Source organism: Mirounga angustirostris, unplaced genomic scaffold (genome assembly GCF_029215605.1).
Source record: "Mirounga angustirostris isolate CCGP_5_RB_7025 unplaced genomic scaffold, mMirAng1.0.hap1 SCAF_6, whole genome shotgun sequence".
Lineage (NCBI taxonomy): Eukaryota > Metazoa > Chordata > Mammalia > Carnivora > Phocidae > Mirounga > Mirounga angustirostris.
The window spans coordinates 27095114-27237791 of NW_026991714.1; the positions used below are offsets into that span (position 1 = coordinate 27095114).

General features: G+C 47.8%; 4 protein-coding genes and 1 pseudogene across 18 annotated transcripts; 3 read left to right on the forward strand and 2 right to left on the reverse strand.

The window, feature by feature from the left end:
• Positions 1-3794: 3794 nt before the first annotated feature.
• On the reverse strand, positions 3795-96326 carry PPFIA4 (PTPRF interacting protein alpha 4). 12 transcript variants are annotated; one of them, XM_064593981.1, is made up of 31 exons: positions 96192-96326; positions 83697-84329; positions 80286-80387; positions 79748-79912; positions 79372-79446; positions 79058-79147; positions 78287-78478; positions 77841-77987; positions 77432-77539; positions 75650-75733; positions 75256-75387; positions 74904-74966; positions 74140-74231; positions 71897-72005; positions 70216-70424; positions 68549-68789; positions 68063-68098; positions 67709-67842; positions 67226-67392; positions 65000-65093; positions 64414-64495; positions 63637-63837; positions 62871-62933; positions 62224-62250; positions 60316-60491; positions 56081-56178; positions 55210-55385; positions 52490-52558; positions 48773-48947; positions 7335-7449; positions 3795-4799 (listed from the first exon to the last, which is right to left on the reverse strand). In XM_064593981.1, exons 2-31 carry the CDS (start codon positions 83928-83930, stop codon positions 4574-4576), a joined length of 3882 nt encoding a protein of 1293 aa, XP_064450051.1. In that variant the 5' UTR covers positions 83931-84329; positions 96192-96326; the 3' UTR covers positions 3795-4573. The 12 variants fall into 12 exon arrangements, 8 of the variants coding, with proteins under 8 accessions (XP_064450051.1, XP_064450049.1, XP_064450050.1 ...); XM_064593979.1 differs by having other exon boundaries at positions 3796-4799; positions 77432-77566; XR_010412225.1 differs by lacking the exon at positions 3795-4799 and adding an exon at positions 22657-22879 and having other exon boundaries at positions 7329-7449; positions 77432-77566.
• LOC123845669 (large ribosomal subunit protein uL6-like) lies at positions 12498-13098 on the forward strand (annotated as a pseudogene).
• Positions 38046-40224, forward strand: MYOG (myogenin). The gene is made up of 3 exons (XM_045877003.3): positions 38046-38653; positions 39422-39503; positions 40103-40224. The coding sequence occupies exons 1-3, from the start codon at positions 38108-38110 to the stop codon at positions 40222-40224; spliced, it is 750 nt and encodes a 249-aa protein (XP_045732959.1). The 5' UTR covers positions 38046-38107.
• Positions 96327-98974: 2648 nt separating the features above from the next.
• Positions 98975-112983, reverse strand: TMEM183A (transmembrane protein 183A). Of its 4 annotated transcripts, none has more exons than XM_045877007.3 (9): positions 112779-112983; positions 112495-112584; positions 111851-111895; positions 111472-111639; positions 106855-107011; positions 105706-105886; positions 103217-103297; positions 101377-101532; positions 98975-99680 (listed from the first exon to the last, which is right to left on the reverse strand). In XM_045877007.3, exons 1-9 carry the CDS (start codon positions 112885-112887, stop codon positions 99495-99497), a joined length of 1173 nt encoding a protein of 390 aa, XP_045732963.1. In that variant the 5' UTR covers positions 112888-112983; the 3' UTR covers positions 98975-99494. The 4 variants fall into 4 exon arrangements, with proteins under 4 accessions (XP_045732963.1, XP_045732962.1, XP_045732965.1 ...); XM_045877006.3 differs by having other exon boundaries at positions 106855-107014; positions 112779-112982; XM_045877009.3 differs by lacking the exon at positions 111851-111895 and having other exon boundaries at positions 112779-112982.
• Positions 112984-114884: 1901 nt separating this feature from the next.
• LOC123845346 (large ribosomal subunit protein uL24-like) lies at positions 114885-116846 on the forward strand. The gene has a single exon (XM_045876114.3). The coding sequence runs from the start codon at positions 114964-114966 to the stop codon at positions 115399-115401; it is 438 nt and encodes a 145-aa protein (XP_045732070.1). The 5' UTR covers positions 114885-114963; the 3' UTR covers positions 115402-116846.
• Positions 116847-142678: the final 25832 nt, after the last annotated feature.

Consider the following 142678-nt stretch of genomic DNA (forward strand, 5'->3'; position numbering starts at 1 on the left):
GGGAAGCCCCTGGCCTCCCGACCCCCCTCCCCCCCCCAAGCCCACCTCCGATGCCCTGCTGTGCCTTCCTCCAAGCTCCCTCCCTCTTCAGATTTGGAATCTAGGTCTCTCTGCCTCCTCACCCTTCTCCCCTCTCCCAGGCCAGAGGCTCCTGTGGGTGAGATGCTGAGGAAGGAGCTTCACCCCGGCCTGAGAATTCCCCTGCGTGCCTGCATGCTCGTGAGGGCAGGGGAGGCATGGGCTAGGTCGGGGCTAGTTAGTCCAAGTTCCTCCAGACAGTTCAGAAGTGTTCCTGAAGCAGGATGTCACTTTCATTTCTTTCTCAGCCTCACTGCTCCTTTGTTAATTCATTCATTCTTTTATTCTATTCAACAAACATTTATTGCTCCCCTTTCTTGTATCAGACAGTGAGCTGAGCACTGGGATTAGAGAGCTAAGAAAACCGAGTCTCCCCCATAGTTTCCAGAAAGAGCTCCGATCAGGTGGGGAGCATCAGCTTGAAGAATACACATCCTTCTTGTGAGGATCAGGATGTCTTTCTAACCTCGGTCTTCCCTTCCCTCCCACCAGTCTTGTTGAATTTCAGCAGGGATGAAAAAGAGCTAAAAATGCCGGGGCTGGAAGGGTGGCTGGCAGCCCTCTCACCAGTGGGGTGGGGTGGGCAGGTAGCACTGGGAGCTGAGGACCCTTCACACTTGGCAGAGGGCCTCAGGACCTCCGAGGCTGGGAAGGAGGGTCAGGTCTTGGATGCTCACAAAGCCACCCCTGCTTTAGCTAGAGCACCTCTGCTCTAACTGAGCTCACATGTGGGTTCCTGGTGTGAGATTTTATTTGAATATAAGATTTTATGAGCTCTGTGGCTTTAAAAAACTTGAAAATCTGAAGTTCTACTCAACGTTTCGTTGTATAGATAAGGAAACCAAGATCCAGAGAGGCAGGAAATTTCGTCAAACTCACCCACGAAATGGGGAGGAGCCTGGTGACATCCAGAAATAAGCCACACTCTGGGCCCTGGCCCCATGGATCCCTCGGGGAACCCCTTGAACACCAGCCCTTTAAACCCCAGCTGGCGTTCACAGCTTCCCCAGCTCAGAGGGGAGGGAGGGAGGCTGCTAACACACCCAGACAGAGCCAGCCTCGAGTGCATGCACACTTCCACGATGATAAAAGCGTGCCAGGTACACAGCAATTGAATGTTCAGAAAGACATATGTTATGTCCCACATAGAGCATCCCATTTAATGTTCACCACGCACCTGGCAGGTAGCAAAGCCATTGTCAACTGAAGCCCAGAGAGGTTCAAGGGAAGCCAACTGGCAGAGCTGAGACTGATCCAGATGTGGTGTGTTTTCCTCCTGGAAGGAGGGTCAGGGGGTTATTGGAATCACTGAACCCATTGGTCTGGAAGGGGTTCTTGAAGAAAAGAATCTCCAGCAACCTCATCCATTCATTGGCTTGCTCAACTAGTATTTATTAGGGACCTACGATGAAGATGGCACTGTTCCGAGGTGATCCAAGAGCTCAGAGTGTGGCACCCAGAGGACCAGGCTAGCGTCAAGCCTGCTTAGAATTAGCTAGAGCTCCAGGGGGTACATTCCAGATGCCACAGAGAAGGCAGAGAGCTCACTGGGCTGGCCGGCCTGGGGGCCTTGGAGAAGGAGCAGGATGCTCTGTGTTTGTGGAGAAGTTCTGGTGGCATGGAGGAGGGGTTTCTGGGCAAGATCAGGGCCTTGGCTAGGGCACTGACCTCAGGCTGGACAACAGGGTGACAGCTGGTGGCCTCCCAGGGAAGGCTGAGAAGACTCGCATGGGCCATGCACCCAGTTGAATCCAGAAGGCCTCAGCCCCAGTACCAGCTCACCCCTCTAGCACTGGGTGAACCCCAACCACTCACCGCGTCCCTCTGAGCCTCAGTCCTTTTTTCCATAAAAGAGGAATAATTACGTTACCTGCTTTATTTGTGCGAAAGTGCTTTTCAGGTTGTAAATCGCTAGACAGATATTAGTGATGGGAAGCCTCTGAGCATTTTTGAGCAGGAGGCGGAAGGATCTGAAGGATGCTTTGGAAAGACCATTCTGTGACCCTGTGCAGAGTGGCCTGGAGGAGGGAGAGGTAAAACAGGAAGACCTGTCTTGGCCAAAGAAGATTAAAAGGCAAACATAAGAGGAAGCTGTGGGAACCGAGAAAATGGACGAGAGAGACGTCACATGGGACTCCCAGCCTCCTGGGCCCGTCACGCAGAGCAGCCAGGGAGGATGGAGAGGCGATGACTTGGATTTCTAGCTGGGGCTCCTGGGGAATGCAGGCAACTGTGAGATGGACACGAAGCAGGAGAGGCAGATTTCAGGGGCTGGGGGCAAGAGGACAGGTTGGGTGGGATCGGCCTAAGGGGACATCCAGGCGCAAGGGCCAGCAAGCTAGTGGAAATAGCCCAGGAGACGGTCAGAGCTCCAGCTGGGTCATCTCAATCAAGGTGGCAGTCAAAGCTCTGGGGGAGAGGAGATCACTCGGAGGGAGCATGCAAGAAAAATTGGAACGAAGCCGGCTCTGCCCACGGCACCGGGAAGAACAGCCCGGGGTGGGGGGTTGGCAAGCTAGCAGGTGTTTCAGGAAGAAGGGTGCTGAGTGGTTCAAGCCTGGAGAGCAGCAGTGAAGGATCTGAGGGGGAAGTGGTAGGATTTGGTGACAAGAAGGGGGAGGAGCGGGGGTAGAAGCACCATCTCCAGAGTTAAACGCTGGAGCAGGTAGGGAAAGGGGGGGCACGGGTGCAGACAAGGCTTTGAAAGAGCTTGGCAGGGAAGAGAATAAAAGATGGACTGTTAGCTGCAGGAGAGTGGGGTCAAAAAGAGGTTGGTTTTAGGCGGGGAGATCTGAGCATGCTCATAGCCTGAGGGAGTGAAGCAGGGGCAAAGAAGAGATGAATTGGAGGGAAGAGAAACTGAGAACAGACCCCACTTGTCAAGGATCCTAAGCGGTTGATGACAGCTGGCTGGGCACGGAGCTCTGGGTGCTCACAGACCTGGAGGTACTAGCTTCCACCATCTCCAAGCGCCTCTCCTCCCGCCCCCACTGAGTCTTAAGGGCAGGCCCCTGGGCCTCCTGGCCCAGCCTGTCTCTCCCCCACTCCCCCCCCCCACCGCCCCCACCAGACACATGGCCAGCAGTTTGCCCTGCCACATTGCACACCGATTAAAGAATCAGCCTTCTCTAGGCACCAGCAACCCCTCATCTGGCAGCCCATGGCCTGGCCCCACCCCTGACCCCAGCCCACAGGGCGCCAGCCATGGATTTCTTGGCTTCTCTGGCCCTGATTGCAGCCAAAGAAGTACCTCTGTGCAGTCCACCTGACACCCCAACACTGCCTGGAAGATTCCCGAGTCGGCTCCACCATGTAACAGACTCATTAGAGCTCCCTGCACAGCCCACCCCCCCACCCCCGCCATTCTCCCCACCTTCCTGGCCTCCCCAGACACCATCTCAGGAATGCAAGGGCACGGAGCCCCTGCTTCCTCTCCTCACAGTGGGCAGAAGGGGAAATCCAGGCAGGGGAGCTCCTGTTGCTTCCGTTGTAGGTTAGGCAGGGTGGCATCCAGACTCCCTAATGCTTCCTATCCCTTCCCAACATCCAACAGTGCCTTGCCCCTCAAGAAAGAGAAGTATGCCCATTACCTTCTGTATGTTCGGAGAGGGAGAAGAGGGCCATGAGGGTTGGGGAAAAGAGGGAAGGAGGGGCAGAAGAAGAGTTTCTAGATTAAATTCAGAACACCCAGTTGCATTTTTTAAACAGCTTTATTGATGTGTAACTTACCTATCATAAAGTGCACCCACTTAAAGTGTACAACTCAATGATGTTTCGGCATAATTACAAAATTGTGCTGTCATCACCATCGTTTCATTTGAGAACATTTCCATCACCTTCCAAAAAAACCTTGCACCCATTAGCGGTCACTGCCTGACCCCTATCCTCTCTTACTCAGACCCAGGCAGTTACTAATCTGCTTGCTGTCTCCATGGGGTTTCCTGTTCTGGAGCCTCCATATGAACGGAACCATACAACGTGTGGTCCTTTGTGGCTGGCTTCTTTCACTTGGCATAATGTCTTCAGAGTTCACCTGTATAATACATGTGTCTTTTTGAGGACTGCGTAATAGTCCAGCGAGCGTCTGTACCACACTGTGTTGATCCACTCATCGGTTGATGGACATTTGGGTGGTGTCCACTTTGAGGCTATTATAAATAAGGCTGCTGTGAAATTCGTGTATGAGTTTTTGTGTGAACACGTGTTCTCACTTGTTTTGGGGAGATGCAGACAGAAGGAGGGGCCGGACCACATGCTTGGACCTTTGTCTCATCTATCCGAGGTATTGTCCTGCTGCCTGGTGCAGAACACAGAGGCTCGGAGGGAGCCTGGGACCACCAAAGGCTGGTACTGAAACATGAGCTCAGGCCTCCCATTCCTGGTCCAGGTTCTTTGCAACACATCACGACGAGCCCCTCTCAGTCTGTGGTCCACCCAAGGGAACAAAACATCCGGAATTTGAAAAGCCGTATAACCAGTGTGAACAGTCACCTTGTCACGCTGAATTCCTCATCAGGTGCTTTGCGGACTGCGTCCAGGGGTGGGGGGTTGCCGGCTGAAGCTGAGGCTTCTTGGAAGGAGCGAGGTGGAAAGCCAGCCACACACACAGGCTTCCACTGTGATGGTCTGATGGAAGACCCGCCCAGCAGGGATGGGAGCCAGGAGCCCAACCGCTAGGCAACGACTCCATCACACTGCAGCATCCAAACGGGGCCACATTCCTGGGAAAAGAACAGACAAGAGACCTTTGAAAAATCTCAGGCTTGGCCACAGCTTCTGGCTTCAGCCCATTTTCTCAGCTCCAGTCTTACCCTGATTTTAAGCAGAACTCTAAATGCTAGTCGGGGATTACTCCATTCACATTTGCCTTGCCCCTCTGCCCTGAGCCCAAGTCCCTGTCACCAGACAGCCCTGGGGTGTGAAAGGTCTTTGCACTAAGTGCATTTTCCTAAAGTCAGGGGGAGAGGTGGGCTGTGGCCTGGGCTCCCTGCCTCCTCTGCAGGCCCACCCTAAAGTCCCAAATTCCAGGCCAGAGGAATAAACAGGAGCTTGCTGGACGTGTCCACCTACCCCCAAGAGACACCCACTCTATCTGGTCAGGGGCTTGGGAGGCACAGAGGAGCCCTCCAGTTGCCAAGCTTTTCCATTTTTACCACTGTCCGTGGCCCACAAGTTAGACAGGCTTCATCCAGGACTAAAAATGGGTTTCTAGTGCCTAGGAGAGTTCAAGAAACATTTACTGAATGCTGAATGAGCAGAATAACATAGTACAAGAGAACAAGAGGAAAGTCTAGCAATGGTTTATTGTCTAGGACTCATTTAACTCTGATAGCATTGCTGATGAGTAAGTATAATTATTTTCCCATTTCTCAGACCAGGAAACTGAGGCTAGGGTGGTGTGTGGATCTGCGGATCCACAGCAACCGGAGCCAGAAGAAGCCGCCCCGTTCAGGGCTGTTGCCTGGGCCTCGGGCTCCCCCTGCTGGCCGGACGGAAGTCTGGGCGTGGGGCGAGGAGCTGGCCAGGGCCGGCCCCCACTCCCGCAGCTCCCGCTCCCAACCCCAGCCCGCTCTGGGCGGGATTCCTGAGGCTGGGAGAGGGAGCCATATCTGGGCTCAGGGGTAGGGCGACTCGCAGGTGCACTGCGCCAGGCGTCAGGTGAGATGTTCCACCGGCAGAGTGCACCAGGCCAGAGGGAGACGAAGTCCCTGCACCACCCCCCAGCACCCCCTCCCGCCCCGCCGACCCCCGGAGTCTTTGTCTTTGTCTTGCCCATACGGAAAGCTGGAAAGCTGTAAGACCAAGGGGGGCTGGGGTCTAGGAATGCCAGCAAACCTGCCCACCCAGAGGGAATGGAGAGACTCCTATCTCCTGATGCTCAACCCAAAGTGCTGGGTTCCCTTTTTTCCAGGCCAAGTCTCCTAAACCAGCCCAAAGGGATGGGATTGCTCCTATTTGGAAAAAACTCCATAGAAAAGGATTTTCTAGCTTCCTTTACCTTCCACCCTACCTCATCTAACTGCTCGCAGTTCTGACAATGAAAAAGGCTCACTTAGGCCCATCCACCTCTTGCTCCTTCTGGAAAGGGGAACTGCTGGCTCTCAGCTGAGCAATTTGTTCATTCAGTCCTCCTCAAAGGTTATGAGTCTGGTCTCTTGTGTCAAGCAAATTTGACATCAGATCTTACTTCTGTCCCTTCAAAGTCAAAGTGTCTGACTTTGAGCACATTACTTAACCAAGAAGCCTGTTTTCTCACCTGTAAAAATGGAAGTTATGGTACTTTCACAGTGGGCTGTTGGAAGGGTACAGTGATAAATTACAAAATCAAAAGCCCTGTGCATACAGTAAGTGTTCTGTAAATGTTACTAATAATCATCACTATATTCACAGTTCTCTTACCTCTCCTACTCTTTCACTTAACTAAAGAGAAATGGGGTGAGGTGTGCCGTAGGCAGATGGGAGTTCTGGGCAGAAAAGCGTGGACTGTCCTGTCCTGTGTTCGTGACTTCCCAACCTGGTCACCTCCTCGTGCTTCTACCCCTTGTCGGCAAGGGGCGGGCGGGGGGGGGGGGGGCGGAGGCGGGGCAACTGCTTTCCTCCCCCGCCCCGGCCCTGACCCAGCCAAAGGCCTGGCACAGCTGCTGGAATGGCCCAAATGCCTCGGGTTTAAGGCTAGGTAGAGGACAGCTGGGGATGGGGGAGGAGGGTAAAGGGGCAGAAAAGGAACACTCTCCTCCCTCACCATGTCCACTCATCCTGCTACTCCCTAAGCCTTTCAGGTCAGCCTGGGACCTCTGACCTCCCTCCTTCCCGGGTGGGCGGGAGGAATTCTCCCCCTTTCCCTCCCTTATCCTCTGCCCTCTCATGCCTCCTCTGCGTGGCCGAACCCACCCACCCCAGCCCACCCCCGTGCCCCTGCTCCCTCTCCCGCCCACGTGCCGCCCAGCTGTCCCCCGCCTGGAGCTGGGCACTCCGCCTGCCTGCACCACTCATGAATCGCCAGCATTCACACTCTGGCCCCAAAGCCTCCACCTGTTCCCCTCGGTCTGAGCAGCAAGGCTGTGTGGCCCCATCTGTTGTCCTCCATCCAGGATTCAGGGCAAGAGACTACACTTCAAAACCCTCAGCTTCCACCTGCTGGGATGGGGGTGGGGAGGACTGGCTGAGAGGCAAGGACTGAGTCAGGGGCATCCTCATCTCTTGGGAGAGCTTCCCCACCCTGGGCCCACCAGTACTGTCTGAAACAACCTACGTACCAATGTGCGGGGGTAGGTGAGCAAAAAGCCCACTCTTCCCAAAAGGACATTTGCATATTTAGCGGCATACTCTTATTATGTTCCATTTCTTCCCGGACAGCGCCTGAATCCGGGGCTGGTCAGTGTACAACACAAAGAGAAAGACAAAATGGTGGCGACATTCATTTAATTAATTTTTTTGTTATACAAGCAATATGTGAATACATTTTCCTTGATTAAAACAAAAATGAAACCACTGCAGTTCAGGCTCCAATTCCCCTTGATTGGTCCCCCAAATCCACACCTTTTCTCCTAAACAGAGAGGTGATCACTATTACCAGCATGTCTGTATATATCCTAGAAAATATAAGGTACTATCATGTGGGTTTGGGTTTTGCTGTTATTTTATTTATTTATTTTTTAGATTTTTTTTTTTTTTTATTCATGAGAGACAGAGCGAGAGAGAAAGGCAGAGGGAGAAGCAGGCTCCCGAGGAGCAGGGAGCCCGATGCGGGACTCGATCCCAGGACCCTGAGATCATGACCTGAGCCGAAGGCAGATGCTCAACCATCTGAGCCACCCAGGCGCCCGCTGTTATTTTTTTATATAAATTGTAACTACAAATATTCTGCAACTAAATTCACTAAAAAAAAAAAGGCTTATCTACCTAAGCTGGTACATACAGGTCTACAACAATATCTTTATTTTTTTTAGATTTTATTTATTTATTGAGAGAGAGTGTGTGAGAGTGCACAAGGAGGGGGAGCGGCAGGCAGAGGGAGAAGCAGTCTCCCAACTGAGCAAGGAGCCAAATGTGGGACTCGATCCCAGGACCCTGGGATCATGACCTGAGCCGTATGCAGATGCTTACCCAACTGAGCCACCCAGGTGTCCCTACAACAATCTCTTTAAATGATACATAATATTCTGAGCATGGACATATCATGGTTTACTTAGCTATTTCCCTATCAATAGACATTCAGGTCATCTCTCTTTTTCTTCCATTACAAACATTGTGTCCCTGTCATAGGCTTGAGCCTTCTCTCATAGTCCTGCCTAATCCTATGTTCCTACCCCTTGTGGGCAAGAAGGTTTACCATTTACAGTTTTAAGGGTACAAAAATAGCAAAAGTGACCTTGGGAGCATTTTATAACCAATTTGTAGTAATTTTTCCCCCAAATCCTGGGTTCTGTTAAGATGATTTCCATATCCACTTGGGGGCAAATTACTGTTCTAGGAGACAGCTGTGGTCAAGGAGGTAGAAGGAGACATGGGAGAGAGTGAAGAGAGGAGAAAGTGAAGAAAAGTGAACAGGGAGGAACAAGGAAAAGAATTTTGTAAAAGATCCTGTGTATTACGGCACTCTCTGCAATAGGGAAAAACTGGAACTGTCCAGCAGAAAGGAAACAGTTAAGTAAAACTTGGCGTATCTATTCTACGGAATATTATGCAGCCATTAAAATGATAATTATGAAGACTATGTAGGAGCATGGAAAATGCTTCTGATATTAAGTTAAAAAGTAGACTACAAAATTAAAACTGCATTATGATTACAACTCTGCAAAATGATGTGGGCATACAAAGATGGGAAGGGAATCCAAACAAATGAAAACAATCGGATTTGTTGCGGGGGCAGAATTGTGGGTACACTATTATTATCACTTATTTCCATTATCATTGCTATAATATTGTTTTGTGCAATATATGATTAATGCTAAATAGCAACAGGCAGAAGGAAGGGAAGGAAAATGAATAAAAGAAAAGAAGAAGAGAGGGAGGGAGGAGCGCATGGACGGAGAGATGAGGCAGGGAGGCTGGAGTAAAAGCCCATGTTCTGGGGGTTGGACCATCTTTAGCAGCCATGTCAGCCACAGGGTCAACTCGGGCTCTTCCTCCAGGGTCTTTGGGCTGAAAGCAGTTTTCACTGCACACAGATGTATACCTCCCCCCTGCTGCCCTCCAGTATTTTTTAAAGCTTACCAAGGAGTTAGGAATCCCAAGCTCAGGATTCTAAGGGACTCGAGCTTAGCAGGTAGGGAGAGAGGGGGACATAGATATGTAAGTAATGACAATCAACAAATGCTCAACCAGAGATCTAATTCTGTGAAGCTGGAGGCTCTAGAGTCCCAGAAGTCCTCACGAGCTGGCTTTCAAAGGATGGCAGGAGATTGGCAGGTAAAGAAAAGGGGGTAGCATCCCAGGTGGAAGTCACATGTGCAAAGGCAAGGAAACCTAAACACACACACACACACACACACACACACACTGCACATACACTACCATTTAGCCTGGCTAACTATAGGGCTCAGGAGAAACAGAGGCATGTGATGAGACCTTGAATTATTCAAGGTCAAAGAGAAGCACTGCAGTGTTTAATCAGAACAACAGCATACTCTAAGTTGTGCCTTGGACAGATGTCCCTTGAGAGGATGAGGAAAGTGAGCGGGAGTAAGCCTAAGTGGAGAGAAGGAACATTGGTTAGGAGGTGACTTTAAGAGTTCTGATGGGAGGGCGCCTGGGTGGCTCAGTTGGTTAAGCGACTGCCTTCGGCTCAGGTCATGATCCTGGAGTCCCGGGATCGAGCCCCGCATCGGGCTCCCTGCTCAGCGGGGAGTCTGCTTCTCCCTCTCCCGCTCCCCCATCTTGTGCTCTTTCTCTCTCTCTCTCTCTCAAATAAATAAATAAAATCTTTAAAAAAAGAAAAGAGTTCTGATGGGAAAGAGCAGGAGCCTCAACTGGGGCAGTTAATGGGACGGGGACAGAGGGATTAACTCAAGAAATTCTTATGTAGAAATGAAAGGACATTATTCATTTATGCAATGAACACCTTTTGAGAGTCTGCTATGGCATTGAGCATTCAGAGATGGAAGACAGTCTCTGTCCTCAGAGGGGAAGATGGACGGGGAGAGAGATGGTTCCAGATCGATGTGAAAAGTGATGCAGTAGAGGTAAGCCAGTGAGGGAAAGGCCATGAGGGGCCAGGAGCGGATGGGATGTGGGAAGGGAGGGAGGTCCTTCGAGGTCCCCACCTCAGATGTTGGCTGGACAGTAGAGCCATCAACTGCATCAGGAAGTGCAGGGTCAGGGGGTGTCTGCAGGCAGATGATGGCTGTGACTTGGACCTCTCACTCTTGCTTTGCTCCTACCCCATTGAGAAGAGCCAAATGTGGCTTAGGCTGCTTATTGCCTTTCCAGTTGAATGAATCACATGGAAAGCATCTAGAATAGTTCCTGGCACAGAGTAAGTGCCCAACAAATGCTAACTTAAAGAAAACAAGCGAAAAGTGCAGAAACTGAAAATAAGATTCACGCTTAGCAGGCTAGGCTTTTTCCGTGAGACCAGGGAAAGACTTTGCCGCCCTGGTCCCAAAAGGCAGTCCACCAGAGACTTCTGACGAAACCAGACCTCAGCCTCCCAAGAAGAGGTTGTTAAAAAGAGTGTGGCTATAAACATGCAAAAACAGAGCTCACTACAGATAGCTAGGCAAACAAACAAAGGCAAAGATGGCGGCAGAAGGGGCTCAGCAGTTTAGTCCCATTGAAAGGAGTTTGCATGGCATCATTTGTTTGAGGAGTATGGACCTTGCGCTTTGCAAAAATCACATTCACTGCATGATTCCACGGAGCAAGTCACCAAAACTGTGAATTTTCTTTCTTTGTGGGCTTTTGTTGGTTTATTGGAAGTTTGGAAGAAGATGAAGCAGAGTGTGGAGACATTGTTTATGTTGATGCTGTTGGGTGATGACATCATGGAAACCTGTCGGAAAGATTTACTGAACTACTTTCCCACCACAGGGAATTAAAAGGCTTTGAAGGACACAACTCATCAGACCTCAGGCGGATCACGTGTTACTGATGTGACAAGACTTGTAAACACTCTCATCTTGAAAGTAAAACCCTGCTGATGTATTAGATGGAGGAAGTGCTCACACTGAACATAAGCTGGAACCACAGACAAAGTGACTGACCACTGACCAATTTCTTATTGCTTGACTACTCTGAGTACAGTGAAACCACCAATGGTAAAGAAATGCAGTGCTGGGGCACCTGGGTGGCTCAGTCGTTAAGCGTCTGCCTTCGGCTCGGGTCATGATCCCAGGGTCCTGGGATCGAGCCCCGCATTGGGCTCCCTGCTCCTCGGGAAGCCTGCTTCTCCCTCCCCCACTCCCCCTGCTTGTGTTCCCTCTCTCGCTGTGTCACTCTCTGTTAAATAAATAAATAAAATCTTAAAAAAAAAAAAAAAAGAAGTGCAGTGCTATCTGATGGGCATGACATCACATTTTAGGAGAAATTCTTGGATTTTGCTAAGTATGAGTTTTGTTTTAAGTTTCTGGAGGGTTTTTTTTTTTGAGGGGTTTTTTTGTGTTTTGCTTTTTTTTTTTTTTTACCTTTTTAAAGTTAACATCTATCGAGTGCTTATATATTCCAGGCACTATTCTTGGTGTCTTATGGGCACTTATTCATACACACTGCACAACAAATCTGTGGGATGGTTTCTAGAATTATTCTCATTTCACGATAATAAAACAGAGACACAGAGAGGTTAAGAAGCAAAACCTTTTAAGTGGGGGAGCCTGGGCTCTGACCCTGGCAGTCTGACCACAGTGCTCTTGACCACTTTTCATAAACTAAGAGGATAGATCCAAATTATGGAGCATCAGCCCCATCAATGGGGCTTCATCTCCAGGGAACTTTTACAATGAAAGTGAATTACGCTCACCAAGAAGACTTACTCTTCCTTGAATTTTAGAATGCACTGGAAAACGCACCTATTGCGTGGTCTAACTCTAGGCGATGTTTGGCTCCATTTCCTTCTTCTCATATAACAACTGAGACTACCCCTGAAACTGTCACTAGTGATGTATACTTGGGGTCTGTGTTGACACGTGCCTGGACTGAAGGACACTCCACTGCTCCCTTTGTTAAAACCTGTCCTCATGGTCTTCACTGATATTCTCAAAACTGACCCACATCTAGCGTAAGTGCACAGGGATGTACTTCTGTGTAAACTGTGTTAATTCAGTTTGTACTGCTTCTGTGTGGCTGCTAAAAATCCATACATATGTTCAGCTAGCTTCACTATTGCTAATAATTTTTTTAAAGTGGTGGGCTTCAGGTTCTAAAGTATAGCAGAGGAGTTTACTGATTGATCCTTTCACTAAAGACAACTAAAAGTACTGGACAAAATCACTGCAAACCTCTTTTTACTCTGCGTCATCTACTGTGAGAATGAAGACCATTCTCAGCAAAAGACTGCCGACATTCCAGAAAATATTGACATCACTCTGATGCACTGTTACTCTGAAGGGCCCCAGAGGACCCTGCAAAGGGACTTCAGTCACACTGATGTAGAACTCAGTCTCCTTGGAAAGAAAAAAGAAGAGGCTCCGAGCTGACAAATGGTGGGACCTAGAAAAGAACTGGCTACCATTCGCACTATCTGTAGTCATGTACAGAACACGATCAAGGGCGCTACCTGGGCTTCCACTACAGGATGAGGTCCGGGTATGCTCACTTCCCCATCAATGTTGTTACTCAGGAGAATGGTTCCCTGGTTGAAACCCAAAATTTCGTGGATGAAAAATATATCCACAGGGTTTGGATGAGGCTAGATGTTGCTTGTTCAGTATCTCAAGCCCAGAAAGATGAGTTAATTCGTGAAGGAAATGACATTGAACTTGTATCAAACTCAGCTATTTTGATTCAGCAAGCCACAACAATTAAAACAAGGATATCAGAACATTTGGGGATGGTATCTATGTTTCTGAGCAGGCTGATGAATAAGATCTAATTTGTCCAGCTACAGAAACAGCAAAGTGCCAGATGACTTTTCAGACTTATTTGTGGTATTTTAAAGACTCAATAAAAGCCATATTGATTTGGGGCTTTTTCTTAAAGCAAACCAAACCAACCAACCAACCAAACAAACAAACAAAAACACCTCTTTTAAATGCATCAATTGACTGCAAAAGAATGAAAGGTGAATTTGGAAGCCTAAAGTCGTGAAAGCAGGAGCCAGAGAGAATCCTCACACTGATGTCAGCATTTACAATGAGCTTCAACTTTCACAAACCTCACAAGGCATTGGAGGGCTTGTCAAAGGTGAGGAGTCTAATAGGAGTCTGCACTCCCAGCATAAACCTATAAACCTAGAGCCCAAAGATTACAATTTATTATATGAGTGAATTCAAAATAAATCCATGCTCTACCTACTTGCCAAAATAAACCCATGCTCTACCTCTTTGCACTGAACAGAAGGCAGAAAAACATCTCTCTGGAGAATTAATAACTACCAGCTAGCCATTGTGCAGAGTTGCTGCCCAAATTCACACTACCTGGGTGGCCCAAATAATCACAACCAAGAATTTACTTTTTTGCGATCTTGAGCTGCCAGTGCCCTCAGGTGCCTGGCAGTAGCAAATGAAAAACAGTCCTGGAAGAAAACACCTTCAACCCAGGCATTGGAGAATTTCCACAGGCATAGTTCTAAGAAACATGAGCTTATGGTAAAAACAAATCACAAAACACAAGGAAACAAGACCCCATGAGTGAGGTCCCAGAAGAAAAAAAAAATAGGAAGCATAGTGGTTCACAGCCCAGGGCAATTTTGCCCTGCAGGGGCTATTTTTGGTTGTCACAACTGGAGAGGGAGAAATGTGTGCTACTGGATCTAGTGTATAGAGACCAGGGATGCTGTTAAACATCCTACAATGCCCAGGACAGCTTCCCACAATAAAGATTTGTCTAGCCCATCATATCAACAGTGTCAAGGTTGAGAAGCCCTGAGACAGAAGAATCAAACCTCCAAAGCTTCTGTTTTGGAATTATCAGAAATAGTATATGCAATAAGTAAAAGTGCAGACTTGAAGACATTTAACATATGAGTAAAGAACAAGGGAGTATATTGTCAAGCAGATTTGAAGAAGAACCAAAAAAATTCTCAAAATGAATTAAGTAAAACAACTGAAATTTTAAAACTAGTGGAACAACCATTCTGGAAAATAGCTTTGAATTATCTGGCAAAATTGAAGATATACACAGTCTGTGACCCAACAAGTTCATTCCTAGTATATAGCCTAGAGAAACTCCTACATGTGTGCTCCAGCACACGTATACAATGGTGTATACATGTACATGTACATGTACATATGCCAATGTTCATAGCAGCATTGTTAAAAGTGGTTCCTCCTCAAAAAGGGGGACGAACCAACCCAACAAAATGGAGTGAAAATGCATAATATATTCATACAATAGACTACCTCACAGCAGTGAAAGTAAATGACACCACAGCATGGTGAATGAAAGAAGCAAGACTCCAAATATATACAGATTATTAAAGAGAACAAACAAAAATGGACAGAGCTGATAAAACTATAAAGCGAAGCAAAGACATTGATTACATTGAAGTCAGAATGGTGGTTACCTCTCGTGGAGGAAGGGGTTAGAGATCATGAAAGGACACACAGGGGCTTCTGGACTATTGGTAATGTTCTATTTCTAGGGTGATTACTTGGAATTTGTTTTATAATTGTTAAGATGTGTGTTTATTTTTTTCACACTTTTCTGAATTGTGTTGCATTTTCCCAATTAAAAAAAAATGTTTTAAAAATGAAGTGGCAGATTTAACAGCAAATTAGACAAAGCTGAAGTGAGAATTATTGTACTGGAAGACAGATCTGAAGAAATTATCAGAATGCAGTTCAGAGACACAAAGAGATGGAAAGTATGACAGAAAAATTAAGCTGGAATTCTGGAAGACATGAGAGAGAGAAGGAGTGACTTAGTATTTGAAGAGTTAATAGCTGACATTTTCTTGGGACTAAAGAATAGATAACTGATAACCGTCCACTAAATTGGGAAGTCCAGCTAATCACAAGCAGTATAAATAAAAGGTAATCCACACTTAGACCACATCACAGTGAAATTTTCAGATTGCCTCAGTTTTTTTTAATTCAAAAGAATGAAAAGATATTAAAAGCAGTCAGAGAGAAAAGATATATAACCTTCAAGTAAAGGACAATTAGACTGACTGCTTTTTTCATCAATAGTAAAAGCCAGAGGACAGTAGAGTTATATCATTAATATACTAAAAAAATAACTCTCATCCTAGAATTATTATTGTTAGTGAAAATATCATCCATGAAAGAGATATAAAAACATTTAATAATTCATAGATTAAAGAGTAAATTATAATGGAAATTAAAAATATTTACAAAAGCTTAAAAACAAAAACACTACATGTCAAATTTTTAAAATACAATTAAACTGGGGCGCCTGGGTGGCTCAGTTGGTTAAGCGACTGCCTTCGTTCGGCTCAGGTCATGATCCTGGAGTCCCGGGATCGAGTCCCGCATCGGGCTCCCTGCTCGGCGGGAGGTCTGCTTCTCCCTCTGACCCTCCCCCCTCTCATGCTCTCTCTCTCTCATTCTCTCTCTCAAATAAATAAATAAAATCTTTAAAAAAATAAAAAAATAAAATAAAATACAATTAAATTGGCACTTTAGAAGTAAATCATAATCTCAAATGCTTATGTTAGAAAATAAAAAGATTGAAAATTAGGGGCACCTGGGTGGCACTGTCAGTTAAGCATCCAACTTGATTTCGGCTCAGGTGGTGATCTCAGGGTCGTGAGATGGAGCCCCGCATTGGGCTCAGTGCTCAGTACAGAGTCTGCTTAAGTTTCTCTCTCCCTCTGCCCCTACCCCCGCTCTCTCATTCTCTCTCTCTAAAATACATAAATAAATCTTTGAAAAAAAAGATTAAAAATTAATGTGTTTACCATTCAACTTCAGAAATTTAATAAAGAACAATAGATTAAACTCAAAGAAAGTAGAAGGAAGAAAACAATAAAGATAAGAACCAGGATTAATAAAATAGAAAATAGAACCAATAATGCCAAAAGTGAGCTTTTTTGAAAAGCCTAATAAAATTGATAAAACTCTGGCAAGAATGATCGTGTATAAAAGAGAAGACACAAAAAAAATGAAGAATGAAAAAGGGGACAAAATTACATAGGCTACAAGGATTTTAAAAAGATAGTGAGATATTAAGAAAATTTCTACGTGCAAAATTTTGGAACTTTAGGTGAAATGGAAAAATTTCTAGGAAAATATAATTTACCAAAACTAACCCAAGGAAAAAAATCTGAATAGTCTTGTAACCAATAAGGAAATTGAGTCAGTAGTTTTACCAAAAATTCAAGAAATAAATAATTCCTATCTTTAAAAAAAAGCTCTTCTAAATGTATAAAAAGGGGAAAAATCCCCAACTCATTTTACAAGCCTAGCATAACCTTGATACCAAAACCAGATAAAAAAAAGTATGAGAACAAAATTTTATAGGTCATTTTTCTCATGAATATACATGCAAAATCTAAACAAAATATTAGCAAACCAGATATAGCAACATATATAAATATAATACATCTTGACCAAGGGTTTATTCTAGGAATGAATGTTGTTCCATCATTTTTTTAAGAAACCAATTAATGTAATTCACCACATTAACAGATTAAAGGAGATAAATCATCTCACTTCCTACTTAAAAAAACATTTGATTAGGGGCGCCTGGGTGGCTCAGTCGGTTAAGCGGCTGCCTTCGGCTCGGGTCATGATCCTGGGGTCCTGGGATCGAGCCCCACGTCTGGCTCCCTGCTCAGCGGAGAGCCTGCTTCTCCCTCTCCCTCTGCCTGCCGCTCTGCCTACTTGTGCTCTCTCTCTATCTGTCAAATAAATAAATTTTTTTAAAAAACTTAAAAAAAAAAACATTTGATTAAATATCTGTTCATGATGAAAATCTTTTAGCACACTAGAAACAGAAGGAAATTGATAAAAGATAACCTTTAAAAAACTCACAGCAAGCACTATATCCTAATGGCAAATCCTTGAAATATTTCCTATAATATCAGGAACAAGAAGAGAATATACATTATCACCCCCTGGAAGTTCTAAGCAAGACACAGAAGATGGGAAAGGAGAAAAGGAAGGGAGGGGAAAGGTTATAAGAATTGATAAGGGATAATCAAAATTGTTATTTTCCACAGATGATAAGATTATCTGTATGACAAATCCTAAAGAATGCACAGATAAGTAATTAGAACAAATTGAAGCACTTTGCAAGGTTACTGACCAAAAATATCAGTATATAAAAATCAATTTCACTTAATTTTATTTCCATGAACCATCAAAAACAGATAGAGAATACAAGTTTTAAAACTATGGTCATTCAAAATAACATCAAAACATAAAGTAACTAGGAATACATCTAACAGAAGATTGCAAGTTGTTTATGAAGAAATATTTAAGACTTTATTGGAAAACGTTAAGGAGGAATTATTATTTCATATAACAGTTGTGCAAAACCCACTACATATCAAGTGCTTCTAATGCTTTACAATTATTAACCTACTAATTCCTCATAACCATCCTTATGAGAAAGACATTATTATTATAATCATTGCATTTACAGGTGAGGAAACTAGAAACTATCACAAGGTCACAAATCTATCGAGTAATAGAGCTAGGATTTGAACCCAGGCAGTTTAGCCACAGAATCCATGCTCTTAATCTATTATGTTGCCTTTCTTTTAGTAAATTGAATAAATGGAGAGAGACATTTTATTTATAGTTTGGAATACACAAAATTATAAAGATGTCAATTCTCCGTGAAATTGATAGTTTCAATGCAATTCCAATTAAAATCACAGGAGATACCATAGTGGTTCAGGTGCAGCATCTGCCCAGATTTTCAGGTTCACTTGCAATTTCTGAGGCAAATCACATCACTAATGTGACCCATGTAGAAGCCAAGACTGGGCTGCCCCATCTATTAAGCACCCGCTATATTCTAGTCACTGCTCTAGAAACTAGGATACAGTGAAGAACAAGATAGACATTGTCCCTGCGCTTATTGAGTTTTCAATCTGATGGAGGAGGGACTTTTGCTTCTACTTATAAAAACATAACTGGTATCAGATCATCCCTCACACTGAGAACTTTAAAAGCTAGATAAAACTGTTTGAAGGCATGGCAGCCATCTTGGATGAAGGGCCAAGGTCCTCAGCTGATCCCAACATTCTAAAGACAATTTTCCAAGTAATTTGCCTAAATTGTGCATATGTAAGGCAATGCTTCAAGAAACCAAGTAGAAATTTTGGCAATGCTATGGTTCAGGAGACACAAATTAGAGTTCAAGGGCCCCGGCTTTCAATTTAGCCACTGGAAGAACTAGATCCTAGAAGTAAGGGTAACATGGAAACAGACCAGTCTTAATTGAATCAAGTTAATTTGATCATAATCTATCTGCCTGCCAGAAGAAAATTAAATCCTTATCTGGAGGAAGTTAACATCATCTAGAGCTTCTACAATTTATCAGAAACAACATCTAGCAATCAATCAAAAATTGGCAACACAAGAGATTGAAAGCCAAGAGGAAAAAAAAAAAAAAAAAAGACCCTATCCCCAAGAGGAAAACCCAGACCCATATGTGATTCAGATTTGTTATTTACCAGATACAGACTTTAAAATAACTATGATTAACGTATTCAAGAAAACACATTAAAAGATAGTATATTTCAGCAGAGGAACAGAATCTTGAAAGATTCTCTTCTCTTGAAGAGATCCTAGGACTGAAAAACAGAATAACATAACTAACCACAAATAATTTATTTGATGGGTCTAACAGCAAATTTGACAAAGCAAAATAAAGGATTGGTAAACTGGAAGATGAATCAATAGAAAAAAATCAGATTAAAATTAAAATTCACTCTCCCAAAAAGGTGGAAAATGTGTAAGACACATAGTATATGGTTAAAATCCCAATATATGTGTAATTGGTGTGCCAGAAGAAGAGAAAAGAAAGATAAAACAGATGCAGTATTTGAAGAGATACTTCAAATATAAGCATTCCAGGGCACCTGGGTGGCTCAGTCGGTTAAGCATCTGCCTTCGGCTCAGGCCATGATCTCGAGATCCTGAGATTGAGCCCCACATCGGGCTCCCTGCTCAGTGGGGAGTCTGCTTCTCCCTCTCCCTCTGCTCCTCCCCCCTGCTCACGTTCTCTCTCTCTCTCTCTTTCTCTCTTCTCCTCCTGCCAAATAAATTTTTTTTTAAATCTTAAAAACAAAAAACAAAAAACAAATGTAAGTATTCCAAATCCTAGAACTTTCCAAAATGGTAGAGGAGGTGGATAGGGGGATGGGTGAAATAGATGAAGGGGATTAAGAGTACACTTACCATGATGAGTACAGTGTAATACATAGAATTGTTGAATCACTATATTGTGCACCTGAAACTAATATAACACTGTATGTTAACTATACCTGAATGAAATACACACACACAGGAAAAAGAGAAATGAAGAAAAAACCCAAAACAACAACAACAAAAATGGAGCCATAGACTCAATAATATCCATACTCCTCCCATGCAAAAAAAAAACCACCAGAAATACATCATAGTAAAACTGTAAAACTCCACTATAACTGGAGAAAACAAAAACAAAGAGAAAATCTTAAAAGCAGGCACAGTAAAAAGACACATTGTTGCAAAGGAGCTAATAGAGTTAGCAAACTCTTCAACAGAAACAATGAAAGCCAGGAGACAATGGAGTAACATCTTTAAAATTCTAAAGACAAATAACTGCAGATTTAGAATTTATAAACTGCGAACACAACTTTGGAGTGACATCAGCAAGGTGGCCGAGTAGGGGACAGCAGGCTTTGTTCCCCCACAAAAAACAACAGACAGCTATCCACAAACAAAAATAGCCCTGGGAGGTCTCAGTAGTCCATTTAAGAACCTATAGCAACACCATGAAGCAAGAATAGAAAAGACCCACAAAGAAAGATCACTAGGGACATTGGCTTACCTGACATGTCTGAAGAAGAAGGGTGCGGGCTATCAATATCAGCCACATGACAATGCTGTCAGGGTCCCCAGTAGCCGGCTCTGTGGGGACACCAGCAGCCTCACACTACAAACGAAACTCAGTTCAGACATAGAGACCTAAATGTGAAAGGTCAAAAAAAAAAACCCACTTCTGGAAGAAAACAGAAAAAAGTATCTTCATGACCTTGTAATAGGCAAAGATTTCCTAAACAGGAACAAAAATCCTTAACTCTAAAGGAAAAGAAGCAAAAAGACATCTTAAGAGTGAAAAGGAAACCAGAGTGAGAGAGGATATCTGTCATACTTCTCTCTGACAAATGACTACTATCAAGAATATGAGGGGCGCCTGTGTGGCTCAGTCAGTTCAGTGTCTGACTCTTGAATTCAGCTCATGTCTTGATCTCAGGGTTGTGAGTTCAAGCCCCACGCTGGGCTCTGTGATGGGCACGGGGCCCACTTTAAAAAAAAAAGAAAGAAAGAAAGAATATGAGGAACTCCTACAATCACTAAGAAAATGATAAACAATCTAATAGAAAAATGGGCAAAGTACTTAAACAGGAATTTCACAAATGAAGAAATATGAATGGCTGATAAATATCTGAAAAAATATGCCACTTTGTTTTATTTTTAAAGATTTTATTTATTTATTTGAGAGAGAGAGAGAGCACAAACGGGGTGGGGGGTGGATGGAGGGGCAGAGGGAGAGGGATAAGCAGACTCTGCTGAGCGGCGCCAATCCCGGGACCCTAGGATCATGACCTGAGCGGAAGGCAGACGGTTAAGAGACTGAGCCACACAGGCACTCCAAGAGATACCATTTTAATCCCTCCCAATAAACAAACAAAATTTTTAAGTTTGACGATATCACTATTAGTGGAAGTGTAAATTGGGGCAGTCACCTTAGAAAACAGGTTTTACATTATCTAACAAAGTTAAGACGTATTTACTCTGTGAGGCAACAATTCAATTCCACCGCTTTGTATACACCCTAGAGCAGCTCTTCTGTGGAGAAGAACATCTGTTGCAGTGTAGCTCCCAGAACTCCCAAACTGGGGGGAAAAAAAATCCATCCTTTCCATCAGCAATAGAATTGAGAAATAAGTTGTGGTATATTCACGCAATGGAATCCTGCACTATAATGAAAGAAAAAGTGAATAGCAACATAACACAACACCGATGAAAAAAGCCAGTCTCAAGAGAAGATGTGTACTTTGATTCCAATGATAAAATATTCAAAAACGTATGAAATCAAGCCATGTCTCATTTTGGAATAGAAATGTGATAAAACTGTAAAGAAAAGCAAGGAAATTTTTTTTTAAGATTTTGTTTATTTACTTGACAGAGAGACAGCGAGAGAGGGAACACAAGCAGGGGGGAGTGGGAGAGGGAGAAGCGGGCTTCCTGTGCTGAGCAGGGAGCCCGACGTGGGGCTCGATCCCAGGACCCTGGGATCATGACCTGAGCCGAAGGCAGATGCTTCACCGACTGAGCCACCCAGGCGCCCTAGAAAAGCAAGGAAATTATAAGCACAGAATTAATGATGAGGCTTACCTCAGCTCAAGGAGGGAATGGGTAAGATTAGGGAGGCATTCAAAGGCAATGCTGCCATGGCCTGTTCCTTCAAACAGCCGGACTGTGAGTGTTTGTTGAATTTTTATTGTTATACATTGTAACTTATAAATATTACTTTCTATTTAGTAAAATGTGATACATTTAACACTTTCTGTATCTCACATCCATATGGATTTCTGATCAGTTGGCTTGTGGTGGAAGAAACATGGCCGCCGCTATCCCAGGTCTCAGCTAAGAAGCAGACCACAGTCACTGATGCTGTCTCCAGGAAGGCCCTGTTGAAATGCTGTTCCTGAGAAAAGCAAGTGTCCTGACCAATATGTTTATAGAGTGTGTCAGTCAGCTCAGGCTGCCATGATAAAATACCACAGAGTGGCTCAAACAACAGAAATTGATTTTCTCAGTGTTCTGGAGGCTGGGAGTCCAAGGTCAGGGTGCCAGCATGGTCAGGTTCTGGTGAGGTCCTCCTTCCTGGCTGACAGACAGCCTCCTTCTGGCTCTGCTCCCACGGCCTTTCCTCAGTGAGTACATATGGAGAGAGGGCAAGGTCTCTGCTGTCTCTACTTAAAAGGGCACTAATCCCATTATGAGGGCCCCACCCCCATGACCTCTTCCGACCCTAACTGCCTCCCAAAGACTCCATCTCCAAATACCATCACACTAGGTGTTAGGGCTCCAACATCTGAATTTGGAGGGGTGGGGGTGGGACAAAAACAGTCAGTCCATAGCATATAGCCACCCAGATTAGCCAGTTGTTATATTTAGCTAATATTTATTATACCTAGCTAATTACTGCAGGTTGAGAGGGGCCGGGGCACACAGGACTCCTATGTGTTTTTAGGGGGCAGGAATGAGAACAAAGGGAGGGCCCAGGGATTCTCACCTCATCACCCCCACAAGGTTGAGGGTTTGCTTAACTCTGGGGACTCCAAGAGCCACTGCTTCTGAGCCCCTCTGCTGTAGGGGGGCATCTGCCTCATAGGCCCGGCAGGTTTTCTGTGCACCTTCCAGCTGCCGTGTAGCCGCTGACCCTGCCCGGCCATGGGCGATTCTTTAAATGGGCATTTCCTTCCAAAAGAACCATTCCCCAGAGAGTTCCTCGACATCTGCAATGATGGAGAATTCACACACAGGCTTGGGAAGAGCTTTAAATTCTAAAGCAGAGAAAATAAAAATCCTGCCAGAAACAGAAGAAGATGGGTAAGGATGGAGACAGGGATCTAGGAAGCTTCTGCTTTTGGGCTCAGTATTGGGGTTTCATAGAACAGATGGCCAGGGGTTATTTATAACTCGCAACAGGCAGAGCTGAGATCCGTGAAATGCCACGGGCTTGTTTGACAATGGATGGGGCCAGGGTAGGGACTGAAACCTCCCTAAGGACTCCTAGAATGCTAGTCTTGTGTGTGTGTGTGTGTGTGTGTGTTTGGCGGTGGGGGGGGAGGGGGACCCATCATGGAACCCCAGCCCCATCTCTCAGCTAGGTGAGAAATCCCCCAGAGAACTGCTTTCAGGAATAATGGTCCCACTAATAATAATACATGGGAACTAACACTTTATTAGCCGACTGGGCACCAGACGCCAAGCTAAGTGTATTATTATGCCCATTTTCCGAATGAGAAAGCTGAGGGTTGGTGAGGGTAAGTAACCAACCTAAGGCCTCATTACTCTAAGCGACGAAGCTCTCTGCCTGGTGCCCTGGCTTGTGTGGGAAGGAGGAGAGGTCAAGGGTCTAGATATCTAGATATCTTCCACTGTCACATCAGCCCGTAGCCACCTGAAGGGGCAAGATCCCAAGGGGCAGAAATCTGGCCCAGGAACTTTGATAGGGTAGACGGGGACAGTGAGCTGGCAGTACCGAAGGGAGGCTCTGGACAACGTGTGTGTACGCCCAGGTGATCACTCAGCGGGAGGCAATGTGATTATACATAGAAGACATTACATGTATATTAAATGACTATTTCCTGGCTCTCAAAGACAAGGCAGGCAGGCTGCTAAAGTCCAATATGACTTACCCCACTCTACCATCTGTCACCTTAGGCAAGTCACTTCCTCCTCTCTACCTCTCAGTTTTTCCTCTTTAAAACGAAACAGTTGGTCTAAGATTCTTCCCAGCTCTGATCATCTATGCAGCTCTGGTTTCACTGGAGTTAGCAAGTGTGGGGGAGGGGGAGGCTTGGAGTTGTCAGAGGTCAGAAGTCAAGTTTTTGGCTACCCACCTGCATGGCCAAGAACCAGCTCTGGCAAGGACAGCCAGCAAGAGCAAAGCAAAAGGAAGACAAGTCAGGAGGCTTGTCTCCATCAGCTCCACATGGCAGGGAATAAGGCACAATGAGCATCACTGACCATGCCAACACCCACTCCCAGGGCTACAGGCACTGGTGCCAGGCGTGCCCGCTAATAGGTAGACGGAATGTTCCTAAATTCATGACTCTAGGAGCGAGGCTGTCTGTCTCAGAATAAGCAAATCCCCAGGCAGCTCGATGAAGTTCACCGTTTCTGCAAAAGGCCTTCAGAAGGTCAAGGTGTCCAGCCTCCTGCCTCAACCTGTCTACAGTTCTATGCCCCTCTGCATGACATTTTCACTTTTCCCAGTGGGTACCACCAGCACCCAAAGAGCCAGGAATTCACCCCAGTTCACAGAGAATGACATTCAGGTCAGCCCAGAGAAGGAAAAATGACCCGGACTCTCATTCTGTGCCAAAGAAGGGACTTGCTTTGATGACGTGGACTCCACTGTTTAGCTGTTTAGCTCAGCTAATCAGTAAGTATGTAGTGAACATCTACATGTGCACTTGCTGAATACCTACTGTTTACCCACTGTAAAGCAGAGTTGCTCACCAAGGTGGCCTAAGGCTGGAGCCTGAGATAGTAGACATTCATGGAGGAGACCGTCCACCAACTTTGGAGTCTGCCAGGTTGGGTTCTATTCTTGCCTCCACCTTCTATTAGTACTGTTAACAATTTCTTTTTTTTTTTTAAGATTTTATTTATTTATTTGACAGAGAGAGACACAGCAAGAGAGGGAACACAAGCAGGAGGAGTGGGAGAGGGAGAAGCAGGCTTCCCGCAGAGGAGGGAGCCCAGTGCGGGGCTCGATCCCAGGACCCTGGGATCATGACCTGAGCCAAAAGCAGAGGCTTAATGACTGAGCCACCCAGGCGCCCCCGTTAACAAATTTCTTAACCATGACTCCCAGTCTGAAAATTGACGTAATAATACTTACTTCATAGAATTATTGTAGGGACCAAATAGTTTGTGTGTATAAAGCATTTATCACAGTCCCTGGTAAACAGGAAAGTCCTAAATGGTGAGGTAGTTGTTGATGATGACCTAGGAATGACAGTCACATTGTCCCCCTGAGTCAATCCTGCTCTGGACCCAGGGTGCTTCCCCTGACCAGCCAATGCCTACCAGGCGACATGAGATGGAGAAGGCAGCTGCCTCTGGGTTTGGGATTCTAAGAAAACATTGCTCCTCATCCCTGGACCAGGAAGTGTGAGAGCTCACTAGCCAACAAAGGAAACAGTCTCTTTCAAAAATCTGGTTACAGCCAAGAAAGATGAGAAATAGGCAACTGGAGACTTGGGAAGCCAGACACAGTGTTGGGAAAGCAGCCCTATTGAAAGACAGGGGTGGGGAGTCCAGCCCAGTTGGGGAAGGGTGAATGCATGAGTTCCTGTCCCAGTCCGAGCTCCTGACCCACCTCCCAAGGCCTCAACTTGCCTATCTATAAATGCAGAAAAGCAAACCATAGGCTGAGAGAAGCCATGGCTAAAAATCGGAAGTCAGGGCTCTATGTCCACTGCAGGGGAGCCAAGATGGAGTGAGGGCATGGAGCATGCGAGTTAGTGAACTCCATCAGTGGTCTGAGGGTGCAAGGCTTGGCACTTTAGGAATGAAAACAGCCTACAGAGGAAAAATCCCTGGGCCTGGGAAGCAAGTCCACCCAACCCCACCCCTACCACCAGGAGGCCATCTGCTTTCAGTCGCAGAAAAGCAAATGGGTCCTGCCTTGGGCTGGCCCAAGCCCCCACAGAGAGGGGAATGCAAACAGGCAGTATTGCTCAGGGAAAACACTCCAGGCACTAGGGCCGGAGGGTAGAACGCAGTGTTCCCGCAGCCCGCTATTCGGGGAATGCAGCAGATGGATCTGCCCCAACTACAGGGAAACATTTGGTTTCTTGTCTCACACCAACTTACTGAAGAGGATTGTGAGGAGGGCCCAGGGACAGACAAACAAAAGAGAAGGTCGGGGAAGGGCAGGGAACCCAAGCCAGGAAGCTAAGTACCAATTTCCTAAGAACCTTCCAGAGGTCTTGAGCAGGGGGTGACAAAATGCCAAAGCTGGGAGGGACCTTCCGGAACACTGAATCCAATCCCCTTGTTTTACAGATCAGGACACGGAGGCCCCTAGAGAAGTCAGCCTAGCACCATGGAAAGAAACTATGGAGTCAGAGAGAGGAACTCCTCATTTATAAGCTGTGTGATTTGATGCAGGTTCCTTAACTTCTCTGAGCCTCAGGTTTCCTCTTAGTAAAACAGGGACTCTGTCTTCACTCCACATACTTGTGAGAAATGAGGGAGGTAACGTACATAGACCACTTAGCACTGTGTCCAGCGCACCGTAGAGACTCAGCAAATACTAGCTTCCATTTCTCAAGGCCACATGGGCGTTAGCTGCAGAGCTAGGAGTAGAATACAGATGTCCTGACTCTCAACTCAGGGAGGTACACCACATTCCTCATCCCAGCTACAGAAAAGAGTCCATGACAAGACACGCCTATGATGTGCCCTTAAGGGTGGGGTAGGGAGGGGGTGAAGTGATGTTAGAAGGGATTTTCTCATGGCCAAAGCATGGGAATGCATTACCAAGGGTTCCATTTTGGGAGCTTATATAAGTGTGTGCCTGGGATGGATTAAAGGCTGGGAATGAACTAAATGTCATCTCAATGACCTGTTCAGCCCGCAGATGCTAGAATTCAACTTACCAGAAGCATGGCTGGTTGCACCACTCCCTAACCCTTGCCCCCAAAAGAAAGGAAACAAATACTCATCCATTCATTCAACAAACATTTATTGAGTATATGATATGCCCGGAGAAACAGGTTTTCTAATTAGCATTTTGTCTGTGAAAATAAGTCTCCAAGATAGTAAATGAATAAAAGGTCACACAACTAGCAAGCGGCAGAGCAGGATACAATGGCATCTCGGGCTGTTCTTTACCCCGTGCCAGCCGCATCTCCCGTCTTCCGATGGAGAGAAAGGAATAAGGTTGTGCCGAGGGCTGATGACCTCAGTGGTGGACATGGACAGAAGGTTTTGGGACAATTCCTGGCTGGTCCCTTCCTGAGGACAGAAGTAACCCTTGGAGGCTGCCTTGTGACGTCATTCCAAGACCGCCCAGCTCTCTCTGGGGGCCACCCTGCCCTTGGTAGGAATCTGTCTACATGGCTCCCTCAACAGGGACCCTCCCTGCAACATCCTCACCTCCTGGGGGCTCCCCTGGGCCTGCCACATTCACGTCCCCGTCCTGAGAACAGAGAGGCAAGCAAAGAGGGACATTCAGAGCCTGAGGACACAGACACAGTCCCTGTCTAATGGTAGAGACACATTTTGTGCCCTCGGGGAGCCCCTGGCTCATTAGGGAAGATGCGGCCCCTCTCCCCAGAGGGCTCCCAGGATGATAGAGTGATAGAAAAAAACACCACTGCTGCTCTCAGGGAGCTCCCAGTCTGATGGAGGAGACAAGGACCGAAGGCAGGCTCAGTAATAACAACAGACCTAAATTAACTGAGTAGACACTAAGTGCCAAGCACTTTATAAATATGAACCCATTTAATCTACACAACAATTCCATGAGACAGGTCCTATTTTTATCCTTATTAAAAGAATTCAAAAGTAGAGGCACAGAGAGGTCAAGTCACTTGTATAAGGTCGCAAAGCTCAAAAGTGACAATGCCAGGATTACAAGCCAGGCAGTCTGGCTCAAGGTCTCCTAAGTAAAAGACCAAGAAAAAGCAAGCCACTGAGCAGTGCTGGACAGTCTGGGGATACTCTGATCACCATGGATTCCAGGCGACTGGCGACAGTGGGTCTGGTCTGAGAAGGCTGTCCGAGGAGCATAGTGTCTCAGGTCTTGCTTGGAACTGAGTGCCCGGGGATAAAGTTCTAGAAAGGCCTGAAGCAGAGAGCAGGCCCACTGAGATCAGGATGGGGGCACCAGGATGGGGGCACCAGGAGGGGGGCAGTAGAATAGGACCCCTGGAAGAGGAAGACCAGGAGCACTTGGAAAGAGTTTGGGTGGAGCACCTGCAAAAGGCCGGTGAGGTTGCCATGGAGAGAGCTGGCTGGGGGCAGGGGAGCCGAATTTGGGTGAGCAAGAGCACAAGGGAACATGCAATGTGAAACTTTCCACACGGAAGGTTCTTGAGCACCAAGCCTGGGGGTGAGACCGGGGATGGGGAGCTGAGAGGAGGCAAGCAACCTGTCAACAGCGCAGCCACGCACCCCCACCCCAGGCCCAAGAGGGCTCTCCCAGCACAGCGCTATTTGGGGTGTCCATCTCAAATGCTCTAATGAGTTGACTATTGAACAACATAACTGATTGTGAGCTGGGCTTTGGCATGAGAAGGATCTGAGTTTCTGGTCCTGGCTTTATAATTTACCAGCTGCCCACCCTCTCTGGGCTCCAGATCCTCATCTGCAAAATGGTGATAATAGTAATTATTTTGTGGGGATTATTGTGAGGATTACCTAGCACTTAGCACAGGGCATGACAGAAAGGGATCAGTAAGTAATGACCCATGGGTTATTTAAAAGTTTAATTTCCAAATATCTGGGGGGATTTTCTAGAAATTTCTGTTACTGGCTTCCAATTTAATTCAAGTGCGGTCAGAGCACATGCTCTTTACTATGGTATTTTTAAATCTACTGAGACTTTCAGTGGCCCAGCATATGATCTACCTTGGTCAGTGTTCCATGTGCCACTTGTTACTAACAGCAGTTAGCAAATCAATGGAATGAGTGAAGTCTTCTATTTCCATATTAATTTTACCTACTCGTTCTGTGAATTACTGAAAAGGGATCTTTGAAATCTCTAACGAGGGTGCTTGAGTGGTTCAGTCAGTTAACCATCCAACTCTTGATTTCGGCTCAGGTCTTGATCTCAGGGCTATAAGTTTGAGCCCCATGTTGGGCTCCACGCTGGGCAGGGGGCGTACTTAAAAAATAAAAATTTTTCAAAAATGAAATTTCTAACTAAAATTTTGGATTTATCTAGTTTTCCTTTGCAGTTTTATCATTTTTTGCTTCATCTATTTTGAAGGTCTATTATTAGGTGCACAGACATTCAAAAATTAATATGTCTTATTGATGAATTGACCCCTTTATCATGTACTGTCTCTCTTTATCCCTGGTAATATTTCTTGTTCTGAAATCTAGTTTTTCCGGATATAAATACACCACTCCACACTTCTTTTTCTTTTTTTTAAGATTTTTTATTTTAAGTAATCTTTATACCTTAACATGGGGCTCAAACTCACAACCCCGAGATCAAGAGTCACACGATCCACCGACTAAGACAACCAGGCACCCCAACACTTCTTGATTAGTGTTTGCATGGTATGTATTTTTCCATCGTTTTACTCTCAACCTATCTGTCTTTACATGTTAAGTTAATTTCTTGTAGACAGCCTGTAGTTGGATATTGCTTTTTATCCAGTTGTACTATTTACATTTAATGCAGTTATAGATATAGTTGGGGGTAAATCTACCATCTTGCAAATTGTTTTCAATTTGTCCCATCTGCTCTCTGTTCCTCTTTGTCTCTTTTCCTGTCTTCTTCTAGATTAACAGAATATTTTTTTTAATATTCCCATTTAACTCTAGTATTGGCTTATTAGCTGTAGGTCTACATTTTATTTTTTAGAAGTTCCTCTAGTGTTAACAATATGCATCTTTAACTTCTCACACTCTACCCTCAAATAATACTATACTTCTTCACATATAATGTAGAAACCTTATAACAGTATAATTCTATTTCCCACCTCCCATTCTCTGTGCTATTGATCTCATGCATTCTATTCTTATATTATATACCCTACAGCACAAGGTTACTATTTTTGCCTTAAATAGGCAACTATTTTTTAAAGAAATTTTTAAATTTCTTGGGGGTGGAGTTTAATTCTTTTCATATGACCCACATGCTTAGCACTTCTGATGCTCTTCACTCCTTTCTGCAGATTCAAGTTTCCATCTTGTATCATTTTCCTTCTGCCTAAAGAACTCCCTTTAACATTTATTATAGTAACTACCTCCTGGTGATAAATTCTGCCAGCTATTCTCTGTCTGAAAAAGTCTTTACTTCACTTTCATTCTTGAAAGATATTTGTATTGGATATGGAAGGCTTTTCATTTAGCACTTTAAAGATGCTGTTCTATTGTCTTCTGACCTTCATAGTATCTGATGATAAATCAATATTGATTCTCCTATATATAGTGGGCCTCTTTTTCCTGACTGCTTTTTAATTTTTTTTTTTAAAGATTTTATTTATTCATGAGAGACACAGAGAGAGAGAGAGAGGCAGAGGCAGAGGGAGAAGCAGGCTCCCCAAGGAGCAGGGAGCCTGATGCGGGACTCGATCCCAGGACCCCGGGATCATGACCTGAGCTGAAGGCAGATGCCTAACCATCTGAGCCACCCAGGTGCCCTTCCTGACTGCTTTTAAAATTTTCTCTTTACCGGGCGCCTGGGTGGCTCAGTTGGTTGAGCGATTGCCTTTGGCTCAGGTCATGATCCTGGAGTCCCGGGATCAAGTCCCACATCGGGCTCCCTGCTCGGCAGGGAGTCTGCTTCTCCCTCTGATCCTCCCCCATCTCATGCTCTCTCTCTCTGTCTCATTCTCTCTCTCAAATAAATAAATAAAAATCTTTAAAAAAAAATTTTCTCTTTACCACCAGTTTTTGGAAATTTGATTATGATGTGCCATGGTGCGGTTTTCTTTGTGTTTATCCTTTTGGGGATAAATGATTTAGATTTATGAGTTTATAGTTTTCATCAAATTTGGAAAATTTAGAGCCATTATTTCTTCCAACATTTTTCTGCCCCTTTCTGGTACTTCAATTACCTGTATGTTAGTCTCCTTGATATTGTCCCATGGGTCAGTGAAACTTTTTTTATATATTATTTTTCTCTGTGTTTCATTTTGGATATTTCTATTGCTTTGTATTCAGATTCAGTGAACTTTTTTCTGCAACATCTAATCTGCTATTAATATATAATGTACTGAATGTCTGTGGTCTCCCCAATATTCATATGTTGAAGCCCTTGCCCCCAGTGTGATGGTATTTGGAGACAGGGCTTTGTAGAGGTAATTAGGTCATCAAGGTGAGAGCCTTGTCTGATGGGATTAGCAACTCTTCCAAGAAGAAATACCAGAGAGCTTGATCTCTCTCTATATATACACACGTGCACTGAAGAAAGGCCATGTGACTACACAGCAAGAAGGCAGCCTTTTGTAAACCAGGAAGAGAGCTCTCACCAGAACCCAACCATGTTGGCACCCTGATCTCAAACTTCCAGCCTCTAGAACTGTGAGAAATAAATTTCTGCTTTCCATTCTGTCTATGGTATTTTGTTAGTCAACAAAAGCAGACTAATCTATAATCCTATCCAGTGAAACTGTAATTCCTTTTTGTATCTTCTAATTCTCTCTTCATTATGTTCATGTTTTTCTTTAAATCCTTAAACATACTGAGCATATTTATACTAGCTCTTTTTTTTTAAAGATTTTATTTATTTATTTGAGAGAGAGAGAATGAGAGAGAGCACATGAGAGGGGGGAGGGTCAGAAGGAGAAGCAGACTCCCTGCTGAGCAGGGAGCCCGATGCGGGACTCGATCCAGGGACTCCAGGATCATGACCTGAGCCAAAGGCAGTCGCTTAACCAACTGAGCCACCCAGGTGCCCTATATTAGCTCTTTTAATGGCCCTACCTGCTAATTCTATCCTCCCTATCATTTCTTTAAAAAAAGAAAAAAGATCGATTTACTTATTTGAGAGAGAGAGAGAGCACACATATGCACACAGGGGGAGGGGCAGAGGGAGAGAATCTTCAAGCAGGCTCCCTGCTGAGCGAGGAGCCCAACGCGAGGGCTCCAGCCCACGACTCTGAGATCACGACCTGAGCCAAAATCAAGAGTCAGACACTCCACTGACTGAGCCACCCAGGTGCCCCTCTATCTTCCCTATCATTTCTGAATCCATTTCAATTGACTGATTTTTCTCTGTGGGTCACATTGAAATAAAATCTTTACAGAAGACAAGAGTAATGGGATTAATTGCACAGGGAGAGTTCCCAAGTTCCTACAGTTAACAGGTGGCAAAACTACCTGCTGTTGCCAGGGAAGACATTATTCATCACCCACATCTTAACGATAGAAAAATGAAGCCCAGAGCAAGGAAGAGACTTGCTTCAAACCACACAGATTGGGGCTTGGCAGAAGAGATCTTATCCCCCACACCCAGCCACCTGACTTTCTATCGCAGAAGGCTCCCTTTGTATCAGTCTAGAGCCTGGGCCACTCCTGTAGAAACGGAGAAAAAGCTGGATGTCTGAGTTCCACAGAGGGGAATGCAGGGAGGGTCTGCCAGCACATTCTGGGAAGGGGTGGCTGTTGGGAGAGGTATTGGGGAGGAGAAGACAGAGCCAGGAGAAAAGCAAAGGCATCTCCACCCAGGCAGCAGCTGCTCCCAAATATGTCACAACTTGTCAAAGAGGCAGAAATAGAAGCTGTCCATGGAGTGGAAGGGGGTGGGGCAGCTTCTGAACCCACAGGGAGGGCAGAAGGCTTCTGAATCCACAGAGAAGGCAGAAGGGGGGGGTTGGTTACTAGAAAGGAAGGGGGATAGGTGGGGGGCTAAGTCTGAGGGCAAGTATGACAAATATATGCCAGCCAGTTCTAGGGAGACTGAAATGAGTCCGGAGAACCATCTGGTTGCTTTTCAGTGAGACTGAGTATGGGAGCAGAAGTGGAGATGGGAAAAGGACAAAAAATCCAAGGAAACCTACCCTCTCTGATCCTACAAGTCCATTCTCTAGGGCCAGGCCCAGTTCAAACAACTCTCCAAACAGTCCTACTCTGACCCTATGAGCACTTCCTCCAGACCCACATGCTGAGTCAGAAAAAGAATGTTACCTCTCAAAGGATTATTTGGATCATTCAGATCATTCAGATCAGCATCTTGATTTACAAATGGGGAAACTGGGAACCAGAGAGGAGAAATGACAGCATTGTGCCCTGACCCTTACGCAGGGTTTCTTCTTCCACTTGCCCTTAACTTCCTCACAGTCTTTGTCTTAATCCAGAGCTGAAGGCCCAGCTCACATAGGAACATGGAATACTCATAAGAAATCCTCACTCATTTTTCCAAAGGCCCTCAGGTTCACACGGTCACACACTCTGCTGAAACCTGGTCTGGTTATTTTTAAACCTAGTTCTGTGCTTTGTGTCCAACAATCACCACCCCCATGACCCCCACTCCCTGGGGACCCATTCCCTTCCGCCTCCAGGCCCATACCTTCCCCCACCCCAAGGCCAGAGATTCTTGATGAATGAGCCTGGCTCTCAGCTCCAGATTCCAGGCAGGGACGGATTTCCCAGTGGTTATCTGATGCTCAGTCCTCAATGGAAACAATGTGTGGCCTCCGGAGGCCTGGGGCCCCCCTGCTCCTCACCTCTCAGTTGGGGCTCCCATCTGCCTCTAGACCTCTCCTCCTGTCTCAAACCCCCAGGCTTCCCTCGGTCTCCCCAGTCCAGTGTCTCTCACCCCCTTTTCCTGTCTTCAAGTCTCCTGGACTCTCCCTTCGAAGCCTAGAGCACCTCCAGTTCCCTCACTGTCTCCCACCTGGAAGGCACGTACTCACGTGAAGCATGTTCCTCACTGTCAGCCTCAGGGAGGGAAAGGAGACAGCTGGATTCAGCCCCAAGGCCTAAAATCAGGCAGTCCAAGAGCCAAAACCCTTCACACTTTTGATACTGGTGCTCTGTGTACCCTTGGGCAAGTCACATCCCGCCTCTGGGCCTCAGTTTCCCAGTGTGTAGAAGAAAGAAGGTGGACTAGCTAATCCTTAGGCTACCTCCTAGCTCTGACATTCTATGATTCTGTGATGGGTTCTCACCCTGCTGTGAGGTTACTGCTCCCCAAATAATCAAGCTGATTTGTATGCCACATTCATGCATCTAGGTCCTAGAAATGTACACACATTCCTGCCACCCAACCCCCACCTAATTCTCATCCATAACACCCAGAGACCCAGACTAAGAAAACAAAAAGTGGGGCCTGTTTGGAGAAGCCAGAAGCCCCCACCCTTTCCAGACTCTTCTCCTTTTTGCTTCTCTATTGCCAGGCACTTGAGACTCCAGAATGGGAAACTCGCTTTGATGTTGGCCAAGCAACATGGCAGCCCAGGTCAGCCCACCTGTGAGGTCAGCAGGGACTGGAAGTCAGAGAATAGGGCTGGGTGTGTAGCAGAGGGGGAAGGAAGGACCCGAGAGGCAGGTGAAGGGGATTTCTGGGCATTTTGAAACCCAACTACTACCATGCAAATGAGATCAGCACAGCATGCAAATAGACAGAATTGAGTTGAGACAGACAGGGTGGGGGCACAAACAGCTTGGCCCTGGAGCCCCAGCCAGGGATAAGGGCTTCCTCTGGAAGGAGCAGGACGGCTGGAGGAGGCTACAGTTGGGGCAGGGGGCCCTGTGTGCCCAAGCCAGCAGGGGTGGGGATTAAGGCCCGACGCCCTGCTGTCAGGTTAGAGCTGATGGATCACCACTGGTGGCCGAGCACAAAGGCTGTTCTGTGCTTGGCACCAATGTGTTCCCATCCATCAGAGGGCAGCCTGCATGGGGTGGACGAGTGTGCAGGGGAGGAAGGCCAAGCCCCTAGATGCGGCTGCTCCACAGCGCAGCTATGAAAGAGGAACAAGGTGGGTAGAGGACCAATCCCCCCATCAGGGTTCTGAGGTCAGAGATGCCTGGGCCACTCTATCTTCTCAGTCCTAGGATGGTCTGTGCCCCACAGCTAGGCCCTGGCATGGTCCTCAGGCCACTTACATGGACAGACATTCACAAACACATCTACAGACAGGGCTTCATTGAAACCCAGACACAGAAGATCACCCTAACCTTCCAGCTCTGCCCTCACCCTTGGTTAGAGACGAACATCACACACACAAGGCCAAACTCACACCTCCACCAGAGAGTAGGCACTGAGCCTATTTCCTGCTCTCACCCAGGTCCGGCCCCAGCCCCGGGGACTGACGCAGAGTGGGCCCCTAGGAAAATGGGTTCAGCCAAGGAAGGGGCATAGTTAGTAAATTCTTTCTCTGGATTATAGCATGGCACTTTTTACCAGCTAACACTGCCTACCTTCGTTAGATAACTTTGTGTACTCCTCTTCCTTACTCAACGGTGACTATGCTGCAGGCAGAAAGACCACCTCTTATTCACATCGGTGACCCCAACACCTAGCACAAGGTGTGCAATACATGTTTCTTGATTGAAAGAGTGAGTGAATAAATAGATACACACCTGGGGTAGGGCCAGGTTTTCCCTCCCCCACTCCTGCTCTTCTGGTCCCCTGGAGGCGGTGACAGCCAGGGCAATAGCCTGGGATACAGGCCAGGAGTGGAGAGGACAAAGCAAGGAAAGGGACCGATATTTATCGGATGTTTCCATGTGCCAGGTGCTCTTTCATTACTACAACGACCATGGTCCTCTCGCACACACGCGCACGCACGCCCTCTGCCAGCTGAAACACGCTCGCTCTCCTGGCGGAATCCATCCTCCCGCCTCTGAGTGGGTTGCTCGAACCTTCAGCACCTCACTCCTGGATCACTGCTATGGTTTTCTATGGCCTCAGCTTTCGAGTCCGCCCATGTCCAGCTGGGCCTCCTCCCATCTTTACAGACTTGTCGAATCGCCTCCTTACTGGAAGCCCGAGAGCTGTGCAAACCCTCTGCCCAGAGCCACCTTCCCCTCCTCTCTTCTCATCTAAATCCCACCTGTTCTCCAGGAGCCAGCCCAGCACTCTCCTCCTCCTCAAGCCTTCCACGGAGACCAGACTTTGGTGATTTTGACTTTCTATAAACTCCCGAAATGCTGGGTTGATGAGCCCACTCATTTGCAATCGATCACGGCCCCCATGTTTCCTGCTGAATTAAAATAGCTCTCTCTTACATTACAGTTTAACATTCACATTTCGGCGTCCATGCTCGCCAACTAGATAGTAAGATCCTGGAAATCAGAACAAGCCCAGCTTTCCTGCTTCCATTTTTAGAGGATGTGAACACCTGTTTAGGGGCAAGACAGATTGTATCCCAAAAGGACCAAACGATGCAATTTTTCGGTTTCCATAGTAACTTCCACATCACTTCTTTCCTCAGGGCTCATAGGACTAGGGTGTAAACCGAGGCAAGGTTTTTCTTTTCTCTTTGCTTGGCGGGATGTGTGTTAGAAATAGCACTTCTTCTTCAGCCCAGCTGGTCAAAGCAGGGTCAAAGCAGGGTTGAGAATCCAGAGCCCCCCTGCTGCCACACTGGGAAGGCCAAGAACCCAATGAAGACCTCACTGCTTCCCTCAACATGCTTGGGTTTTTTTTATTGCCCAGCTGCGACCCCTCCTCATCTCTGGTCCCGACCCCAAACAGACACCAGCCCTTTCCTGGCTCCTCACCATAAATCATGAGCGGCAAGAAAGCCGGCTCCTTCAAGCTCCATATGGGTCTCACCACCCCTGAGAAGTCCTCTCTGAGTCCCCAGCACCATTCCTCCTCCTCTTATTGCCACCGGTTGGAACTTACAACATCAATCTCAAATGTCAAGTGGAGGAGGGATCAGACTTAATCCACAGGACCCTAGAGAAAAAACGGGCCCAAAGGATTTGGGGGGAGCACATCACAGTCCAAAATCCAGAAGGCCTCCCTGTGGCCAGGGCTGCACATCAGTGAAACGAGCTGCCCTGTGAGGTCAGCAACAGCTGGACAGTGGCCACCCGTGAAGGGGATTCAGGCATCATGGGTTGGCGGGAACTAGGTGACCACTGGGGTCTACTAATGGTCAGGTCCTTGAGGGCAGAGACCCTGCCTGGGGCATCCCTGTAACTCTTCAGCCCTACGGCTGAGCTTGTTCACTGCTGGTCTCTCAGGCCAGGCCACAGTCTTGGGAGCATTGGTCCTCTCAGACCCCAAACCCTCTGCTGAGAGGTGACCACGGACTGAGAAGCCTGAAGATGTAGTTGTCCTTCCTCCCACCGACATTTGAGACCTACATGCTACGTGTAAAACTGATGGCTTAGACGAGAAGATGCAGAACCACCACACCAGGTGATCAAGGAGAGGCGAGATTCAAAGTGAGTCTGGAGGGCTCTGCTTTCTCTCCCTCCCACCCCACCCACAGTAAGCAGCCAGGAGAAGCTGGGTGCCCAGATGGGACAGTAAACAGAGTTGAAGAGGCAACACAGAAGGACGGATAAATGATCCAGAGGGAGAGAGGGAGGAGACAGAGGATTTAATAGATCCTGACCTTGCTCCTGCGGGGAAGGTGGCGAGGGGTAGCCTGTAAGTCCTCATTCTTGCTCTGCCCCTGACCAGCTTTGTCAAAGGGAAAACTTCTGACCCCTGCCAAAAGGACCAAAAAATTCTTCTTGCCTCAATTTCCCCCGTTACAGGAGACCTATGAGACCTAAGATGTCCAGGCTGCTTTGGAAACCCAGAAGTCCAGGTTCCTTCTCACCCTGGACATTGAGCCCCCAAACACGCCCCGAATTTGAAGTGGTCTCATGCTTCTGATGGATGGATGCTGGTTAAGTGCTGTCAGGAGGCAGGGGGATGGACACATTGACTTCTTCAGTCCCCTTCCAGCCTGAACCCTGCCCTTCCTTGTTCCCTCCCCTCAGCTCCCCCCCCCCCCACACACTTCTTTGGGACTAGCAAGGGGAAAGCAGGCAGGCCGCCTGGCTAGGAGTAATTGAAAGGAGCAGATGAGAGGAGAATGTGTGTCCTCCCCCACCTCCCCTGCCCCACGGGGGCTGCTGAGAAATGAAAACTAATCAAATTACACCGACGGCCTCCCTCCCCGTGCACAGGAGCCAGCCCAGGCTGGGGCAGGCAGGCTGGGGGGTGTGGGGGGGGTGGGGGCTGGGGGGAGAGGGAAGGGAATCACATCTAATCCACTGTAAACGTCTTGATGTGCAGCAACAGCTTAGGGGGGGCTCAGGTTTCTGCGGCATTGGCTATATTTATCTCTGGTTCCATGCCAGCAGGGAGGGTTTAAATGGCACCCAGCAGTTGGCGTGAGGGGCTGCAGGAGCTTGGGGGCCAGTGGCAGGAACAAGGCTTTTCCGACCCCATGGAGCTCTATGAGACATCCCCCTACTTCTACCAGGAACCCCACTTCTATGACGGGGAGAACTACCTGCCCGTCCACCTCCAGGCCTTCGAGCCGCCAGGCTACGAGCGGACTGAGCTCAGCCTGAGCCCCGAGGCCCGAGGGCCCCTCGAGGACAAGGGGCTGGGGACCCCCGAGCACTGCCTGGGCCAGTGCCTGCCGTGGGCGTGCAAGGTGTGTAAGAGGAAGTCAGTGTCAGTGGACCGGCGGCGTGCGGCCACACTGAGGGAGAAGCGCAGGCTCAAGAAGGTGAATGAGGCCTTCGAGGCCCTGAAGAGGAGCACCCTGCTCAACCCCAACCAGCGGCTGCCCAAGGTGGAGATCCTGCGCAGCGCCATCCAGTACATCGAGCGCCTGCAGGCCCTGCTCAGCTCCCTCAACCAGGAAGAGCGGGACCTCCGCTACCGAGGCGGGGGCGGGCCCCAGCCAGGGGTAAGTGGCTGTCCCACCCAGGTGCCCCAGGGGGAGGGGCACAGGAGGCACCTAGACGGCCTGGGGACCCGAGCATGGGGCTCAGTCAGAGAGTTGGAGTAGGTGGCAGGTGGGATCTTACAGGGGCCACAGGACCCCCTCCTTTGTCAGAGCTGGGCTGTCCGGTTGACCTCCGGTGTCCCTTTGTCCTTTCAGGCCAAGCTAAAGGCAGTGGGGAGAAGCAAATGTGGAGGGGGGTGGCAGAGGATCGAAGGAGGGATCCAAGAGCAAGTCCAGAGTCAGCCTGGGTGGGAGTGAGAATTAATCCCAGCGCCTGGGGATGGGGCCTGAAAGTGGCCAAGTGCCGCTTTGTACCCCCCGCCCCACACCATCCTGTGTAGGTGGCTGAGCAGAGAGAACACCTACCCAGTGTCTCTCCCAGAGCCCCAGCCAGCCTGCACCTGCTTCCTTCACCCTTATCCTCCACCCTTATCCTAGGGTCAGGAAAACCAGGGACCCCTTGATCCTGGGTGTCCTGCCAGGACAGACTCACCACCCAGGATGGAGGACAGGAAAGGCCTGGAAGCAGGGGCTCCGGTGGCCAGGCGGGGGCATGAAAGTTGCTGATTGTGAAGATCCTGAGGCTGGGGGTGCCCTGGGCTGGAGGGCTGCAGCTTATGTGCCACCCTCCAACCCCACAATGGGGGCTTTTGCTCATTGGAACTGGACAGAGAGACACCACCAAAAATGGCCTGTGCTCTGACCTTGGGCCTTCACCCTGTCTTGCAGGTGCCCAGTGAATGCAGCTCCCACAGCGCCTCCTGCAGTCCAGAGTGGGGCAGCACACTGGAGTTTGGCCCCAACACAGGGGGTAAGTGAGACCCTCACCCTCAGAACTTTGGCTCAACCCCATCAGCCTGTCTCTGGGCCCAGTTGCCTCCTTTTACCTTACTTCTGCTCCAGCCCTCTTCCTTTGGTCTCTCCGGGGAACTGCTGAGCCCGGGGCCCCAAATGGTGGGCCACAAGGCCCTGTGCCTCCTCGAGACCTTGACCAGCTAAGGAGCAGTCTAGGCCTCCTACAGCTCCCCAGCCCGTGCCTGGGGCCTGACCTTCTCCCTGGAGAGGAGAATGTCTCTGCCCCAGGGGTCCCTGGGAATTGCTGAGTCAGTGCAGCGTGACTGGGCCAGCAAAGGGCAGTTCCAGTCTCCAGGATATGCCGTCCTGGCTCCACCTCGGAGTAGTTGCTTTCAAATTCTAACCCAACTAGGGGAGTTCAGAGAGGAGGCACGCGCGTTCATTGTACACACGCATGGCACTGGGAAAGGCATGGGCTGGGGAGTAGGATTCTTGAGTTGTGTTCACCTATCTGTCCGGGAAAACCTGTGTCAGCCCCAAAGAGCTCACTCCCTGTCCTGGGTCTTGAAAACCCCTTCGCCACCCAGGTAACATCCTCCCCCCTTCTCCTTACAGATCACCTGCTCACGGCTGACCCTACGGATGCTCACAACCTGCACTCTCTCACCTCCATTGTGGACAGCATCACCGTGGAAGATGTCTCTGTGGCCTTTCCCGATGAAACCATACCTAACTGAGACCGTCTGCCAGGCCGGGTGTCCGTGGGACCCCCACGCTGGCCACAGACGCCACCACCTCGGCAGCATGGGCTTCCTAAGCCAGGCTGTCCTGATGCCGGAAAGCCAGCCCTGGGGCTGCCAAATGCCAGACTAGCCCCTTCCTCCTCCATATAAGGGTAACTCGCCACCCAGAGAGGGAATGGATGCTCTCATTTAGCTGACTCCTTACAGCAAGGAGCATCCTGTTTCCAGGGAGATAAAGCAGGGGACCAGAGTGCCCCTCGCGTGGGCCCCGTCAAGGGGGCAAACTCAGGAGCTTCCCTTTGTTCATAATGCAGCCAATTCCACCCCCTCAAGAGAAACAGCCTGAGAGCTGAAGACCGTGTCCTAAGCAGGACGGGCTGTGTACATGTCCTGTTCTTGTCTCTTCCCGATGCCAGTGGCTGGGCTGGGCCTGCTCTGAATCGAGGGAGAAGAAAGGGAGAGGAACAATCCTCTGTTCCCAAGTCCCTGGGGGGCCAAGCTTTTGCAGTGAATCCTGGGAACCTTCCAGTGGTTTTATGTTTTGTGTTGTTTGTAAAGCTGCCATCTGACCAAGGTCTCCTGTGCACAAGTTGCCAGGGACAGGCAGGGAGGGGGGCAGGGGCTCTCGGGGTGATTTCTTTTCTTAACTAAGCATTGTGTGGTTTTGACATTGTTTTGTAATTTTTTTTTTTTTTGCTAACTTATTTGGATTTCTTTTTTAAAAAATGAATAAAGACTGGGTGCTAGAAGAGCGTCTGTGATGATGTGGAGGGAGGGGGTGGCCACCGCTCCTGCCCCCCCCCTCGGTGGTGCAAACAACCCCCTCAGGTGCCTCCTAAGGACTGGACCTGGTAGGGTTCCAAAAGCAGCTCCCAAAGACAGCTGAGCAGCTATCTTGCTGGTGGTCACCATGTGCTGGGAGCCCTGCTCTTTTTACCACCATGAAGGAAGCTGGGTGTGGTCCACCGGCTGGGTGAAGACCAGATCCACAAACACCCCGAGATCCAGAGGAAAGCCTGGCCAGCATTCTGTGGCACGCTTCCTTACTCATGGACACTGCAACAGTCTATGTGCTCCGTCTTAAATCCCAAGAGGTCCAGTCCCTTCCAACTAATGAACATGCTCTCTGGCCAGCACTCATCCCACCACCAGCAGGCGGGGTTATAGAGTGGGAATTTGTGGGTTTCCCCTCCCTAATCCCTGCCTCTCCTCTGGTGTGACATTACCAGGGGCCTTGCAGGAAAGTGGGAGGTGAATAAATCAGCGTGATTGACGTCAGACACTGTCCATTCCCTGCAGGCCAACCAGCATGTCCCCCTCGCCACACCCTTCCATCTCTCCAGGCTGAAGGGGATCCTGGCCCCCTGCCCACAGTTCAGAGGATGAAGGCAGTTCTGCTGGGGGCAGAGGGAGGGCCTCACAAAGAACAATCAAAGGAAGAGAAGCTGGGGTTCTCTTCATGGGATGCTGTATCTTCCAACTACTGGCTGAAGGGAGAAGGTGGGTGGAAAATTGAGAAGATTCTGGACATAAATTACATAAGGACTAGCTGGGGAGATAGCAGGAGCTAGAATTTGAATGGACCATGAACATCTACTAAAAATTTTATTAACTCCAACTGCTTTAGGCTGAATTTGTCTGATTTCTTGCCAATTATAAGTTTCAGAATCATTACAGAAGTCTGGGGATTCGGAGCGTGATACATTCTAGCCCCCACCCAATTCTTCCGGGCCCCTGTTTGGGACTTCGCCCAGTTTAAACTTCCAGGCTCTGGGACCCATTCTGCACTTGCTCTGGGCTTAGCGGGACCATCTCTCCCATATCTGCCCTCCAGACTTGCTCCTGAAGAGGGCTGTCAACTCCCCACTCCCAGAAACTCTGCCTAAGGAAGAGAAGGAGGAAGCCCCAGAGTAGGCTCACAGGCCAAGGTGAGGGTGCAGAAGGGAGCAGCCCCCCGCCCCAGGGCCTATTTGTCTCCAACAACCAGTCAGGGTTAGGCCTATTGGGAGTCACAGACTGGCTTCATCTGCCCTATCTGTGGGGTTTTCTTCTTGAGTCTGTGTCCCTGTGTTTACAGTCTCACCTTCTTGGAAGGGCCGGAGAGGAATACCTACGTCATTTGCATGACTCTTAGCTCCCCCTGACTCACTGCCCTTGGAGATGAGGAGATCCCCACAAGCCTGGGTGCAACACCTTGGCTCTCAAGTCTACATTCACTCCCTTACTATCCACTAAAAACACTAAACTACACATTCAAAGGGGGGGGTCTGCTCCCCTCAAGTTCATTTCCTCTGTCCCTGGTACCTCCCAAGCTCCTAGGTGGATACAATCCCACCACCTTCAGTTGCCCTGCTTCTCACTGGGGAGCTAGGGGCAGTAAAGGACAAGCGTACTCGTCTCTACTACACAGCTGATAGGCTCTGGAGTGGCTGACATATTTTCTAAGTTTATTCTTCTTCACTCATCACGTCAATTGGAAACTGAGGTTCATATTCCTAACCTGGTTAGAATGAACAGTCCTCAGTAATGGCCACCAGGGTCAACTGTTCCTGATCATTGTCAGGGGTGGCCATTGTCTACCTATTTCTTCTTTGGTCTTGAAGTCCTTAAGCTTCCCACCAGAGCGACAAGCTGCTGGGATCTCAAAGGTGTGAACAGCAAACTTTGCCAAATGGAAGCCCAACCTCACCCATTATTTGCACAGAATAAACGACTGTCATCAAAGCACTGAGCCTTTCCTAAAATAAATGCTTAGCCTTCACAATTAAATTACAGATAAGACTCCAATTAATGAATAATGAGTGGTAGTTCTTTAGGGAAATTAGCTTAAATTCGGTCTCCAGTGGAAGTACCTGCAATAAATCAAACCGGGTTAATCAAATGTTACCTAATAATGGACTTCAGGGAATCCTCTAGAACGTAAAGATAAGAATTACTGGGAATTGGCATCCCAGTTGTCAGTGTGTAAATAGGAACTTCTTAGAGTGTTTAGCTAATTAGCGTGAACTGCAGAATGCTTCCAGTACCATTGGTTGCTTAGGTATCCAACTTTTCAAGGTCATCTATCTGGTCAACTAGAAAACGATTTCAGTGCTGCCGGTATAGTAGCTGGTAGGACCACCTGGAGAGGGAGGTGGAGGGGGACAATGGAAGGTGAGAGGAGAGGAGCCCCCTCAAATCAGGCGTCTGTTGCATGGATAGAACCCTATCACCAACATGTCACATCCCTTGGACTTGTCTGACTTCCTGGCTTCTGGGCTCCAGGCTGGAGCTGAGGTGCCTGGTGGTGCACCAAAGCTCAAGAAGGACTGAAGGTTCCAGGTTCGGCTGGGGTCTTGGCTAAGGACCCATAGGCCAGGCCTGGGTGGGAACCCCAAATCTCCACCCCATGGCAATTCTGGCTGTGCCTCTCCTCCCAGCCACAGGCAACCACCAGACACAGACTCTGCCTCTCACTCTGCCTGGAACATTCCTAAGGGAGGCAAAGGAAAGTGCTCTAGAAAAGAAATCTGGAATCTTCTTTCTTTTCTACAAACGCTGACAGAAACAGGATGTTGGGGTCTCATCTCAAGTTCAGCATGTCTATAACTAAACTCCCATGTCCACGTACGCTCGCTCCTTCCACATTCCCCATCCCAGTGGATGGCAACACTGGGAAACAGTTTTCAATCCAAAAAAAAAGTTTTTCTGGATTCTTTCAGATCTCATCCTGTAGCTAGCTGGCCACCACGGCTGGTCAATTCTACCTCCGTGGAGTGGGTGGGAAGGGACCCGCAGAGGCTTGCAGGCCCTAGGCCAGCACCTTCCCTCCTCTGTGTGCCCTTCCTGGGTCACAGGTTGCCTTGTCTTGCTCCCATCCTGTCACCTGTGCCCATGGACCCTGCCACCCTGTGCCATCAGTGTTTGGGACAGTGGTAGCCCTGGAAAGAATTTGGTGGGTTTTTTTGTTGTTGTTTTTTTAATTTATTACATTTTCTATTTTATTTTTTTAATTTTGTTAAAGATCTTTTTTTTTTTAAAGATTTTATTTATTTTTTAGAGAGCGAGCAAGAGAGAAACAGCATGAGAGGGGAGAGGGTCAGAGGGAGAAGCAGGCTCCCCGCTGAGCCGGGAGCCCGATGCGGGGCTCGATCCCAGGACCCTGGGACCATGACCTGAGCCGAAGGCAGCCGCTTAACCATCTGAGCCACCCAGGCGCCCAGGATTTGGTGTATTATGCTGTTCTCAAGGAGTCCACAGTTTAGGTGAGCAGAAGAAACATAGTCCACAGAAGCCAAGTGCCACATGAGTGTGGGTTTGGGAAAGGGAGCTGGGGCAGGGGGGGCCAAGGGGCAGAGGCTTGAGCTCACTTAAAACAGAAGCAAATAAAAGAGAGAGAGAGAGAGAGAAGCAAGTAACATTTGGTAGGGAGTCCTGGCACTGGGTCAGAAGTTTTAACATACATATTGTAGTAAAAGGACAAGGCACTGCAGTCAGAAGACTTAGCTTGGGAACCTACATCTGTCTCTCACCAGCTGTGTGGTCTGAGCCTTACAATTTCCTGTTCTGCAAAACAGCCAAGATAACACATCTCAGGGCTGTGAGGATTAAATGAGCTAATACATTGAGCATGCTTAAACGGTATCTGGCACACAATAGTTCCCAGTAAATTTTACTTTATTTAATAATAATCCTCCTAAAAACCCTCTGAGATAAGGTTGATTCATTTATTCACTCGAGTGTGTCCATCTAGGGACCCGAAGATCAATAATTCAGACCCAAGGGCCTTCCTCACAGCCCCCTGTGGGAACGGACGAGGAGAAGACTGCCTAGCATGGTGGGGTGCCGAGTGCCAGGGAGCAAAGGGTCGTTGCTTATCTAGTTCGGCTGGGGAGGGCCTGGTCATGCCTCCCAGGTGATGTTCCAAGTGGGTCTGGAAGGTTCGTTGCTGCAAAGGGAAGGCGAGAGGCACTCGTGTTGCCTTCTGGTGTTGGGGCTGAGGGACTGACATTTCTGAGTTCGGTGGACTCAGACTGGTGAGTGAGGGGGCACTGGAGCCAAGTCACAGGCAGCCCGTCACGCTACACGGAGGGGGTGGGCCTCTGATCGACAGGCAGAGGGGGCTGCTGCAGCATGAGCCGAGGGGTCATCTGAGCAGGGGCCGTGGAGGGGCAGTGGCCCTGGGAGCCTTGTGAAAGGCCAGGAGGAGGGCGGAGCTGGACCAGGTGAGTGGAGAGGAAGAAGAGGAAGAAATCAAGCCCAGCATCAGGGCTCCTCACTCCTTTTCCTAATTCCCTCGGCACAGGCAACCTGAACATTAGCCTTTCTAGCAATCCCATAGTTAGGTAAGTAAACAGAAGGTTCCTGACTTTATGTCTTTAAAACTCGGATGTTGGGGCGCCTGGGTGGCTCAGTCGTTAAGCGTCTGCCCTCGGCTCAGGTCATGATCCCAGGGTCCTGGGATCGAGCCCCGCATCGGGCTCCCTGCTCGGCGGGAAGCCCGCTTCTCCCTCTCCCGCTCCCCCTGCTTGTGTTCCCTCTCTCGCTGTGTCTCTCTCTGTCAAATAAATAAATAAAATCTTTTAAAAAATAAAAAATAAAAAAAATAAAAAATAAAACTCGGATGTTTACTTCCCAGAGGACTGTGGAGGAAGCTGGACAGGTCAGCTGAGCTCTAAGTTTAAAAAAAAAAAAGAAAAGACCAGAGCCATGTGTAGGTTGTCTTAAAACCAGGTTGTTTATTGGTACGTACACACCCACACTCACACTCATCCACACCCGCACACCCATTCCTGATGCACTGAGCCGGTACAGTACTGAGAAGGGAACCGACAAGATACAGGAGGCTGGTGAGAGGGGTTCGGAGCACTGGTGACTCTCCAAAACTACATTGACTGTGAGGCAAGGGGACACCAGGATAACAGCCTTCCATCACTGTATCACGAATTCTCTTGTCCGTCACCTCCCTGCAATACTCCCCAGGATGCCCTGAATAGACCCAGGTACATGGCCAACCATGACAGGGTGAAGTTGTGGAGGAGAAGCTGGGGCTGAATCTCCCACTTGGCTAGTCCATCAAAAGTCCCCGGATGCAGACAGAGGGCCTGGTGGTCCCCAACTCCACCCATCTTAGGAAACTGGGGTTTCTCCGTAATCCTAATATCCATCACCCAGGGATAGGGGCCTTTTCTCTCCATCCAACTCATTTGCTGCTCAAGAACACCTCCAGCTCCGTTCACAGCAGCCTGCTGGGCAGCGAGGGCAAGGAACAATGAGGGAGAATCAGAGCAGCTGACTGCCGTGCCCACACCCGGGGAGCCCACTCGGCCCCACCACGGGTGGACCTCTTCTCTACTGAAAAACAGCAGAAGGCTCCAAGCCCTGGCATCTCCAAGCCCTGGCATCGCTCCATCACTCCTTCTGGCCAGGGTGCTCTGACCCACTATCCCACCTGCTAGCCAAGCCCCTGCACAGAACCCAAGTCGATCAGGTTGCAAACCAGCTGCTCAGCCACCTGTAGGATGGCTCGGCACCGGCACTTCTCCAGGAAACCTGCTCCAGATACTCTTCCTCTCCTCTCACTGGGGTCCATCACCTCACCCTGAACTTGGGTCCCAAACACTTCCAGGCATTTTGGCAGGATGAGGAAGTGGCTAAGGAGGAGGGGTTTCTTGGGAATGACATTCCGACAAAACCGGGACCTCTATCCCTAAGCCCCAGTTGCCACCAAGCAGCTGAGGAAAGCAATTAAAATGTTGGAGGCTGGTGGGGGCAGGGGGGTCTCCGGAATTTCTGGAGGAGGCAGTCCCTGCACACCAAAAGAGCCCTGAACAAGGGGTGGGTGATTTAAGGGCAAGCAGGAGAGTGATGGCCTTCACCAACATTGGATTTCCTGGACCTGGCATAAGACTCACGGAAGGGGAAGCTTTATTTTCTTCCCAAGAGATCAGGGGAAGAGAGCCTCACACTACCTTTTCCCAAATCTGATTTGGAGGTCAATGTATCTTCAATCCACCCATCGTGTATATTCTTAGGGGCTGGATTACTAAAGAGGTGGGGCAGAGGAGGACAGCAGGGAAGGAATACTGGGAGCAGAGTGGACAGTGCATGGGTAGTTCTCTTCTGCCCCAGAGCCAAGACCCCACACAACCCCCCAGCCCTGCCCCAACAGCAGCTCTACCGTATACCTTTTGGCTGGGGCAGGACAGGACGCATTCCCCCTGCCTTTGGAGCTTCAGACTAACACAGGCCACTGGCTCTCCGTCTCGCTGGCCAGCCTGCACCTCTCCCTGGGCGGGAGGGTTGAGAGTTTCCCCATCCTTAACCTTGGCTCAAAGCTCAGGGGGCCATTTTTCTCAGATTTTTCCCCAACTCACGTTTGGGATTCATCTTAAGCAAGGGCCTGGAATCACCACCTTAGCCTTCCTCCTCCCCCAGCCTCACCATCCTGAAAGAGAACGGAGCCTTCCGCAGCCCCCACCCCCAGCCCCCACAGAGGTTCTGGACACGGGAGCTGCCCTTGTGGAGATGAGATGGGAAAGGCGCGATGCTGGGAGTGCCGAAACCAGATGTCAGACAGCTGGGATGTGCACAGGGACCGGAAGGCCCAAGAGCCTGAGCAAGGCAGAGTCTGAAGTGCCACTTTCTTGGAAGGGCCACCCCCAGCCCTTGGCACCATGTCCTGGTCTCTGGTGCAGGTCGCAGTCCAGACCAGGCCAGGTCCAGAAGAAGGAGGGTGAAGTCACACCCGGCCCTGGGCTACTGCTGTCCTGTCCCTTCTGCAGAATCCCAAGCATGGACAACTTGGACACCCAGCCACAGCCACAAGAGACTTACAAAGGACACACGGTGGGACTCAGGGTAGTGGGATGCCGAGGGGGTGGACGAGTATATTCTGAGATCCAGGCCAACTGGAAAGTCACCGACGAGACTAGGAGCCGTGAGAGGATGGGGAACGAGCAGGAGGGGCCAGGGCCAGCTGAGCCTGTGAAACCCAGCCGGAGGACGCTGGCCCTGGGGGCCGTGGCTAGTCCCGAAAGGCGGAGAGCATGTGTCCGTAGAGATAGTGGGAGCGAGCTGAGAGAGAGAGAGAGAGGGAGAGAGAGAGGCAGTGCGCCGTGAGCGGGGAGTCGTCCCGGGGGGCCAGGGGCTGCAGAGGCGTGAGCGCAAGCTTGCAAGCGCCAGGCGCCCCGGCAGCGGCGGAAGCAGAGGGGGGTGGGCCGGGCGGGGGGCAGCGCGCGCGAGCAGCGGCGGGGGGGCGGGGCGTGCGGCGGGGGGGGGCGGGGCGTGCGGCCCGGGCCCCGCCCACTTACCCCGCACCGCGGGCACACCCCCGCGAGGGCCGGGGCGGGAGGGGGGGTCAGCAGGAGTAGGTCCGAACCGTGGAGGGCTCCAGTCTCGGCGCCCCCGCCGTCCCGGCTGGGAGGAGTCGGCGGCCGCGGGAGAACACAGGGCGGCGGTTAGTGCGCGCGCTCCGGGGCCCGCCCCGCCGGCCCGCCCGCCGGCCCGGCGGCAGCGTTAGTGCAGCGGCGCCCGCAGGCCCCTCCGGCGGCCCGTCACTCACCCTCCGGCGTGATCTTCTTGGGCGGCGCGGGCGGGGGCTGCAGCGGCCCCAGGCTGGCCACGCGGAAGGCGGCCGGGAGCGTCTCCGCCGAGGCGCCGAGCAGGCCGCCGTGCGGGTCCCGCGGCCGGAAGCGCTTCCTCCAGGACGGCGCGCGCCGGAACACCTTGTCCTCGCCCTGCACGCGACACGCGGAGGCCCTCACTCCCGGCCCGCCCGAGGGCGGGGGGCTGGGGGGGGAGGGTCACCTCCCCTTTCGGGCTGAAGGAGACGCCTCCCAGGGGCCCCTGCAGGCTCCGAGACCCCCGGCCTCCAGGTGGGGTGGCGTCCCCGCTGGTCCGACCTGTCACCATCCCGCAGCATCCTGGAACTGTTGCCCTGCCCAGTCCCGTCATCTCAACCCGGCCTGCGGAAGCCCACTGACCTTTCAAGTATGCCCCCCCCGCCAGCCTCATGCCATGGGAAGTGGGCAGCGGCCAGCCCCCACAACCCCCCCCTCCCCCCCCCCCCGCCTCCTGCCTTCACTCTGGCTTCGGCCCGGTGCGCTGGAAGTGCACCCGGCCAGGAGTCGGGAGACCCTGCCATTTTACTAGCTCCGTGTCCCTGGGCAAGTTAAGGGACCTCTCTGAGCTTCCGTTTCTGTAAAATAGGAAGGACATTATCTGCCTTCTCTCTTTCTCAGGCTGCCTGTCCCTAATGGGATCGAGTGAGAGCACCTGGTGACAGTGATGGGTCAGGTGGCTGGCCGATCAGAGGCAGGCTCCTCCAAAGGCCTCTGCCATCTACCAGCTGAGTCTCCAAACTCTCTCTGCCAAAGGGCACCCAGAGCCATAACCCTACAGGATGCCCCTCTGCACAGGCTTCCCCAGCCCACCCTGAGGAGCCCACTTCCACCCTGCTTGGCAGCCATGTCTAATCTCCCCCCACCCCCAAGCCAACCCCTGTGTTCTCAGAACTGGTGCAGGCAGAGAGCTGCCAGAGGAACAAGGGACACTAACCCACCAGTTCTTGCCTCAACAACCCCTCCCAGCCCCAAGCCCTTGGGGTTTGCTGCTTGTGCCCTGCGGAGGCCAAATGCTCCTATCACTTCTTGGCACCATGTGCCTCTGTCCCAGCACCCACCCTAGTATCATCTTTTCATGTACTTATGAGATTATTTCATTAAGCTCTCCCTCTCCTTCTCCCTCTACTCCCTCAACTCTCTCCCTCTCACTTTCAAATTCTGTGCTCCACAGGACAGAGACCATGATCTTTTTTGTTCCAACCAGTGTATCCCCAGCCCCAAAGGTAGTGCCTGGGAAAATTGTACGCACTCAGTAAATATTTGTTAAATGAATGGATGGCAGCTGGCTTCCTATGCAGGCATCCCATCTGTGAGTTCATCAGGAACTTTCCTCATCACTTCTGTCCGCTCCATGATCCTGCCCTTAACCTAGCCCAGAGTGCTTTCCCTTTCTCTCTCTCTCTCCCTCCCTCCCTGCTTCCTTCCCACTCTCTTTTTCATTTCCACCTTCTGCCAACCCTAAGACTTGTGTCTGTATCGCTTGTCCCCTAGAAGATATCCTTCCTGCTCCTCTCCTCTTTTCCCTGGAGTCCTGCTCTCCATGTAGGGGGAGAATTGGATGCAACCCTCCAGGGCCTTGGAGTCCTGCTCTCCATGTAGGGGGAGAATTGGATGCAACCCTCCAGGGCCTTGAAGCTAGAGAGGGGAAACTGAGAACCAGAATTGACAGAGGAAACAGTTCAAGAGACCAGCTCAAGGTTGCTGATGCTATTAGATGGCTGGACAGGAAGCAGTCTCCCTGGATCTCCGACCTCCCCTGCACCCACCACCACCAAATCCCACCTTATTCCCAGAACCTGGCCTTCAACTTTGAGCTTCCTGCAAGAACCAGTCCTCTGCAGCCCCACACCTAGCTGCATCCCAGAAATCCCTCTGTGCTGCCAAGATGACATCATCTACTCAATAACCCCACCCCAATGTCTGAAGCCAGAGAGGCTGGGTAGCTCTACATGCTTCCGGGAGGCAGCAGGATGTGAGGGAGAGAAGAGGAATCAGATACACTTTCACTCCATCCCTGCTCTGCCATGCATCGGCGTGTGACAGTAGGGAGGTCACCTCTTTGAGCTTAGCTCCTCATCAGTCAGTCCAATGGGATAATAACCCGTCCCACATGATGAGTGTGAGCATAAAATGAGATGTCTGTCACCACTATACCCCTCTGCCTAGGCCAATGCCTGGCCCAGAGTAGGCCTTCAAAGAATATTTTTGTAAGGATGGAAGGAATAAATAGCTTTCTAATTAGAAAGCACCACACTAAGATATACAGGCATCATTTTTCCAAGCAGCATCAAAGAAAGCTAAGATCCTAGGTGTGTGGGGAATAAGAGGAGGGTTCCACGTAGCAGGGGCATTGGGAAAATTAAGATCTCTGGGAGTGGGGATAGCTGGTGGGGTCTGGCAATTTATCTCCTTGACAGGAATACACACACACACACACACACGTAAATTATGTGTGTGTGTAAATAACACACTCCAAATTTCAAGGTACCTCTGTGAAGAAAATACCCCTCCACAAATTCTGTGTATTCCTGAGTGTGTCCTATCTACTGAAGCAGAACAATCATTCCACAAAGGTGGACTTTAGCCCTGTTAAACCCAATGGAGAAAGACTAATTGATACGTAGGTAACACCAATGGGGTCCCAAAAAAGAGGCCCAAAAGTCTAAACAGAGGCATTGGTCGGGGCAGGGGTGTGTAGAAAGGGACGCTACACAGACCTGGGAGAGCAGAAGAAACAGATCTGGTTGAAGATGGAAACATTAAAAATAAATAATCTGGGCTCTTTTTTTAACTTGTTTGGAGCCAAGGCAACCAAGCCTGACCAGATAGGCAAAGGCACGCAAGGCTGGTGATGGGAAAGTGGAGGGAGGGAGGAGGGGAGGGGGAAGAGGAGGAGGGCTGAGGAGGGGGCTGCCTCCTCAGGAGACAGGTACCTTTGGGCAGGCATCTCCAATGGGAGCATTACAGCTCAGGACATCCGGACATTTAGGACAGCCTAAACTCAGGGAAAGGCCTGACGAAACCCAGGGAAAAAGGCTGGTTTTTCACTGGCCAGGGGGGCCAGGAGAGGAGAACCTTAACTTGGCTTGAAGGTAACTCAAGAGTAGAACTGGAGAGGAAACTGCACTGATAAACATCTGGAGCAGCGTGTCAAACCACACGGCCGAACCAGCAAGCAGACCCTTCTTTTAAGGACCTCAGCATAACGCCGACCTCCGAACAACCACGCTCTGACAGATGGGAATCCTGAGAAGCAGGCTGGAGTCATGCTGTGCCAAGAGCACTGAGAGATGGGGTCTGAGAAATGAAGAAAAAGGTGTGATCCCAAAGAGATGGCCTTTGGGGGGAACCTTCAATCCTGTGTGGTTAGGAGGGCAGTGGGGCACAGAGTTGGAAGATGCTAGAAGTATAACACATAAGAGCCTTTAGTTTTTGTACAAGGAGTTTCATGGAGACTTCCCTAGGCCTATTGTTAGGTCTGGCCCTGCCCCTCCCCACCCCAAACTCCCTGACTTCATCCCCAACCCCTCCAGCTCTCCTCCCTTAGGCCACCCCACCAATCATCAGCCCAAGGAAAGCACAACTCATGGATTTCAACCCAGCGAACCAACAATGCCCAAATCCCAGAGGCCCCTAATTCACAGCCAAGTACTCACATCATCCAGCTTCCGGTCTGTGCCCAAGGCCAACAGGTTGTTGAACTCTCTTTCCATCACCTGGCGTGCCTGGAGTCCACAGGGTGAGAGACGGAGAGATAGGAGGGGTATAGTTAATGACCTCTATGCCATCTTGCTCCTGTTAGGATTCTTTCATATGGAGCACATTAGAAAACTGTAACTTTGAACAAAGTAGGACCACAGAATGCATGGATGTGCAGGATTCACTTACTGGGGGAAAGCCCCATATTCTGTCTATACGGGAAAATCATGCATTCCTATCTTTCTGGAGGGGTAAATAAGCATGTAGACCATGGAAAATAAGGATTTAGGGCGCCTGGGTGGCTCAGTCGGTTAAGCGACCGCCTTCGGCTCAGGTCATGATCCTGGAGTCCCTGGATCAAGTCCCGCATCGGGCTCCCTGCTCGGCGGGGAGTCTGCTTCTCCCTCTCCCACTCCCCGTTTGTGTTCCCTCTCTCGCTGTGTCTTTCTCTGTCAAATAAATAAATAAAATCTTTAAAAAAAAAAAAAGAAAAGAAGGATTTAATTTATTTAGATTAAAGAAACATATTTCATAAGGCTCCACATCAAAAATTTCAGCCAGGAGGACTGCTCAGTCATAGATGTTGGTGGCCCTTGGGCTGATTAGTGCCTACAGGCCCTGACTCAGCCTCCCAGGAGCCTCACTCAGCAGGAGATTTGGGAAAAGCCAGGAACAACAACGTTTTTGAAACTGCCACCAGATTTTTTTTTTTTTAAGATTTTTATTTATTTATTTATTTGACAGAGAGAGACACAGCGAGAGAGGGAACACAAGCAGGGGGAGCGGGAGAGGGAGAAGCGGGCTTCCCGCCGAGCAGGGAGCCCGATGCGGGGCTCGATCCCAGGACCCTGGGATCATGACCTGAGCCGAAGGCAGAAGGAAAAAGAAATAAATCTTTTTTTTTTTTTAAGATTTTATTTATTTGACAGAGAGACACAGCGAGAGAGGGAACACAAGCAGCGGGAGTGGGAGAGGGAGAAGCAGGCCTCCCGCGGAGCAGGGAGCCCGATGCGGGACTCCATCCCAGGACCCTGGGACCATGACCTGAGCCGAAGGCAGACGCTCAACGACTGAGCCACCCAGGCGCCCCACCCCCAGATATTTTTAACCATTGTTGATGAAGAATTCCACGCTGGGTCAGCTCCCACTTCCTCTAAGAGCTGAGCTAAATGGACCAGTCAGGAAAACCAGAAAGGTTAGCAAGCACCAGAGAGGTCTCCGGCAGCTCTTTGCAGACGCACGGCTACGCAAAACCCGGACACATTTAGAGGCAGGAGACCAACGACAGAGAAGAACAAGCCCATTTCTGGGTGGAAAATGTTAACCCCAGAGCTTCGGAAGGCCTGCCTCCTAAGTGATGGGAAAGGAGAAGCACAGTCAATTTCCAAGTATCCAGATGACACTGCCCCTCAGGGCAGTGAGGGGTGAAGCTGATGCAAACTTCAGCAACGTCTCCCCAGGCTGTGGGAGCGGGCGAGAAAGCAGAGGAGGTCGGAGATGGGCACGTCCAGAAAACCGCATGGGGGGCAGGGGACCTCAGCTCTTAGAGAACAGGGGATCTGTGCCCTCCATTCTAACTGGTTTGGAGGGGTCACCGCAGAGGGCCTATGGGACACACTGGCCCTGCGTGCTGCCCGACACCCCCAAAAGGCCAACGCGCCCCCCAGAATTACGAGACAACACCACCAACCCTCACACAAGCCAACACGCATCTGCTCCCGGAATAGCTTGTGCGGCTCTGGCGGCTGAATTTCAAGAGCCCTGACAGCTGCACACAGTCCAGACAAGGGTGGCTAAAATGATCAGGGCACAGAGGCGCGTCTATATGAGGAAAGCCTAAAAGAATTAAGACCATTCTGTCTGGAGGGACAAAGGCTTGGGCCCCGAGGCAACACAATCAGCGTCAATGAAATGACCAAAGGTGAGGCCGGGTCAAACCCAGTCAGTGAGGAGGAGGCGGTGCCCTTCCTTCCCCAGCGAGAGCCTGACGGGGCACGTTCAGGACAAATAAAATCAGAAAGTACTTTGCACAAGAGAGTCCATTGCCCACAGGAAGTGAGAAAGGCCAAACATAAATAGGTTCAAGAGAGTTTAGCTATAGTCTTGGATAACAGCTCCATAATAATTATGAAACATAACTTAAAGAGATGTCTCATCTTTTGAGCTGGTGACAGGGAGACAAAGCCCTGGCACGGAGAGGCTCGGGGCTGTGTTATTTGGTATGTTTAGCTTTCTCAAGCCTGGGAGCCCAGGAGCAGATCCTTAGGGTGGGAGACAAAGGAGACAGTGGGCTCTCTGATCACCTCAGACCCCGGGGCTAGTTCTCCTCTAAGAAAAGTCGGGTCAGAAAAGCAGGGTGAGGAAAAGGCGCAGAGTGTCAAAGGCAAAGATGGGCTCGGGGGAGAGAAAGGGTGCCCACGGCAGGGAGGGGATGAACACAGTGTTGTGGGGGTGGGCTGGGTGGGCTCTGTATGTCAAGGACACTGGTTCCCTGGGCAGCTTGGTTATGCACCGGGACCACTTGGAGGTTTGAAGCCATTGTGATTCCCCTCTGAGACAGGCCCTAGAATGGTCCCCCAACAAATCCATAAACCCGTGTATGTGAGCAGGAGAGAGTAGGAGAGTGGGGCAGAGGGGGAGCCTGAGATTGAGACTGATTGATGACAAGGATGCCCACCTGGGTATTCTGCGTGGGGATCTGGAGGACCAGGGCCAGCGTGTTGTGGTCAAAGTTCTCATCCAGGGCCAGCAGGGCCCCGTGCACGCCGCTCTCCTGCAGGTTTCCTGCGTAATCCCGCAGCCCAATGGACTGGACCCAGTGAACCACCTGGTCATTGGTCCAGACGAGCACATCTGGAGGGCAGAACAAGAAAAGAGGCAGGAAGAGGCAAGAGGTTTGGCCACGCCCCCTCCGGAGACAGAAATGTGGCTCCCTGGACCCAGAGCGCCAGTCTAACCTGCTTTCTGTCTTTGGTCTGTCTTCCCTGGCACCTGGGCTCCTAGAGAACAAGCCCCACTTCCCTCCATCCCTGCCAGCCAATAGGACTCAAGGCCAGGCCATCAGGCTCCCGGCTTTCTCCCCAGAGCCCTTGCCTGGGCCCTCTCCTGCCCCCAGGCTGGAATGGTCCTCTTATTTTTCCACCTTTGAAGGGTCTTCTAAGACTTGTCTCTCTTTCCCGCCCAATGCCACCCAGATCACCAAGTTCCATGAGCACTTTCCCATACCAGTCTCTAGCGCTAGGAATCCTAGGGGATTCACTGCATTTGTCCAGTCGGTGGCCATCGTTGGCGGGGGGGCGGTTACAGCTGACTGGGCAGGGACTGTTTCTTCTCCACCAGATGGCAACATCCTTTGGGCATGGACTATGTCTGCCTCATCACACAGACTGGGGCTGAGTCTTCCCTCTTGGGTTTGGAGCTTCCCCGAGGCACAGAATGCCTCCTCTCCCCACCACTCACCCAGGGCAGGGAACAGCAAGGTAGGAGCCTGCTCCCCCAAGGCTGATCCATGCCTTTCAGAGGAGGCCCGCTGAGCTTGACCAGCTTACCCTTGATCTCGTGCTGGCTTTCCTCCCGTCTTTTCTCCAGCTCCTTGCGGTCATAATTCAGCCTCTTCAGACACATGATGCCGTACTGAAGACTGGTTCTGCAGGCACATAGCCCTCCCTGAGCCAGAGTCTCAGTGGGGCCACATTCCTGCCACCTCTGCTCCACATCCACCACCAGCCATAGCATGTCCAGGCCCACGTCTTCCAGCTCAAAGAGCCTCCCAGCCTACTCACGTTCCTCCTTCTCCCAGGGCTTACATGTGACCCAGCCCAAGGCTACTTCCCCTCCTCTGCCCAACCCACGTCCTCCCTCTCAGCCAGGGTATGGGTCTGACAGATGGAAGGAAAGTTCTCTGAATGAAGCAACAGCCCCCCACGCTCTAGGCTCTGGAATGACCCTACAGATATCTGACCCATATAGTTAGGACCCCACAGAAAGATCCCTAAGATATTTCTTTGATTCCCCATTTCACTCAGAGTCCTTACAATAACCTACGCATGCTACACGATTTGCCTTGTACGCTGACATCTCTGTTCTTCCTCAAACACAGCAGGCACGCTACGCCTGCCTATGTGCCTCAGGGCCTTTGTACTAGCTGCTCCCTCTGCCTGGAACACTCCTTCCCCAATCTGTTGCATGGCTCACCCCCTGTCTCCTTTAAGTCTTCGCTCAAATATCATCTTCTCAATTCAATGGTCACCTTGTCCACCTGATTTAAAACTACAACATCACCATCACCACTGCAGCCCATACTCCCAACCCCCTTACCCTGGTCTAATTTTTTTCCTCGCACTTTTTGTCTGTTAACATAGTATATATATACAGTATAGATAGATTAATGGATGGATAGGTGGATGGATGGATGGATAGATAGATACTATCTACAGATAGATAGATAGTTCCTTGTCTGTCTCTCCCAGTTAGAATGTAAACTCCATGAGGGCAACTCTGTTTTGTTCACTGATATATCTCAAACCCCTGGAATAGTGCCTGGCACATAGTCAATACCATTTATGGTGTTAATGAATGAAATGAAATGGTTCACAGAAAGTACTAAACGTACTTAAACAGTACCAGGTGCAGAGTAAGCATTCAATAAATAATCACAAGCCAGGCCAAGAACCACAGAACCAGCAGGTTAGAAGGGACCCCACAGGCCACCAGTCCAAGCCCCCATTTCACACAGGCGTCTCCTGTGTAGCATCCTTCTGAGCAGTGTGAACACTGTACCCAGCACCTCTGAGACGGGGAACTCACGACCTCTTGAGGTGCTCATCCCACCTTTCATTAGAATGTTCCTCCTTCACTTGAATACTGCTTTTCATTCAAGCCTCTCTGGGTTTTGTCATCTATCAAACGGAGGAATAGACGTTCCCAACTCTATTACTGAGGCATCGCCTTGTGAAATTAAATTACGCTGCCTACTCCCTCCTTCTCTCCCCTCAGCTCCACCCAGGCAGCCCTGCTTCCTAGAACAATCCCTCGCAGCTCACAGACACCCCTTCTAGGAACCCTCTTTTGGCCCAAGGCAACCAACCAATCGTTGCTCAAGCCACTGGTTTAAGCCTTGGTCCGCTGGAGGCGGCAGAAACACACACACCTCCTGACCGGAAATGCCTTCTGCCTACTTTCCATCTCACTTGCTATCATTTTCTGTCCAAGTCCTAGGACTTTCTTTTTTTTTTTTTTTAAAGATTTTATTTATTTATTTGACAGAGAGACAACGAGAGAGAGAACACAAGCAGGGGGAGTGGGAGAGGGAGAAGCAGGCTTCCCGCGGAGCAGGGAGCCCGATGCGGGGCTCGATCCCAGGACCCTGAGATCATGACCTGAGCCGAAGGCAGACGCTTAACGACTGAGCCACCCAGGCGCCCCTAGGTCCTAGGACTTTCAAAGCTGTTGCATTGCATGGAGAAAATTTGAAGTCCGATCAACTTAGGTCTGAATGCAGCTGTGCCACTTCCCAGCCCACGGGCCCTCAGCACATGGAAATGAGGCCACCCCTCTCCTGCGGTGCTGCCGTGGGCATCACAGGTGGTCGTGCGTGGAAGGGCTCGGCCTCGCCCCCGGAGCATCCAGGCACCCGGCAATGGTACCACTATCAGGAGAACGCTGCCGATGATTGTGTGTGCCGGTTCTCCTATCAAAACCGCCGGTTCTCTAGGAAAGCTGCTCAAGGGAACACGATGCTCCAAGGAAAAGAGCTCAGAAATCGATGTCAAGAAAGAAGGATGTTGGCCCCAGTCTGTGTCACCTGGTGACACTCCTGGTCTCTGTCGGGCTTGTTTTCCTCACACAAAGGAGGGTTTTTAAATATGTTTTGCCATAGGGGCGCCCGGGTGACTCAGTTGGTTAAGCGACTGCCTTCGGCTCAGGTCATGATCCTGGAGTCCCGGGATCGAGTCCTGCATCGGGCTCCCTGCTCGGCGGGGAGCCTGCTTCTCCCTCTGACCCTCCCCCTCTCAAGCTCTCTCTCTCTCTCATTCTCTTTCTCAAATAAATAAATAAAATCTTTAAAATAAATAAATAAATAAATATGTTTTGCCATAAAAATTATGATAATTTTTAAAAACATAAGAGCATGCTTATGAAATGTTAAGGGGAATAAAAACAGGTATATAGGTAGTTGAGGTAAGGAACAGGGAAATGCTTTAGAAACCCTGAAGTACTCCAGACTTAGAGCTGAATCTGGAACCACGTGTGCAGGCTGAGCTCTCCTGGGGCCTTTGCAGAGGGTCACCAGGAGGACCTCCAGAATGCTGGGTGGGGCCGGGCTGACTGATCCCCTGGCCGACCAGGCACATCCCAGCTCGGCAGGGGAGTAGCCCTTCTCTCCCCAGCCCTATCAATCACTGAGGAGGGGACAGGTGCAGCCAGGCCTGGCAGCCTCTGGGACAGAGACAAAAGATTCCCTTTCGGCCCTGGGAAGGGGTGGGGGAGCGCCGAGGGAGGTCACAGTAGGGAGTTCTAGCGTCACAGGCTCTGCGGTGTGGTGGCAAGGGGGCTAGACTTGGCTACCATCCCTGATGCTCCTTCCCATGCCTCAGTTTCCTCCCCCATAAAACGGGGAAGCTAGCTAGACCCCTTACAAATTGAACCTTCCGTGGTTGATGAGTCAGAGAGACCAAGAGACGTCCACAGAGCCCCAAGAGAACCTTGAAAAGCCACACGCTCCCAGCCCCAACATTCGTCGCATTATCCTCTCATTCTCCTCGGTCTGAACACCAGCTGTGCCACTTTCCAGCGGAGTGGCACTCAGAATATGCGAGGTGGGGTCATACCGCTCCTGCAGGGCAGCCATGGGCATTAGAGGTAAAAGACAAAGAACCTGGCTCAAAGAGCGAGGTTCCTGTGTGATTTGAAGCTAGATGTTAAAAAGCCTTCCTAGCGACTGTCAACCCCTGGAATGACCACCCACCTTGCTCCCCCACGCAAGTGCCCCCCCCTGTGCTCAAGCAGGTAGCGCAGTGCATGAAGCAGGATCTGGGGACTGCGCCTACCTGTGGCAGGAGGGCGGCCACCACCAGCTCCAGCTGGCTGTCTCCATGCTAGAATGTGTCAACAGAGCTTCCAGTTTTTTAAGAGAAGCCAGACATCCAGAATTTTGTGCAAAATTTCCTAGTGTTTAAATGCTGGCAACTAAATTCATAATCTTTAAAATACCGTGTCAGCCAAACAAAACACAATTGTGGGGCCAAATCCTGCCCACGGGCTGCCAGTCGTGGAGACCTCTGCTACAGACACTTGCGAACAGAAGACCTTTTCAGCAAAGGGGAGGAGAGACTTGGATGGCATCCCGTATACCAAAGGGCGTGGGTTCAAAGCTGAGAGGCTCAGATCTGGGATGCAGGCAGGACTAGGACCCAGAAAGACCTTTCCTCTCAACTTAGAAGGAATTAGACCCTGAAACGGGACACTGGTTTCAGTTTGAGGCTTCCCAGGGTGAACAGAGAAACTTCAGCAAGCCCAAAGACAAAGAAATGAAATGCAGACCTAGGAGGGAAATCTCCAAGAATGTGAAGCTAAGGAAGAATGACTTTCTGTGTCTTAAGGGCTGGAGGTGAGAGGACCAAATCCTCCCTCACATTGCAGGATGAGACGAGGATCTGGCTTTCACAAGCGGGAGACCCATTAGCGCCCAGACGGGCCACACAAGGAGCTGGAGGCCCCTGGATCCCTGCAGACAGACCCCCAGGGCTGGGGGAGGCCCGCGGCACGCTCTGGTCTTGCTCACCGGTGGAAGCTGTCCACCATCTTCAGGTGGACCCGCAGGTCCTTCTTGGTGAGGTGGTCCAGCATGCGGGCGTCCACCAGGCACTCCATGAAGTAGCTGCGGTACTGGGGGAGCCCCAGGCTGGGGAGCCATTCGTTCCCAATCCACTCGTGGTTCATGTCCCCATAGGCCAGGGTCTGGGGGGACAAGGCAGAGCGGCTATTGGGAAGGAAGGCAGTGCCAGTCGGCCACGGCCGGCATATCCCGTGGAGAGAAACATCCCTCCATCCGCCGTGGCAGCTGATTTTCACTAAGAAGCTGGGAGTGGTAGGAGATGGGGGTTTTAAATGGCACTTTTTAAGATCACAGAATGATATGGTTCCACTCACAGATCAATTATCTACACTAATGAACAGAAGCAACTATCCAGGCAGCAGATAATACGAGGTCCTTCCTGTCGACTCAGGAATGCATTTGTGGTGTCGTGTGGCCAACCTACCTTCCTGGTTCTCTGCCGGCCTCTAGCCCACTGGGCCCAGGGGACAGGCCCCATTACAGAGGACCGCAAAGTGGCCTCCCACATCTATCCAAGAGTTACGTATGGACTAGAGAAGTCAGAAGCCACGGGTGAAGGCCTGCACCTGAAACACTCAGCACTCTGAGCTCTGCTGTCCAGTCCAGGAATTCCCCAGGCCCTCTGCTGCTTTCTCCAGCACCCTACACACACCCCCGGCTGCCCCGCCTTCGCGCACCACCCGCACCCCCCCCCAGCCATCCCCCTCTGCGCACCCCCAGCCGCCCCCTGGCCGCCCCCCTCCACCCACTCTCTTGTCACCTCCTGCCGACTCAGGGGCTCCTGTCCACCTATCCTTAGAAAGACTGTAGGAACAGCACTCCTCCGTCACTCTGGTTCCTTACCCTACTTCCTTTTTTTTTAGATTGAAACACTGATTTTATCTTTTAAAACGAAATCATTATACATATAAAAATAAATGTAGCACAGGTTCGTTATTAAGCATAAAGAAGAAGTTAACATTGATGGACACCAGCCGCGCTATCCCACGGCTGCTGTCGCCCCCATGCTCGCCTTCCCCATCCCATCCCCTGCTGCCCCTCTAGAGGTGTCCACTATGCTGAGTATTCTATCATGCCCTTGCTGGAAAAAAATGTTTTTACAGTTTTTACAATCACCAATGTGTATTTCTCTCAAAAAAAAATTTATTAAGTTTGCTTATTTTTGAGTTTTAGTATAAAATTCTATGAATCTTTTGGGCTTCGATTTTGCACTTGACATAATATTTCTAAATTTCGTCTATTTCCTCTGCTGAAGTTTTCACTGTGTAAATATACTATGACTAATCTGTCCAGGACTCGGTTGGGTTTCCCTTGAAGTATCCACAGTGCTACTCCACTGTCCTTAGAACCACATGACATAGTGGTCGTGGGTGTGTTTGTGTGTTTCTTGCCTGTCTCTCCCCTAGAATATAAGAGTCCACTTCTGTATCCAGAGAGCCTAGAAGGGCCTGACACCTCGTAGCTGCTCAATAAATATTTGCCTACTAACTAAATGAGTAAAAGGTCTTTGCCCAGCTCACCAGGGCTGCCCCCTGCGGGATGCGGTGAGGAAGAGGATTTGTACCCATCTCGGTCTCATTATTCCCGGGACGAGAGGGGAAGAAGCAGGTGTGCTGGGGACACAGCCCTCTAAGGCTCCCCATTGGCCATCCTGAGAAACCAGAACAAGTAGCTAGAGGGGAATGAAGAGGGAGGGGGCCTCAGCGGGAGGAGAAAACCTGTCCATGGCTTTCCGTGCAAAGAAGGGACATAAATAGACTGGGACTCAGGGAGTCCTGTTGGGCAGAGAGCCTGTTGGGAAAATACTGCCCTGAAATCCTGAGAGGTGGTTCTGGACAGAGAAGGGGGTCTTACCTGAGCCCAGCTGCCCTCCTCACTGTCCTAGCGGGAACGAGTGCAGCGTGTCAGGGGAAACAGGCAGAGTCAAGGAACCTGGAAGCATCCACCCCAGGCCCCACCAAGCAGAGGGAGCAGACACCCCAGTGGCTGGAAGGGTGACTAAGGAGGGCTTGTTGGGATGGTCAAGAGAGAACACAAGGCTGGTGCATCTGTCTGTGTTGGCGCTGAGTGGGGAGCAAATGTGTGTGTAGCAAAAACACACTCCCACACCTCGCAGGCTTGGCTGGAAGCCCCACAAGGGCCAGGCTCTCCCATTCCCTGGTCCCCCACCAAGCATCAAGCACAAGGGCAAGGACTCTGTTGCCCAGGGCAGGGCAAAGCACTCCCCATCCCCAAGGCCGGCTCTTCTCCACTGCAGCGCGCCAGTGGCCTAGGGTGAGCTCGGGAGCCCCTGAGACAGATCCCCCAGCACACACAAACTGTTCCCAATCCCACTCCTCTCCCACCAACCCACCACCCTGAGAACAGAACCCAACACACATCAGGGATACCAGTCTCATATTAGACCGACTGCAACCCCCTCTGACTTCCCACCACCTTCCCCTCGTCCTCATGTGGGTCATCAGCCCCAACCCAGGCCCAAGGCCCAGGGCCAGACTCACTGTTTTAGTGGGTGTTGCCAGAGTTTCCATCTCTTCATGGGTGACCCAGACATTCCCGGAAGACTGTAGGCAGAGAGGAAACCTAGCAGGTCCCACATGTGGGTCCCCAAGATTCCCTTGAAGCTGGGAACCCCAAGGACAAGGACAAACATTCCTTCCCCTGAGTCCTCCCACAGGCCCAGCCCCGAGCCCCGCATACTGTCTGGCTCTGAGCAACTCCCCATATCACTGTAGCCGCACTATGCGGCACAGTGTCTGGCACCTAGAAATGCTCAACAAACATTTCCTGAATGAATACGCATGAATGGCACCGAACGTGGAAAATGGGCTGATCCCAATCAAAGAGACGGACAGCAGTGAATGATTTTACCCTGAGGCTCCATGGACTAGTCTGCACTCTGATGGAGAGGTTGGAGGACGAGGACAGAATTCACAAATGCCCTGCCTCTCTGCCTCCCTGAGTCCAGCAACAACACAGAACCCCTGTAAGCCCTGTCCTTGGAAACTCTGCCCAGAGATCTGCAATTGTTGGCAGAGTGGGTATAGGGAGATGGGGCCCACTGGTGGTATGTGAAGGCAGGGAACGAGGCTGCTGGGATCCTCCTGGAATCAGTGTCAGCCCCTCCTGGAGACCAGGTTGAGCCCTTTGAGGGACCAGAAGGGGCAGGAATCAATGTTACCATCTTCCCAAAGACCAACGGGAAACTTTGCAAATACTATTCCAGGACTTCCGAAAAACGTCCTGGGTGAGGGAGACGCCACTCACAGTCCTGGAGGTGGGTGGGGCGGAGGGGCTGGTCAGCGACACCATCTCCTGGATGGCCAGCCGGAGCTTGAGCCGGTGCAGGGCGTTGCTGATGCCGATCTCACGCTGGATCTCCGTGTCCGACAGGGCTGACATGATGGCACCGCTCTTGACGTTGGCCCGGCAGGCTGCCACGTACCAGGCAGGCATCCCTACCCAGAGCTGCAGATACGGGCACAGGGGGTAAGTTCAGCCCCTTCCCCAAGATCTGGGCCCCGCTGCCAAGAGCTTGACAAGATCAGGGAGCAAGGGCCAGGCCTCATCCATGGTCTCAAAAGAGCAAACACAGAGCAGAATTCAGAAATGTAGAGATGACAATCACCAAATGCCTCTCTTGCCCATTTTACAGATGGAAAATCTAAGGTCCGAGAATGTGAGGGGATTTTCCCAACATCACATGAGTGACCAGCTCCTGGGGACAGCCTATAGAGGGAGTCAAATTGCCTGCAAAAGCCTATGGCTCGGTGATACTTAGTTCCCCTAACCCAAACCAAGCTACCCATGAGGCATCAGCCATAAGTGGCATCGATTCTGCCCTCCACAGTAATTGGTACATGCATTTGCTGGGGAAGGGAGCGGGGCTAAATGCTAGGCATGCCACATGTGTACTTGGCAGGGGAGAAACAAGCTGGGAAAGTTCTAGGGACACCACCCCTCTACCTACCCGAGGAGTCCTCGTCCCACACTGCACATCCTTCCCACCAGTCCCCTGAGTAGACTCCCTTTGCCTAGGCTTACCTCCAGCCAGGAGACCACAGTAGGGCCATCCCACTGGGCAAAGGGCATTCCTTTTCTGCGGGCGTCTTCAAGCAGCTGGTGTCTTGCAGGAAGAGGAAGAACAGACTCACTAGTCTCCTTTTCTCCCAACCATGCTTACTCCTGGGGCCATGGGCTGTGCGAAGCGGGACTCCCACAGCCCAACTCCCCACCACTGGACTGCTACCCCTGCTCTGTGCCTGAAGCAGTATGATGCCAAGACATGGGGCAGGACTCTTCTCCATTCCCAGAGGGCAAGGGGCTCTGGCTTTGTTGGCACATGGCCTGACCCATAGACATTTCAGTCTGCTCTGCCAGAGACCCACATGTGGGTCCTGGGTCACCTTCCCACAGTCCCCCAGCCTCCTTCTCCCTTGGGTCAGAGTAAAAACCACCTCCTAGTCTCTGCTGTGCCCAGGGGGACCAGGCCAACTCAGTTCAGAAAGGGCCTGGATCCGGCTCTGGCTGCCTGAGCTCAGTCCCATGGCACCTAGAATGCTCAGTCCCATGGCAGGCCAAGGGAAGGACAGTGGGTGAGGGGCTTTCCATCCTGGCCTGTGGCTCTTACTTCTTCTTCTGCCGCCGGTCCTTCTCTGCCTGGGTCCCCAGCTTGGCAGGCACCATGGGCTCCTGCAGACCAAGCTCGGAGTCTGTTAGCAGAACTAGAAGGGAAGAGATGACATGTGAGCCAGGCCCTCTCCTTTTCCTCCCTTGGCCTGGGCCAGGATTGGGGAGCAGACCCACAGGAGGCTCCTCAATGTTTAACAACCCAGGAGGCCTGATGGGGCCATCCATTATTCCTAGAGCCTCCACTCGATGTCCCTACATCCAGGTGGCCCCACAGTGGCATCAAACAGGTCCCCTAGCCCAGAGAGTCTCCCCAGGGGAGCCTCAACCCTGGAGGCATTTTCCAGCCAGATGGACCGAGGCTGTCCTACCCCTTCAGCAGCAGAATCCTAGACAGAACATAGCTCTCCTCCAAACCAAGGTGCAAAGGAAACCTGGAGAGCCAGACGTGAGTGGGCTCTGGGCTCAGAGAGGATTATCCTGACCCAGCAGGGGGTGTGAAGACGGGCACACTGAGAGACGTGCCCCTTGGCCTCTTTTTCAGGGAGCACACTTGCACGAACCCCATGGGGGAACATTCCTAGCTCGGTCTTCTTCTATTAAGGATCTCCTGAAAAGGACGCCAGACCCCTACGGAGTTCATGGCAGGCGCCACATCTTAGAATTCATCAAGTTCCAGGCACGCCACACAGCGCGGCTGGCCGTAGGTGTGGGCGATCCAGAAGCCGAGGTGAGATGCTGTCTTAGGGTTAGGCGCCGCCGGGGTGCGGGGAGCGTAGAAAATCCTAAGACGTCCCACAGAATACCTCTTCCACAGATCAGACCTTCTCAGCCCCCCTCCCAGCCCCATCTGTGTCAGCTCCTGAGGGCTGGGGACAGGGTGCTGTACCTCATTCCCCACCCAGACGAGAGGTGCCTTTCCTCCTCCACTTCCTCCTCACTCAGCTAGCTAGCTTCTGATCCACACCTTCTCTGAGGTGCAGGGAGGTCTAATTATGCCTTTGGGTTCAAAGGTTCCTTTCTTCTCGTCTATCAGGCCCTCCCCCTGCACGCAATTGTCAATGCTCCCGCTGCCTTGGGAGAACTTCTCAAGGCCCTTCTGAGCGGGGCCCAGCCTAGGGTCCACAGCCACTCCTCCACTCCTCCCAGCCTCTCTCTCCCCCGCTCTGAATAGACTCGATTGTGTACAGAGCTCCTGCCCCAGAACCTGCCTCTCCCAGACCCCCGGTCCCCTCACGCACAACTCTTCTTGGCTTGGCCACCTCCTACGCAGCCTTCCCGCTTCGGCCCAGCGGTTGCCTAGCAGAGGAAGGCACTGCTGGTGTCCCTACCACTCCACGGCTGAGTTCTGCGTTCCAGAAGCACCTGAAGCACATTGCTATCATTACACTGTTCTGGAATCATCTCTCTCTCTCTCTCTCTCTCTCTCTCTCTCTATATATATATATATATATATATATTTTTTTTTTCCCTTTCCAGGAGACACCGAGCTCCTTGAGGGAATGGCCTATTGTTCCAACACCCAACGCTGAGCCTTGTATACAGCAGTTACTCAATAAATGTCTGTTGAACAAATGACTGGTAGATGAGGCAAAGAGGAGGAAGGGAGGAGAGGAAGGAAAGGAAAGCAGGAATAGGGGAGGGCAGAGGAAGACGGCTGACATTCATTGTGTACCTGGCAGGCGCCAAGCACGCACAAGAACTTTCTATTAGCACAGAAGTGGTCATGCTACTCCTGCCCAAGCATTTCCGCGAATATCTATGAAGCCATCAAAAGGCATTATGACATGTTGCGTCCTGGAGACCTGATGTACTAGAAATAAGTTTTAATCAAGAACCGATTCTCCTCAAGAAAGAACCCGGAGATTCCTCCTGAAGGTCCTGAGCACGGTACGTCAGAAAACCTTCAAACTGCAAGAAACCTCAGAGGTCCAACCTCTCGCTCCGTACAGGAATCCCTTCCACAGCATTCCAAGTACAGCCACCCACCTGCAGCCGGACGCCTCTAGTGGTGGGAGCCAGCGGCTCCTGGGGCAGCCCGTGGCCCTGTGAAACAGCTCTAACCCAAAGCGCCCGCCTCGCCTCTCCTCTCCGGAGCTGAAATCTGCCTGACTTGTGGCTTCCACCCATGGGCCCCTGGGAGGCAGGCGGAGAAGGCCGGATCCCAGGACTCCCTCCTGCCCTGGCCCCTCTGCTTGCACCCATTCGCTAGGACGTGGACAGACACCATGGCCCGGGGGTCCATCCCGGCTCAGCTGGATTAGCCGGCCCTTCTCCTTCTTCCCGAACAGGCGGCCGATGGACGACTTGATGCCCTTGCGCTTGGCGCCCTTGTGCAAGGAGTCCTGGCTGCCGTCGCTGCTGCTTGGGTTGCTGCCTGGATCCTCCAGAGCACTAGAGGACGGCCACAAGAGGGTGGAATGAAAAGAAACATGGTTTCATTTATAACAGGAGACCTGGAAGTGAGACCTCGGGAAGGAATTACGGTAAGTGGCAGAGGTTGGGCGACGGGGGGGGGGGGGGGGGGGGCGGATTATGATCAGAACAGGTGACCAAAGGACATATGGGAATGTCCTTCCCTGACAGTGTTTCAGAGAGAAGCAAGATGTTTAGACACCTGGACAGGTGAGACTCCGTCCCTCCAGAGGCAGGGGGAGGGATGAGATGACCTTGGGGGTAGAGGGACTCAAGGTGGGGCCATGCCACTTACCTTTTGCCTTCTTCCTGGCTCAGGGCTGGATGGCCAAGCTTCTCTAGCCGCAGCGTCCTGGGTGAGGAAGGAGGAGAAGTCTCACATTTTATGGTGGCTTTATCCTCTCGGTTCTCTTCCCGAGACACTGGCGACTGAACAGACAGTGAAGCCGTCAGGGGATAGAGGGAGAGATCTGGGGCCTGCCTACCCAGCCCAGTCGAGGCAGAGGAGCTTGGAGAAATGTAGTGGGAAGAATGGGGCCCTCTCTGAGCCCAGACTCAGACTCAAGGGCCCAGCCAGGGGAGAGAAGCCAAAAGGGAAGGGCCTGGGAGAATTCACCCATTAGTACCTGGGTCATCGGGCAGCACTCACCAGCAGTTTCCTCCTATGCTTTCTCAAGTCACTGGGCTGGAAGAGAGAGTAAAGGGTGAGCTCAGCATCACCCTCCGGATGCCCAAAAGTCCACCCCAAGTGGAGCCCGGTGGTCTTAGGAGGAGAAGATAGGATTCAGTGCCTTACACAGGCCGAGAGAGAATACCCCAGCAGAAAAAAGCTGGCCTGGAAAAATAAGTCAGGGCCACCTCTGGAAGAGAGGGAGAGGTATGGGCAGGGGGTGAGTTTCTTAAGCATTCTGCACTTATCCAAGAGAGAGGGTTGAGGAAGACATGACGGGCCCACGCCAGAAGAACATGTTGGCGGCCTGACATGCTGGGGTCTGCACACATCATGGGAAGAGGATGCCAGGCCCAGCTGAGAAGGAGTGAGCCCTACCAAGCCTTCGCAGCAACCCTCGGCCAGCCCCCAAAGCAGAGCCCAGAGTTGACTAGGGTTGTTCATCAACTGTCCCAAGGCTCTCACCAGGGTCATGACCCCCATGCGGTCCAGGTCCTGGGCAGCACTGCGGGAGGTAAGCTTAGGCATGGAGCGGCCACTGAGCGGAGGGGACGCGCTAGCCAGGGACAGGGCAGTCAGAGAGGTGGGCATGGAGCCGCGTTTGCGCAGCTGGGTCAGGTTGAGGGCCTCCATGCTGCCGCTGGTCACTCGAGTCTCGATCTCCTCGGCACGCAGCTCTGTAGACTCCTTCTCTTCCTGGATCATCCTGGGAGGCGGGCAAAACCAGACGTTACGCTGGCCCCAGCGAGGCCCAGCAGGGGGCAGGGGCCGGCACCGCACTTCCCACTCTGGGAGCCCAGGCAGCAGGCAATGCCCAGGGGAACGCCGCGCTGTTTCTGGCATCGCTGGGACACGCAAGGCCTCGCGGACACAGCTCGATCTTTCCACTGCAGCTCAGAAACATCTCTCTCTCTGTCTTGTTAGCTGACTTCACGTAACAAAACTCTCCAGCTCAACAAAGGAGGCATTTAGTCAGTGGGATACAAACCATCCTGGAAGGCAGAAAGAATTCTTGACCTACCACTGACTACGCGGGCCACCTGGAGTCAGACTCTTTGGCCTCAGCTTCCCACTAGACCCATGCAATGTCCAAGCCAGCCGGCCCCAAACCCAGGTCTTTAACTGACGCTGACCCCTGATGGAGTTTTCCCTGTTCCATGAAAAATGAGAAAACCCATGATAACCCTGTGGGGGAGGGGGGCGTGTGTAGGCAGCCTCACGCACGTGCATACACACGCATGTGTTGATGTGACAATGCCAACTGCCCGTTAGGAGCCGGACTTGTCTTTATGCAGAGTCTGTCTTTCCAACGTGAGGGGTGTTAAAATGCCCTTTCTTTTGTAGAATGGTTGTGATAGGGGACAGCAGCTACTTTTCATGGGTTCCTTTGCAGAATAAAAGTTGGCAGCCCTAGGTTCCTACCCTTCTCTCGCGTGAGTGTGTTTTCTTTCTAACTGGTCTGTGAAATCCCAAAGTGTGGGAACCATGGAACCAGATGTCCCATATAGCCCTATAAGCTCTGAGCCCTCTGGCTCAGATTTTTCTTTGACGCTGGTCACAAACATTCACAAACCTCCTACAAAGTCAGGGTAAAGTCCAGGTCTTGATCGCTTTCCCTGCCACTGGTTTCTGTTTGACACCTCATTAGGGATGGGAGGAATGCTGCAATACACAGAGTGTAGACCTGAATGTGAATCCTGGCCCCGCCACTTACGGTGGGGCTTCGGGCAAATCCCTTAAACTCTCTGGTCTCAGTTCCCTTGGCTGAACAATGGAAATAATGCTGCCTCCCCCAGAGATGCGGGGGCGGACCGACGGGAGCATCTACAAAGTTCTCTCCCTGACGTGGTCTCGGTCGGCGGGGCTCCAGGCTCAGCCGCAGGAGCTGCAGGAACACAGCCTCCCCAGCCCCGGGAGGGGAAATGAAGCCCGAAAAGTCAGGCTGAGGTCTCACCCCTCTCCATCCGGTATGGGGCCTGATGCCCGCCCCGCACAGAGTCCCTAGACTGAGCACTCAGAGGTGCAGCTAGAAAAGACAAGCAGATACACGTAGAATTTGTCCTGTAGTGCCCGAACCTAAAGGGGCCCCTGTCCTACAAGGCGCCTCCCAGACCCTCCGCCCCAGCCCGAACCTGATCTCCTCATTGATGGCATCCAGCTGCTCCTGCAGCATCATGGCCAGGGTCTGGGCATCCGAGTGGCCGCTGGGGGAGACAACATCCACGGAGCCCACCAGACCCCCTGGTTCATCCTCATCCATGTCGGAGATCTCGGGGTCACTGTCAAAGGCAGGAGCGGCTGTGGGGGCCAGCACCCCAGGCAGTGGAGAGGGCTCCCAGTCCTTAGTAAAGGAGGGGAGAAGAGTAGGAATAAGATACACCAGACCGCTGAGGAGCAGGCCCCTCCCCACCTATCCCAGCAGCACTGGCACCTCCAGGTGATTTATTTGCCCTTTAGAGTCTAAGAAATACTACCCCAATTCAAGGAGCCAGGTAGCAGAGTGGTCAGGAACAGATTCCAGAAAGAGACTGCCTTGCTTTGAAACCTGATTATTAGCTGTGCAACGGAGGTAAAACTGTTTAACCTCTCTGGGCCTCAGTTTCTTCATCTGTAAAACGGGGATGGTAATAGTACCTACCTACGTTGTAGGTAATCGTGAGAACAGAGTGAGGACATGCATGGAAAGCACTTAGCACAGTGTCTGGCACTATACAAAGGCGATCCCTTTCCATGAATACAAACTCTCAAAGAGTTACTAGATCCAGGGCACAAGAGAAGCCAAGCAGTCCTGTCTGTCTTGCGTCTCCCAGGGTTTCAGCACATCGCAGGACCCTGTACCCAACCCTGAGAAGTGGTGGTCTCAGAAGTCACCCTACAAACCTCTTCAGTGGATAAAGGCCCAGAAGAGGAAAGAGCACAGAAGTGGGCTAAGCGAGCCAGAAGAGCAGGGGGGCCAAGGATAGAGAGGTGCTCTAACCCCATCCTCTAGGACCCAGACCCCCAACTTCCCATTAGGGCTCTTTTCTAGCTCCTGGGCACCTGCTGTGTTCTTATCAACGGAAAGAGGAAAGGGTGAGGGGAGAAAGAGATGCCTTCAGACTGTGACCCCATCAGACTAGGGCTTTCCTAAGGGCAGAGATGAATCCTCCCCCGTCAGGCTAGGAGTTCCCTCCTTCTCTATCCATATCTTGCAGTGCCTTAGAGCATGCAGAGGACCTGGGTTCAGGGCAGAGCATGCTTAACAATTATGGCGCTAGGATGGAATCACATTTCCCCAGATAGAAGATGAGGTGGGTCTTGGTCCTTTTCTGCCCCGTTCTTTCCTGCTCCCCCTCCCAGCCCCCCCAGGCAGTCTCAGCAGGAACGTAAAGCTGCTTCTCAGAAAACTTCAGGTGCCATCTCCCCAGGGCCACTTAAACCTGCCATCCCTTCCTCATCTCCCCCATAAACCACAGCTTGTGTTCCAGAAAGCTGGCCAATTCCATCTCACCCCTGCATCTCCCACCCTGACGGCCAGAAACACACGCCTGCACCCCCAGGCACACGTGCACACGCTTCAGTAGGGCCTCAGGGACTGGCTGGCCGCCCGCCAGCCCCACCACTTGCCCACCAGGAGGCCAAGGCGAGGGGGCACAGCTGTTGCAGCTAACAATGGCCCCAACCCCAGGGCTGCAGCTGTTGTCCACACGGGGGGGGGGGGGGGGGGATTTGCACCGCACACCAGCCGTCTGTGAAACTGGAGCCAGGCACGCGGCCGAACTGACCCCAAACTCCCCGGGGAGACCCCTCCACACTCACCCCTCCACCCCTCACCTTGGCAGACTCCTCCCGCAGAGCTGAGTAGTGGCGGTGCAGGCTTGAGGGCAAGTGGGTGGCTGTGCTCAGGGAGAACCGCACATCCGCTGCGCTGCCCAGGTGCGACCTTGAGTGGTTGAGGGGGGGCGCGGGGGGCGGGGAGAAAAGACCAGCCCTGAGGACTGAGAGCCCCATCTCACACCCAAGGTCCAAAGAGTTAAGGGATCTTTGGCTTGGCGAAGAGAAGTCTTAGCTGGCAGAAAGCTACTGGAAATGGTTTAAGGGCTGCCGTGTAAACAAGAGATTCAATTTATTCTCTGGTGCCCCAGGGATCAGAATGATCCAGGGGAGAACGTTCTAGGGAAGCAGCTTTCCATTTAACGTAAGAAGCACCTTCAGATGGTAAGATTTGGTTTATGATGCAACTGGTGGCTTTTAAAGAGCTGAGCTCTCCATCAGAGGCATTCAACCCCGGCTCTCGGGCCATCCAACAAGAATGGTGCTGGAGAGCTCCGGGCACTGAGGGACTTTGCAAGGGCGGGTCTCTAAGGGTCCTTTTCTTTCTTTTTTTTTTTTTTCTAAGGGTCCTTTTCATCTCTAGGGTCTTTGTTTCTTCGTCTTCTCCTCAGCAACTTTCCTTGGATTTCCCCATAATCTGGACTGAGTTCCTGGCCAAAATTCAACCCAGGCCGACTCCCTTTCCCCCAGGAAGTTTCAGGAGGCCCTGACACTCTATCAGAGACATGGGCTAGAAAAACCACTTAGATGCCCCCTGGGTTTATTCCAAACCTGAGACTTTAGAATCCCAGTAATGATGCTCTGGAATGTCTGGAAGCCTCTCCTAGTGACACTTCTTCCCTATGATGCTTCCCAGTTTGGATACCATGAGGGGGCCCAGGGCAGAGGGACAGGGCAAGCCTACAATGGATAAGGGAAATGGAGCAGGGAAAAGGGAGTTTCTGCTTATCCCCCTCTTCTCTCCTCCAACTCAGTCCCAATTCCATGATGGGTCCAGTCTTTCTATGGTCAAAGCCAAGAATTCTCAACCATGAAGGAAAGCAAGCAGCGGGAAATAGCTTGGTGTACTCTGAGTCATGAGTCGTATTCATTGGGGGGTGGGGGGGTTCTCTTTGGAGAAACCTATGGAAAGGAAGAAATCAGAGGGATCCCAACTACTATTCCCTGTCTCTGTTCCCTGCTTCTCTCCATGCTGTCCTAAACGATAATTCCTGATGAACTTGAAGATGGTACTTAAGTCTCTACCACCCCAGACACCCACAGGCTTCTCTACTTCAGGTTCAATGTCCCTTCCCCTAATGCAAGCCCTACCCCTCCATACAAATGTGTATGTACACATTTCCTGTAACCTCTCTTCAGGGAAATGGATCCCTATTGCCCTGACATAGCAAGAGCATGACTGAAGGGAACCTCAAAGACTCCCTTCCGTGAGACTTTGGTTTGGAGAGAAAACAGCCAGGAGCCATGAACCTTGAGGGGCATTTCCCACTAGTATCCTCAATCTTCACCCTGCCTCTCTGGGCAGAGAAGTGGCGGCAGGACTGAGGTCTGCGTTCAATGTCAATTACTTCACAGAATGTGGAGAAAAATCCAGAAGTTCCCTAAAAACATGGACCTAATTCCAGCGGTAGGTGAAAAGCGCCACTCTCCATCTCTTACAATGTTTTCAGAAAAAGGGAGGTCACCACCATGATGTGGCCTCTCAACTTCCAACTGTGAGGAAGTTCTGGATGCCTCATGTCAGTCTCTCGTGCTGCCTTTCTGCCCACTGCCTGCTGCCTGAACCTACACGGTCCTTAACTCTCAGGCAACAATCCTCCAGAGCCCTAAAGATGGTATCTCCGAGGAACTAGAATAAACCAGACACTCTCCATGAGCAAGTCCTGTGGGACATAGGTGAGCAAGTCCTGTGGGAAATAGGTGAGCATGTAACTCAGCAGACCCCTCTCAAGGGCATGTCCTCTGCCAAGGAATCAGGAAGCACGGCCTGGGTCCCATGGCTCTGGGGGAAGGAGCATCCCGTCTTTACTTGCCTCTCAGCATCCCTCAGAGGACAGGTGCTCCTTCTACGCTGCCCAAGTGAGCTAGGTGACTTTGACCAAGTTCTGGGAGCCTCAGTGTCCCACCCTGGATAGGAGGAGGACCCTGAGGTCCTGGGCGGTCTTTTGGTGGGAGGAAGTCTCCTTCCTCAGGGTCCCTCCAGGACCCCATCCCAGCACGCCCAGCCTCCCGCGCTCCAGTACCTGGAGTGGACGCCATCCACAAACGGCCCCCCTCGACCCTTCAGCTGGTCCACCTCTTGGCGCAGCTTCTCAATCTCTTCAGACAGGCGGCCCTGTGCCAGGCAGACCCGGGGTGGGGGTGGGGCCAGGGAGGGGCGGAGAGAGGAGAGAGGGACAAAGAGGACAGCAGAGTTGGGGAGAAGCAGAAGAATGTACTGCAAAGTCCAAAGCCAGGGGCCCCCGGCCAGGCCTACAGACAACACCGAGAGAAGAGGTCCGACTGGAAAGTGAGCAGAAGGGTGGGCGGCGGGCAGGCAGAGGGGCAGGGCCAGGAGAGGGTCTGTCTTGGTGAGGATGCTACTGGAATAGGGCTTGCTGAGCCCTCACCACCACACAAATGCATGGCGACGGAGGCTGGGCAGCTGAGGGGAGCAGGGTGCCCACCCAGACCTCACAGACGGGGCTGAGGCAGGACCAGGGACGAGTCCCCTCAGAATCACCGGACGTCTCCTGCTTCACCTGGCCTGAGGCCCCAACAAATCGTGCCCTGGGCCCTGCCTCTGCTGCCCACCCTATGCCCTATGCTTATGGCCTCCGTTTCTTCTTTACACGTGGGTGGCGATGCATCCACCGTGCCGGGCGCTAGCGAGGATCAGCGAGATCACGTCTGTACACAGACTAGCGTGGTGCTGGGTGTCAGAGCAGCTGCATGAAACACAGGCATGTTCCTTCCTCACCGCAAGCCCGGCCCTCCCAGGCCGGCGGGCTGGCCAGCAGCTGGGTACCTTGTGATGGTGTTGCTCCTCGATCTGCCGCTGGGAGCTCTCCAGCTCCTGGATCAACGTGTTCTGGGGGAGAACAGCTGGGAGCTAGGGGCCCCGCCCCGGTTCCTCTACTCCGGCGCCGGCCCGCGCCTTCCCCTCCCTGCCCCCACTCTCCAGGCCAGCCCGCCCCTCCTCACCCCTCCTGCTCCTCCCTTCTCCAGCCTCCCCAGGTCCGTCCACCAAGGTCTACGTCCCAGACACGCCCCGCCCCTGACTGACCTCTCGCATCCCAACTCCTCCCCTCGGCTACACCCACACCCTCGCCCCGCCCACCCTGGCAGCCCCGCCCACCCAGGCCCGCGACCCAGCGCACCTTCTCCTCCAGGGCGGCCATTCGCTCCTTGAGGTGCAGCTGCAGGCGCTCGTTGGACTCGCTGAGCAGCCGGTCCACGGTGTCTGACAGCCGCTTGTTGTGGTCCTCGTTCATCTTCTCCCGCTGGCGTACCTGCAGAGCCGGCACACCTGGTCCCAGGTCACCCCAAGGCCGCGCATTCCCGCCTGGCTGCACCCCACTCACCTGTCCCCTACTCGTCCTCCCGGAGCCCCTCTCTCCAGCTCCCCGGACCACCTCCTGCGGCCCCTCTATGGCTCTGTCCCTGGCCAGGCCCCTCCCAGCTCCCACTCTTCTCAGGCCTGTCCACACGCCATCCTGGGAGGCTGCCCTGGGGACAAGGAGGGGGCCTGAAAGCCCAGCGCGGTGCTCTCACCCTCGCCAGCTCCTGGTTCTTCTCCTCCAGCTGCCCCTCCAGCTGCCGCAGGTGCTCCTCAATGCTGCCGTGCCTTTCTTCAGCCTGGAGGTGGGCACAGGTCAGTGTGGCCTGTAGATCCCCTGCCCTCCTGCTCAGGCCCCGCATCCCACACACCCTGTGCCAGGGGGCTCTTCGGGGTTCAGGGCCTCAGTACCAACGAAGCCCAGCCCTCGGCCTCTCACCCTGGAGCAGAACTGCCACCACCACTGCCCTTCTTCCCAAGCACTCTCTCCTCCCTGCCAAGTGTTCTTCCTGCTCAGGGCCTGCCTTAAAACATCCTGGAGCTGGCAGCCCAATGGACTCCCCACTTCCAGAAAAAATCTCCACTTGAAAGCATGAGCTACCATAAATCTCCTCTATGCCTCCAGGTAGATGGACCTGCACTTAATATGAATGCAAGCCAGACTGCCTGGGTTCAAAGCCCGGCTCCCTCTCTTCCCCTGTGTATGACGTCGGGCAGGTTATTGGATCTCTATGTGCCTGAGTTTCCTCAACTGTAAAATATGGATAGTAACAGCCCCTATGCCCGTTGGACCATTGTGTGGACTACATGAGATAATCCATGACAAACACTTAGGACGCAATAAACACTCAGCAAATGCTAGCCATGGTTATTACCCACCCAGGCAGAGTGGGCTCCCTTCCACTCACTTGTCTCCAGAGATGGAAACCCCATGTCTCAGCTGGCAAGATATTCCAGACTAGCACACAGCCTACAGTCAGGAAATCCCTCCTTAAAGCCCCCTACTATGACTCATTTGAACATCTGAATCACTTCAGCCCATCCCTTCCTGTCAGTTTGGGGAGATATGAAAGCTGACGGCTCAGCATCCCACACGTGGCATCCTCTAGCGCACTTAAACCCACCACTGCATCCCTAGGAGCGAGAAAGACCTTTGACATCGCCAAGTCTAACCCTATCATCATAGAGCTGATGACATGCTCAAAGCGGCCAGCCTCTATCCTCCAGAGGCTCCGGGGCCTGCTGCTTACCCACTGCTGATTTCCTTCTCTCCACGGCTCGGGGGAGGGTAGCTATGGTGACCCCACGTGAGGCCCCCCTGAAAGCATCCAACCCACTGCAAACACTCCTAAATGCTCTTGATTAGCCCACCGCATGTCTAGGTGCGTGCATTTACCCAGCTCTTCCAGCTCCAACAATGATCTCAGCCTGCCTACCTCTTAGAAATTATTCCTCCATAAAGTTAACTATCCATCAGGTACAAATCTATTCCCTTTTATTAATCCTAAAGCTGCAGCCTTCAAGCAACCAGAGTTGGTCCCTAGATCCAGAACCCTTCAGTTTGATGGAGAAAGGCATGCTCAGCCTGCGCTCCCACTGCCACCCCGCACCCACTTTGATCCTATCTCCTCCTGGATTTCATCTTTCCAGAGATGAAAGTCCTAATTTTTCCACTCCAGCCCCCAACAAAAGCTAGTATTAACACAATAGTGTAAATGATCATCAAAACACTTTGCTTCGGCAAAGTCTCGTCTACTTCTCCGTGGACTTCTGCAGCCCTCCTCAGGAGACCGTCACTTCGCTGAGGGGTGATGAGGGCAGGGATTACTCTTCCAACAGACAGACACAGACAGGGTGCTTCCCGGAGTCATGCGGTGAGAGGCAGTTTCCTGGCTCCCAGCCCTGCGTGCCTCCCACTCTCTCCACGCACTGCCTGGCTCCATAAGAGCTCGGGAAGCAGACACAGAGGCAGATCCCGGGGCTCTGGGCCCACTTGCCTTGGTGAGGGCTGCAATCCTCTGAGCCAGCTCGGCCTCCACCTCCGGCAGCGTCTCGGCCTTGCGCATCGTCTGCTGCAGCTTCTGCTCTGCCACTTCCAGTAGCTCCTGCAGGTGCCGGGCCTTCTCCTCACACTGGCACCGTGGAGGGGGGGGCCGCCAAGAGTCAAGAGGGGGCCCCAAAACCTCCCCCACCTCCTGGCCCCGCCTCAGGAGGGAGCAGGTGACAGGCCAGACGAGCCAAGGACAACCTGGTTCTTGGCTGCCCACGATGCATGGCCTCCCCTTTCCCAAGGTGACCTGCAGGACCCCCGGGGCTCCTGGGCCACCAAGGGAAGGTTCCAGCACGATCATCAGGACTGCCAGGGTCAAGTACAGTGCCTGCCCCCACACCAGCGGGAGGAGGTACCTGGCGGTGCAGGGACTCCTTATTGGCCAGCTCATTCTCTAGTTTGTCATTGAGGTCATGGATGGACGTGGCCTCACGCTGTGCAGCCAGGTAGCGCTTCTCGAGTGTTGTGATTCTCTCCTCCATGTCTTCCTTCTGAGCCAGAGCCTAGGGCGGGAGAAGGGGGGACGGGAGGGAAGGGCATCAGCTTCTCCCTGCCCCCATCCTGCCGCCACCTCCCCACCAACGCCTGGCTGCCTGTATCCTCCCCATGCCTCCCTGCCAGTTTCTGACCTTGACCCAGCCCTCCCGCTACTCCTCTGCACAGTGGACCCCAGTGTTCAGTCTTAAGCTCCCCAGCCCCGGCCTGGCCCTCCCTCCAGACCTAGGGCATCCTAGCAGCTGCCCTCCGGAGTGCTGAGTGCCCACATGCAACCAGATGGGGGCAGGCCGGGGCCCTAGCTCACCTCCCGGAGGTCCCGCTGATGCTTGCCGCCCAGCTCCTCCGACTTGATGAGGTCCCGGCGGGCCGTGCCCAGGTCCTCCTCAAGCTCGGCCACTGTTGCCGTCAGGGTGACCAGTCGCTCCCGAGCCTGGCTCAATTCAAAGTTCTGCTTCTCCAGGAGCTCCTGCAGCTCCTCTACCCGGCCCGTGTCATCCTCCAGGGACAGTGAGCCATCAGTCAGTCATCGGGGCCCAGGGCAGCCCGCGCCCCTGGCCCACCCCAGGGACGGCACACCCAGAGCAGATCACAGCTCCGCCTCCAAAGTCCGCACACACCTCCAGCGCCACCGTCCTTCCTCTGGGCCCCAGGAGCTCACTCCAGACGGGGACCAAACAAAACACCCTTGCTCCCCTGCGTTTCTTTTGAAAAACAGTAGTTTCTAGTTTACCTGCTGTCTCAGAATCTTGTAACCCAGGAAAGGGCGTGACTAAGGGAACAAAGGCTCGGGGAGAGAAAAGGGATCTGGCCTGACACTGACACACAAGGTAGATGGCGCCTAACCCTTCAAGTGGACGACATATTACGTGCCTAGCAGTATGTGGGGTACACACACAAAATATCTGCCGATTTCTTCGCAGATGGGGTGGGGGAAAGAAGGAAAGAGACATTGGAATATTGGAGAAAGCCCCAAATTTCATTCAAGCATTTGCTCGCCTGAACAAGGTCAGGGTGGGGCCCTCGCGTCCCGTCTGGGGGCGACCCTGCCCCTGCCACGCAGGTCCCCGTGACCCACCTTCCACAGGCGCTTTGGTCCCAGCTCCACAGTCCCCTCTTCTTCTGCCACTCCCTCCCGAACCCCGGCCCCCTGCTGCAGGGCAGACACCTGTGGGGCACAGCGCCCAGGGCAGTGAGTCAAAGAGAAGAGAACTTCCTGTTTATTCCAGACCCTTCTGAGTCCCCTGCCTCCTCCCAGCCTCGAGTTGCCTAGCGGTCTCCAGCCATGACCGGGGAAGAAATCCAATGCACAACAGAGTGGGGCAAAGCAGTGAACCCTCCTTGGCTACCGGGAGCTGCAGTCTGCAGGTGGAGGGTGGGTAGGCAGCTTACCTGCTGGTGGGCCCCAGCGAGCTGCTCTTCCAAAGTGGTGACTCGCTCCAGGGCCGCCCGGAGCCGCTCCCGCACCTGCCAGAGGGAAGGGGGGGATGGAGGAAGACACAGGGACCCCACGGGACTCAAGCTGCAGGAGCCTGGCTTGATCTACCAGCACTGAGGCATAAGGCAAAGAGAGGGGCCTGCCAAGAGGCACATCTCTGAGCGGGAACCTAACAGGAGGACCTGGAAATTAGGCCGGTGGGAGGAGGGGCCGGTTGCGAAGCTAGAGGGCAGTTTTCCCTCAACACGGGGTGCAGAGATTGCCGAGGAGGGACACACGGAGGCGAGGCTGGATGGTGGGGTGGGCCAAGCGGCGGGCCCCGCCGGCTACCTTCTCATCCAGGGCCTTGTGGTGCTCGAACAGCGACTTGAGGGCCTTCAGCACCTCCACCTCACTGGAGACCCCTGAAGGCGACTGGGCCTGGCGCTTCACCACAGTCATCCGCAGCGACCGCTCGTGGCGGGACACCAGGCACTCCAGATGTTCCAGAAGCAACTGGCAGGACGGGGGGCAGGGCAAGAGGGAGGGCTGTGAGTACGTGCCCCAGGGGCTGGAAGCAGGGCCCACGTGACCACCGAGGAGCCATGAGTGGGGCCGTGCGCACCGTTGTTAAAATATTGAAATGCTTCATGCTGGTAAACTGCCACTGCTCCGACTGAATACCTTCCCCAAGCCAGCGGCCCTGGCCTCTGTCCTAGGACCCCAACCTTCCCAGGGCTACCCCCATCTACGGGTGGAAAAACCTAGCACCGATCCCAGAACATAAGACAAGAAGAGGTCAGCATGGGGCCTGGGATGGGCCCTGGCCACGCCCTTGGTCAGGGGCTTCGCCCCCCAACACACACACACACCAGGTCACCCCACTTACCCTTGTGTTATTCCGCTCTGCTTTCAGCTCTGATATCTCTTCCTCCCTTTCTAGAAGCTGTTCCCGACACATGCTCAGCTCCCGGGTTAAGGTGGCAAATTCCTGAAAACCCCCAAGGCCCCTGAGTGCTCGGGGATTTGCCCCGTGACCAGTGTCCTGCATGCCCACATCAGTGGTGGGATCTTCTCATGCATCCCTTACTTCTGGCATCTGCTCCCAGAACAGCCCCCACCCATCCATATTGCAGGGCTACAAGCCGCAGCTAACATGTGTGCCCCCAGAGGGGTCCCCATCTCTGGGTCCTCCATGCACTCCAAGTGTGTGTTAGGGTACAAGGGGACAGAGGTGGAAACAAGAGTGAGAGAGTCACCGAATCTGCTCTGCAGCCCCTTCCCCCTCAAGCCAACAATATAACCCAATTAGATCTTTTCCCCTAGTTTGTATTTCTATTTAATGACATTATTCTTTAGAAACAGATGGAGGGGAGTCTCACCTCTGGTTTGGCATGGTGAGGTCCCGACAGAGACTGGTGGATATTAGACAAGGAAGAGAGGCGGCTTTGAAGCGAGTGCCCCAGGGAGCTCCCTCCCACACCCTCCCCAGGGCTTTGCAAGCTACAGGTGGCCGGTGAAATAAGGACCCACGTATGTGAAAGCAAGGGAGCCTGCAGACTTGCCCGGTCAGCCATGTGGCTCTAGCCCACATCCCAGGGATCCCCGCTTCCTTAGTCCAGGGCTGCATCCTGGTGCCTGATGCCAGGGCACTCGCTCTGGCCTTACCGAGTACCCATGCTCAGTGTCCCTTCGAGGAGCCCTGCTCCCACACTGTCAGGCCCAGACACGCAGAGACACGTTTCCAGCCCACCCCATCTCAGTCAGGACCAGTGTACAAGGGTGAGAGGCTGGCCCCACAGTTCCAGGTCCATTGTATCCTATTTATTCAAGCAGACATCACCGCATTCCAGAAAAGTTCTCAGAGACGTGGCCCAAACTCTGTGGATGCCCAGGGTCTGGGAGTGACTGAACGGTGGCTGCAGTCCTCTCCTAACTGAAGCCTCCTTCATCCACTAAGGACTCATGACTGAAGGAAGAATTCCAAAGCAACCCCCTCTTATCGCTCCAGATCGGGCAACAGAGGACAAGAAGGGCTGTGGGAAGGGACCAAGGGACCCAGGGATGCCAGAGCCTGAGAAGCCTCAGACCTCTAACCCTGTTCTTTGATTATTGCCTTTCTGTCAAGGCCATGGCCAAAGGAGGCCAAACATCTTACCCTCAGAAGGCCAGGCCTAGCCCCAGTGCTGCTCCACTCCTCAGGTTACACACACGCACACACGCACGCATGCACCACAAACACACACATTCTCTCTCACACCCACACTCACACACACACACACACACTTATACCCAGAGACAGGACTCGGCACGCCCCTAGCCCCACACCATGACGCCCCCACCAAAGGACCTGTGCTCTGTCCCCCCGCCCCGGGCTCTCCACCCCAGGACATCTGCCTCCTCCCCAACTCTAGCCCATCTGGCACACTGCTGCCAGGACAATCTCCCAAAGCACGGCGTTGTCCACAATGTTGAATAGAAGCTTCCTATCCTGGTTTTCAAGTTTCTCTCTCATGGTTCCTTTTCATACATCCTAAGACCTGGTCAACCTGGGTCACCTGCTATGTCCAATCACCAGCAAGCCGTCCTGATTCCACACCTTTGCTCAGTGGGCTACCTCCCCCTGGAAAGCCCAACCCTCTGTCACCACCTGATGAAATCACATCTATCTTTCAAAGCCTGTCTCAAAGGATACACCTCCTTGGGACCTTTCCAGACTCCCCCGTGGAAGGCTGTCTCCCTCCTCTAAGTACTCTCTGGAACAGAGCTCAAGAGCACCAGCTTAGGAGCCTATCATTCAACCACAAGTACTATGAGCACCGACCGTGTACCAGGTCCTGTGCTCCCCGCTGGGGACACAGAGACAAGAAAGACCTAATCCCTGCCTTCCTGCAGCTCCCAGTGTGGGGCTGGAATCAAATCCCAGCCCTGTCCCGTTAGCTGTGTGACCTTGGCCGGGTTACCTAGCCTCTTTGAAGCTCCGCCTCTATCTGTAAGATAGAAGTAGAGGCCTCCCTCCCTTGTTGCTACAATGACTAAATGAGCCAATGTATGGAAAGCACTTAGCACAAGTGACTTTTACCATCAATGCTGTTTTAACAACCTTTGGGGCCACTCTTCTCTTCCCCTGCCTGGTCTTCCGATCATCGGCTTTTTATCTATCTCCTTTCTAGTCTGTGAGCCCCAAGGGCAGGGCTTGGCTCCTTCAATCTATGGCTTGTTCGGGGCATCGTGAACCCCATTCTCCAGCAGGGCTCCATATCCCTGTCGATGAAGCGTTACGAGACTCTGCCCCCACAACTTCTGAGCCTTGGGCAGGAGCTTTCTGCAGCCCACCTGGGTTCACCCTGATTCTTCTCCCCTCATGTGGGGAAAAGGCAGGTGTGTGGCTCCTCATGGCTGCCCCCCGGTCCCAGCAGCAACCCTCCCCTGCATACACACACACACAAGATGGGCAACTGGCTAATCTCCTCAAGCATCATCTTCCATCATTTGTTTTTTTTTTTTAAGATTTTATTTATTTATTCATAAGAGACAGAGACAGAGAGAGAGAGGCAGGCTCCCCGCCGAGCAGGGAGCCCGATGTGGGACTCGATCCCAGGACCCTGGGATCATGACCTGAGCCGAAGGCAGACGCTTAACCATCTGAGCCACCCAGGCACCCCATCTTCCATCATTTGTAAAATGGAGATGATGGTGGTGATAGTCCCAACGTCATTGCTGTGAGCATTTAGCAAGGTAAACTGCTCACAAAGTGCTTACTTAGTACACAGAAAACACACAGAAACAGTGACTATCATTGCTAGCAGTAGTGTTAAGGAGAGCAAGACAGGTGTCAAGATACCTGGCTTCTAGATTCAACTCTGCCTAGAATTTTCTATGCAACGCCTCTTGTTTTTTCCATCTGTGCAATAATTGGTGGACTAGATGATCTCCTAAGGCTTCTCCATTTCCACCCTCTGATTCCCCACCCACCACCTCCAGGAATAGGGCACTGATGAGGTGCAGGCAAGGCAGAGGTGCCTTTCCAGTCTAGGGTGCCACCTGCTGGCCACATGGGCTCACTGCAGTGGGCCGCTATGGCTGAGTTTTCTTCCAGCACCAAAGTCCATCCCTTTCTCCAGGTGAAGCCAATTCCAGGCTGAGGAGCTTGAGACTGACAGGGAAAGGACCCATGTAGGGAGATGAAGGAAAGTTAAATGCTCTGTGAATTCCATTTGTTGATATGGAAAGAGGTGCAGATAAGCTGAGGGCCCAGAGAGTGCAGGGGCTGAGAGAGGTGCAGACAATGTGGCCTTACCTGGGGGAGGGCGGAGTTAAGGTGGCGCTGGAGCTGGTCCCGCTCATGCAGGGCGTCCTGGAGCCGGCTCTGCGTGGCCACCAAGGTCTCCTGACTCTCCCGAAGGGACTCCAGCAACTTCTCCCGCTCATCCAGCATGTTCACCATCAGCTGCTCAAAGTTGGCGTCAGCGTCGGCGCCGTGGGGGGGCCCCAGGGGGTCCCCCTCATTGATTGTGGGCATCACCTCACACATGGTGGGGGTGGGCAGGGCCTTCTCAGCGTCGGGGGACAGGGGAGGAGTTCACAGGATTGGCACGTCCAGGGGGACCCAGTGCATGGGTCTCAGAGCGGGCAGTGCCAGGCGAGTGGACAGGTGGGCAGGGGCTTCTCCCATGGCATCAGTTGCCCTTGCTCTGAAAGGGGCCTGGTGCCCGGGGCGCCCCTGTGGAATGGAGCCAGAGGGCCTGGCTTAACCTCTCAGGGCTGGGGCTGGGTGCCCTATGTCCCCAGACAAGCGGGCAGCAGCCGAGTGTGGCCATGACAGGCAGACGGAGCAAGGCTGGAAGAGGGCCCTTCGCTTAGGCTGAGTGCTGGAGCCTGGCCGAGTCCCAGCTGGGTCTAGCGACACCCATCGTTGCTGGAGGGCAGCGGTCTGTGGAAGAAGAGCCTGCCGTGAGGACCAGCTGAGTAGAGAAGGGCATCCACGGGCAGGGGTGGGGGCAGGAGACAGGACCTGGACCAGCGGGTGGGGGAGGAGAGGGAGGTGTTGGCACATGGCCCTGCTCCAGGCTTACTCACTCAGACGGCGCCTTCCTTACTTCTCCCAAGGAATGCACAAGCCCGCTGCCTGCTGTAGCCTCTGCCTCCCGCTCTCCCCACCCCCAGCTGTCAGAAGTGCAGCCGCAGTGGAGTGGTTCCCCACCCACGTGCCTCCCTGGCCAAATATAGAAATGATTCAGTCAGTGGCAAGGGAGCAGCCAGCAGGCTGCCCAGAGTCCTCCTGAGACCACGGGGTGGGAAAGTGGGGGGCGGGGGAATAGGGTCTCTGCCCCCACCATGGCCTTCTCCCCCACACTTAGGCCCAGGTAAGCACAGAAAGGGTTAAAGAGCTCTTCGTGGATGGGAGTCCACACCGGGTGGGCTAGTAGGGTCATAGGAAACAGGAGCAGGGTGGCTCCTACCCTGACCACTGACACAGTCTGGTTCCTTGGAAAGGCATGGGCTGGACCCTGGGGTGGCAGACAGCCCTGACCTGCTCCATGCCCATCATTTGGAAAAGAGGCTCTGGCTCAAATCATCCCCACTCCTGAAACCGGGTAAAGAGCAGGCTTCCATGCTGACTTCATGGCCCACCACCTCTGTGTTGGAGCAGGAACTGAATGATGCGAAGGAACCTGGGGTCATGCGGGGCTACGGGGTGTCACTCTCCTGAGGTGCACGGGCCCCGGCTCATGGCTGGGCATCTTCTGTGTAATTGTCCATTGCCGGCACTGCCAGCCGTCCCCAGCTAGGGCGGTTAGTGTGTACACAGTCTGGCTCATGCGACTCCTTGAGCCTGGCACAGGGAAGCCCGGTGATCAGAGCAAACGAAGGTGTGCTGGGGAAGGTGGCTGCAGCTGGGGGTTTCTCTGCCCGCCATCGGCCTCCAACCCCCCTGGCCACAGCTGGAAGGCCACCATTTGATCAGTTTTCAGAGGAAGCTGTCTTCAGAGCTCCTGCTGCATGAGAAACAGGACGAAAGGCCGCCAGCACAGCCCTGGGCACACAGGAGATGCTCCATAAATGGTGCTTTCCTCCCTTCCCTCCTCTCCCCATTTGGGAGACACAGGGACACCCCGCAGGTGGCTGACCGGGCAACAGGCAGGCTGGGACGGTCAGGGAGGGGACAGGAGGTATCGGGACCGAACGTGAGGAGTCAGACCCTGGGCAGCCCCCAGCCTGTGGCAGGGCTGAGCCCAGCAGGGGAACCAGAGAAGGGTCAAGCCTCCTCCACCTGAACCTGTCATCCTCCCAGCCACCTCCCCCCCCCCCCCCAAGTACTCAGGATCCAGGCAAAATGGGAGCAGCAGGAGGGAGGCTGGGGAGGAATGTGGGCCTGGATCCGACACAAGCTAGAGCCCCAGCTTGAGAACTCCTGAGCTCACCCCCACAGCCCTTCCCAGAGGGCCCAGGAGTTCAGGCCGGCATGGGGGTACGCCCACACATGCATGCAGGCAGACGCAGAACCCTGGGGACCTGGGACATAGGCGTGCGGCCACACACATGCTCCCAGACAGACTAGACACAGACACTAACCCAGAGGATCCTTTCCCCAAGCTGGACAGCCACTGTGGAGGGCAGGGTCCCAGCAAACGACAGAGGTGAAAAGTAGCACCCTGGTCTGCACCCTCCCTACCTCAACATCCCCGCCCCACAGAGCAGCGGGGAGTGGACAGGAGGGGCTGCCAGCCCAGTCTTGCCAGGACTGGTAACTCACTGGTGCTGATACCAGCAATTCCTCCAGTTCTCCCACCCACTGTGTCCAGGACCCTTCACCCTGAATGCTCCGATCTGTGAGGCTGAACGCCACGATGGCCCCCCCCAGACCTCTCCAAGCTCATCAGCAGCCGGGTCCTCATTCCTCCCACTCCTCCACCCCACCCCAGGAAAAAATGAGAGAGCAGGAGTGAAGGCCAGGCTGGGGAAGGGGCCCCTTGTGGCAGAATCTGTCCTTTGGAGAAGAGGATAGCGTGCTCAGGAACTCAGGGGCCTGGGAGCAGCCTCAGCCCAAAGATCCCCAGGCATCCCGCAGTGTAGTGTAGAGCTGGGACTCTGAACACCTAGGCTGCAGTTCTGCCACCGATCAGCTGGATGACCTTGGGCTTGTCACCACCTACTGGGAGCTCTGCTGTCAGATGGAACCCATGACCCTTGTTCTGCCCACCCTCGAGGGAGGAGATCACAGATAACCAGAGGCTGGGAAAGCAGAAAGCAGTGCAGGATCGCAGAGGCGCATGAACGACCATGAGTGGTGGGCAAAGGCAGGCCTATGGGAGGGGTGGTGCTAACTCCTTACGGGGAAGGGGTTGGGAAGTTCTCAGGAAGGGAGAACAGACCTCAGGCCGCCTGCGGTAATGTGCTAGCTATTGGGTCCAACTTGGCCTCCCCAAATCCTCCTGATCATTCTGGCAACAGAGAGGTTGGCTGCCACCATCCCTTTCCCAGCCTCCCTCCCAGCCAGGTGCCAGGGAGCCACTCTGCCTCCCCTAGTGAAATGGCATCGTGGAGAGCAGGCTGAGGACGAGCCCGAGGGTGCTGCCAGGCAGATGCCCCAAGATGGCTGGCCGGGGCCCCCCCACCCTGGCCCCGCTGGTGCAGCATGGAGAGCAGAAGGCAGCTCTAGGGCAGCCACGCAGGGACACCTGGCTCCTTCTGGCTCCAGGGCCAGCTTTAAATAGCACAATTATCATCTCAGCCTAACAGAAGTCTCCTCGACTCCTGCACCATTTCTAAGTAACATTCTCAGGTCCTGATTCCGAGGCGACAGTTACCAGCCCCCAAAGTGAGCATTTGAGGGGCTTTGCCAGTGAGGAGTGTGGGGAGGCTGTGAAACAGAGGGAGGGGGCTCCAGAGAGAGCAGGCGTAGGGGTGAGTGTGCATGTGCGTGCGCATGTTGGGGGCGGGTGTCAGACCCACACCAGGTGTCTGGCAAATCGGAGGCCTCTCTGGTTTCTCAAAAGTCACCCCCATCTCTTCCCCACAAACAGGAGGGTTGTGCACTTGGGTCTGATGCTCTGGCCAGCCACACACGTGCACGCATACATGAACGCGCGCGCACACACACACACACACACACACACGGGCTGGCTCCCCACTGCCCTACCAGATGGCAGGCCGGCCCCACTTTGGGGAGGGAGCTCGTGGAGGCCAAAGGGCCAGGGCAAAGCTGGCTGGCGCTGTGCCCATGTGAGTGGGCCATGAGCTAGGCAAAGAGGGGGTGTCAGGGTGGAAGCCCCCCGGAGCGATGAGGTAAGAGAGGAGGGCTGTGCCCCCACTTGACCGGAGGAAGGGAGGTATTTTCCTCCAGGAAAATAATACCGATTATGAGAGCAGCTCTGACTTATTGGCTATTTACCGCATGCCAGGCGCTGTGCTATCTGTTGTCATATATTCACTTACTTTAATCCTCACAATTCCTCGCAAGGAAGACTCAATTCTTCCCACTCTGCAGATGTGAGGACTGGGTCTCAGAGTCATGTGCCCAAGTCTACAGAGCTGTGAAGAGGAAGAACTAGTATTCCATCCCAGTCTGTCTGACTCCAAGGAGGGGATGGAGGTTGAGAAAGGGGAAGAGCGGCCATGACTCCTTCACGATTTCTCGCCCTCGTCCAAGGCCATGGCAGCCTAGGAACTGCTCACCTCGGCCCTCCTCCACCTGCCCCCCCCGGGGAAGGAAGATCTCTGTACAGCTGCCACCATGCTCCCGAGCAGCCACTTTCCCACCGGAAGCGACCCACGCCCAAAGCCTCAGCTGCCATCCCCCCCGAATCTCTCCCTCAACCCCATCCCCCGTAGGGACTCCAAACGGGGCTGTGAGCAGTGCCCTGGGCCCCGCACACCACACCACATTCCTGCAGGAACTGCAGAAACAGCCCTGGGCTCCCCTCACCCTGCGTGGTTTTCAGATACTACAGTCCCAGGGCAGTGACGTTCAGCAGCCACCTCTCCTTCCCTCTAACCCAGAAGCTTCTCCTCCCCCGTCCCTCTCCCTGTTCAGCCCACCACCCCAAAAAGCCTTGCCCTCACTCCTCCTCTCCTCTGAGAGCCCAGTGACCCTCCTCCTCTGTTACTCCCTACCCTGCTCACGGTCATGCTCCCTGGACTGACTATGGCTCACGACCTTCTAGCATCTCACCCAGCCTGCCTCAGTCTCCCCTTCCATGTCAGCCTAAAGAACTTTTCATCACCTTTCTAAGCCCACCTCAAACACTACTTCGTCCATGGAGCCTTTTCTGATTCCTCCCTAGGTAAGATCGACCCTTCCATGGACCCAGCACGGCCCTTTATTCCTACCTCTCTCTGTGACACATCATCTCATCTGAAGGCTCAGGGGAGAGAACCATGTCCTACTTATCTTTGGACGCTCCAACGCACGGTCACAACACACACGGAATTGAACAGACACACGTGACAGGGTCGTCTCTGGGCAGGCCATGCCTGCCCAAGTTCAAAGAAGAGGAACTCCAAAATGGTAAAAACTGGCTCAAGGCCTGGGAATAGGTTCATTTATCTTGCCCTCTGAAAATTAAAGCTTCTTGAGAGCAAGACAGGGGCCACTCCTGCTTTGCAAGGCAGACTCTGGAGCAGACTGATGGGTCTGAATGCTGACTCCTCCACTGACCACTCATGTGACTCGGGAAAGATACTTAATCTCTCTGAGCCTCAGTGCCTCATCTGTGAAATGAGCCCAGAGGGGATGATAGCAATGCCCACCTCAGACAGCTGATGAGGATCGCTGGAGTTAACGTACACAGAGGGCTGGGGTCACGGCCCAACGTTCAGGGGTAACTCTTAGCACCTTAGGCTCCTAAGGCACCTCAAGGCCGGGCCCACTCTGAACACAGTAAGAAAACTAAAAATCCATATAGCTAGAGGAAGCCACTGCCAGAGGAAACCTCTTGGAAAAGCTCTCCTGACAGTTTCTCATGGCTGCACAAATCCCTTCAAAAGCACCAGTTCTCCAGGCCCCTGAAAAGACCAGCAGTGAGACTTTATCTCTCTGGGCTTCGGGTTCCCAAATCTGGAAGATGAAGGTCATAACACATAACACGCTCTAGTGATCTTCTAGGTCATCATGAGGGTCCAAGGAGATAAGACAGAAACTGATCTGAGGAGTATAAAATGCTACCAAAGGACCCGTGGGCACTGACGGCCACCCAGGCCCTCCATGTCCTCATGCCGTGCACATTCAAGTAGGCACAGGGAGCGAGGTCTCTAACAGGCTCCCCTGGGCCTGTTTCTGTGAAGCCCATCTCCCCAGCTGCTCCCCAGAAGTTAGGTTTGGGCCACTTCTTCCCGAGACATGGCCTCCCACTTGGGTGAGCATACGACTTACTGTCCAAACAAGGCCCTTCTTGAGAATGAATGGAGGCACTGTGAACAATCACACCAGGACTCAGGTGTAAACTGAGACACACCTGGCTGTATGGTCACCCTCACTATCACCACCCCAGGGGGACTAACGTCAAAGGCTAGTGGGGAAAGGAGGACTGGGAGTCTCTTCTTCTCATACTTCCTCTTCTAAAATACCCAAAAGTAGAGCCATCACAACTACCTCTTTAAATGAAGATGGGATGGGGCACCTGGGTGGCTCAGTCGGTTAAGCATGTCTGCCTTCGGCTCAGGTCATGATCCCAGGGTCCTGGGATCGAGTCCCGCATTGGGCTCCCTGCTCTGCGGAGAGCCTGCTTCTCCCTCTAACCCTCCCCTGCATGCTCTCTCTCTCTGTCTCTCTGTCAAATAAATAAATAAAATCTTTAAAGAAATAAAAGAAGACAGGATTTGCAGACTGAGAGAATACCTTTGGGGGCTGCTCAGGGACGATCCCGTGGCACAGAGGGGAGGTAAAAGCAAAAGACTCTGAACTCCCTTTTCTTAATTTCCAAATCTGTCAATGTTTCTGAACATCTGATTAAGGTTTCATTTGTATAAAAGGGTTCCAACTCTAAAAAGCATTGTAAGTTAAAGTACTGTGTCCAGAAGGCCCCTGTTAAACAAACACACCTGTTCTCTCGGAGAGTCTGCACATCAGTGTCACAGGGCGGTCAGCCTGAGAAGCCTGCACAGGTGACACTGGGGGGCCGCTGACTCCTTCCCATATTCTAAAGGTCTCCCAGAGATCATATACTTGCATCAACCAAGATGAAGCCCGCACCCCTGAACGCAGCACATGGCTTTTGGCTGAACTTACCTCATTAAGTTCAGTAACCCTAGCCAACTTCTGCTCATCAGAGCCATTGGTTAACCCTCATATATGTCCTTAAAAATTGTTTGCAAAAGAAGAAACAAAGTAATCAGTGTGGCATATTTGGAGAATAAAAATCTTTCAAAACCAGGGGTCCAAAACTGTGGGCCAAATATGGTTCTTCTGGCATTGAAAAAAAAAAGCTCAGAAGTCTCTGCATTAGTAGATCAGCCCATAGATTAGGGAGCTGCCCCATAGCGGAAAGCAGAGCCACCCGGAGGGGCGTCAGGAACACAAGAGGGAAGTGCTGTCAGGTGCCAGGGCATGAAAGGCCCAGAGTACTCAGAACTGCGTCCTAAAGTGTGTGTGTACATGGTCACAGAGGGTGTGGGGGGTGGTTATGAGAGAGAGAGAATGTGTGGAGGGACATGTGCATCCATGCAACAGCATATAAGAGTAGAGTCATGAGAATGTGTGGTGTATACGGATGGCCATGAGAGCGCATGTGGGTAAGAGAACAGTCATGAGAACGGGGTCCTGAGAGCCTGTGTGTGGGCAGTGAGTGGGTGTGCATAATGGTGGGTAGGTACGCATAATGGCGAGACAGATTGTGTGTGGTCATATGTCAAGGACTCATGACGTATGTCTACGGTCATGCCAATGTGTTGTGTGTACAGTCATGAGAGTGAACATGTGTGGTTATGTAAGCACGTGCACCTGGGAGTCATGAAGTCATGTGTACTCATAAGAGCACGTGGGCACCACGAGAGCTTACGCGCGTGTGTGATCATGAAAGCAGATACAGCTGGTCATGAAGAGTGTACGTGCATGCGCGGGCTTGAACCTGTGTGAGAATGTGTGAGAGGGAGAAGAAGGAGGGACGGAGATGATAAAGAAAGAATGAAAACCTCCTTTGTTCCAGGTGCTCTGCCCCAAACAAGAGCCCAACATTTTGGGTACTCTGCAGTCGGCCTGGTGCGAGCTGAGGTCAAGAAACTGCACCCAGCTCACCCTTCTCCTTACTGCCACCCCTTAGAGCTGCACGGCAGGGTCTCCCGAGCCCAGGGCTCCCTGTGCATTAGAGAGGGCGGCAGTCACCCCATGGATCTCCCAGCATGTCACTCCTCATAAAACAGCCCAGGCCAAGGTCCTGGTCTGGACCCCTCCTGGAGCCCTCCAGTTTTAGCATCCTCCAAGCCACACAAAGGAGAGTCCTCTTCTGGAGCAGCTGCCAAAGACCCCTACCATCCACTGCCTACCCCACCTCATCCCTTACCTAGAACTGCACATTCCTACTTGGAAGGACCTTCTCCAAGGTCATGTAGGTCAACCTTCCACACCTCCCCAACAGCTCAGCCTTTATTTGATTATCCTTCAGGAACAGGAGCTCACTACTAAATGAGGAAGCCCTCATTGTCCTAAGGAAACTTCTTCTTCAACTGAATGGAAAACTAGCTCCCCTTTGAAGTGACAGTTATCTATCTGAAGACAGTGGCCATGAAGTCACACGGGCAGCATATTTCATCTATGAGAATTCAACTATCTTGGGTGAGCAAAATAAGCAATAAAAGTCTGTAATGCAAACCAGCTATTTCATCTGACACCTAACTACAAAATTATATTGTATGTAAGTACTCTTTTTAAACACTGTACACATTATATAATTAATATATAATGTGTATAATGTATACCATATCTGTACATTAACATTATTGTTCAGCATTAGAAACCTAAAACCATATACCATGCTTTATGGGAGATTTAGGGATTTTCACTTTACCTACTTCCTATAGAATCTAATTCTCCCACTGAGATGTATAACACCACCATACTGGGTCCCCAGACACTTTTCTGCTCCAGGTTAAATATTTCTAGTGGCAAGGAGGCCCTGCTTCATTGAATTCAGGGAATCAGAAGATAGACCTCTTCGATCCAATCCAACAATTAACCTACTGAGTAGATTTCCATGAATCCAATGCTGAGTTAAGAGTTGTTATGGATACAAAAGGTAGGTAAGATATGCCATCAACCCTCAAAAAGTTTACAGTCTACTTGAAAGAACACAGATAGAGTGGTCCCTCCCCCCCAATCCATAGCCTCATTTTCTGTGATCTCAGTTCCCAGTGGTCAACCACTGATGGAAGCATATGATTCTGACACATCAGGTCAACAGTAGCCTAACACTACATCATGGTGCCTACGTCATTCCCCTCACTTCATCTCATCACCTAGCCATTTTATCATCTTGCATCATCACAAGAAGAAAGGTGAGTACAGTAAGATATTTAGAGAAACCACATTCCCATAATTTTTATTCCAGTAAATTGTTATAATTGTCCTATTTTATTAGAGAGAGGAGATTCCTCTATTTATAGTCCAATAATTATCATTATTGTTGCTAATCTCTTACTGGGACTAACTTATAGATTAAACTATCATAGGTGTGTAGCCTGGGGAAAAAAATAGAGTATATATAGGGTTCCATACTATCCGTGGTTTCAGGCATCCACTGAGGGTCTTGGAATGTATCCCCTGTGAAAAGGGGGACTACTATACCCACGCAATGGTTCGAAAGCTACAGGGAGTAGCATGTGACCAAATATCCAGTGTCTGGCACAGTCTGGGGGTCAGCACCGAGCACTACTTGGAGTCTGACCAATTGAATTAAGCGGTGACAGTTTCTCCTCCAGCTCTCTCAGAATGAAGCAGCCCCAGCCAAGGCCTCTCAGCCCCACAGGCAGGAAGCTGCTCTGTGTTAGAGCTGACTTCGCTCAAGGGAATAGAAGACACTTGATGGTGGTGGGGTGGGGGGCGGTCTTGCTGCACCCAGCCAAGGCTCTCTGAGAGCCAAGCAAAGAGTTGGGCAGCAGTCATGTTTCCTGTGTGATTGGAGGGCCATTGCCAAGGAGGAGAGGGCAGTCCTCAAGCTCCGCCCAGCCCTGGAGTTTCACACCATGCTAGCTCAGAGCTCCTTCTCCCACTATGCCCCCGCCCCTGCCCCCGCGCCCCCCCCCCCGACACCGGTCCTGTCCCCATAGCATTCTGTTCCCACAGGACCCTCCCAGCACAACAAAGACTGAGGGGCCCCTAGAAGCTGCCCCTCTCACCACGGCCCATCCCAGTACTTTTTACTCCACTGGCCACCCAAAGTGCCACGCTCTTGTGAGCCAGCACCGTATGCCCTCCAGAGCTAATTATAGGTCAGTGAGCTAGCAGGCCAGAGGGGGGACAGATGGTGACTTCATGTGGCTGCAATACACACCACCCCTCCCCCTGACCTCCCCTCCATTTCTCCTGATCCCATACCTGGGACCTAGACTCTGAGGCAGCTTCCACTCCAGCTTCCACTCTCCTCCCTGCTCCTTACCAGCTCCTCTCCAGGACACGCATGCCACATGCAACTCCGTGCCAATCGGAAGCCACACCTTGCTTCTACAGCAACCCATCCAAGGGCCCAGAGCCCCAGGGGAGAGTGTCCCTGACATAAAAAGGCCTCCTCTAGTGCCTCTATCCTAAAGACTCCTGACTCTCCCCCAGCTCCCTGGCCCTTCAACCCTGACTCCTCCTCCTCTCCCCAGCTCTCACCCTGCTATCCTCAGAAGCTCTGAAAAGACCCACTGAAGTCCCTGATGACTCTTGCCAACTCTAAGATTCTAGCAATCAACTCAGGAAAGAGACCCAGGAGCCTGGTCGCCTGCCCTGCCCTGCCCCTCCAATCCCTCCTTATCACCCAAAGGCTAGACCTCATATACTCCACACTTCTGACATCATGACATGCTCATCAGCACACACCCAGATATCCCTGGACAAGGTTTCACTTCACACCCCCTCCCCCCACACTCTCCTATCTTCCAGAGATGGCATCTCCCACTGTGCCGGGTGTCCAGGGCATTCTTGGCCCCCAATAATCATCGTGCTATTCATCATCTCATTATTTTGAGATAGCTATTTATCTCAGGCAGCCTTCTCAGGCATCAGGACAAAGTCCTAGAAAATAGCCCAGGGAAATCCTTCAAACTGTTCCTTTTGCTAAGGCAGCTTCTCTTGGGGCTACCTGGCCAGTTAACAGTGGTAGGGGGTGGATGGGTTGGGATCCAGTTTAGACAGCTGTTTGAAAGCACGTGGACAGGGCTCTGCTTTTTTTTTTTTAATTAAAGATTTTATTTATTTATTTGACATAGACAGAGATAGCGAGAGCAGGAACACAAGCAGCGGGAGTGGGAGAGGGAGAGCAGGCTTCCCGCCGAGGAGGGAACCCGATGTGGGACTCGATCCCAGGAACCTGGGAGCATGACCTGAGCCGAAGGCAGACGCTTAACGACTGAGCCACCCAGGCGCCCAGGGCTCTGCTTTTTTATAATTTAATAGCAATGTAACAAAATGGGGGGGCAGGGGCCGTTAAGAGAGTGCCTACTGTGTGTACTTTTCAGCTGCTCCATGGCCCTAAATTGCCTTCAGAAGACCCAGCACACAGTATAGAGCTTGGCATATAGTAAGTGCCCAATAAATGTTTGCTGGGTATTGAACAAAGTACTAGGTATCAGTTCCAACACCTCTGGAAAGACGGAGGGAAGTCCCTGAAACCTAGCTACTGGAGGGGCCCCTTAAGCTCCCACCAGGAGGGGATCTCCATGCTAAGCAGAGCCTCCTCCTTAACCACTTGCTCACCACACAGAACAGGAGAATAGCAGCCCCAATTCCCATATCTCTCTACTGGGTACTACCAGCATACCTCTCCTCAAAGGTGACATCAGCACCTAGTGGCACCTTGTCCTGGATCCGTCCTCCTTCTCAAAGAAAACCACCCACACCACATTTCCAAGTCCTCCAACCCGACCTCTCTCTTCCAACCCACCATCGAACCCTGCAGGATCTATACCGGAAAACACCCCTACTGCGCGGTCCAAAGTCAACTCCCCACTCCCACCCTCTCAGTTCAGGAATCTATTCCAGCTCCCTTTTCCGCTTGCGCCCACTCTCACCCCCACCCCCACCAGACCTCGGGTTGGCCGCTCCTTCCATCCCATCGCCCTGGCACTGCGGAGACGGGGGCATTTCTGGCACAGACTGAGACTGGCAGTTCAAGGAACAGAGAGCTAGCGATATTAAGGGGTGTTAGTAGCAACGCGGGAAGGATTAAGACCCCCGATAAGCGCGAAGATCTCAGCATCTCTTGTGCCCAAATGAGCGGAGCTGGCCCAGGAGCTAAGAGGTGCTTTTTTCTCTGACTCTCCAGGATGGGAAATGGGGCGCAGTCCATCCAGCTCGCACCGGGAGACTTGCCACCTCAGCCCCCCTCCTCCGAGGCTGATGGAGCTGAGGGCGAACTCCACGCCCTCCCGCAAGCCGGGCACTGCCCCCCATTCTCACCCCCAAGGGCACAGGGCACTGCAAAGGCCGGCGAGGGGCGGCGGAGGGAGCAGTATCTATGCCAGCCGGAGACGACACATCCGGAGTAAAACGGGGCTGTTTTCCAAGGCGCGCTAGACAGAGACCCCTCCCCAAACTGGAGGGGAGCTGGAGGTGGGAAAAGAGGCATCCTTTTCCCACCTCCAGATTCTGGACGCTCACCTGCCTGCAGTCGTCGAAAGCCAGGCAGCTCAGCCCCGAAGCGGAAGGGAGCCGCCCCCGACCCGGGGAGCCCGACACGTCCTAGGGAGCCGAGCGGGCGCGGAGGTAGCTGCAGCCTCCGCCAGCGCCGAAGCGCCGCGCCTCAAAGCCCCGCCCCTGCCTCCCCGGCCTCCCCCTGGCCCCACCCCCAAGGGCGGGGCCTGGCCGGCTCCCTCCAGGCCCCGCCCCCGCCCCGGCACATGACCAGAGGCACTTTGCTACTGCGCGCCATCTTGGCTTGGCCTGGAGAGTCCCCGAGGTGGCAGAGAACCGTTTTACCCAAGAGGACTAAAGTGTCGGGGCTCAGCGGCGCCCTCTCTCCCTCCCAGTGAGGCGCAGCACACAGCCTGTCCATTTGACCTCCACCCTTGTTCCTCATCTAACCACCTGTCCCTAAATTGGCCTCAGTCCTGGCCTTGTAATCGTTGCCAATGGTCTGTCACCTTTCACACCTGCCCTCTTGTGTCCATTGATTACTTTTCTTTTGGTCGCATCTATTTCTTAAGTGGAGAATCTTGAAATCCAGATACATTTCGTAGTGTGCGCTTGGGTGAATTGCTCGCCTGAATTCAGGACCTTGGCTGTGCTAACACGGTTACTAGAATATGAAATGTTACATAGACATAGTATGAAGACAGTCTCAATGCCAAATTCCTGACTGACAAATTTTAGTTAAACCTCTCCATTTTCCTGAATTGCTCCTTACCCTGTCCCATGTGGCTATTAATTGCATCTTTCCCATCTGGTTTGTGAAGTGTCATCACAGTGCCTACTCAATCCCTTACAATACCCAGTAAGCGCTGTTACAAGTGCAAAGAATTTTTATACACACGCAATGTGTACATATTTATAAATACACATACAACATGTTCTGTATCTTCTGCAACAAACGCTGTATGTAGTTGAAATCAGTGGAACATACAACTTTTCATTTATTTTTTTTTCTTCTTCCCAGTATATTCACCAATTGGCTTCGTTTCCTTGTATCTTCAGCAAAAGGCAGAAAAATCTGAGTAATTCTGATTATGAGGGTGAGAAATGAAGCTAAATTTGTGTTATTTTGTTTGTCTGACCCTGAGAGCAAAATCAAGAGATGTATTTTTAAAAGTGAAAATTACAAAGCAGTTTTTACAAAAGTAGTCCAGAAAGTTCCAACTCTTCTCCAGGTGGTTTGGGGTTCTTCAAGAGGAAATCTGAGACACTTCGCTTATCCTTTCACTAAAATGAATCATCCTAGAAAAGGCAACTCAGTCAATGCAGAGGGAAGGCTGAAGCCATAACACACTTTACCAAGTGTCTGTCAATATCAAGCTAAGAGAACAGCTGAGACAATACCTAATATTGTACCTATTATCATCATAAAGTTTAATATGAAAACTTAGAAGTTGAGTCAGAACACAGTTATTAAACCAATTAATTTCACTCCCCTTTTAAAGGTACCTCCCAAATGGGGGAGGACTTTGATCCACCAGAATAATTCCCTTCTACTTCATTGGCATCTTCAGTCCAGGGAACCAGAACTCTGTGCTTCTCTCCTTCTGCCTCAAAGAAGCAACTTTTGCTTGTGAAAGGTACTTATTGTCCAGGATGCTTATTGTCTTTGGGTTCTTTTGTTTCTTACCATTTACATGTCTAAATTCTGATTTTCACTGACCAAGGCTCACTTTCCGTGTGAACAGCTTTGAGTACCACCCTCAGTGCGGGGTAACGAGCAGCAGTATTAAGCAGCTGCTTCCTAAGAATATTCTTTAAATAGCAGGGGTTAGGGAGGATGATTAAGGAAAAAAAAACCACACACTAATTTAACAGCTTGGTTTGTGATAATAACTGCCCCCACAAGATTTTCATGTTTTAAGAATATATTAATGCCCATCTCATGGCAACATCCAGCTAATATATCCAGCTCACTGGCTAACTTGGAGGGCTGAGAAGGGAGGACAAATAGCAAGGTTACCTTGTTAGCAAACACACAATAAAACCAAAATCCCACCCGTGATCCTCTTCTCAGAGTCCACCAGCTACAGCAAGTCCTCTGACTAACAGGACATTAGCATTTCTGCAGGGATGAAAGGCCAGGCTCCTGTAGGCACACAGGATGATAGGCAGCACAGGGCCAGGCAGAGCAGAAGAAGGTCACTAAGTGCTTATAGTTCAGGAGGCTAGTTTCAATATGGGATGCGTTTTTTTTTTTAAATGACCTTCAGCATAATGCCTTTCTAACAACTCAATGAAAATATCATTATCCTTCTTATCCTTCCTGCCTTTCTTGGTTAGCTTTACAATTTACTTAGAAACACAGATTTCAAAGACTCTTTCATCAATCTTATATACGCTTTAGGCTGATTAGGGATAAGGTAATATCACGATCAAATTTTTACTCACCCTTTTACTTTCTTATCTATGTACACTCTGCCTACTCCCTTTTGCCACCATCTACCACAGGGAATGAAACTGAACTTTTTTAACTGTGATACAGCAAAAAGACCTGGCCATATGGCCTTGGGTAAGTCACTGATGCAGTTTTCTCAACTACAGAATGGGAACAATATCACCCACCTTGCAGGATCATGAGAATTAGAGATATTACGTAAAGTTCCTAGTACAGTACCAAGGGCACAAAGTCATCACCACCACTATCAAACCTCATGCAAAAAAAAAAATACCTAAAATCCAAAATCGGCAAAAGAATATTTACGCAATAAATATCCAAAAAGTATTTTTAAAGAAAGATACACAAGTCAATCTTGTAAGATTCTGAAAACCCTGTCACCTGCTTTATTTATGGAGAAGGGTAAAGGGAGAAGAGAAAATATTCACTTGAATTTGAGGGGCAGCTTAACGGGAAGCAACAGTAGCAACAATTTCAGGCCTCGAAGGCTCCTCTCTGATCACAAGGGAATGCTGAAACTTCCTTGTTTGGAGATGGATGAGTTTAATTTTTCCCTAGAGCAAGATCATCCATTTTTGCTGGGATAAAAGAATAAAGAACAACAAACTCAATAGCACCAAATGGGGTTTAACACAGAAAATAGAGCCAGGTTTCTCCTTTCAAATGCAAATTTTTACATTAAAATATGTTTATAAATCATAGTTGTTTTTCCTCTTGATTCAATCCTTCTCCTTCCCCTAACAGGAGCCCTGGGAACCAGAAGAGCATGTGCATTACTAACCAGATATACAATCCAGACACCCCTTCCAAACTGGAATCTGATTACTAATGGACTGGCCTAGCTCAGGGCTGACCTCAGGGACAGGAAGCAGTAACTAGGCTCTCAGGGAGAACGGATACTGAGGATGCCACCAGTCAAAGAGTCGAACGCTGTGCACTGGGTCCAGGATGACTTGCACACCCTGTTCACTGCGCAGTTTCCGACCACCATGGACAGGAGAATCTTGGAACACCAGTCTCACACGATGATGCCGCATATCCGTGCTCACATTGATAGTAAACTAGGAGGGAAAAGCAAATTCAGTACCCAAATTAAACAACCTTGTTTTCCCACGGCTCATTCTGAAATAAGACAGTCTAGACAAAATTTACACTGGCTAGGCCACAAAATGAAATTCTTCATATTTAAACCATGCTAAAGAAAGCCTCTCAAATGGCTGAATAAATTAGGATACATACACACAGACTAGCACTGAAGCCAATTTTTTAAAAACTGGGTTAGAACTATACAAAATAGGGGCGCCTGGGTGGCTCAGTTGGTTAAGCGACTGCCTTCAGCTCAGGTCATGATCCTGGAGTCTCTGGATCGAGTCCCGCATCGGGCTCCCTGCTCGGCAGGGAGTCTGCTTCTCCCTCTGGCCCTCCCCCCTCTCATGTGCTCTCTCTCATTCTCTCTCTCTCAAATAAATAAATAAAATCTTTAAAAAAAAAAAAAAAAAAAAAAAAAAAAGAACTATACAAAATGACTTGAAGGGGTTCTGATGAGATATTGTTAAGCGAGTCAAACAAGATGCATGAAACATACGTTTGATCACATTTTTGGTAAAATAAACCACAAATTCTCTAAATCTGTTTATGTATATGCTGGTCTGAACAGAATTATATGAATATGAAGTCTATGGAATATAAGTATATTACTAGGTCACTAATGTGACTTAACCTAGAGGGAGGGGAGAGGTGCCTAACAACCAAAACAGCATATATGGTATAATCTCAATTAAACAAAATTATTTAAGAGAGTGGGTGTATACAAGTACATAATAACAGATACATTAAAGAACAGTTCCCTAAAGGGCCATAGTTAGAGGCCAGTAAGAGTCTAGGTCACCTTTACTTTTTTCATGTATTTATGTATTATTTAAATTCTTTCCATGAAGTATGCATTATTTATTTTACCATTAAAAAAAGAATAAAGCTGGGTGCCTGGGTGGCTCAGTCAGTTAAGGATCTGCCTTCAGCTCAGGTCATGATCCTGGAGTCCCAGGACTGAGCCCTGCATGGGGCTCCCTGCTCAGTGGGGACTCTGCTTCTCCCTCTCCCTCTGCACCCCCCACCCCAGCTCTTGTTTTCTCTCTCACTCGCTCACTCTCTCAAATGAATGAATGAATGAATAAATATATAAATAAGAACAAAGCTATTTTCAGTGCAGAGTGGGGAACCCCATGTATCTCTGAACATAAGCCTAAAGGACAGAGAAGATAAACTGCATATACTCTCAAGTTATCAATCCAGTTAAAAATTTTAAAAACCTGGAAAATATGCCAGAGACATATCTGTTATTTACTAATCTAATTCTTAGCTAAGGCTTGAATAGTCATCATCACATAATGGACAGAGCTGGTCACCTTACATTTTAGTATTTCATTTACGACACCACAAGCAAGCCTCAAGGTCCTGAAATACAGTGCTCATATATAAGCCTCATTATTATCCCTGAAAGGATACTGTTTCTCAAATATTAATGATCACTACAAAGAAGATGCAAAAACATTCCCTTTACTATAAGAAGGAAACAGAGATAAAATATCCAGACATAATTAACTCCATTCCTAATATACAAGTCTGCTTTCAAACTTTTTAAAAAAATTATACTTCAAAGATTTCTTCCTCAATGGTTAAATTTACAAATTTCTTTCAAAACCTAGGTATAATGAGAGTCTACGAAAGAACTAAGGATGGCATTCTGTTTCCACTTACCAGGGTAAATATCATTCCCATGACAATTGGAATAAAGATGAAATTGAGGGTGGTGACCTGCAGTAGGCAGCAGTCCTGGTCTGGGTTGGTATGAACATCTTCATACTGAATGGGAGGCTGCAACCCTCCCACACACTTGCTCTTTAATCTAGGGGACTAAAGAGAACTGAAAATTACTTGAACAGCTTAGAGGAAATGTTGATGGCTCTAAGACTCCACCAGTGAAAATCCTGTTTCTCTTTATATACATATTGGTTTCTATACAGATCAAGGAAAACCTGCCCTTTGAAAGAAGAGGAAACACATCTGGATAAGCAATGTGGTAGTCGGTATATGCTTCATTTAGATGGTATTTCCTGCCATCTGGCAAGAAATGGAAACTTATAGTTCTATCAGAGGCTCCCCAATGTTTGAAAGATCGCAAATTCCTCGTGACTCGTCGGACTCCACAGAACATCTGCTGCACAAAAGGGATAGAAGCAGAAGTGGCCACCTAATTCTAGGCACCATAAATAAAAGAACCACAAGTCTCAGAACTAAAGAATCTGGGCATTCACCTTCCTGCAGTTAATTCCGCTCTCAGCTTGAACACTGCTGAGACTGCCCTGCAGCCCCTTCCCAGAAAGGTCCTATGGTGGATTTACCACCACCATCTAATGGATATCACAGTTGAAGACATCTTATTAAAATCAAATGACTAGAAACCAAAATTCTTCCCTAAAGCCATGTTTATGAAAAATCAATGGAGGGTGGGAGGATGGGTTAGCCTGGTGATGGGTATTAAAGAGGGCACGTTCTGCATGGAGCACTGGGTGTTATGCACAAACAATGAATCATGGAACAATACATCTAAAACTAATGATGTAATGTATGGTGATTAACATAACAATAAAAAATTTAAAAAATCAATGGAAAAATATGATTCACTTTAATTACAAATTTATCTGTAACTCATCAAGTGAGGGATAACTAATCTTATTTGTAATGTGTCTCTTCAGTGAGATACTAAATAGGGGAGACAGAAGGAAGAAATGAGCTGCTGAGGAAAAGAAGTAAAGGCAAGCAAAGTAGATCCTCTCTGTGGCCAAGATCTCAGGTACAGTCCAAGCAAAAGGCAGAAACGGAGTAGGATACTATCTATTCTTCTTATAAATAGCCTCCTGGCGGTGGTCCCTTTCCTCATGACTTCCCCGAACTGCCTCAGGTATAAAACCATATAAATTATTATTGTCTGCAAATACATTTGCTTTGAAAAACAAAAAAATTATAGGCAAATAACCTCAGTACATTGTTAAAACAAGTTTTCCCCTTTTTCCCATCTTTAGAAAGTCTTCAACTATACGGAAAGTTAATAAAATAGTGCAATAAACTCCTATATACCCTCTACCGTTAGACATTTCACCGTATTTGCTTCCTCTCCTCCCACCTCTCATTTTATGTAGAAGATGGTAAAGGGGGCAAAGCCATCTGAAAGGAGCACTGACGCTCCACCCCTATTCAGCATGAATAAAGACACTTACATATAACCACAGTATCATTATCACACCTGAGAAACTAACAATAATTTCATGTCATCTAACATTTACAGCATACTCACATCTCTTGAATTGTCCCAAGTGTCTTTTACAGCCCTTTGTTCCCCGCTCCAGTACCCACTCATTCAGCTAGTATACTGTTGTGTCTCTTTCGTACAGAATAGTTCCTTCTACCTTTTCTTTTCATGGCGTTATCGCAAATTTTGATGTGTACTATTTGATTTCAATAAGACAATTTTATGCCTAGTGAAATTTATTAGAACAACATACTACCTGAAAAACAAAGAGAAGATATGACTACCTACCTGTTTTTTGAACTTAAAGTTGAATTCCCACATTGGTTCCTGTCTGTTCCCAACAATCTTTCTGCACCAGAAAAGTAAGCACTGTAAAAAAATAAAAATAAAATAGACCAAAAATAAATAAATGATAGAAAAGAAAAAAATCAAAGTAAGGTAACAAAAAATAATCAGCAAAAACCTGTCTGACAGCTCCAAGGCCAGCCACAGGCCCAATGCTGAGATTTTACTTTGGCACAGAGAGAGACCCCCCCAGTTTGACACTGGTGCAACATGGAAAGAGACAATCCCAGGGCTATTCAGTAAAGAGAAGAGGGACTGATATAAGTCAACCTCAGATGCTGCTGAAGGCAACCCCCACTGTTCTCATCTTTAAAGACAGAAACATGGTCTCTAGAGACTGGGACATTCTCTGAGTCAGTGAGCCACTCCTCTATATGAAAATATAAGGGCAGCCAGTAGCCACCAGGCAAGATGATAACAAAGCCATAAGGCAGGCAGAGATGGCCATCCCTGGAACAGGAGCAAGCCACTCAGGACCTTCTGGGAGCAGAGAGCCCGTGTGAAAATGACAGAGCTGGGCCGAATTATCTAGAGTAAGCCCCTCCATGAAAGTCAGGCTACAGCTAGGGTTAACACAAGAAGTTAAGTACCTCCCAGGGGATAAGGGGTGGGTCGTCCGCCGTGCCAGCTGTCCTGCCCTTCAGACATGCCCTGTCCGTCCCGCTGTTCCATCAAAAATAATGGGCTTGGCTTTAAGGGGCAAATACTTCTGCTGCCATCACAGCGGCTCCAGTGTCCCATACAAGCTATGCGATTGAAAAGAGAGAGAGGGAGAATCAAATACGAAAAGCTGGAGTCCAGGAACCTGGGACAACTTCCTTAGGCATGCTGCCAACTCCCTGAATGCCATGCGATTGTGGTTATACAAGTGGCAAGGCCATGCGTGGGACACCTGTCACTGCAGGTCCCATATCCTCTCCAGAGATCTCTAACAACAAGGCACAAAAGCAGCAGCCAGGTGGCCTGGACTTACTGTCTGGATTAAGAACTTAGTTCTCACCACCTTGGTTTTTATAATCTACTTTTAAAAACTTAATATGCAGTGACTAGAACACGCAGACACGGGCATTTTCGATTTAGGCACTGGCACTTGCATTGTGCACTGGAGCCGCTAGGATGTGTTGAGCACGAGGAGTCTGCCTAACGCTGCTCTACTCCCGGCAACTGATTGATACCCGGCATGGTTAGCTCTGGGATGATCCCCACCTCATCAGAGCTGGTCTGATACTATCAAATGTTTCTGGGGAGGGAAACTGCAAATGTGAGATGATACACTGTCCACTCATATTACTAGCAGAAGCAGCTGCTAGGTGAAATGCTACTCACCACACATTCTACTCCTGCCCTAAAGCCACCAGCTAGTGTGATACTGAATTGAGCTCAGCCCATGGCCCTGACCATCTCAGTTTGCGACCCTCAAAGGAACCCTGATAATCTTGAAACCAACAGTACCCTTTCAGTCAATATGTATCAGGTGGAATATTATCACACGGGAGCTAAACTAGGGGAGAAGAATCATTACAGAACACCCAAAAAACAAAATAGAAGAGAATAGAAAGTGCTACAGGACACCAGATTTGGGGTAGGAACAGAGTAATAAAAATTACCAACTCAAAAGATACAAAATTCAGACAATGGCATTAGTTGAAGGAGAAATAGGCTGAGACATCAACTTGCCTAAGTAATCATATCTGTTGTACTGGTATAGCTTGGCAAAGGTGGGTTCACTGGATACTTCATTATGGAGAAAAGGAGAGAAAGGATCAAAGGCTAACAGACCTATTTACAAATCAGAAGAATGCCAAACACTTGAATACAATGTATGAATATAAGCTACAGGGGAAATCCCAAGATATAAGAAATAGCCTAGGATACAGGAAGAATTTTAGAGAGCTAAAGTCTGTGAGTTATAGTCTCTGAAACAACCTAGCCCAGAGCTTGGCAATAGTTGGCCCTTAGCGTATGTTAAAGTCTATACCAAAATCTTTTAAAGAGGTCAACAAGAAAGAAGAATCCCAGATATCAAGGTCACGTTAGGAAAAGAAAATTACTAAGGTGTTCATGTTATATCTTTGCATCATGATTTACAGCACCCTGGAAGATTTACAGTTTACATCTACCATTTGAGTTGTGCTCTTCCTAACCCAAACCATCAAAATCATCTAAAGTGGTCCAATGTACAATGCATGAGAATAAATTAAAGAGAATAAAGAATATGCTAAAAGCACAAGAAAGCTTTAAGGTAAAGAGAAGAGAAGCCAGCCCAACAGAGCAGGAATGTCTTAGAGAAGTGAAACCCTGAAAGTTTGCATTAGTCCCCTGGCAGCCTGGGACCAACAGCCCTAGCCCTCCCCATCAAGGAATCCGGAGACAAGCCATAATAACAGGCCCACCATACCATTAGTTAGGCCCCAACAATAATTCTCACTTACTTTGGAATTCTTTAATGTGCTGGGAGTGCTTTCTGGAATGGCTGGATTCTTGGAGATTCGAGCAGCAAACGGCTCATACATATGGTATAGAGATCGGATCACACATGCCCGGAGACAGCGCAGCTTCTCCATTGACTCTGGTCGCAGGCGCAAAGGCAGAGAGGCACCCAGCGTGTAGTGCCTGAAACACGACACATTACTCCTACCAATATGTGACCTGTCTCTCCTGCTCTACCTCAGTCTCCTAGGACCCCTGGTCTCTGTGTCCATTTAACTATACTGTTCTACTGGCCAGTAGTTAGCTTGTCCCCAGTGTTCTCTCACTCACACAGACACACACACACACACACACACACACACATCACACATCACACCTCCTTCATTTCTCAGCTACTTTTGCTTCTTTGCTATGCAAAACCCAATTCACATATACCTTATAATCCTGCCCTCCAACCATGTTAAAATTTTAAATCCTATTTTACTCCAAAAAATGGCAAGTCTCGGACTTGACACCAGTAGAATATACTTCAGTTGCTCAAAAGGAATGTGTACTGAAGAACCACCAGGTTCTCCCACCACGGGTCTCAGCAAGTTCTCTACACCCTTGCACTTCAACATCCCTTCCCACAACATCCTGACAGTTTATAATCTTCATTACACTTCTGCACCCGGTATCAAAAGCTGTCTTATTAATCCTATCATTCACTCTTTCCTCACCACTACAACTAAACACAGGGCAGCATGAGTACAAAAACTCTGTGATACTTCATGGTAACTACCCAACTAAGAAACAACCAATCCAGTTAGAAAGATAAATAGATAGGCATCGACAGCTTTCGAAAATTCTAGCTAAGATAAACTTCTGAAGACAAGTCAAACACAGTTCTTTTTAAGACCTGAAGCAAGACTTTTTGCTGAAAGTGGATACTGGATGGGGGGGGGGGGCAACCAAAGGGAAGACGATTACCTGGACAAATTAATAATACCAAACTTAAATTAGAGAGGGGCTCAAGGAGTCCAAAGCTAGGCTCATGCCCAGGCATGGAGTAGAGAAAATGAAAAGAGGTCACCATCCAGGGAGTAGCTCCAAATCACAAACAGCAATGAAATCAGCTACACAGATAACAGAGCGAGTCTCTGTGGTCGCACCTTCGGTACAACCTGGTCCAAAAGGCAGCAGTGCAAGTGACAGTCCAGGCATTCTTACAAATCAGAGAAAAATTCACAATGTCCTCAGGACGGATATAGGAGGCCAGCAATAGCCAAATATCCATGGGATACTCTTCTCCTCCAGCCCCGTCCAGGTCTTCTGAAACAGAAAAAAAAGAACTATAAGCTTTGAACTTCGATTATGGACATATCTAAAGATCCCCAGTCATTTCAATTCTCCCAGGGCTTGCACAGTTAAGAAAATAGTTTTAAATAGGTCCAATGAAGCCTCTCAGACTCATCATTTCCTGCTTCTTCTAGCTGCTGGAAACTTTCGTTTCCTGTTGCCCAAGTGACTGGGTCTCATTCTTAAGGCCTTTCTTTAACAACTATTCACATACTATTTTGAAGTTTTCAAAGTTTATCAAAGTTTTGCACACTTTACTATCATTCCATTCTAATAATTCTTCAACCCAAATAAAGAAAATATTACTGTGCCCATTTTACTAGTAAGAAGACATAACCTTGCCACTAGTTAAGGTAAACGGACCCAGGTTTCTACTCTAAATTCCAGCTTTGCACTAAAAACTCTGCCCCTGATTTCCCTCATGGTCCCCTTCCACCAAACATTGTCTTCAGTTCAGTCATTTAAAACAACAACTGATTTTAAGATGGTATGAGGAAACCTCAAAGTGCAAGCTCAATAAAACACCCAGTAAGTTATGGTATATTTTCATTACTCAGTAAATGCCTGTAGACGTTTCTTTCCTTCTAGTTCCTCATTTCATTGCCAGTTTGACCTATGATCCCAGCCATAGGCGTTCAGTACTCAGATGCCCTGTGACAATGTATCCCCACCTCCTTCTCCTTCAGACTTTGTTAGGATTCATTCTCTTGACCCTGAGGTCCACTCGGTGTCTCAGGTCCAAGTAAAAACTCACACTCCACAAAGACACTTGCATCTGGGCAAACCCTACTTCTAACCTATAATTCAGACCTACTCACAGAACTATCCAAAAACCAGCTTTCTTCTTTCTGTTTCCTGGGCAAAAAGATCCTACACTAGCTCCCCAAAGCTGCCTCTACTTTTCAAGCTAACTGCAGCAGTATGACTCAGACAGGTTATTGCATTAGGTTCTTCATAACAGAGACCAGTACCTCTAAAATGACATCCTCTTTTCTGGTTCCTAATCTTCCCTGTAATCTCCAGTGACCACTGAAGGCTTAGTCCTAACATGTTTGAGCCCCATCTTCTCCCACATTAAGTTTCTCTCTGAAGGAGAAGGTAAATGACTATCAGAATTTCTTCTGAGACCCATCAGGACCTTTACAAAGCACAGTGCTATTAAAAAATATTCTGTCTTCAGGGACAAACCGCAGTAATTACTGATGAGGAATAACTGTGTTTTAAACAACATTATTAAGAAATTTCAAAACATAGGAAATGGAATCAGTAAAAGAAAGCTCCACAGAGATAAGCCATGAAGGACAGAAAGAACTTTGATAGATACAGATTAAGAGCAAAAGTATTCCAATTGAAATAAATAGCTAACAGGAAGCCCAGATACTTAGAAAAACAAAATACATGTGATGGCAATAAAGAGAAAAGTTTAACAGGATTTTGATGCTATCAAGAAATTACTGTAAACTTTTTTAGACATGACTAATTTTTTTTTATTAAAGAGTATTTGTCTTTTGGAGGGAACTACCAAAACATTTAGAGATAATAATAGGATATTGGGAATTACTTCAGAATAATGCACAGTGTGTGTGTTGGGGTGCGGGGACAGTGGCTGAAACAAAAATGGCCATGAGTCAGTGTTAATGCTGGGTTAAGAGCTAGGTGGGATTCCTTATACTATTCTCTCTTCTTCTATATTCGTTTCATTAAAAAGAAGCTAAAGAAAGAAGGGGAAAAAAAGACCAGTCTGACTAGAACAAAGGAACCTAATGGGAGTAAAGCAGAGCAAACAACTAAAAGATGAATTATAGTTACAAGTCTGTAAGCCACAAATCATATATCTGGTAAGTGACTAGTATCCTGAATATACAAGGAATTCCCACAACTCAGTAATAAAAAGATAACCCAAATTTAAAATGGGCAAAGGAGGGCGCCTAGGTGGCTCAGTCGGTTAAACATCTGCCTTCAGCTGAGGTCATGATCTCGGAGTCCTGGGATCAAGTCCCATGTTGGGCTCCCTGCTCAGCGAGGAGTCTGCTTCTCCTTCCTCCCAGCTGGGAGACCCCAGCTTGTGCTCTCTCTGTTGCACCCACTCTCTTTCTAATAAATAAATAAAATCTTAAAAAAAAAAATGGGCAAAGGATTTGAATAGACATTTCTTCTTCTCTGAAGAATACATACAGATGGGCAATAAGCACACATGAAAAGATGCTCAACATCATTAGCCATCAAAGAAATGCAAATCAAAACCATGAGATACCACTTGACAGCCACTAAGATGGCTATGATTTAAAAAGTCAGACAATGCAAGTGTTGGCGAGAATGTAGAGAAACTGGATCTCTTTGCACACTGCTGGTGGAATGTAGAATGGAAACCTCAAAAAACACACCGGCGGGGCGCCTGGGTGACTCAGTCAGTTCGTTAAGTGTCTGCCTTCAGCTCAGGTCATGATCCCAGCATCCTGGGACTGAGACCTGTGTTGGGCTCCCTGCTCAGCAGGAAGTCTGCTTCTCCCTCTCCCTCTGCCCCTCCTGCTGGCTTGTGCTCTCTCATGCTCTCTCTCTCAAATAAATAAAATCTTTAAAATACAACACACACACACTGACAATTATTCAAAAGTTAAACTAGAGTTATTTATTCAAAATATTCAAAAATATAAATACAAAAAAAATTTGTATTTATTCAAAAATAAAATACAACACAGGAACACACACTGACAATTATTCAAAAGTTAAACTAGAGTTATTATGTGATTCAGCAATTTCACTCCTACCCAACAAAAATGAAAATGTATGTCCATGTAAAAACTTGTCCAAGGGTGTTCATAGTAGCATTATTCAAAATGGCCAACTGAAAAAACACTGAAGGACTGACCTGTCCTACAAAATGAATGAACTTGAAAACATGCTAAGTGAGAAAAGCTAGACACAAAAGGTCACATATTATGTGATTCCATTTATATGAAATGTCCAGAACAGGCAAATCTATAAAGACAGAAAGTAAATTAGTGGTCAGGGGGGTGGACCGGGGGAGTGGGAGGGTTGGGAGAGAATGAGAAATAATGCTAATAGGTCTGGAGTAATAGAAATGTTCTAAACTTAAAGCACGTTGATAGCTGCACAACCATGTGAACATACTAAAACCACTGAATTGAACACTTTAAAAAAGTGAATTTTATGTCAATAAGGATGTTTTAAAAGTCTGCAAGCTGTTCTACGGAGTGTGCCCAAGAACAAAACAGAGCAAGATAAATCTCTAATAACATGGTGATGATGAGCAAGGATTTCAAGAAAGAAATTAAAAAACAAAGAAGTATGAGGAACGTAAATATTAATTTTGGCCTTCTGGAAAACAATGGTATCACTGACAATAATTGGCATAATTGCAAAGCGATGGCAGTTCATTAATTATCAATTATTTCAATGTATTTCAGTAAATACAAATATTTGTGTTTTTTTGTTTTTTTGTTTTTTTAAGATTTTTTATTTATTTATTTGTGAGAGAGAATGAGAGACAGAGAGCACGAGAGGGAGGAGGGTCAGAGGGAGAAGCAGACTCCCCGCTGAGCAGGGAGCCCGATGCGGGACTCGATCCCAGGACTCCAGGATCATGACCTGAGCCGAAGGCAGTCGCTTAACCAACTGAGCCACCCAGGCGCCCCAAATATTTGTTATCTGACTCTCAAGTACAGGTAAAAGTTCTGGTAGATCTGAAACCAAAAATACATGTATCACTTATTACATTAGCTTCCCCTAACTCTAACTGATCACTGGAACCACTTTAGCTTTAATAGCTATTCTGGGTACTACCCCAAGAAAGTCTGATTCACTAAGTCTAGAGCAAACCACTGCATGGAGGTTTGGCATATTATATACTATTAGCTTATTTTTCTTTGTTTCACTTGTGTGAGTTTTATTGCCATTAGGTATAAAATCACATACTTTTCTATTTCCCACAGTATCTATTAGACATAAAGCAGACATTAATAATTGCAGAGCACTTAAAAGTCCATAGTAGTATCTAGCTTCAGCTGAAAGGAAATCGGTTAGATACAATCCACATACTTGGGAAAACATTTTTTTGTCACATCTTTGATTCCTTACCTGTTCAGAAATCCAGAAATGCAAAGGCTTTTTGTTTTCATGTTACCATATGGGTTTTCACTTAATAATGACATGTTCTCAAGGAATGGCTACTATAGTTGAGCTTACAGCTCCAGAAATCTACTGGACTATCTTACCTATCTGACTCTTACCTATCTCCTTTCTTCTCATTTTTAGACAAAACAGAAAGCCCTGGTATATTAAACCTGTCCCACTACTAAGATCCAAACCCTGGTTCTCCACTGATATCACCTCTTATGCTACTGAGAAAGTGAATAGCTTCAAGTTATCACCACAGACAGGACTAATACAAAAGCAAACAAGCCCTATACCTTTATGCCTCTTGCTTTTCTTTTTTCTGGAGACGGTTCTCTCACGGATGCTCTCCTCCTGGGCATCCATCTCATCACTGCTGTCAATGATGTCACAGGGCTCACCAACCCCAGAAAGAGCTTCCACTGCAGGAACCTGGGAGGCTTCCAAGCCACAAAGAGATTTTACTAGAAGAAAATAAGGGGAGAATGAGATGGCAGAGTCCCATCCAGAAATACAAATGACTTAGACAGGATATCAGCATCCATGAGGATAAGGAAAACAAGGGGGGGGGGGAGCAATAGTGTGAGAGAGTCTGCTGAAGAAAGGTGAGAACTAAGAAGAAAGAAATTTTAGCATTTTAAATACTAAAAACTGGAAAGCAATAGGCAAACTGACCCCAAAGTTGCAGAGATTGACTCCTTAAAAGTGTCAACTTCAGACCTGAAGAAAAAGGGAGCGCATTATTCTCCCACTATAAATCCTGCAGGATAAAAACAAAAAGTAAATGCTATTCTCATTTGTATAAATTCTGAGGAGCAATGTTTGAGAGAAAATGAAGCCAATTTGACCCTGTTCCTATGCTGGAGACAGTAGGTGTCATAAAAACACAAGTCTCAGGTACCTGTGAGTAAAAAGCTTGAAAGTAAGAGAAACATGAGAAAAGGAAAAGCATACCTCAGGATTATTACACAAAGAAACAAACTGCACAGTCAGTGGGGAATACATGTGAACCACAGGAAAAAGATGACTAACCAAGAAGAAAGCAGTGGAAACTACAGAAGAGTACGCAAAGATTTTTTTTTTTTTTTTTTTTTTTTTTTTGATGCAAAGAAAGAAAATATTTCTGCTACAAAAAGCGCTACTGCTCTTGGCTAATCCTCCCTCCCCCCTCCTCCGAATACATGAGGGGCCACTGAAGACAGCGAACACGTTTATGGGAAGATGCCCAAAGGATTTTGCAAGAAAAACACTGAGGCGGAGTTCCAGGAAAATAAAACACCTAGTTCCGCCTTCCCGGCCTGAGTCTTTCGGCAGCCTACCTTCCTGCTGCACAGCATTGGCGACGGCTTTCTTGACCCGTCCAGACCTCACGACCGCCGGATCCGAGTTGGCATAATCCGCCACGGTCACTGAAATACAGCAACAACCCTCAAAGGAGGAAGCCTTCTCTCCGTCAGCGTCCTCTCCGCCAAGACCTGCTCACTGCAGGTCTCCGGCCCCAGCGCCCTCCCATTACAGGCAAGCGAGCGCTCGCCTCGGCGCTGTCCAGCCCCCTCCCTGCCGCCAGCACCCAGTCTTTCAACGCCCCCGCCCCCTCGCCCACCTCGTCCAGAGCAGGCGTCGTGGGCCCGGAACTTGAGTCGCTTCCCTCTCTTGGGCATGGCGACCGCGTCGGGGCGAGGCCGGCCTAGCAGGCCGGGCCCCCGGGCCATGTCTTGGGCCGGAGAGCCGGCTTCGGGAGCCGCGCGCCAGCTCCGCCCGGCTCAGCGGCCATCCCGCACCGGAGTCCGCAGCTCTCGCGAGGACTGCCCCGCGTCGCGTTAGCAGCCGACGCCCCATTCGTAAGCCAATCACCGCCTGGTCTGCGGAGTACGTCATCATCCAGCGCCTACAGAGCACCTGCAGCGGAGTTCGGTAGGGGTCGACCTGTGTCTGGATTGCTGTTGTTCTGGGTAGTGTGGAATTTCGCCACACCTCTTGTGAGGTGATTGGTGTCTCAGACTTGGAACCCATGCCCGCGTTGACTAGAACTGAGTTTACACCCTGGTCTCCACGGTTTTTCAGCTACCGCCTCTGTCCACACTCCAGGTTCACTTCACCCAAACGTCCGTACGTTGCCGCCTTCGTGCTTGCTATTCCAACATGAGTCTGTAAGAGTCTTCACTCTAATCCTTATACAAAAGCTATAAAGTTCTGAATTCTCAAAATGGAGGGAGGGGTTCTCAAAAGTTTTTCGATGTACCATCATCCTCCAAACAAAACACTAGAAGGATCGATGAGGAAAGAAAATGGTCATTCCTTTGTATTGAGAAAGAAAAAAGTCACTGAGCGTAGATTACAGAACTGTGAGGTAGCAGGACCCTGGACTGGTGGCGCCAGGACGAATAAGAAGCTATTTAGTGTTCCGAGTTATGTTTTGTCCTAACTTCCTTTCTGTTCTCAAAAGATGCTAATCCAGGTCTTGAGAACCCAGACATCCAATCTGCGGGATCCACCCTAAGACATTTAGGAGACTCCTGTTTTTAATGACTAGTGATTTTAGTGATTTAGTGATTACCTAATATATAAAAGTTCATTAGGAGCAAACCACTGCCTTTTACTAACATTGTGCTAATAGGCTTGAATCAATTAGGAATTATAATTGAAGCTCAATATAATCGGTTATAATTGTGAATCATTCAAATTTAATTTATCTAAAGGCATAACATAAAACAAGGGTCCAATAGACTGTTAACTAAAAGAAAATTGTTTCAAATAATTTTTCCATGTATACATAATTCATGTTTGTTGTCAAGTTCAAAGTGCAACTGGTAAGCACTGAGCCTTCTCATTTCACAATGTTATCAGTAAAAAATTAATAAGGCCAGTGTTCATGTAGATTTCTGCTGATGTGGCAATTTGCTGAAAGCACTCAGGGATCAGGACTCCAGAGGGAATCAAAGGTGCAAAAGATAAAAATCCTATTGGGGCACCTGGGTGGCTCAGTCATTAAGCGCCTGCCTTCGGCTCAGGTCATGATCCCAGGGTCCTGGGATCGAGCCCCACATCAGGCTCTCTGCTCCGCGGGAAGCCTGCTTCTCCCCCTCCCACTCCCCCTGCTTGTGTTCCCTCTCTCGCTGTCTCTCTCTCTCTCTCTCTGTCAAAATAAATAAATAAAATCTTTAAAAAAAATCCTATTAAAATGCTGTCACTGTTGCAAACTTAAAGGTTTTAACTGAAATGTTCTCATTTTCAGTGGTATGCACTACTAATTTAATGCATTGGAATGAAAGAGGTGCTAATCCCAAAACTGTTTATTTCACCTTTCAAAATTTCAAGAATGAGAAATAAGGCCACTCAGACTGTTAAGTCCTTTGGCCACTTTAGTGGAACAAAATGCCTATAAGATCTTTTATTCCACCTTCTGTTAAAAAGCAACAACTTTTTAGAGGCACCTGGGTGGCTCAGTCGTTAAGCGTCTGCCTTCAGCTCAGGTCATGATCCCAGGGTCCTGGGATCGAGCCCCACATCAGGCTCCCTACTCTGCAGGAAGCCTACTTCTCACTCTCTCCCACTCCCCCTGCTTGTGTTCCCTCTCTCGCTGTCTCTCTCTCTCTCTGTCAAATAAAATCTTAAAAAAAAAAAAGCAACAACTTTTAATTAATACCACTGTTAGTTTCCAGATCCAAAATACAGGTTCTTTCTAGAAAGACAGGTTGTGAACGTTACTAAAAGAGCTGTTACATCTAAATGCAAGTAGCATCTAGCTCTTCCCTCTTGCGGCCATCGCTGAAGCGCCAGCGGCCAAAATGAAGTTTAATCCCTTTGTGACTTCTGACCGGAGCAAGAACCGAAAACAGCATTTCAGTGCACCTTCCCACATTTGCAGGAAGATCATGTCTTTCCCTCTTTGCAAAGCGCTGAGACAGAAGTGCAACGTTCGTTCCATGCCCATCCGAAGGGATGATGAAGTGCAGGTTGTGCGAGGACACTGCGAAGGTCAGCAGATTGGCAAAGTAGTCCAGGTTTACAGGAAGAAGTACGTCATCTACATTGAACGAGTGCAGCGAGAGAAGGCAAACGGCACAACCATCCATGTAGGCATTCACCCTAGCAAGGTGGTTATCACCAGACTAAAACTGAACAAAGACCGCAAAAAGATCCTTGAACGTAAAGCCAAATCTCACCAAGTAGGAAAGGAAAAGGGCAAATATAAGGAAGAAACAATTGAGAAGATGCAGGAGTAAAGTAATCTTATATGCGACTTGAAATAAAAACTGTTAAAATGAAAAAAAAATAAATAAGTAAATGCAAGTAGCATCTAGCTATTAACCTAGTATTAGGAAGAAGGAAGGAGACTGTTTAAAGTCTTTGTCCTCAACAAAGTGGAAAGTTTAAGGACAGTACGAATGAATACATACAGCATTAGGATGCTATCTTTCTAAGTTATATCCATACTACTTTGGGGGTATTAAGTCCTCCTTTATTTTGGACTAATAGTAAATGATAGTGGTAGTGGTTGGTAGTTTGAGGTCCTTTCTTTTCAAAAGTGGCAAATCTATGCTGTTTATCAGAATCTTCTTTTAAATTTCAATATCCTGTGAAGTCCTAAGACTAGGAACCATTGTTTTTGGAGACACTGGAAAATTATTCCTTCTGATTTGAAGAAATACATAACAGTAGCATTTCCTATAGGAAGCAGTATAAAGCAATATAGAAAAGTAATAAAGAGTGTGGATTCTGAAGCCAGACTTAACCTGGGTTCAGAAAATATCTCTGCCACTTCTTATCCACATGACCTTGGAAAAGTTACTTAATCTCCCTGGGCCTCAGTTTCCTGTCTATAAACTAAAGATAGTGATAACTCCTGCTTTATAGGGTTATTGAAATAATTAAATTAATCCATTGGAAAGTATTTAAGATAATACATAGTAGTCACTCAATAAATGTCAGCTATTATTGTTGTGGTGGTGATAGTTAAAATTGTAGTGTTATTGTTATTTAAAGGCACCTTAGATGACTAAGGTCCTTTTTGCTTCTGCATGAAGAGAGAAATTGAAGCAAGACACACATTCTAGTTGATTAAAATGCTAGAAGAGGGCGCCTGGGTGGCTCAGTTGGTTAAGCGACTGCCTTCTGCTCAGGTCATGATCCTGGAGTCCCTGGATCAAGTCCCGCATCGGGCTCCCTGCTCGGCAGGGAGCCTGCTTCTCCCTCTGACCCTCCCGCTCTTGTGCTCTCTCTCATTCTCTCTCTCTCAAATAAATAAATAAATCTTTAAAAAAAAAAAAGATTGTCTTAAAAAATAAAATAAAATGCTAGAAGACTAGCTGATATTTACTGAGTACTTACCATGCAGTGACAGTGCAGAATTCAAACTGGATTCTCTGGCTTCAGGATTGTCTGGCTTCAAAGCTCATATGTAAAATCACTGTACCATATTACCTCTAAAATAAAGGAAATCATATGAAAGCTTTGCCTTTGAATAATATTAATAGCCTAAACAGATGTGGAGTCAAACAGTGGCCAAGAGGGGGAAAATCTATAGGACAGAAAACAAACTGAAAGGGTACTTAATAAATTTCTGTAATGTGCCAAAGCTGTAGACAAGGTATGTGAAGAATCTGATTCAAAATAAGATTCAGTGGCACTAGAAAAAGCACATTAACTTAAATCTGGAGAAAAGTGCTTGTGACTTTTTATATACTTTATTTAAAATACAGTGTGTGGTTGGGGCGCCTGGGTGGCTCAGTTGGTTAAGCGACTGCCTTCAGCTCAGGTCATGATCCTGGAGTCCCTGGATCGAGTCCCGCATCGGGCTCCCTGCTCGGTGGGGAGTCTGCTTCTCCCTCTGACCCTCCCCCCTCTCATGTACTCGCTCTCTCTCATTCTCTCTCTCTCAAATAAATAAAATCTTAAAAAAAAAATTATAAAATACAGTGTGTGGTAAAATAGTTTAAGATGGAGTGTTTTTTTTTTTTTTCAGTTAATAATAAATTGGGGTGCCTGGGTGGCTCAGTCGTTAAGCGCCTGCCTTCGGCTCAGGTCATGATCCCAGGGTCTTGGGATCGAGCCCCGCATCAGGCTCTCTGCTCCGCGGGAAGCCTGCTTCTCCCCCTCCCACTCCCCTTGCTTGTGTTTTCTCTCTCGCTGTGTCTGCCTCTGTCAAATAAATCAGTAAAATCTTTAAAATAATAATAATAATAATAACAATAATAATAAATAGAGTAGTCTAGTAATGGGGAGCCCAGGTTCTAGAAGCAGATGTCTGGGTTTAAATCCCTGTTCCTCCTTTTAATAGCTACATGACCTTGTAAGTGAGGAAAAAAAAACTTTTCTTCTACCCTCTTAGGTTCTGTTCCTGGAGTCCTGCAAATTAAACTGACAAAAGACAGATTAACATGAGGTAAATATCGGTTTATTTACATGTGCAACATGCACACACATGAGAGACATCAGTGATGAATAACTCAAAGAGATTATTAGGTTTGGGGTTTATATACCATCTTAATAGGTGAAAGGGAGGAGGAGAAAGGCACTTAGAGGAAAACAAATGACTTTTTGGAAAGATAAATGGATTTTCAGGAGAACAAACAGGAAATAAAGTTTGTGACAATGATTTTCTATTTTGGTCTTTTTGTCTCCTTTTGGACCATAAAACTTCCCTAAATAAAGGATTTAAGGTAGGTTTTATTCTCATTTTTTTTTTTCATTCTCATTTTCATTCTATTTCATTCTCATCCTTCCTTCTGGGAGTAGATCTGTCCTCAAGAAGAATTTATGGTAGTCTTATTTCCCAGAAGTTGTTGCTTTTAGTCAGATAAGGAACGCTCTAAAAAGCCATTTTTTTTCTGCAGCTGTTGAATCTCAAATACCCTTAGCTTAAAATAATCCTTATGCCAAAGTGGCATATTTGGGGGTGGCATATTCTGTTCCCTCAACCTTGAACAAATTACTTAATCTCACTAAAATTCAGTTATCTATAAAATGGGCATAATAATTGTACCCAATTAATAGAGTTGTTGTAAGGATTAAATAAGATAATATTTGGAATGCTCTTATTTATATTTAAAAATTTATATTTAAAAATATAATATATAATAAATAAATAAACAAAAATATAACATAATATAATAACCACTTGGTGAAATTAGTTATTATTTGTACTTAAAACTAGAAACTTACTGCTTTGAATCAGTAATTCTCAACCTTGGTTGCACAATGGATCCCTGATGGAATTTCACAAAGTACCAGTTACCTAGCCCCACAACCAAAGGTTCTTATTCAATAAGTCTGAGGTAGGGCCTGGGCACCCACATTTTTTTAAAAAGACCCCCAGATAACTTTAATGTTCAGCCCAAATATTGAGGTTTAGATCAAGAGTGAACAAACAAACTAGTGGCTACAGGACGAATCTATCCCCTGCTTACTTTTGAAAATAAAGTTTTAGTGGAACATGGTCACACCCACTTGTTTATGTATATCTGTGGCTACTCTTACTCAAATCTAAAATATTTACTGTTTACAGCAAGTTTGTCAATTCCTAGTTTAGAATGAAGTTGCTGGGCAGCCTATACCACATGGGGGCAATATAGCCTCATTATAGGATCAAGATTTTGGGGACTAATAAAACTTGAAAATTGACTGCTAAACTAAACACATCAGGAATTGTAAAAATGAATGTATTTTTCCTATCTATAAGCTCTTTTCTCTAGTTTCCAATCATGCACAAGTCTATTCTGTATTGAAAACATCTATGCCGGGGTGCCTGGCTGGCTCAGTCAGTAGAGCATATGATTCTTTATTTCTGGGTTGTGAGTTCAAGCCCTGTGTTAGGTGTGAAGATTACTTAAAAATAAAATCGTAAAAAAAAAAAAAAAAAAACCTATGCCAAACACTGATCCCTCCTCTGTCTACCATTCATGCCTAGTAAATATAGCTTTTACCCGTGGCCTTTCTTTCTTTAGCACCTAATCATTTCTGGTGCCTTTGAACTCGGGCTTCAAAGCTCATTTGTTCATTGAAGGTTACTCTCCAGGGTCACCAATGACCTCCTAACTGTATTTTCTGAGTTCTCTTTCTTGTATTTCTATGGAGATCCCATCCTCCTTGAAACCCTCTACTCCATGGCCTTTCACATTCTCAGTTCTCTTTTATCTGGCCACTCTCACAGTTAAGAAGCTCTTTGTTCGGGGCGCCTGGGTGGCTCAGTTGTTAAGTGTCTGCCTTCAGTTCAGGTCATGATCCTGGGGTCCTGGGATCAAGCCCCGCATCGGGCTCCCTGCTTGGCAGGAAGCCTGCTTCTCCCTCTCCCCACTCCCCCTGCTTGTGTTCCCTCTCTCGCTATGTCTCTCTCTGTCAAATAAATAAAATCTTAAAAAAAAAAAAAAAGCTCTTTGTTCTTCTCCTTTAACCTGTATTCTCTTAATATGCTCTGTTTAGGATGGGTATCAGTCCAAGTAGGTGCACTACTTTGCTTTTGTAAATTGTTATTAGCCCTACAAAGTTTGGGAATTGGGTTGCTAACTTACTAAACCATGGTTTAGTACAAAATGGGACCAGATAAGAAGGAGTTGATACTAATGGAAGAGGTTTGATCAAGCATCATGTCCAAAGGGCAGACCACAGTAAGTTAGGGGGTGGACACACCCTTCCTTAACCTCATAAGCCTAAACTTCATGACTTGGTCAACTTTGAGGGCTAGTCTCAAGTCTAAACTTAGAAATCTTTATACTGTTTCCTCCATTAGGGAACATCTGCTCTGCTCCTTTCTTCTGGGTAACATAGGAGTCCTGTGGGATGCAAAAAAAAAAAAAAAAAAGGAAGGAAGGAAGGAAGGAACTGCATTGCTACCTGTAAACACTGTACTTGCAACTTACTATAATTAGCTCAGAGCTTTGAGAACTACACTTAAAAATTCCTAAGCTACCTCCCCCTATAGCTACTGCCTAACTACCAGAAAATACTACCACTAGACTCCCACTCAGTAATTCTTTCCACATACTACTATAGATGGAACACTGGTCCCCATATACAAAAGTATGAATACGTCATATTGTTGTTTTGTTTTGTTTTGGCAGGATAAGTGGAGCCAAATAACCAGACTGGTCTTTGTATTCAGTGGCCTCCCGCATAAAAAATGGCTAACAGTGTCATCCGTAGATTGGGAACAAAGAAGGGATGGTGGGTTATTTATTAAGCCAACTAACTGTTTCTTCCTTCAAATGATAAAGTAGAATAGGCCCCTTTTCAGGAAAGCTTGTACTAGAACTAAGCCAAAGCTATTGAGAATCACAGGTTTAGATTGGGGCTCAACATAGGTAGATGGGAAATAGAGGTTATAACCACACAGAGCTAAAAATAGCAAACTCAGAGCGCCTGGGTGGCTCAGTCGTTAAGCGTCTGCCTTCAGCTCAGGTCATGATCCCAGCAGGGTCCTGGGATGGAGTACCGCATCGGGCTCCCTGCCCAGCAGGAGGCCTGCTTCTCCCTCTCCCACTCCCCCTGCTTGTGTTCCCTCTCTCGCTGTGTCTCTCTCTGTCAAATAAATAAATAAGATCTTAAATAAATAAAAATAGCAAGCTCTACCGCTCAGTGAATGCTAAGAATAAACAGAGCTACCAAAAAGGGCTTTGAGGACCAAGTCTTAGCCACATGGGAAGAGTTGACAACTCCATCTGTGCATGTGGGAGAATGTTGAAATGCTGGCCACATTTCCCCTGGACCCTCAGACTTTGGCTCAAACCGACAACCACATTATTACCTAAAATACCTAAACCTTCGACTTTACCTCACACATCAGCTTACATACTCTGCAAATTGAAAACAACCTCCCTATCCTGCCTTGTTATCAGAAGTCTAGATAAATAAATCACATACCAGGAGATGTTTATTAACTTGAACTAAAAGAAACTGATCCTGACATCTTAAGTATGACTGGATACACCTGGTTCTAAGGGACTGCTTTCCCTGTCAAGTGGAGAAGGTTTGTATCTAAGAAAGCTTATCTGGCAAGAAAGAATGAAGCAAACTCTCCAGGAAACACAGCACCTGAGATGAAGATGGTATTTCTTAGATTTCTGACTCAAACTGGGTTTTCTGTGTTCTTATTACAATTCCTCTTGAGATCCAGGTGTATTCCTTCCCTCGTTTTCATGAGACACCCCTGAGATCTTAAGCTACTTTGAGTTGGTTTTTTCTGTTAGTAACTAAAGAATCCTGACTGCTTTGCTCTCTAAGCCTGAAACCAACCTGTACCAACTTGCAGTGCAGCTTCAGCAAGCCCCTGGTTCCCCCTGGAGAAGGGAGGGCAGCACATTTTGTGAACAAGAAAAACAAACATCCAGTTTTTAAGATTGCTACAGCTTCAACAGGATCACTCAACAGGACAGCAGACAATTTAAACAGATCACCAACATTCTGGACCATCTCCACAGACCTTCGATTTTAATGAATTTCCATTTTTCGGCATTAGCCAAAAGAATATGTTGGGCTCTTCTGACAAATGACCTTGTATTCTTCATAGGTCTAATGAATGGATTTCTCATAGCCTCATAGAATAGTTGTCATCTGTTTAGATGACATCTTGATTTATATGCCCATTTAACCTCTCATGAGTCCCTGCTCTGAGCCACAGCACCTCTGACATAACCTTGAAAAATTTATAGTTGAAGGTCCAAAGGGAGAGCTCTTGAAAACATTCTGTCCTCCCAAGATGTTTATATGAAGCTGGACAAGTTATCAGTGGTCCTGGAGTAGCAAGCCTCTGGATAATCAAGGCTATCCAATAATTTCCAGAGAATACTTAAGAATAGCAGTTCAGCACCTATTCTTTGCTTAAAGAACCCAAAGTCCAATGGACAAGAAAGAGAAGGGGTTTACCTGGTATCTGACTGTAGCAGGGATTGTCTCACTCCTTTGCTCCAATCTTGACCAAGCCCAACCCCGTAAGATACTTCCAACACAAGATAGAGTCATAAAATGATCTCTGGGTCTACTTCAATATCTTTATGCCCAAGGTCAGAACCACAGGTCTTGGGGTGCCTGGGTGGCTCAGTTAAGTGTCTGCCTTTGGCTCAGGTCATGATCCTAGGATCCTGGGATTGAGCCCCGCATTGGGCTCCCTGCACAGTAGGGAGCCTGCTTCTCCCCCTCCCTCTCCCTCTGCTGCTCCCTCTGTTTGTGGTCTCTTTCTCTCTCAAATAAATAAATAAATAAATAAACACAAGCCTTATCTCAGAAGCTGGAACACCAGAAGTCATCAGAAGTAACCCCACTAAGAAATAACCCTGTCTATTGCTTCTTATTTTTGTATATTACGGTGAATATATTTTTTAGTTTTAATTTATAATTAGTTCTTTTTCATGGCTACTCAACCCTAATTAATATCTGCCTCTTTTGTAACCTTTTGTTTTAGCTTTAAGGATGGTACTCGTTTATTTATCTCTTTAAGGATCTTAATCATACTCATTTAAAGCCCTCTTTTTGATCCATTGCTCAATCATTTACCTTTACTCAGGAGTGAATTCTTCTGTCCATTGGGTTTGTTGGATATCTTTGATCATATGCTTTGCACTTTGAGTCTGCAAACTCATCTGAGGTAGTTTCCCTTTCTTTAAACATTAGTGTTTTATTAAATGCCTGGGTACCACAGCCTAGCCAAGTTGATACATAGAATTAACCATTACCCCAATGATAAGACTTAGTATAGAGTTGTTGTTTTTTTTTAAGATTTTATTTATTTATTTGACAGAGACACAGCAAGAGAGGGAACACAAGCAGGGGGAGTGGGAGAGGGAGAAGCAGGCTTCCTGCCGAGCAGGGAGCCCGATGTGGGACTCGATCCCAGAGCCCTGATCATGACCTGAGCCGAAGGCAGATGCTTAATGACTGAGCCACCCAGGCGCCCAAGACTTAGTATAGAGTTACAGTAATCAAGATAGTGTGACATTGGCAAAGGTATAGACACAACAATCAATGAAACAGAAGAGAATGTCCAGAAATAGTCTCACACAAATGTGGCCAATTGATTTTTGACAGAGATACAAAAGCAATTTCAATGGGGAAAGGATAGTCTTGTTAACAAAGGTGTTAGAACGGTGAACATCATTATGCAAAAAATAAGCCTTAATCTAAACCTCACACTTTATATAAAAATTAACTCAAGAAGTATCATATATAAGTATAAAGTGTAAAGCTATAAAATACTTGGAGGAAAACATGGGAGAAAGCCTTTGAGACCTGGGAGTAGGCCAAGAGTTCTTAAATATGACACCGAAACCACAATCCACAAAACAAAAATTGATAAATTGGCCTTCAACTTGGTTTTCGAAATGAGAACTTTTGCTCTGCAAAAGACACTGTTAAAACAATGAAAAGGCAGCTATAGATTGGGAGAAAATATTTGCAAATCAATATCTGACAAAGGACTTGAAGTCCTTTAAAGAACTCTGAAGACTTAACAGGAATAATACAAACAACCCAATTTTTAAAATGGATTATACACTTCAACAAAAAGGATATACAAATGGCAGGTAAGTACATGAAAAGATGTCCAAAAGATGCCATTAGAGAAATTTAAATTAAATTTACATTTAAATCATAATGAGATACAACTTAGAATACTGACAATACCAAGTGCTGACAAGGATGCAGAACAGCTGGAACTTTCATACTTTGCTAGTAGAGATGCAAAATGGTACAATTTAGCCTCAATTTAGCAGTTTCTTATAAACTTAAGCAATCTACCAGTTTCTTATAAACTTAAATATACACTTACCATATTATTCAGAAATCATACTCCATACCCAGGAGAAATTAAAATCTATGTTCACACAAAAGCCTGTACACAAATGCTTCTAGCAGCTTTATTCATAATTGCCCAAACCTGGAAACAATCTAGATGACTTTAAATAGTTGAGTGGATAAACAAAATGTGATAATCCATAAAATAGAATATTGCTCAGTGATAAAAAGAGATAAACTTGTTCTACATGCAAAAACATGGATAAATCTATAAGGCATTATGCTGAATGAAAAAAGTAGTCTTGAAAAGTTAAGATATTATATGATTCCTTTTCTATGGAATTCAAAAAAAAAAAATACAGTGATGGAGAACAAATAGGAGGAGGTTGCCAGGGGTTAGGACTAGGGAGGGGGTGTGATGATAAAGGGATACCACAAAAGAATTTTAGTAGGGTGATGGGACTGTTCTATATGGTGATTACAGTGGTTGTTACATGAGTCTATGCATGTGTTAATATTTATAAAACTGCACACCAAAAAAAGTCTCACACTGGGGACAGTGGCTCTCCTCACTCACTCTACTGAATCAAATGCAAATCTCTCCAGAAGCATCCTCACAGATACACCCATATATAATGTTTTACCAGCTATCTGGGCATCCCTTAGCCCAGTGAAGTTGACTGGGTAATGCTGGCCTAATAGAATGAGTCAGGAAGTGTTCCCTTCCCTTCAGTCTTTTCAAAGAGTTTGAGAAGGATTGGTGTTAGACCTTCTTTAAATATTTGTTAGAATTCACCGGTGAAGCCATCAGATCCAGGGCTTTCCTTTGTTAGGAGATTTTTGATTACAGATTCAATCTCCTTACTAGTTATAGCTCTATTCAGATTTTCTATTTCCTCATGATTCAGTTTTGGCAAGTTTTGTGTTCCTAGAAATTTGCCCCCCATTTCAGAATTCTAAAAGAGAATAATTAGGAGAGACTTATTTTACCAGATATAAATACATCACTAAGAGTATCAAATACCTACCTACCTAATAGCCATTCTCCTATACTCATAGTAACAGAATCCCAGACATAGGGAATTGATATTTTGTGTGTAGTATGAATTAGAGATCATGATTTTTTTTTCCAAATGGATATCCAGTTGACCCAGAATTGCTCAAAAAGGTCATAGTTTCCCCGCTGTACTATAATACCACCTTTGTCATAAACCAGGTGACTATATATGCATGTATCCATTTCTGGACCTTCTACTGTGTTCCATCGGTCTACTTATCTTTATGCCAGTACCACACTGACTTAATTACTATAGGCTTATAATAAATGTTCATAACTAGTAGTGTGAGTTCTTCAACTTTAATCTTCAAGACTGGCTATCTTGGCACTTTGCATATTCTGATCACTTTTAGAGTCAGATTGTCAATTTCCACCCCAAAAATTTGCCTGGAATTTTTATTGGTATTGCAAGAATCTATAGATCTATTAGAGAGAATTTAAATCTTTACAATATTTAGTCTTCCAATCCATGAATAAAGTATGTTCCTCTATTTTTCTATCTCTTTTAATTTCTTTTACTAATGTTTTATAGCTAATTGATTTTTTAAGTTTTATTTGTTTAAGTAATCTCTATACCCAACATAGGGCTTGAACTCATGACCCCAAGATCAAGAGCCCCTGTAGTCTTCAATTTAAAGGGCTTTTGTTGCAGAGCATCTGGCTGCCCCGGCTGGTTCAGTCAGTAGAGCATGTGACTCTTGACCTCAGGGTCTTGAGTTCAAGTGCCACGTTAGGCATAGAGCCTCCTTTAAATAAATAAATAAATAAATAAATAAATAAATAAATAAATAAATAAATAAAATAAAGCCCTTTTTAGGGGCACCTGGCTGGCTCAGTTGGAAGAGCATGCAACTCTTGATCTTGGGGTCATGGGTTCGAGCCCCATGTTGTGTGTGGAGATTACTAAAAAACACAAACTTTTAAAGTAAATAAATAAAGGGGTTTTGTTAGATTTATTCCTAGGATTGATATTTTCTGATGCTATTATAAAGAGTATCATTTGCGGAGCGCCTGGGTGGCTCAGTCGTTAAGCGTCTGCCTTCGGCTCAGGTCATGATTCCAGGTCCTGGGATCGAGCCCCTCATCGGGCTCCCTGCTCAGCCAGGAGCCTGCTTCTCCCTCCCCAACTTCCCCTGCTTGTGTTCCCTCTCTCGCTCTGTCTCTCTCTGTCAAATAAATAAATAAAATCTTTAAAAAAAAAAAGTATCATTTGGAATCTTTATTTTCTAATTATTTATACTTAATAAATAGAAAATACAATTGGCATTTATATATTGACCTTGTACTCCATGACCTTGCTAAATTCACATATTAATTCTAATAGTTTTTAGATTCTTGGTGATTTTCTTTGTATACAATCACATTACAATTTTATCTTTTTCTTTCCAAACCAAAGGCCTTTTCTTACTTTTTCCCCTTATTGAGTAGAAGTTGTGACAGAGAACATCTTTGTTTATTCCCATTCTCAGGGGTGGGAAAGCTTTTAGTAATTTACCGTTACACACACAAACACACACATACACACACACACACAAACAAGGATATTACTCAGCTTTAAAAACGAAGGAAATCCTGCCATTTGCAACAACATGGATGAACCTGGAGGACATTATGCTAAGTGAAATAAGCCAGACTGAGAAAGACATATACTTCATGGTATTACTTATATGTGAAATCTTTAAAAAAAAATTTCAAACTCATAGAAACAATATAGTTAGTAGTTGTCAGGGTCTTAAGGGGTGGGGAAAATAGGGTGAGGCTGGTAAAAAAGAGTATAAACTTTCAGTTACAAGATGAATAAGATCTGAAGATATAATGTATAACATTATAGTTGATAATACTATATTGTATAACTGAAGTTTGCTAAGAGAGTAGAATTTAAGTGTTTTCACACACATACACACACACAAAGATAAATATGTAAGGTGATGAATGTGTTAATTAACAGTGGGAATCCTTTCACAATGTATATCAAATCATAATGTACATTTTTCAAAATAAATAAATGTAAGTAAATAATAATTCACCATTAAGAATTTGGGGGAAGAGGAGTAAATAGTCTAATTAGATTAAGGTAATCTCCCCACTATTCCTGCTTGCCAAGGGTTTTTATCATGAATGTTGAATTTTACCCACTGTTTTTTCTTCATCTGTCAAGATGATAACTCCTGGATATTTTATCCTTTAGTCATGATGTATTATACTTTTTATACATTGCTCGATTCTGTTTGCTAATATTTCCTCAGGATTTTTGCATCTATGTTCTCATGAGAGATTGGGTTGTAATTTTTCTCTCTTATGATGTCTTTGTTATATTTTGGTATTTAAGCATGTTGGCCTCATAAAAACCAGTCGGGAAGAAGTACCTCCTCTACTTTTTGAGAGAATTTGTTTAAAATTAGCATTATTTCTTCCTTAAATGTTTAGAGAATTCACCCATGAAGGTATCTGGGCCTGTACTTTTTTGCGTGTGGGAAATTAGTTAATCATGGATTCAATTTCTTTAATAGATACAGAACTAATCAGATTTCTATTTCCTCCTGTGTTAATTTTTATAAGTTATTTTCTGAGGATTTTGTCCATTTCATCTAAAATATTGTCAAATGTATGGTTTATTATCTTGCTTGTAGCTCAGTATCTATGGAGATTTGTTTATGCTTTTTTCTTGATCGGTCTTGCCTAAAGGTTTATTAGTTTTACTCCTTTTTAAAAAGTACCAACTTTTGGCTTTTTTAACTTTCTCTATTGTACCTTTTACCCTCCATTTCATTCACTTCAGATCTTATCTTCATTACCACACGTGTAAAGACATTCTGCGTGTGGATGTGTGTGTAACAAAGTCCGAGTTGTAGAATGGTAGGAGACGAGGCCTAGGGAATGTACACAATGAGAAATGCAGAGAGCTAACAATGACAGGCCCTGGGGAAACCTTCTGTAAAGGGTGGGTGGAGGGAAGGAGAGGGGACCAAAAAGTAAAGAGAGAAAATATGAGAACCAGAAGAGTGCAGTCTCACCAAAGCAAAAGGAGTCTGAGCATTCTAGGAAAGAAGGGGCGGTCACCATTGCAAAGAATCAGAGAATGCACGCTCATCAAAACTTGTCAACTCAAACTAGCACCAAACTAAACAGGAAATTTGTTTGTAATAAGTAGTACAGCACAGTGGTTAAAAGGACAGGCTCTGGTGTCCCCTGGGTTCACATCTCTGCTCTCCTACTATCCCAGCTGTGTGACTGGGGGCAGATTATTTAACCTCATCTGATTATCTCTTCATCTGGTCAGTGGGGAAAGCAATGGTACTACTGTGAGCTTTGAGTAGTGAACAGTTTCATAGAAGGTAAGCTTGTAGAGCAAACTGCCCTGCTACTTGGGCCTTACGATCCAGCAGACCCAATGGTATTGCTCGTATGTCTGGCAAACAGAGATGCTGTCAGTGATGGCCCAGAGTTCTGAGTCATTTCCTTTGGAATCAACTTGGGCATGCTACGTAACCCTCACATACCTACATTCAATCCATCAGTACTACTGGTCAAATCCATTCCCAAAACATCACAAACCCAACTATTTTTCTATTTCTATCATAAAACTACCATCTTCTCTCATCTGAACATCTGTAATACGTAATTCTTTTCTTCCTTCTACTGTCGGCCCATCCTCAAATTCTCTCCCTACACTGAAGCCTGAGCAATCTTTTAAAAATATAAATAAAACCAGATGATTCCCTTTCCTAAGGCCCTTCTGTGTTTTCCAATTGCATTAAATTTAAGCCCAAATTTCTTACCATGGTTATAAGGTCTTCAATCAGTGGTTCCTAACTTGGCTACACTTTAGAATCACTTGGAGATCTTTTAAAATATTGATATATTCATAGCTAACATACATGTACTGCTTACTATGAGCCAGACACTCCATTATACTATGATACACAATATGGTATGTAGTATATGGTATGTACAATAGCTACATATTAGTGATTATATATATGTAATGTATATAAATATATATACTATCTTCTCTTTATATATGTATAATCTGCTATATAGTAATACTACAAGCTTATACTATATAGGTATATAGTGGTTATATGTACTATAGGACATCAGACCCAACAAAGTAGGTATTATTATTATCCTCGTTTTACAAATCTAACTTTTTTTTTTTACCTCAGTGAGATCTCATAAATGTCCATCTAAATATAGAAATCTAAATCTAAATCATATTGGAACATTAGCTATTAAGGAATCTGAGAAATACAGACTTTAGCTTGCCAGCCTCTACAGAACAGGGAAGCACATTTAGAAAAACATTGAACTGGCTGCTGAGCAAGCAAATGCACAATATTCACCAAAGGGTGTACATGCCGGGCATCAGAGCTTCCCTCCTTCAGGTAACTCCCACCTTTGGAATAAAGGTGAAGGTTCTCCCCATCCCCCACCCCCAGTCAGAGCAATGATTGTCAGAGGGTGTTCCCCAGCAGGGGCAACCAACTTTGACTTTCAAGCCCCACTGGACTTTATTCAGTTCGATCCTCGGTTTCATTTGTCTGCATTTGGGGAGAACACCCAGTGGGAGCCCCAAACTCTGTCTCCTCTAGGACTGGCACAGGAGAGAAAATCTCCATGGGGAGAGGGACAACTAAACTTTGTAGCTCAACTCTGCCTCCCGGAGAGCCACCTTCACCTGGAGGGAGAACTCTATCATTAGTTCCTACCCTGCCCGTAGCAGAGAGGCCAGAGGCTCTCCACCCCGGGTTCATCCACCTCCCATGACCTGTGCTCATTGGGATTACCTGGCCTAGCCTCAAAGGTTTGACATATATCTTTTCTGGTAAGTAACATTATACCAAACATTTTACTAAACCAAAGCCAAATAGATAACTAGTAAAGCTGTTTGCTACCTCCTCTTACTCATGCTGAGCTAGACTATAGAATAGCATGATGGCAGAAGAGATTTTGACAGAAGGAGGACTTAGTTGGAATTTCCTAATTTCCTAGCTTGCAGTCAGTAGCCTTTTTGCCAGTCTTGCTCCCACACCAACAGAAAACCTAATGAACTGATTTATACAGAAAGGATTTTAAGCAAACCTGCACAAAGACACTTAACATGCCATAAAAAAAGGACACCTTGCTTCGTTTGCTTCCAGCACACAGCATACGTTCATACTAGGGACTCCAAAACATAAAGTATTTTTGCCTTCTTGTCACTAACTAGAAAGCACACAGTATGTAATATTTTATCCTTAAGTAGGTGATCATTTGAAATTCCAAGATTAAATCCACTAGGTTAGCCTGAATATTAATCTGTTAAAAATAGTGACAAGTGGAGGGGCACACATTAAGGAACAGGTACAAATGCAGATTTTCCAAGACCTATTTTTCTGTTGTCGTTAGCCTAATCCTCTCCTAACCTACTGAGCGCTAGATGTCCAAAGCAATCCCACTGGCTGGAGGTGAAAGGCGGTGTTGCAGTGCTCTGGATGACAGAAGGACGATTTGCCCAAGTAGCCACTAAACCATTGGTTATTTCCTGTACCTGACCTCCCTTTTCTGCTCTGTAGTCCAGAAACATTTCTTTGAAAGACAGAAGACCCATAGGGGCGCCTGGGTGGCTCAGTCATTGAGCGTCTGCCTTCGGCTCAGGTCATGATCCCGGGGTCCTGGGATCGAGCCCCGCATTGGGCTCCATGCTCCACGGGAGGCCTGCTTCTCCTTCTCCCACTCCCCCTGCTTGTGTTCCCTCTCTCCCACTGTGTCTCTCTCTGTCAAATAAATAAATAAAATCTTAAAAAAAAAAAAAAGACAGAAGATCCATAAATGGGAGCAGTCTGTCAAATACGTCACCACCCATTTCATCTTTATGGAGCTGTAATGTGAAAATCACCAAGTTAAATCCAGGAAGCCTCCAGCAGCTGTTCTTTCATATGTTTTTCCACCTAGTAAATATATTTGTTAAAAATAAGCAGCATGGGTCGCCTGGGTGGCTCAGTGGGTTAAGCATCCAACTCTTGATTTCAGTTCAGATCATGATCTAGGGTCTTGAGATGAAGCCCTACATTGGGCTCCACGCTCACAGGGAGTCTGCTTCTCTCCTTCTCCCTCTGCCCTTCTCCCTCTCTCTCTCTCTCTCTCTCAAATAAAATAAATAAATAAATCTTTTAAACAAATAAGCAGAATAAGTGATTTTATTCTTTCCTATCTTCAAATTCCTGCTAGTATTTGTCCATGGAATTTCCCTATAACACCTAGAACTCTTCATGATAATGTCCTCTAAATATCCAACCACAGCATCTGTTCTGCACCAGAGCAGATGGAAAGTGTTTTGCTTCCTCTAAGGAACACAGTTGTACCTACCAGCCTCCTACCCTGCCCTTGGCCCAAGCCCTTGCTAGACCCCATCGAGCCCCACCAGCATTGAGGGCATGTTGAAGAGGCCTCCAGGAGTGCCAACCATGAGCCTTCATTGTGGGCCCAAGCTGCAGCCATGCCCTGCCCAGTCTGCACCTGCATACCAGACCCTGGCCACAGCCTCCTCCTGCTAAGATTACAATGGTTACAAGATTACAACCTCTGCCTGTGGCTCCTCATGTCCATTATTTTTAACATAATTCTTTTATTTCTGTTTTTTTTTGTTTTTGTTTTTGTTTTTAAGTAATCTCTACACCCAAAATGGAGCTCAAACTCACAATGCTGAGATCAAGAGTGGAATGATCTACCGCCTGAGTCAGCCAGGTGCCCCTCAACATAATCCTCTCAAAGTGGTCTTTGGCTACAGGGAGAAGAAACAAAAGAATATAAAGGGATAACATGGATTAAGAAGAAAAGAGGAAGGGGATGCCAAATCAATAAAGAGGAAAAAGGGAAGAAAATAGGGAATCCCATTTTTATTTTTATTTAAAGATTTTTTAAATTTATTTATTTGACAGAGAGAGACACAGCAAGAGAGGGAACACAAGCAGGGAGAGTGGGAGAGGGAGAAGCAGGCTCCCCGCCGATGTGGGGCTCGAACCCAGGACCCTGGGATCGTGACCTGAGCCAATGGCAGACACTTAACAACTGAGCCACCTAGGTGCCCCAGGAATCCCATTTTTTTTTTTAAAGATTTTATTTACTTGACAGAGAGAGACACAGAGAGAGGGGGAACATAAGCAGGGGGAGTGGGAGAGGGAGAAGCAGGCTTCCCGCGGAGCAGGGAGCCCGATGCGGGGCTCGATCCCAGGACCCTGCGATCCTGACCTGAGCCGAAGGCAGACGCTTAACGACTGAGCCACCCAGGTGCCCCAGGAATCCCATTTTTAAACAAATGGTTTTATCAAAGTAACACCATCACCAAATAAAAGCTGGTTCTTATCAGATCTATTTCTTTTGGAGAGTTATTCCTAAAAGAGGACACTGCAATCCTGGACTTACAAAAGTGATAGTATTCTATTGCCATTATTTTTTCTTAGATAGTGACTAAGTGTATGTTTTATTCAGAGCAGTCCAAAAAAGGTGGTACGGAGCTGGAGGTTGGAAAGACAGACTTAAGACATTAATTATTAAGGATGACAAAGAAGATGACAAGATAAAGAGGAAAGCAATTTTTAGGGGAAAGGACAGCATGTCTGGAATAAGTGGGAATTGAAAGTTGCCCAAGGAAACTGAAATTGGTAAATTTGTGGAGATAGACTTACTTCTTCCTTAAGCTCTCTGAGAGATTGCCACACTTGGTAAGTTCTGTTGCCCAAATGACTTTCTTGGGGAGCTTCTGAGTGACTTGACTTCTATTGCCATAAAGCTAGATTTCAATCTACCCTTCTCATTTTGATTCTAGATGTTCCCCAGATGCTAACTAAAGGTTATCTCCTACCACTGGGATTTTGAGTAATTTTTATTCTCTCTCTCTCTCTCTCTTTTTTTTTGTAATTAATCCAATGTTTTACATTAACATGCATTGTATTTAAAATTGGGGGAAATACCAATAAAACTACTTTTATTTGGAGAAAAATGTGGTCCAGTCCACAGTCCTGGATCTAGGTCAGAATCCCAGGAAGCTGGTGTCAGAACTTCCTCACCATTTCCCTGGGACTGTCACCAAGGAGCTGGTGTTTGCTGTGAAGTTGGAGGGTAAACAGGCCCCATTGAGGGAGAACAATGGTTGTCAGGCAGAGTGTCACCTGAAAGCAGTGACCAACTTTGTCTTGCCTCAGAGGATGCAAATTCTGGCCCCATCCCAGCTCCCCCAAATATTATATTTTCTTCTTCTTGACTTTGGAGAAAGTCTTGAACTCCCAAGAGTTGTGAAGCTGAGTTCCTCTGCACCCCCCAAAAGAAGTCTCAGAAGTACAGCTCCAGTAAAGGTGAGGACTTTCATGTGTTGTGGTTGAAACTTTTATATATATGAATATAGAAATATATATAAATATAAATAAATATATATATTTAGTAACCTGTAAAGGAGCAGTTTCTATGTTATTGAAGTTAAGCCAGTATAAATTCAGATTAAAGAGTTGTAAGTTTAGGATGCTAAATGTAATCCCCATGGCAACCACAAAGAAAATAGCTATAAAATATACACAAAAGGAAATGAGAAGATAATTAAAACAATTTGCTACCAAAAAAAAAAAAAAAATCAACTAAACACAAAAGTAAATGGTAATGCAGGAAATAAGGGACAAAAATACTGTGAGGCATTTAGAAAAAAACATAACAAAATTACAGAAGTCTTAGGAGTAATTACTTTAAATGTACATTGACTAAATTTTCCAATCAGATATTGGCAGAATTGACTTAAAAAGCTGATCTGGGCACCTGGGTGGTTCAGTTGGTTGAGCATCTGACCCTTGATTTCAGCTTAGGTCATGATCTCAGGGTCCTGGGATTGGGCCGTGATCAGACTCCAGACTCAGTGCGGAGTCTGCTTGTCCCTCTCTCTCTGCTCCATCCCCTTTCTCTGCCTTTATCTTTCTCTGTCTTTCTCTCTCTGTGTTAAATAAAATACATACATACATACATACATACATAAAATCTTTTAAAATAATCTGATCCAACTATGTGCTATCTATGAGACAGTTTTATTTTTTTAATTTTTTAAAATTTTCTTTTTAAGTAATCTCTATACCCACTCACAACCCCAACATCAAGACTCGCATGCTCCATTCACTGAGCCAGCCAGGCACCCTGAGAGACAATCACTTAAGATCCAAAGACACCAACAGGTTGCAAGTGAAAAGATGGGGAAAAAAATATTCCATGCAGGGGCGCCTGGGTGGCTCAGATGGTTAAGCGTCTGCCTTCGGCTCAGGTCATGATCCCAGGGTCCTGGGATCGAGTTCCACATCGGGCTCCCTGCTAGGCGGGGAGCCTGCTTCTCCCTCTGCCTCTGCCTCTCTCTCTCTCTCTGACTTTCATGAATAAATAAATAAAACATTAAAAAAAAATATTCCATGCATATACTAAGCAAAAGAGAAGGGGTGGCTGAACTATACTGGACAAAATAGAAATTAAATAGACATTATATCAAAAAAGTTTACAAGAGGGGCGCCTGTGTGGCTCAGTTCATTGGGTGGCTGTCTTCCGCTCAGGTCATGATCCCGGAATCTGGGGATCGAGTCCCGTATCAGGCTCCCTGCTAGGTGGGGAGTCTGCTTCTCCCTCTGACCCTACCCCCTCTTGTGCTCTCTCTCTCACTCTCTCTCTCTCTCTCTCAAATAAATAAAATAAAATCTTTAAAAAAAAAGTTTACAAGAGACAAAGAAAGACATTATAAGAGTTCATTAAAGTGTTCAACACAGCAAGAAGATACAATTATGAACATTTACATACCTAATAACAGGTCGTCAAAATATAATCAGTAAAAACTGATGAAATTGAAGGGAGAAACAGACAGTTATACAGTAATAGTTGAAGAATTCAATACCCCACTGACAATAATGAACAGAACAACGACACAAAATAAATAAGGAAATAGAGGACTTAAACTGCACAATAAACCAACTAGATTTAACAGGCATTTCAGAGCACTTTACCCACCAACAACAGAATACACATTCTTCTCAAGTGCACATGGAACATTTTCCAGGATAGGCCATATGTCAGGCCACAGATTAAGTCTCAATACATTTAAAAAGATAGACATCATACAAAGTATCTTCTCTTGCCAAAATGGGATAAAGTTAGCAATCAACAACAAAAGGAAAACCGGAAATTTCACAAAATTGTGGAAATTAAATAGCACACTTTTAAACAACCAATGAATCAAAGAAGAAATCACAAAAGAAGTTAGAAAATATTTAAATGAATGAAAATAAAAATACAACATGCCAAAATTTATGGGACATGGTGAAAGTGGTTCTAAGGGGAAAGTTTATAGCTATAAATGCTTACACCAAAAAGTAAGAAAAATCTCAAACCAATAACCTAACTTTACAATTCAAGGAGCTAGAAATAGCAGAACAAACTAACCCAAAGATAACAGAAGGAAGGAAGTAATAAAGATTAAAGCAAAGATCAATGAAATATAGAATAAAAATCAATGAAACCAAAAGCAGGCTCTTCTAAAAGAGTAACAAAATTGAAAACCCCTTAGATTGATGGACTAAGAAAAAAAGAGAACACTAAAATTACTAAAATCAGCAATGAAAGTGGGGATATTACTACCAATTCCACAAAAATAAAAAGAATTATAACAGAGTACTATGATGGGCACCTGGGTGGCTCAATCGGTTTTAAGTGTCTGCCTTTGGCTCAGGTCATGATCCCAGGGTCCTAGGATCGAGTCCACATCAGGCTCCCTGTGGGAGTCTGCTTCTCCCTCTGCTTTCCCGCAACTCGTTCTCTCAATCTATTGCTCTCTTTCAAATAAATAAATGTTTTTAAAATTAAAAATAAATAAATAAGAGTACTATGAAAAATTGTATGCCAATTAATTGGGTAATCTAGATGAAATGTCCAATTCCTAGAAACACAAAACCTACTAACACTAAACCATGAAGAAATAGAAAATTTGAATAGATCTATAACTAGTAAAGAGATTGAATCAGAAATCAAAAATCTCCCCACAACAACCAAAAAACACTGGATCTGATGGCTTCACTGATGAATTCTACCAAACATTTAAAGAACAAGTACCAATCCTCAAACTTTCCCCAAATACTGAAGAGAAAGAAATACTTCATAAATCATTCTATGAGACCAACATTACCCTGATACCAAAGCCAGACAAAGACACCACAAGCAAAGAATATCACAGCCCAATATCCTTTATGAATATTGATCCAATAATCCTCAGCAAAATACTAGCAAACCAAATTCAGTATTTTTAAAAAGATTTTATTTATTTGAGAGAGAGCAAGAGAGATCACAGAGGGATAGGAAGAGGGAGAAGCAGAATCACATTTGAGCAGGGAGCCCAATGCAGGGCTTGATCTCAGGACCCTGAGATCATGACCTGAGTGGAAGGCAGACACCTAACCAACTAAGCCACCCAGGCACCCCTCAAATTCAGTATTAAAAGGTATATGCACCGTGACAAAGTAGGATATACTCACAGAATACAAGAATGATTCAACATACAAAATTTGATCAATCTAATATGCCACATCAACAGAATGAAGAAAAAGCCCCACATGATCATTTCCATTAATGCAGAAAAAGCATTTGACAAAACTCAACACGTTTTTATTATAAAAACACTCACACTCAATGGTGAAAGACTGAAACCTGTTCTCATCACTTCTATTCAACATAGTATTGGAAGAAAGGAAGGAAGGAAAGAAAGGAAAGGAAAGAAAGGAAGGAAGGGAGGGAAGGAAGAGCGAGTAGCCAGCCATATTAATTTCAGACAAAGAGGACTTAAAACAAGGAAAATTATCAGAGTTTTTTTTAAGGATATACATAATGATAAAAGGGGCAATTCTCCATGAAGACGTAACAGTTCTTAATATGTATGCACCTAAAAACAGAGCATCAAATCAAATGAAGCAAAAACTGATAGAACTGCAAGGAGAAAGAGATGAATCCACTATCATAGTTGGAAACCTCAATACCACTCTATCAGAAATGGACAGATCCAGCAGGCAGAAAATCAGTAAGGATATAATTAATCTCAACAACACTATCAGTCAACTAGACATAATTGATATCCACAGACTGGTTCATCTAACAACAGCAGAATACACATTCTTAAGTCTACATGGAATGTTCACCAAGATTGACCATATTCTGGGCCATAAGACATATCTTAACAAATTTAAAAGAATAGAAAAAGAACCCAGTAGACCGAAATCATAATTACCTTACTTTTTTTTTTTTTTTAAGATTTTATTTATTTATTTATTTGACAGAAAGAGAGATAGTGAGAGCAGGAACACAAGCAGGGGGAGTGGGAGAGGGAGAAGCAGGCTTCCCGCGGAGCAGGGAGCCCGATGCGGGACTCGATCCCAGGACCCTGGGATCATGACCTGAGCCGAAGGCAGACGCTTAACGACTGAGCCACTCAGGCGCCCTACCTTACGTTTTTATTGCCTTTGGTTTCTCTGTTTTTATTTTCCACTTGTCATCACATATATTAGTATTCTATTCCCAGTGCTTCTTTGACATTCCATTTTACACCAATACGTGGACAGGCATATATAGATTAAAAATTGTTTAGAAGCCCTATTTTTAATAGTAGTCATTTCCATCAGTTATCACTAACAATTTTATATGTACCAAAAGATTCTGGAGAGATCAAGAGCTCAGTCATTTCCCACAACTTATATTACTTAGCCCTGACCATACTGAGCATGAGTCTTAAGGTTTTGAATGTATTTTAAAAGCATCTCATTTTTGGGCGCCTGGGTGGCTCAGTTGGTTAAGCGACTGCCTTCGGCTCAGGTCATGATCCTGGAGTCCCGGGATCAAGTCCCGGGATCGAGTCCCGCATCGGGCTCCCTGCTCGGCAGGGAGCCTGCTTCTGCCTCTGACCCTCCCCCCTCTCATGTGCTCTCTCTCTCTCTCATTCTCTCTGTCTCAAATAAATAAAAAAAATCTTAAAAAAAAAAAAAGCATCTCATTTTTTTAAAAGGATAGAATCAAAAGTTGCAAGAATTTATTAAGCACCTACTGTATCCTCAGCACTACGTTTAAATGCCATAGAGAGCACAAAGGAAAAATAGCTTCTACCTTCAGAGAACTTACTAGCAGTAAGTTTTTTTATTGCTATCGCTCAATAAACCCTGCTTTGCTGCCCACCAAAAAGAAGAAGACCAAGAAGAAATCTTAAAATAGTTTGAACTAAATGAAAATGAAAACACAACTTATCAAATTTTGTGGAATGCAGTGAAAACAGTGCTTAAAGGAAAATTTATAACATTGAATGCATATATTAGAAAAGAAGAAAGACCTAGAATCAATAATCTAAGTTTCCACCTTGGGAAATTAGAAAAAGAAGAGCAAATTAAATCCAAAGTAAGCAGAAGAAATAATAAGAATTACAGCAGAAATCAATGAAATGGAAAACAGGAAATCAATAGCATGAAACCAAAAGCTGGTTCTTTGAACAGATCAATAAAATCAATAAGCCCCTAGACAGGGTAACTAAGAAAAAAAAAGAGAAAGGACACAAATTACTAATAACAGAAATGAAAGAGAGGATATCACCACAGATCCCATGGAAAGCAAAAGGATAATAAAAGAATATTAACACTATCTCTATGCCCACAAATTTGATAACCTAGATGAAATAAACTAATTCCTTGAAAGACACAATCTGACAAACCTCACACAAGAAGGAATAGATGATCTAAAAAGCCTATATTTATTAAATTGAATTAATAACTAATAACCTTCCAAAACAAAAACCCACCAGGTGGGTTTGCTGGAGAATTCTATCTAACATTTAAGTAATTAAAACAAATTTTACACAATTTCTTCCAGAAAAAAGAAGAGGGAACATTTCTCAACTCAATTTACGAGGTTGATACTATGCTGATATCAAAAATCAAAGAAAACACATGAAAACAAAATATCTCTCATGAACTTAGATGCAAAAATCCTCAACAAAAATAGCAAATTAAATCCAACAATGTAAAAAAGAATTATACACCATGACCAAGTAGGATTTATCCCAGGCATACAAAGCTGGTTTAACTATAAAATCAACTAATGTAATCTATCACATCAACAGATTTAAAAAGATTATCAGAAGAAGAAAAAGCTTTTGACAAAATCCAACACCATTCATGATAAAATCTCTCAATAAACTAAGAAGAGAGGGGAACTTTCTCAACTTAATAAAAACTATTTACCAAAAACCTACAGTTAACATCATATTAAATGGTAAGAAACTCAAAGCTTTCCCACTAAGATCAGATACAAGCCAAGGATGTCCCTTTTTACCACTACTCTTCAACATTGTACTGGAAGTCCTTACTAAAGCAATAAGGCAAATAAATAAATAAATAAATAAATGGAAAGGAAAGTATACAAATTGGGAGGGAAGAAATACAACTGTCTTTATTTGCAAATGACATGACCATTTATTTAACAAATCCAAAAGAATTAATTAAAAAGCCTCCAGGAACTAATAAGCAATTTTAACAAGGTTGCAGGACACAAGGTTAATATATAAAAGTCAATCACTTTTCTATATACCAGTAATGAACAAGTGGAATTTAAAATTAAAAACACAATATCATTTACATTAGCTCCCCCCCAAAATGAAATACTTAGATATAAATCTAACAAAAATGTGCAAGATCTATATAAGGAAAACTACAAAACTTTGAACAAAATCAAAGAAGAACTAAATAAATGAAGAGTTCATGTTCATGGATAGGAAGACTCAATGTTGTCAAGGCATCCATTCTTCCCAATTTGATATATAGATTCAGTACAATCCCAGTCAAAATCTCAGCAAGTTATTTTATGGATATTCAAACTGATTTAAAAGCTTATAGGAAGAGGCAAGAGACCCAGAATAGCCAATGCAATACTTAAGGAGAAGAACAAAGTTGAAGGACTGAAGATAACATGTGAGAATACCTAGATGACCTTGGGTATGATGTTGACTTTTTAGATATAATACCAAATGCATGACATATGAAATAATTGATAACCTGGACTTCATTAAAATTTAAAACCTCTGCCATACACAAAACAGTATCAAGAGAATTAGAAGACAAGCCACAGACTGTGAGAAAATATTTGCAAAAGACACATCTGATAAAGGACTGTTACCAAAATATACAAAGAACTCTTAAAACTCAGTAGGAAAATAGGAGCACCTGGGTGGCTCAGTCAGTTGAGCATCTGACTCTTGATTTGGGTTCAGATCATGATCTCAGGGTCATAGGATAGAGCCCTAAGTAGGGCTCCGCACTCAGAAGGGAGTCTGCTTGTCCGTCTCCCTCTGCTCCTCCCACCCCACTCACGTGCTCTCTCTCTTAAATAAATAAATACATAAAATCTTTTAAAAAGTAATAAATAAATAAATAATAATAAATAAATAATAAATAATAAATAAAAATCTCAATAGGAAAACAAGGAGCCCAATTAAAAAAAGGAACCAAAAGGGGCACCTGGGTGGCTCAGTCGGTTAAGTGTCTGCTTTCAGCTCAGGTCATGATCCCAGGGTCTTGCTCACTCTCTCTCTGTCAAATAAATAAATAAAATCTTAAAAAAAAGAACCAAAGACCTTAATAGACACTTAAGCAAAGAAGACATACAAATGGAGAAAAGCATATGAAAAGATGTCCCACATCATATGCCATCAAGGAAATGAAAATTAAAACAACAATGAGAAATATCACCACAAACCTATTAGAATGGTCAAAATCCAGAACACCAACAACACTAAATACTGGTGAGGATGTGGATCAACAGGAATTCTGATACATTATCATGGGGATGCAAAATGGTACAGCAACTTATGGAAGACTCTCTTTTTTTTAAGATTTTATTTATTTATTTATTTGTGAGAGAGAGAGAAAGTGAGCACAAGCAGGGGAAGCTGCAGGCAGAGAGAGAAGCAGGCTCCCCACTGAGCAAGAAGCCCTGTATGGGACTCCATCCCAGGACCCTGGGATCATGACCTGAGCCAACGGCAGACACTTAACCATCTGAGCTACCCAGGCATCCCAAAACTAAACTACTCTTAACATACAATTCAGAAATTGAGTTCCTTGGTATTTACCCAAAGGTGAAAACATGTCTGCACAAAAACCTGCACATGGATATTTCTAGCAACTTTATTCATAATTGTCCAAACTTGGAAGCAACCAAGATGCCCTTTGGTAGGTGAATGGATAGATAAGTAAACTGTGGTACACCCAGGCAATAGACTATTATTCAGTGCTAAAAGGGGATAAGATATAAAGTCATGAAAAGACTCTGAAATACCTTACATGCATCTTACTAAATCAAAGAAGCCAATATGAGAAGGCTACTCACTATGTGATTCCAACTATATGACGCTCTGGGAAAGACAAAACTGTGGAGAAAGTAAAAAGATCAGTGGTTTCCAGGGATTAGGAGAGAGGGAGGGATGAATAGGCAGAGCACTGAGGATTTTTAGGGCAGTGAAAATATTCTATAAGATATCATAATAATGGATACATGTCATTTATACATTTGTCCAAACCCATAGAATACACCACAAAGACTGAACCATAATGTAAACTATGGGCTTTGGGTGATAAAGCTGTGTTAATGTAGGTTCATCAGTTGTACAAATACACCACTCTGGTGAGTGGTGTTGATCATAGGGAAGGCTATGCATGGGTAGGAGTGGGAGGTATATAGAAAATCTCTGTACTGTCCTCTCAGTTTAGCTGTGAACCTAAAACTGCTCTTCTAAAAAGTCTTTTTAAAAAAAGAATGCTACTTATACAAGTAAACTGTATACTATAAACTTCCTTGATTCATGAAAAAAATATTACTGTCAAATGAAAACTTTTCTCAATACTGTATAAATTGCAGACATCTGAATATACATCCAAGGATCACAGATTGAGAAACAGCTCTAAAAGCTCCCAACCCCAACACCATGAAAGATTTCCTATGGATATTCATCGTTATTGCAACAGCAATGGTGTTCCCAGTCTTCTTCTTCATTAGAGAAAATCCCTTTGATACTACAAGTTTCCTGTCTTTGGTGAGTACCAGAAGCTATGGATGGGGCAAAGTTGAAATCCCTTGACTTAAAAAAAAAACAGATTATCTAAGTGTCTATTTGTGTGAAATTGTCACTAACACTGTAGACACTCGAAGAAGAAAAAAAGATAAGTTTGAGGACTCAACATATCATTTGTCTTTGATATATAGACAATAAGGGATGTGGCACTCCAGAAGAGAGAATTTAGGGCTGAGAAAAAATAACACTTATTTAATACTTCAGCAAAGCTGGTCCTTTTTTAATAGCAATTGATGAGACATAAAATATTCTCTTTGTTTAGTAAGTTTCCCATTTTAGAAAATTTCCTTCAGTTTCAAAGTTACATATCCCCTCCCGCCCATTTTATACAATAGGATGCTGAATTTCAGAAAAGTTAAGTCATTTATCTAAGCCAAGAAAAAGTCTAAGGGGTTGAGAAAATTGCACTAGAAACCAGAAAGAACAAAGAAGAAAAGGGAGAGTAGTAAACAAATTTGGAAGAGTGAAGTGCCACCAACAGGAAAGAGTTTAGATTGGGACATTGAGGTGGAATTACCTTCTCTCCTGTATCTCTCACACTTAATAATGTCTTACCCTTCACGGAACCCAAATCAGG

Bases quoted from the DNA above. Each gene is read 5' to 3' on its own strand.
- MYOG (XM_045877003.3), top strand. From the start codon at position 38,108: ATGGCACCCAGCAGTTGGCGTGAGGGGCTGCAGGAGCTTGGGGGCCAG. The intron at 38,654-39,421 runs GTAAGTGGCTGT...CCTGTCTTGCAG, and splicing joins GGGGCGGGCCCCAGCCAGGG to GTGCCCAGTGAATGCAGCTC. The intron at 39,504-40,102 runs GTAAGTGAGACC...TTCTCCTTACAG, and splicing joins GTTTGGCCCCAACACAGGGG to ATCACCTGCTCACGGCTGAC.
- PPFIA4 (XM_064593979.1), bottom strand. From the start codon at position 83,930: ATGTGTGAGGTGATGCCCACAATCAATGAGGGGGACCCCCTGGGGCCC. The intron at 79,148-79,371 runs GTAAGCTGCCTA...TGTGCCCCACAG, and splicing joins TCGCTGGGGCCCACCAGCAG to GTGTCTGCCCTGCAGCAGGG. The intron at 74,967-75,255 runs GTGCGCTGGGTC...GTTCTCCCCCAG, and splicing joins TGGCCGCCCTGGAGGAGAAG to AACACGTTGATCCAGGAGCT.
- TMEM183A (XM_045877006.3), bottom strand. From the start codon at position 112,887: ATGGCCCGGGGGCCCGGCCTGCTAGGCCGGCCTCGCCCCGACGCGGTC. The intron at 111,896-112,494 runs GTAGGCTGCCGA...CTTTTTCTTCAG, and splicing joins CAATGCTGTGCAGCAGGAAG to GTCTGAAGTTGACACTTTTA. The intron at 111,640-111,850 runs GTCAGTTTGCCT...ATTTTCTTCTAG, and splicing joins TCAATCTCTGCAACTTTGGG to TAAAATCTCTTTGTGGCTTG.
- LOC123845346 (XM_045876114.3), top strand. From the start codon at position 114,964: ATGAAGTTTAATCCCTTTGTGACTTCTGACCGGAGCAAGAACCGAAAA.